The sequence below is a fragment of the Mus caroli genome, unplaced genomic scaffold, assembly GCF_978045245.1.
Source record: "Mus caroli unplaced genomic scaffold, Mus_caroli_1 scaffold_11, whole genome shotgun sequence".
Lineage (NCBI taxonomy): Eukaryota > Metazoa > Chordata > Mammalia > Rodentia > Muridae > Mus > Mus caroli.
In genome coordinates this window covers 113280036-113422883 of record NW_028227266.1, presented here as the reverse complement: position 1 = coordinate 113422883, position 142848 = coordinate 113280036, and the positions used below count along the sequence as shown (strand labels likewise).

General features: G+C 47.8%; 4 protein-coding genes across 6 annotated transcripts in view; 2 read left to right on the top strand and 2 right to left on the bottom strand.

Moving 5' to 3' along the window:
* Positions 1–648, top strand: part of Ccr4 (C-C motif chemokine receptor 4) — a 1083-nt gene extending 435 nt beyond the window's left edge. Inside the window, exon 1 of the mRNA XM_021173357.2 lies at positions 1–648. This exon is cut by the window's left edge and continues 435 nt beyond it. Coding sequence (XP_021029016.1) covers positions 1–648 — 648 coding nt within the window.
* A 23387-nt stretch (positions 649–24035) lies between these two features.
* On the bottom strand, positions 24036–95815 carry Glb1 (galactosidase beta 1). Its single transcript, XM_021172646.2, has 16 exons — positions 95647–95815; positions 81272–81441; positions 78371–78521; positions 77080–77140; positions 74846–74940; positions 69948–70128; positions 66588–66646; positions 63080–63201; positions 62959–62999; positions 57692–57804; positions 50078–50152; positions 46181–46270; positions 43505–43621; positions 40062–40193; positions 35469–35723; positions 24036–24586 (listed from the first exon to the last, which is right to left on the bottom strand). The coding sequence occupies exons 1-16, from the start codon at positions 95722–95724 to the stop codon at positions 24383–24385; spliced, it is 1944 nt and encodes a 647-aa protein (XP_021028305.1). The 5' UTR covers positions 95725–95815; the 3' UTR covers positions 24036–24382.
* Positions 86569–95811, bottom strand: Tmppe (transmembrane protein with metallophosphoesterase domain). Of its 3 annotated transcripts, none has more exons than XM_029481778.2 (2): positions 95647–95811; positions 86569–92193 (listed from the first exon to the last, which is right to left on the bottom strand). In XM_029481778.2, exon 2 carries the CDS (start codon positions 92079–92081, stop codon positions 90738–90740), a length of 1344 nt encoding a protein of 447 aa, XP_029337638.1. In that variant the 5' UTR covers positions 92082–92193; positions 95647–95811; the 3' UTR covers positions 86569–90737. The 3 variants fall into 3 exon arrangements, with proteins under 3 accessions (XP_029337638.1, XP_085684275.1, XP_029337639.1); XM_085828149.1 differs by lacking the exon at positions 95647–95811 and adding an exon at positions 95113–95604; XM_029481779.2 differs by lacking the exon at positions 95647–95811 and adding an exon at positions 95374–95604.
* A 16119-nt stretch (positions 95816–111934) lies between the features above and the next one.
* Positions 111935–128672, top strand: Crtap (cartilage associated protein). Its single transcript, XM_085828148.1, has 7 exons — positions 111935–113291; positions 116804–116953; positions 118252–118423; positions 122239–122367; positions 123872–124017; positions 125634–125717; positions 128206–128672. The coding sequence occupies exons 1-7, from the start codon at positions 112830–112832 to the stop codon at positions 128257–128259; spliced, it is 1197 nt and encodes a 398-aa protein (XP_085684274.1). The 5' UTR covers positions 111935–112829; the 3' UTR covers positions 128260–128672.
* The last annotated feature ends 14176 nt before the right edge of the window (positions 128673–142848 follow it).

The window sequence follows — 142848 nt, the reverse complement described above, 5'->3', positions numbered from 1 at the left end:
TTGAAAGCAAGGACCCTGACCTATGGCGTCATCACCAGCCTGATCACATGGTCAGTGGCTGTGTTTGCCTCCCTCCCAGGCCTCTTATTCAGCACTTGCTACACAGAGCACAACCACACGTACTGCAAAACCCAGTACTCGGTCAACTCGACGACGTGGAAAGTCCTCAGCTCCCTGGAGATCAATGTTCTGGGGCTACTCATCCCCCTGGGTATCATGCTGTTTTGCTATTCCATGATCATTAGGACTCTGCAACACTGTAAGAATGAGAAGAAGAACAGAGCAGTTCGGATGATCTTCGCCGTGGTGGTCCTCTTCCTCGGCTTCTGGACGCCGTACAACGTGGTGCTTTTCCTGGAGACGTTGGTAGAGCTTGAAGTCCTGCAGGACTGCACCTTGGAGAGGTACCTAGACTATGCCATCCAGGCTACAGAAACCCTAGCCTTCATTCACTGCTGCCTTAACCCTGTCATTTACTTCTTTCTCGGGGAGAAATTCCGCAAGTACATCACCCAGCTCTTCAGAACATGCCGGGGTCCCCTCGTGCTCTGCAAACACTGTGACTTCCTCCAGGTCTACTCGGCTGACATGTCCAGCTCCTCTTACACGCAGTCCACCGTGGATCATGACTTCCGTGACGCTTTGTAAGGTGTGAATGGGGGTAACATGGCGTTAACAAGCTCCACACACCCAGAACCTTCTTGCCTTGTTTCAGTCAGGGTGCCCTGAACAGGTCTCTGAGGAAGAAAACAAGTAAAACCAAGACCGTGGCAAGATGGTTTCTCACCCTGCAGGTGGCTCCCAAGAGGTTCAGAGCCCTGCTGGGTGGAGGAAATTACCCTTTCATGACAATGAGCCCTTGAGTGGATCTCTAGTTTTGTTGAACTACCTTGAATTCTTGGACATGCTGTATTCCATAAAGCCAGATGTCTGGAGAAATGAAGATCTGACATCTTGATTCTCTTATTATAGAGGATGCATTGAAGCCTGGTTACAAGTGTAGAGATAAGGGTGTTGAGACAATCCCTTCTCCACTTGACACAAGGCTTGTAGAACACACATCTGTTGAAATGTCTGTGCAGTTTGGCTTTCTGGTATGTTTTAATTGTGATAGGTGTTTGTTCAGCTTGTAGAAGAAGCTCATTGGTGCAGAGAAGGGTGAAATTCCTTTGTAATTCTAGCTACTCCGGGGATAAGGCCAAGAGATCTTAGATTCAAGGATGGCCTGGACAATAAAGTGAAAGCCTGTCCCCAAACCAAACCAAACCCAAACCCAAATCAAAACCAAAATGAAAGGCAAGCAATACCCTAAAAGTTAGCTCTGAAATGCTCTTGTGAGCACCCTAAATTCATCTTTCTTTTCATTTTCTTTTATTTCCTCCTCTTCCTCTTTCCTTCTCCTCCTCCTTCACCTTTCTTTCTTCTTCTTCTTCTTCTTCTTCTTCTTCTTCTTCTTCTTCTTCTTCTTCTTCTTCTTCTTCTTCTTCTCCTTCTCCTTCTCCTTCTCCTTCTCCTTCTCCTTCTCCTTCTCCTTCTCCTTCTCCTTCTCCTTCTCCTTCTCCTTCTCCTTCTCCTTCTCCTTCTCCTTCTCCTTCTTCTCCTCCTCCTCCTTCTTCTAACTGTTATTGGGTATTGGGCATGGTGGCGAGTGTCTTTAATCCCAGCATTCGGGAGGCAGAGGCAGGAGTATCTCTGAGTTCGAGGCCAGCCTGGTCTACAAATCTAGTTCCAGGACAGCCAGGGCTACACAGAGAAACCCTGTCTTGCAAAAAAGCAAACAAACAAAAATGTAAACTGGATGAGCCTGTGGTGGGCACACCTTTAATCCCAGCGCTCGACAGGCCAGGCAGGTGGATTTCCGTAAGTCGAGGCCAGCCTGGTCTACAGAGCTAGTTCCAGACCAGCCAAGGCTATTTAGTAAGACTTTGTCTTGAAAAGAAAGGAGGAAAGAAAGAAAATAGTAAATGTATTAATAAAGTATGACAATATTCCTTTAATCACTTTAAAGGGTCATGTCAACTATTGAGACACAAATAATCAGTTAAAAACCATTATAGGTAGGGTGTTAAAATAACTATCAAATTATGAAGTTGTAAGAAACATCCTTTGTAAAATATTGGCTCCAGTTTCTGAATACTAGTTGTATCAAAAGTTAGAACAGTCAGGGTTTGATGGTACTCACCTTTAATTTCAGCACTCCAGAGGCCGGGGCAGGAGGGTCTCTATGAGTTCAAGTCTCGCCTGGTCTACAGCATGAGTTCCAGGACAGATAACATTAGAACAGTTATTCTTACGTTATCTTAATTGTTTAATGTGTTAGATCATTAAAGTCATTTGCTAAGTTTGTTTTGTTTTGGTTTTTTTGGTTTTGTTTTGGTTTTTGGTTTTTCGAGACAGGGTTTCTCTGTATAGCCCTGGCTGTCCGGGAATTTACTTTGTAGACCAGGCTGGCCTTGAACTCAGAGATACTCCTGCCTCTGCCTCCTGAGTGCTGGGATTAAAGGCGTGCGCCACCACCGCCCAGCTGCTGAGTTTGTTTTTTTTTTATTCAAGCCATTTAAATCTTTTTAAAAAATTATTTCATGTGTGTGGGTGTTTTGCCTGCATGTATATCTGTGCGCCATGTGTATGCCTGGTGTCTGCAGAGGCCAGAAGAGGGCATTGGATCCCCTGGAACTGGAATTACAGATGGTTGTAAGATGTCATGTGGGTGCCGGGAATTGAACCCCTGTCATCTGGAAGAACAGCTGGTTAAGAGCATCTCCCCAGCCCCTTGTTCTGTTTTTGAGATGTCTCACGCTGTGGCACAGATTGCCTTGGGAATCTGTGTAGCTAAACTGGCCTTGACTTTTTTCCAATCCTCTTGCTTCAGCCCCTCGAGTGCTGGGATTGTAGGTGTAAGGCTGCATAGCCGTGACTGCCCAGAAACTCCTACAGAGCTTGTGAGAGCCGATCCCTCCAACCTGGAGAGTACCGAGTTCAAAGCTCCCCTTAAGCCTGTACAGTGTAGCACTGCTGCCTTTATAAAGAATGCATTTCTAGATGTTTACTTTCTTTTTTTTTTTCAATTTTTTTATTAGATATTTCCTTTATCTAATACATTTCAAATGTTATCCCCTTTCCTGGTTGGCATTTACTTTCTGAAGAGTGGCTTTAAGAGGAAAATCTGATATCGCCTTTATAGAAAACAAATAAAGTTGTGATTAGCTGTGTTAAGCCTTTTCCTGATCATGTCTGTGTGTGATCTTCTGGTGTGGGTAGAGGCAGAATTGCTGACACACCCAAGGTTTAGCCATGTGATCCAAGTCCATGGACGAACAGATGAGCTGATAATTGCATTCACATGGGAGCTGGCATTATGGCTCACCTGGCAAAGGTGCTTGCTGACAAGCCTGGGGACCTGAGGTTAATCACTGGAACCCACATGGGGAGAACTGACTCTCAAAAGTTGCCCTCCATATCTTTGCCTTGGCACATAAGAATGTGTGTGTGTGTGTGTGTGTGTCCACACAGATCCAGTTGGGTCAAGAGGAGACCTTGTGTTGCACACTGGGAGATGAGGGATTATAAAGCAAGAGCATCCCCTAACTTTATGTTAGATATGAAACATTGCTTCCTCTCCCAGAAAATGATCAGCCTCTGTATCCACAGATATAAGGTCATTACACGCTGTATTCATATATTAGATTATCACTCCCATAAATGTGTATATACATCCTACACCTGTCCAAAACACAGCAGAAGAAGGTATAGGCTTAGTTCAGGTTTTTTTCTTTTTACTTTTTTTTTTTTTTTTTTTACTTTTTTGGTTTTTTGAGACAAGAGTTTCTCTGTGTAACCCAGGCTGTCCTGGAACTCACTCTGAAGACCAGGTTGGCCTCGAACTCAGGGCCAACCTGCTCTGGCCTCCCAGGTGCTAGGATTAAAGACACACACCACTGCGGCCTGGCTTAGGAGTGGCTCACCCTTGAGGGCAGCTTTCTTAGAAAACTTTACCTCATGAGGTTCCTACAGAGGATGTGGCATGTGCTCAGCCAGAGGCTGGCTCCCTGTCCCTGGTGAAGCTTAGCTCATTTCTGCATGGTGACACTGGAGCTTGGTGGAAGCCAAAGGGTCTGCTATCGGTTTCTCAGCACACATAAGGCTGAGCAACGGCGAGCTGTGGCCCATGGCTCCCATCCTTGTACCCATGGTGGCTCCCAAATCACCTCCACTCACAAAGGAGGCAGCTGTACAGTTACTAGTAAGCCGCCATCCTGCAGTGGCCCCAAAGATAGGACCCCTGCCTGTCCACTCCACCCCTGCTTAGGACAGAAGCACTTACTCTACTATTGATTAGGCTATTGGCAGCCAACAGCTCTGAGCCATTCTTTCTTCATGGGCCAACTTCTGGGGACAGTTTGTAACTTGTGACTGCTCTAAGAGTGGAGACAAGCATTTGTCTCCTCACTCAGCTGTGGGACGACTCCGAAGGGTCCTGGGCGGGGTTGAGTCCTCTGAGATCACGTGAGGCTGCTGTCACGCCCCTCATGGTCAGCCTGTGTTACTGGCCAAGCTTGCGGTTCCTGAGAAGGTTCCTGAGAAGGCGCCAGGAGACGCCCTGCACGCTGCGTTGGGAGTCTCAGGCTGATTCCACGCAGTGTGTGACTGACATCCTGGGGGTGACTTGACTTGCGGGATTCACTTCTCTCCTTCCTCCACACGGGTCCTGTGGAGGAAATTCAGGTTGTTAGGTTTTAGTCCTCTCCCCAGCCCACAACGCGTGACTGCTTCAAAGTTCATCACAGTTCCAAATTCCCCCTTCAGAACACCAGAAATCCACCAAGTACGTTCGCACGTTGCGACTCATTTCAGACTTTCAAGGAGGAGATATGGTCACTGTTATGATTCCAAGAACTGAGGTTCAGAGTCCTGGGGGAAGGAGCTCGGTAGGCAGAGTGTTTGACTAGTAGGAGTGGAGACCCGGGTGTGGCCTCTTCCTCTGCTGCTAAATAAAAAGGGCGTGGCATCACGTGCCCGGGAGTGGAGGCCAGAGAATCACTTTAAAACAACAAAACCAAAGCTCTTTGTTACATTTATTTGTGTAGTGTGTGTGTGTATCTATGTCTGTGCTTGTCTTTATGTGTGTGTGTCTATGTGTGTGTATGTCTGTGAGTATCTGTGTGTGTCTATGTGTCTGTGTGTATATGTGTTTCTCTGTGTGTCTGTGTGTGTGTGTCTATGTTGGTATGTGTATGTGTGTGTGTGTCTGTGTGTCCGTGCCACAGCACACATGTGGTATTCAGAAGACAATGACAGGAGTCAGTTCTCTGCTTCCTTCATATTGCAAGGGTGGGATTCAGGTCCCTAGGCTAGGCAGCACACAGTTACCAGGTGAGCCATCTCTCTAGCCCAGAGGTCAGGAGTTGAAGGTCATAGGCACCTACAGATCGAGTTCAAGGCCAGCCTGGGCTACATAAGATGATAGAAAACAAACAAACAAACAAACAAACAAACAAAGAAATTGAGGTTCAGGGGAACAACATTCTAAACAGGAACTGAACTAACTGCACCAACAGTAGCCCCTGCGTCCAGGCAGAGTGCAATGTATAAACAGTTGGTTTTAATTGTGTGAATGAGTTCCTTCTGTCTGCCTAAGGCCTCTCTGCTCTAGAAAGCCCAGTTTCTATATAAGTGTACAGAGTCTTTGATTCTTATCTCTGAAATTTCCCACTTTTGTTTCTTTTTTTTTTTTTTTTTTTTTTGGTTTTTCGAGACAGGGTTTCTCTTTATAGCTCTGGCTGTCCTGGAGCTCACTTTGTAGACCAGGCTGGCCTCGAACTCAGAAATCTGCCTGCCTCTGCCTCCCGAGTGCTGGGATTAAAGGCGTGCGCCACCACGCCCGGCCCCACTTTTGTTTCTAATAAAACTTTATGTGCCCAGGTTCAAAGACTGACCAGATTGTTCTAGAAGCAGCAGGTGGATTTAGGGTAAAAAAAATAGATTTACCCCATTGAGACTTTTGATAAGAACAGAAGTGTGAGCGCTGAGTCTGTAGTTTCACCTCTTGGAAATTGTAAAATAACATCAAGAAGAATAAGCTTAAAAGCCATAAATTCCTGTTTCTTATTTGTTGAGACAGGATCTCACTAATGGATAAGGCTAGCCTTGAACTCACGAACCTGCTACCCCAGCCTCCCAAATGCTGAGATGACAGGTCGCATCCACTGTGCCTGACTAAGGCCCAAACTTTTATTTTATTTTTTGGAGTAAGGACCTTATACCTGTAGACAAACCCTCCTCCTGAAGCTGCAGCCTCACACAGCTTAAAGACACAAAAGGAGATGGAACTGGGCTTTGTATTAACCAAATATTGTAAGTCCACATGAAATTATAAGAAAGGCAAAACTAATCTATGGAAAAAAATTTGTTAACTGTGCCTGATAGAATTTTGCTGTATTTCACTGCGCATAGGAGGCCTGGGTGTACACATCTCCAACATTCTTACATATCACATGCTCAAAATATGCATGTTTGAGTTAAGATAGAAACACACACCTCTAAACCTATAAGCTGGGATACATCTGTAATCCCATTAGTTGGGAGGTAGAGGCAGAAGGATCAGGAGTTCAAGGCCATCTCACCTATATATAATTTATTTGAGGTCAGCCTCAGGTATATGAAACCCCATATTAAAACAACACAAAAGAACCAAGGCTGGTGGGGGATGGATGGCTCAGTGGGTAAAGGCACCTGCTGCCAAGCCTGATGACCTGAGTTCAAGCCCTGGTGCCACAAAGTGGGGAGAGAGTTGTCCTCTGACTTCCACATGGGCGTGGTGGCACATGGGTTCACACACACACACACACACAGACACACAGACACACACACACACAGAGCATTAAGAAGTAAAAATGTAAAACAAAGACAAATGTGTATGCTTTGGCATAGATACTACATATCAGCAAAAGTAAACAACATTTCAAAAAAAAAAGAAGAAAGAAGAAGAAAGAAATCTAAGCAAACCTGTCATCAGAGCTTCCTGAAGCAGGAAGTAGCGCCACTTCAGAACCTGGGGTTCCACATAATAGGAGGGACCTTGAAGTTAGAGTCTTAGGCAGATCCACGCACATCCACGCACGGCCTTTCCACTTCTGAAGAATACATACATGAGATGCAGGCCTTGTGAGAAGGGGGATGAACACAAACTCACACCAAAAGCCAAGCCAAACCTGCAAAGCAGTCAGGCTGCAGGCTTCAGGCTACAGAGGGACTCAAGGGGTGTTTCTAGAAGCAGACCCTAGACAGGAGTTCCCGTGTGTTTGGGTCTGAATATGAAATGCTTCCCATAGGTCCGTGTGTTTAAACACTTGCTCCCTGGTGGTGCTGTCTGAGAAGCTGTGGGTGGGGGGTGTTTTTCTTTTGCTTGCAAACAGGGTCTCACTATACAGCTCCTGGATGTTGAGATTAAAGGCAGAGCCCACTGTGGAGCCACTGTGCCGGGTGGGCTATGTCATGGAGTCCATAGGAGGTGGAGTCTGGTTTGAGGAAGTGGACCAATGGAGAGGGGTGATTGCCCAGCCTCAGATCTCTCTGCATCTTGTGTCACTAAGAGGTGAGGAGCTGAAGTTCTGGCCAGGGTCAACCAAGCCCGGCCATGTCTCTTCTGCCAAGATGGGCTCTAGCCCTTTAAAGCATGACCCAAAGTGAATTCTTCATACATGGAGTTGCTTTTCCTCGCTGCTGAGTTTCTTTGCAGTTCTGGAGAGCAAACCTAAGGACGTGTGCATGCCAGGCCAGGAAGCTGCCGCCTCTGAGCTCAATTCCAGCCACGGGCTGTGCCTTGTCGGGTGCTTGGTCACCAAGAGAGAAGAAACCAATGCACAGTCTAAGTACTTCTGAGCTGCTCCTTGGGGAACGGGAGGAAGAAGGAGAAGGACCACGGGAGGGGGAAGACACAGAGCCAGGACCTCCACTCTAACAGGTTCTGGACAGCAGATCCCATCTGCATGCAAAGGTCTGACCTTTCAGGGCCCCCTCAGCAGAGCCCCCTTGCAGGGAGTCAACAGGGTTGTTGTGTTTGAACTAATGTCTCTCTATGTAGCCCCAGCTGCTGGAATTTCACTACGTAGACCAGGCTGCTCTGAACTCAGAGATCCTCCTGCCTTTGCCTCCAGAGCGCTGGGATTAAAGGTGGGCTTTACCTTGCTTGACTGTCGGCTGCTTGTTTTTTAATTTAAAAAAAGAATTAACTTTTTTAATGTATTTATTTATGGTTTTGTTTGTTTGTTTTTGTGAGACATATCTGTAGCAGAGCACGTGTAGAAGTTAGAGGACAGCCGGGCGGGCGTGGTGGCGCACGCCTTTAATCCCAGCACTCGTCGGGAGGCAGAGGTAGAGGCAGGCGGATTTCTGAGTTCGAGACCAGCCTGGTCTACAGAGTGAGTTCCAGGACAGCCAGGGCTACACAGAGAAACCCTGTCTCAAAAAACAAAACAAAAAACCCAACAAAAACAAAAACAAAAAAAACAAAAACAAAAACAAACAAAAAAAAAAAGAAAAGAAGTTAGGGAACAACTTAAAGAGGCTGGTTCTCTCCTTTCACCACGTGGGAATTGGGGATTGAACTCAGGTCATCCCTTGGGCTTTGTAGCAAGCCCCTTCACCTGCTGAGCCATCTCATCACCCCCAGGTTGATTTCTGAGACAGGTTCTCACTTAATGCAAACAACCCAGACTGACCTTGCACTTAGTCTGGTGTTAAACTTGAGGCAATCCTCCTGCCTCAGGCATTCAAATAGTAGCTTTGAGGGCAGGGGAGCTGTCTCTTCAGGAGCTGGAGGACCATGCACGCACAGTAAAGGTCTCTGGTAGGACTGCGTTTGCTTCTCAATCCTTGTTGAGTAAGATGCTTGACATACGCAGGAGGGTTTATACTGGCTCACAGTTTGAGGGTAGAGAAGATTCCGCAGCGGGAGTGGGAGGCAGCTAGTCACCCCGTATCTGCAGTCAGGGAAACTGAGGTAGGCTGAACCCTTTATGTTCCTTCAGGGACTGCAGCCCATGGAGTGGTACAGCCCACACTCGGGGTGGGAGGTCTTGCTTCCTCAGGTAAAACTCTCTGAAAACACCCTATAGACATACCCAGAGCTATGTTTCCATGGTGACTCTACAGATTCAGGCAAGTTAGCCATCTTAGACACTAAGAACATACAATCCGGGGGCCGCCTAGAAACTGCTGTGGAGGGGAAGAGAGAGGAGGAGAAGGAAAGAGATCTTAGTAAACAAAGCATAGGAGGTCACATGTGCAAAAGAAATATCCAACCCCAAACTCGCACCCCAAGGGAGAAGTGTAATTATACGGCAGCAGCCAAGAGCGGCCATTAAAACATGGGTTCACTTAAACAGAGCAGTGTGGGAAACGCTTTTATGTAGGTAGGCTGACTTAGGCTAAGAAAGACACCTGTTAAGAGCAAGCAGAACCGGAGCACACCTTTGATCCCAGCACTCAGGAGGCAGATCTCTGAGTTCAAAGCCAGCCTAAGTCTACAGAGTGAGTTCCAGGACAGCCAGGACTACACAGAGAAACCCTGTCTCAGAAAACAAAAGACAGAAAAAACATAACCCAACAAAAAAAGAATGAGCAGAAGACCAGAGAACACCTGTTACAGCAGGAGCGTCGTTCCCACCCAAAGGTGTTAGGAGAGATGTGCCGGTGTTAGCGGTAAACTTCCCACCTAAAGCTGAGCTCAGTTCCTATGTCACCTCCAGTCCTTCCGAAGGCAGCTTAATAGCTTCTCACCCACTGCCCCTGGGCCCTGCAGACACTGCAATTTTGAAAGAGTGGCTTTTGTGTGTGTGTATGTGTGTGTTTGGAGACAGGGTTTCTTTGTATAGCCCTGACTGTCCTGGTACTCACTTTGTAGACCAGGCTGGCCTGGAACTCAGAAATCCACCTGCCTCTGCCTCCCAAGTGCTGGGATTAAAGGCGTGTACCACCACTGCCCGGCCTTGTTATCTCTGTTGATATCGCTGAGTTGTGGAACGGATCTACTCTCAGTGCTGGCTTTCCCTAGGACCAGTTTGGGCATATGCCTCTGTGTGTGTGTGTGTGTGTGTGTGTGTGTGTGTGTGTGTGTATACAGCTGTGAACCTAGGGATCCATACATTTTTGAGACAGGGTCTCTCTCACTGACCTGGAAGTCATCAAGCAGGCTAGGCTGGTTGGCTGGAGAGCCCCAAGGATCTCCCCATGACTTGGGTTAAGGTGCAGGCTGCCAGGCCTGGCTTTCTTGTGTGGTTGCTGGGGTTGAAATGCAGATCTTCTTGCTTGCATGACAAACACTTTCCCTGCTGAGCCATCTCCCCAGGCAACTGGGCCACTTCGTACTCAGATCTTCTGCAGTCTTGGGACATGGGAAATGCTTAGATTTCTCGTGGTCTAATCTGTGGCTTCAGAAGATGTCACCGGGCTGGCTACTCAAGGCCTTTTCGTTGCTGTGCTCTGGGTGGCGTGGGAAGCCTGCCTCCTCTCTCCATTCTGTGTCCAGTCCACTTGAACTTGAAGGTGGCCTGATTCATACACCAAGTCAATGCATATTGACTACCCCTGAGCCTGCAACATGAGGGGAACTCTGGGGTGTCTTTCCTCTTCAGGCTTGGCACTGAGGGTGGTGGCTCAGACCCTAAACCTCTCTTCTGGGTTCTCCTACTTGAAGAGTTTTACCCCGAAGGATGAGATGGCTCAGACCACTAGTGACGGTCATCAACCCCTAACGTGTGTATTTCGCTGTGTGTTCATGTGCACAGGTACATGTGTACATGTGGTGAAGATGTGTGTATGTGCCCATGTGTGTGGAGACTGGAGCCTCCTGTGTTCCTTAGGTCAGCCATCTTCCTTTAACATTTTGATGTTGCTTTTTGTTGTTGGAGACAGGGTTTCTTTGTGTAGCCTTGACTGTCCTCAAATAGAAAATATTTTTCAGCAGGGCTGGAGATAAGCCTCAGGATCCAAGTTTAGTTTCTACAACCAGAAAGCAGAGGGGCTCACAACTGCCTGTGACTCCATTTCTAGGAGATCTGATGTCCTCACATGGCCTCTTTGGGCACTTGCAGTCACCTGAACATACACATGGACACCAACACATACACATAATTTAAAATAAAAAAAATAAAGTTTTTAAAATAAATTGCTTGTGTGTGTGTGTCTGGACTACAACACAGCACACACGTGAGCTCAGAGGACAACTTGCTAGAGTCGATTCTCTTCTTCTACTTTGTGGGTCCCAGAGAACAAACTCAGGTTGTCAGACCTGGTGGCAAAAGTGTCTCTGCCTGAGTCACCTTACTGTGCCTGCTTTGTTCTTTGAGACAGGTGTGTGTCTGTGTGTGTGTGTGTGTGACTAGGCTGGAACTTCCTGAGTAGGCTCTCTGTGGGCTCCACAGATCTGCCTGCCTGTCTCCACACTGCTAGGATTGTAAGTGCAAGCCACCACACCCTGGCTGCTGCACCCTTCTGACTCTAGAAGCCACTTGCCTCCCAAAGCCCCATATCCTAAGGCCCTGGACCTTGAAAGGCCAGCATGTATCTTTCAGGAACACAGATGGGCCATGCTTAGTTTGAAAATGACCAGAGATGTGGAGGTCAGAGTGGACAAAGAAGGCGAAGGGAGGGAGGACTTGTAAAGACTGAGGTATCAGGCTGGGAATGGAGCTTGTTGCTAGAGCGCTTGCCTGGCATGAATGAGATCCTGGGATTCCTAGTGCTGGACATAGGATACAAGATGGCTCACTTAACAATTCTAGGACTTTAGGGGTAGATGCAGAACCAGAAGTTCAAGGGCATTCTTGGCTTCATAGTGAGTTTAAGACCAGCCTGGGCTACATGAAACACTGTCACACACACACACACACACACACACACACACACACACACACACACCATAGAGAGAGAACAAAACTGTTATGTCCCATTCAGTGTATTGCATTTGTACAGGCTCAGGGTGGATGGATGCTATGAACTCAAGATTTCTGTATGCTTATAGGTTAATGAGGTCCAGTGTGGTTGACGGTGTGTGGAGCTCAAGACGCGCCGCTCCACATTTGAGTCATGATACTTTGCAAGACTGTGTAGGATGGCTCTGTCTTTCATGAGCTGAATCTGTTTGGAAGAGTATAGACCGTCTAGCCAGAAGAAACAGCAGGAAAGCAAGCCCTCTGTGGGAAGGTTTTTTAAACAAAATGTTTGTTTTTTAAAAAAAAATGAAATCTTGGATCTTTCAAGAAGATGAAATGAATAAATAAAAACTGTGTGGGTGGCTCAGACACACCTGAGGGACTGGTGGTGTCACAGGGATCCTATGCTCTCAGTGTGTATATAGGCATCCAGGCGTGCAGGCACTTACTTATCCAGCCAGTAGGCATTGGCTGAGGACCTACTCTGGGCTAGATGTGCTCTACCAGGTACCACAAATACAGGAACTAAACATCACTCGAAGGGGTGGGAACCTTCTTGCTTTGGCCTTCCCAGTGCTGGGATCACAGGTATGAGCCACCCACACATAGTTTTATTTATTCATTTCAGAGACAAGAGATCACAATGTAGCCCAGGGTGGCCTTGAACTTTCTATGTAGCCAAGGATGACCCTGAATTTCTGACCCTCCTGCCTTCCCTTCCCAAATGCTGGGATTAGAAGCACGTGCCATCATACGGGCTCCAGAGCTAAGACCCAAGCCCTTCAACTTTTATTTCTTCCAATAGTCGATAAGTCCAGAGTCCACAGGAAAGGGGACAGGACAGACATAACAGAACCTCCAGACACAAAGTCTCTTTGCTTAGTAAAATTCAAAGCAGAAGGGAAGTGCAAGGTTGGACGGCACCTGAGCTCTGAGTGAAAGATCTCACCAACAGATAAGAAGCAGAGCCCAAGCTTCTCACACACATGGCGCACAGGCTGGTGTGGGGCTCACAGGGTACGTTCCTAGCCTGTGCTCAAGGTCTCTAGCCCTCCTACTTCCTTCTGGTGGGTTCACTAGGGGCCAAGACAAGCTGAAATGGCCCATGGAGTCCTTGATATTAAATACAGGCCAGGTGAACCTAGGATGATCAAGCCCTGTACTTTACTGATGGGGTTGGACCAAAAATGAGCAGGACTCAAGAACCATCTTGGGTGGCATCACTTTCCCCACCCCTTTGGCTTCTCTGCTTGGGTGGGGACTTAATTGAAAGTGTCAATGAATATGTGTGTGGTGTTTAGCTTTGTCAACTAGACCCAGAGTAGAACCATTGGAGGGGAGTCTTAGTGAGGAGTTAGCCTTTGGGTGTGTCTATGGTGGATTGTCTTAAGTAGTTGATATGGGGAGACACAGCCCACTGTGGGTGGCACCATTCCCTGGGCAGGGGGCCTCAAACAGCACAGCGAGTCAAGCTTGAGCTAAGAATAAGTCAGCAAGCAATCGAGCTCTCGTACACTTATCACTTACATGCTTGTGACCATGGGATAGCGTTGACTAGCTTCCAGCTCCTGCCACGTTCACCAGTGAAATTGTGAGGGTCTTTTTGTTTGTTTGTTTGTTTTGTTTCGAGACAGGGTTTCTCTGTACAGCCCTGGCTGTCCTGGAACTCATTCTGTAGACCAGGCTGGCCTCGAACTCAGAAATCCACCTGCTTCTGCCTCCCTAGTGCTGGGGTTAAAGGCATGTGCTACCACTGCCTGGTGAAATTGTGAGTTAAAACAAGTCCTTTCTCCCCGAAGCTGTTTTTTTGCCAGGGTGCTCACACAAGAGCAGAAACGAAACTAGAGCACGCTCCGTGGCAAGTGCTAGCCGGGATGCTTCTAGGCTTGACGCAACTGAGAAAGCCCAAGTGGGAGCCACACTTGAGGAAACCAAGGCGTATGAGCGAGTCACTTTCTTGCCACCAATGATGAGAAAGGGAGGGCGAGGAAGAGACTAACCTGAGTTTCCATCACAAAGTCCAAACTGTTAGCAGTACCGTTACCTGTATTCTGACCTGGAACTTGCTATGATTGTGAGCTTCTGTCTGACCTTCCAGCCTCTACTTTAGAGTGCTAGGATTACTCGTGTGCTTGGCCATACCTTGTTTCTTCAGTGAGGGGGGTGGAACCCAGGGCCTCACACTTGCCAGGCAAACACTTCATCAACTGAGCCATGTGGTAGGCAGTGGTGGCGCACGCCTTTAATCCTGGTGCTCAGGAGGCCGAGGCAGGCGGTCTCTGTGAATCTGAGGCCAGCCTGGTCTACAGAGTGAGTGCCAGAACAGCAAGGGCTACACAGAGAAACCCTGTCTCGAAAAAAAAAAAACCAAAATGTAGAAACCTCAGTGCAAGTTTCCAGTCAGCCAGAGGGGCAAGGGAAGCTGAGAGGAAGCTCTGACACTCAGGGGCTGGAACACTGTCACCTAGAGTCAGCGTGTCCCCTCCCACCCTCTGGACAGTCACTTTACGCTCCTGCAGCCCATATGTGGTATTGTACCACAGCTTAGACAGATCCCTCACAGTGACTAAGAAATGATTTCAGAAAATGACCTTTTATTTTTTCATAAGAAGAAAGAAATAAAGTCCATGGGAGATCATTTGCTGTCCCAGTCACTTGACAGGAGACTGAGGGCTAAGCAATTTCATTTCAAGTAAACTAGAATTACCGAGAAACAAATATGGACAGGCTGACAAATAGAAAGCGACATTAGACAACGGAGAAAAGGCCTGGGAATGTAGCTCTGTCAGTCAAATGTCTAACATGCACGAAGCCCTGGGCTCCCTTCCCATCAGAGTCTAAGAATGGCATGGTGGTGCATGTTTGTAAGAAGGATCAGAAATTAAAGGCTATCCTTGGCTACATGATGAGCTCAAGGGCAGCTCTGGAACTCTGTTTCAAAAAAACAAAACAGGGATGGAGAGTTGGCTCAGGGGTTAAGAGCACTAGCTGCTCTTCCAGAGGTCCAGACCCCACATGGTGGCTCACAACCATATTGGGATCTGATGTCCTCTTTCATTATACAGGCAGACATGCAAATACAGTACTCACATACATAAAAACTGAAACAAAAGCCAGATGTGGAGGTGGCTCAGTGGATGACGGCACTTCCCAAGCAAGCATGAGGACTTGAGCTTGGATCTCTGGTAGCCATGTAAAAGCTTAAAACAATAGTGTGCACGAGTGTAATCCCAGTGCTCCCGTGGGGGAGGGAGACAGGGGTGGGGGTGGGGGTGGGGGTCGGGCTGGAAACTTCTAGTGTGTGCACACACTTGTTCCCTCCCTCCAAATTTAAAGTATAGGTTAGGAAATGTGGCCAAGTACCCAAATGTTTACCACTCAGATGCAATCATATTATTAGTTTTTTTGAGACAGGATTACATATAACCCGAGGTATGGACCCCGCTGTGCAGCTGAGGATATCCTGGACTTCAGTGCTCTCCTCTCACTTCTTTTTTCTTTTTCTTTTTTTTTTTTTTTTTTTGGTTTTTCGAGACAGGGTTTCTCTGTGTAGCCCTGGCTGTCCTGGCACTCACTTTGTAGACCAGGCTGGCCTCGAACTCAGAAATCCGCCTGCCTCTGCCTTCCAAGTGCTGGGATTAAAGGCGTGCGCCACCACGCCCGGCTCCTCTCACTTCTTGAATGCTATTACACGTGTGTGTACTGTTAGCATTCTGTCTAAACTCTGCCCCACAGTTACCTAGCAACACCCAGGTAGGCTGCTTTGCCCCCTCCTCTCTCTCTTACTCTCTTGCCTCTTGTTCCCTGTTGCGGCCCGCCCGCGGTCCACAACACGAACGGTTCACTGAGAAAGGCAGTTCAGGCTGAAAGAGAGGAAACTAGACGGGGCGGAAGAAACAATGGAGTCTAGACAACATTCTGATCAAGACTCAATTTTTTTTTTTTTTTTTTTTTGGGTTTTTCGAGACAGGGTTTCTCTGTGTAGCCCTGGCTGTCCTGGCACTCACTTTGTAGACCAGGCTGGCCTCGAACTCAGAAATCCGCCTGCCTCTGCCTCCCGAGTGCTGGGACTAAAGGCGTGCGCCACCACGCCTGGCTCAAGACTCAATTTTATTAATTCCAGACACTCAGTTAATAAAGGAAGGGGGAGGGAACCCAATTTCCCGCCAAGTAACTCGGGGTCCAGTAGCAGGACGAACACGTGTGTGCCTCCAGACGGCAAAGGCAGGTTCCAGCAGTAGGTAGGCGTGGCAGGACGAATGAGCCGGTAGCTCCACCCTTGAGCAGGCAGGTTCCAGGCTGGGGGAAGGGAGGCCACATTTTCCCCCATTAGATAACAAAACAAAAAATAAAAAGGGGGTGGCCTGTGGCAGAAAAATTATCTATGTTCAATAGTTCTGCCTGAGTTCCTAGGGCTAAAGAAAAAACTTGTTTCCGTGGGGTTCCCTAACTTTTCTAATGGTAAACTGTATCTGGCTAAGACTGTCTTTAAGGCACTGACTGAATAGCAGCGCTGGGCTGTAGGCTCTGACTTTATAATGCTAATTAGTGCTGAATAGGTAGCTACCTGTTTGCATTGAGTAGGGCATTGGAACCCTAGCTGAGTTTAACTAAACGATTTAGAATAACACTGAGCTGATAATTATCCACAATTCTGGGTGAAAGGCAGGGGGACAGGGAGAAGGGGTTAAGACTGGCTGGCTCCTAGTACAAGGCCAATTGGCTTTTTTATTTTTTGGGTGGGAGGCAGTGAAGGGCCTGCTCTTACAACAGCAAGGTCTCCAACCTCTCTCCCCCCTATTAATTAAGTTTAAATAGGCAATGCTTAACAGAGGTGATCAAATGATTTTCTCATCCGTAGATGAGTGGGCCTTTAACCTTGACTTGGGTGGACATTGACCTGATTCCTCCCGTGAGCATTGTAACAACTCACATCTGTGGCTCTTGGTATCTTTTGGGGAGGGGAGGCAGAGCCTTAAGTATTTTTGGTTTTTTGCTGGAATCGGATACCAACCTCCTTCAAATCAGGTGTGTCGCACAGGGAACTCAGAAACGGTCAAACTGGACCTTCCCTCCGCAGTAATCTCCTGCGCCAAGCGGTACCCATACCGTATTCATATGATTATGAATCAGTAGCGCAATTCTGAGTTATTGCGAGGTCTCTATATGAGACTTGTCAACCTCAGATTTAGCAAGGCCTAGACAAGAATTATGTCAGTATTAACACCATTAATTTTTGGTTAAAATAGGAGCTGAAAGTCTTTCCTCTTCATCTCTGTTATTCCCAGTAGCCTGAGGAACTAAGGACACCTTGCAGTAACAGCAAGGGTGAAAAGCCAGAGGCCAGCTAAGGGACTAAGCCTATATCTATCAAAATAAGAACTAATCTTTGTAAATATATATGAAATTTCTACTTCCCTAGCTCTCCTGTTAAATCTAAATCTTCTCTTAGACTGAAAAGCCACATGCTGGGATGTCCCTGGAAGGGAGATTAGCAATACCACCTGTTTGCTCATAGGGGTGGAGAACCGGAGAATGTAGATTGACCTGCTTGAGAGAAGGAAGAATTCTAAACAATGAGAGTGTAGCAATGTAAATTTTCTGTTCGGAGAAGTCAAGGTACTTTATTTAGATGCAAATTGTAAAGCTAAAGCTAGTCTCCGGCCTCCTGTAGGGGATTTGGCTCAGAGGAAAACAATTTTTTCTGAGAGCTTCCACTCCCAGCACAAGAGGAATTTTAGTCTTTAGAATGATACTTACGAGGAGAGACAGAATCTGTGTCTACCTGACGAATTAATCTCTCTGGTAGCCACCGTGCTTCATCTTCATCTCGTGAAAAAACACAAACCGAGCCTCTTCCCCAGATTAGAACTGGATCTGGACCCTTCCATTTATTAGTCAGGGCGTCCTTCCATTTTACCAATGCATAAGAATTAGAAGTAACTGGGTGCCAGTGGCATTCCGCTGCAGACTGACCTTTAATGTCAGTTTGCAAAAAGTTTAGGACAAATAAGGTAAAGGCAAGGTGAGCCTTTGGTGACCTTGGGGGATATAGATGCCCCTCTTTTGTTTTAAAAAGCCAATTTTTTAAGGTGCTATGAGCACGTTCAACTATTCCTTGTCTCATGGGGTTGTAAGGAATTCCAGTTTTATGTTTGATACCGAATTCTTTACAGAATGTAATAAAGTTTTTACTAGAATAAGATGGCCCGTTATCTGTCTTAATAAGCTTAGGCAACCCCATGGTATTAAAGGCTTGTAGGCAATGATCAATTACGTTTTTTGAAGCCTCCCCTGTATGCAGGGAAGCAAAGAGAAATCCTGAACAGGTATCAATGCAAACATGTATATATTTTAGTTTTTTAAATTTTGCATAATGGGTTATATCCATTTGCCAAATATGATTAGGCACAAGGCCTCTAGGATTGACTCCTAGATGTGGCACTGGGGATAATGTAATACATTTAGGACATTGTTTTACAATCATTCTTGCTTGCTCCTTGGTGATTTTATGGCGGAGCCTTAGGGTATGGCTAGAGAGGTGAAACCTTTCATGATCACGTTGGGCCAGAGCCACAGGATTTGAAACTAAAGCTTCTCCTATTAGAGCCCTGTCAATGCGATCATTACCCTCGGCCAGAGGCCCAGGAAGACCAGAGTGAGACCGTATGTGGCCAATATAAAACGGATTTTTCTGGGCAAGAATGATGTTTTGCAATTTTGAAAATAAGGATCTTGATGGCGTATTGAAGTTAAACGTGCCACAGGTTTCCAATAAGGGTACTGATTGAGCAACATATAAACTGTCAGTAAAAATATTAAAAACCTCATGTACAGACTGAAAGACCTTTAGCACTGCTGTTAATTCGGCTAGCTGAGCCGAGAGACCAGGAGTCTCTACGATAACCTGTTGATCATTAATAAGATATCCAGCTCGCCCTTTAGAGGAGCCATCAGTAAAAATCAATAGAGCATTATTTAAAGGCTGTAAAGAAGTCATTTTAGGAAATATCATATCATGTACATTTAAAAATTTTATTAACCTATCTTGAGGGTAGTGGTTGTCTATAATTCTACTAAACCCTATCTGTGCAAGCAACCAATCTGTACTATGCTGTTTCAGCCAAGTGTCTTGACTTACACTGTAAGGCTGAACAATGATATCTGGCTCTTTTTCGAAATAAGTCAATGCCTGCCTTCTTCCAGTGATAATCATCTGAGCCACTGCTTCGTGATATGGCAAGATATTACGTTTGGGAGAAATCCTTGAATGTATCCACATTATAGGAAATTTTTGCCATAGCAGTCCCGTAGGCACATGAGTCATATTAAAAATTAACAGGTGCAGCGGCAGGGAGTAATCTATATAGGTAACGAATTGCTCTTCAATAGACTTTTCCACTAGTTGTAAGGCCAGCAATCCTTCTGAGGTTAGGGATCTAGGGGAAGTGGGATCAGAACTCCCTTTAAGAATATCAAATAAAGGTTTTAACTCCCCTGTAGTAAGCTTTAAATAGGGGCGAAGCCAATTAATATCACCCAACAATTTTTGAAAATCATTTAAGGTCTTTAAGTTATCTCTACGAATAACGATCTTTTGGGGAAAAACAGCTTGATCAGTGAGTCTAAAACCCAAATAATTATAAGGATCCTGAGTTTGTACTTTTTCAGAAGCAATTTGCAATCCCTTATCAGCTAGAGCTTTTTGTAAACCTTTATAACACAAAAGCAATTCTTGGGGGTCCTTTCCCGCCAGCAAGACATCATCTGTGAAATGAACAATGTAAATATTTGGCCATTGTTGTCTAACAGGCTGAATTGCTTTCGCCACAAACCTTTGACATAATGTGGGACTATTAGCCATCCCCTGTGGGAGGACTGTCCATTGATATCTTTTCATGGGTTCCTTGAAATTTACAGAAGGAACACTAAAAGCAAATCTCTCACAATCCTTTGGATGCAAAGGGATGGTAAAGAAACAATCTTTCAAATCTATAACAATCTTATAATATCCCTTAGGAATGGCCACTGGGGAGGGGAGCCCTGGTTGTAAGGTTCCCATAAGTACCATGGTCTCATTAACTTTTCTTAAATCTTGTAACAGTCTCCATTTTCCAGATTTCTTTCTGATAATGAAAATGGGTGTATTCCAGGGAGAGTGAGACTCCACCAAATGTCCTGCTTTTAACTGCTCCTGCACTAGCAAAGAAGCGGCCTCTATTTTCTCTTTAGGTAAAGACTACTGATCTACCCACACCGGAATATCATTACGCCATTGAATTTTTTCCGCGTGGGATGCAGGCAAGATAGTGGTCGCTATTGAAAATACTTTAAACCTCTCATGTTAGAGTGGGGTTTAAGATCCTTAAAGGTCTTAATTCCCTGTCCTTTTTTTACTAGTTCACGACCAGGCAGGAGTCCCCGCCTGAATGTCTGTTCAGTCACCATCTCCTTAGAACTGCACAGAATAACACCCATCTGTGACAACAGATCTCTTCCCCACAGGGTCACAGGCAAATTTGACATAACATACGGCTGAATCTTTCCTGATTTCCCTTTCTCATCTCTCCAGGTTAGCAATTTGGAACTACGTTTTGGGTTACTGGCGTACCCAATTCCTTGAAGATGAGTCAAGGAAGCAGTCAAGGGCCAGTTTGAGGGCCAGTCCTGCCCTCTAATAATTGTTACGTCGGCCCCGGTATCTATTAATCCTTCAAAGCCTTTTCCATCAAGAGTCAATTTAAGGTTAGGTCTCTGATTTGTGATAGATTTCACCCAATTTACGCCCGAGGAGTCAAAATTATTTTGTCCTTCCTCACTTTCAAAGAATCTATACAGTGACTGGCGTAAAGGGATCAAAGTAAGTTGAGCAATTTTTTGATTAGCAGGTATAGTTATAACACCACGAGGGCAAGCGGCTATGATTTTAAGTTCTCCCTCATAATCATTATTTATAACACCTGGAAAAATCTGCAGGCCTTCTACAATAGAACTGCTACGTCCCAAGAGAAAGCCACAGGTTTCTGTGGGCAGTGGTCCGAAGACTCCGGTAGGCAGAGTTTGGACTCCCATTTCTGGGGTTAATACTGCGTGGACAGTGGAACAGAGGTCCAGTCTTGCATTTCCTGGGTTTGACCTGACAAGTTCAAGAACTGATCTTGTTGGCTGGGCAGCAGATTTATGGCCCCATAAGCTGTCCTCTTTGAGTAACTCGGGGCCTGGGGCTGACCCCTTTCCTCGTTTCCCGGCACCGGGCGGCTCAAAACCCTTGGTTTATGCTTACAATCTTTTGCCCAGTGGCGGCCCTTCCCACACTTGGGACATATTCCTGGGGTACGGCCTGTTTGTCTACCCTTGGCGCCCTTGTTCTTAGGACAATTACTTCTAAAATGATCCAAACTTCCACAATTAAAGCATGCATTATTTTCTCGTTTCCTCGAGAACATTGCTTGCGCGTGGGTTCCCTGCGAGAACTCGCAGGAAGGCCCGATGTCTGCGCAAAGACGGACATATCCCGCCAAATCTGTCTGTCCCTTATGCGGTTGAATTGCAGCTCGGCAAGTTGCGTTAGCATTCTCATAAGCCAGCTGCATAACAAAGGGACTACCTGTGTCTGGACTTCCAAGGATTCTACTAGCGGAAATCAACAGCCGGTCCACAAAGTCCTGATATGGTTCATCAGAACCCTGCCGAATGCTAGCTAAACTTCCACTAGTATCTCCTTTAACTGGCAACTTTCCCCAAGCACGGCGTGCGGCTGTCGCAACTTGCACGTACACTGCAACGGGAAAATCAATCTGATTTGTCTGTCCCTCATATGGACCCTCTCCTAAAAGCATGTTGCTATCCCAGTCTGGGTTACCAGCCTGAGCATTAGAAGCAGCAGTTTTCTTACTGGCGTCTCGCCATTCAGAATCCCAAAGCAAAAAATCTCCTCCTGACAGGGTAGCCTTGGACAGAGTCTTCCAATCTGAGGGGGTTAAGTTTGACTCCGCCACTGTGTCCAGTAATGCTTGAGTGAATGGGGCTGAAGGACCATATTGCACAACAGCTGCCTTTAACTCTTTTAACAACTTGAAATCCAAGATCTGGTAATGTCTGGTCCTAGCATCTTGCTGATCAACTGCCTCGACCACAGGAAAGGCCAGCGTATTAGACGAATTCTGTCCTTTCCCATGAGTCTGACTCACAACTCTTTCTAGCGGCACCTGGTGAACTACAGAAGAGTTACTCTTCTCCGCTTCTGAGATCTTTTTTAGTTCCCGAAGCTCATTAGTCAGCCTCTGAAGCTTAATCTCAAACTCTAACTCGCTTCAGGGCCTCACCAACTTTCTCCCAGGTTCCACAATCTATCGTTTCTTCTTCTTTGAACCATGGACAACAGCTATCTATCTTATCTAAAAAATTTCTTACTAATTGTACTTCAAGCCTTACTCCTTTTTCCTTAAGCAACTCCTGAAAACTAAAAACAATCGCCTGATCCATGATTTTGAACCCTTCTTTCTTCCACCTAAGCAGTTTTCTAAAAAACTGCGGCACACCGCCTGTCTCCGTATCTAGTTCCGATTAACGAACTGCTGACCCCAAGCAGAAGCAGTGTTGGGTCAGCACTGGTTCAAACTTGATTCGTATCCTACCGCATCCTCAGCAACACTTTACAAAACTGAAATTTTTTAGGCTAGCGCTAGCATGTGTACCTGTCCGTTGCTCCGATGCTCCTCCGATACGAAGATTCTTTCCTTTCTTGTGGAGCTCCACACAGCAGTCGTTTCTCTTAACATCCCTCTGCCATTCTTCAGGTCCCAGTTCAGGCGCCAACTGTTTCGGCCCGCCCGCGGTCCACAACACGAACGGTTCACTGAGAAAGGCAGTTCAGGCTGAAAGAGAGGAAACTAGACGGGGCAGAAGAAACAATGGAGTCTAGACAACATTCTGATCAAGACTCAATTTTATTAATTCCAGACACTCAGTTAATAAAGGAAGGGGGAGGGAACCCAATTTCCCGCCAAGTAACTCGGGGTCCAGTAGCAGGACGAACACGTGTGTGCCTCCAGACGGCAAAGGCAGGTTCCAGCAGTAGGTAGGCGTGGCAGGACGAATGAGCCGGTAGCTCCACCCTTGAGCAGGCAGGTTCCAGGCTGGGGGAAGGGAGGCCACAGTTCCCTTGTTCCCCCTCTCCCCATCCCCTTCCCCCCCTCTCCACGTTGTCATGGCCAGACTCTACTTCTCTACTCTCTCCCTCTCTCTGCCTCTACTACCATCTTAGTTCTCCTCCCCATGCCCTAAATAAACTCTATTCTATACTATATCGTCATGTGTGTGTGGCTGGTCCCTCAGGGGGAAGGGATGCCTTGGCATGGGCCCACCGAGGCACCCACACACACACCTCACCACACCCCCATAGAACATATTCTTAGACCTCTTTATCTTTTTATAACCACAACACGTACTATGATGCCTAGTTTTGTGCACTGCTAGGGAGAGAACCCAGTGCCTCTTGCATGACAAACGTGTTTTATCAACTTAGCTACAGACCAGCCCCACGTTAACACTTTTTTTTTTTTTTTGAGACAGGGTCTCAAACATAAGCAGAATTACATTTTATACATCCTGTATGTGCCTAGACACTAAGACATCCCTGAGAAATGACACCAAGATGGGCCTCTGACCTGCATACCTACATGCATATACATGCAACTCCATACATACATGAACATGCACACACACACACACACACACACAGAGAGAGAGAGAGAGACAGAGAGAGAGACAGAGAGACAGAGAGACAGAGAGACAGAGAGAGAGAGTTCTATTCAATTGTATAGAGAGACCATACTACCTACTTCGAACAACCATTAATCTTTTAGGTGATTTGTAACTGGAGATCTCTCACCAAGCAGATATCACAGAGATTCAGAAACAGTCAAAAGCAGGATCAAAAACAAAGCCCTCTTCTCACCCAAACCAGCTCTCTCTTCTACCCACTTTGTACCTCAAGCTGGTGAAGTAGCTTCAGCCAGCCCACTCAAGTCTAGTTGAGATTTAAGTCAGACCTTGGAATTTAATACCTGCCTGATATATTAATGACAGGACCCCTACAACTTGCGTACCAATTTTATTCAGCAGAAAGATGACGTGATTATTTCAAATCAGGATAAAGGACAGTATTCAAGTTTTGCTCCAACTCTTGCACACCAGCTGTGTCTTCCTGTGGTGCCCACTCCCTTCAGCCTTCCCGGTGGCCACTAGGGTGGGAGGTCAGGCAAGGCAGGGCTGCAAAGTCACCAGCAGGGTACACACATACCAGAAATGTAGCTTCCATTCTAGCACAACAAAGGCGATCCGTGTAACCACAGTAGAGTTGTGCTCCCCGAGGCTCAGTCTCAGAGGTTCAGCCATGAGTCTTGACCAGACTGGCCTGGAAAATGGCCACTGATGGTCAAGTCAGGTCAGGAAATGACCGGAGTGTCAACAAACTCTACTGTACACAGCTCTGGGGTCCCCTCGCTGCAGGGCGCAAACTCCAGCTCCAACACTGTGATGTTGTTTGGGGCTGAAGTGGTCAGGATGTTCCTTGGCACGAACAAGGTCATTTGTGGGCCCATTGTGGGCCAATATCGGCCGAGGTTAAAGCCATTGATCCATACTTGACCCTAGAGAGAGAGAGAGAGAGAGAGAGAGAGAGAGAGATTGTCAGCTGAGGATCACTAGTATCAGAGAGGCAAGAGATGCCTCATAGAGTCCAGCATCCCAGTATCCCCCAGCATCCCAGTATCCCCCAGCATCCCAGTATCCCATGTTAGGTGGTAGAGCTTCTTCCAAATACCAATTCCTGCCGCAGAAGAAATGAATTTGGAGCCTCAGATTCCAGAAGCTACAGACTTCAGTCTTGGGCCACACCTCACCACATTCTGAGATCCACCCTGGCTCCCAAGAACTGCCTGTCTGTACCCCCAACCCTCTCTGCTATGGCTGCCCACACCCTCCAGCAGGAGAGTCTTCCTTGCTCTCTGCCCCACAGAGGCAGGGCTCAGCCATGCTGCCTGATGTGCAATAAGCCCGCACACAGTCTAAGAACTGTTCCCCAAACAACCAGGGAAGAATGTGAGGGCATGTGCGGCAAGTGCTACAACCTCAGCATGTGAGAGGCTACGGTAGGAGGATCGGTCTGAGTTTGAAGGCAGCCTGGGCAATAGAGTGGGCGTAAGCCACAGGAGTGGGACAAGACGGGGATGGCAGCAGAGGCCTATGCAGGAGAGTGTCTACATTATTGTTGGGTGTGCAGTTCTTGTAGCTTTCCTCCGAGGGATGTGGGGAGAATGGCTTGGAAGACAAGATTTTCAGTCTTACAAGCTGTGGGGATGACTCCTGTGAGCAGGGACGCTGCTTCCGGAACAGACACACTCAGGATTCAAGGGGCGGCAGAACAGATGGAATAGTCTACTGGGGGTGGTGTGGGGTCACACATGCCAGAGGTAAACAGAAGATCTGGAAGAGGAGGGAAGGAATAGAGGGCGAGGGCAGAGGGGACAAGAAAGGAGAGAAGGAAGGAAAGAGAGTGGTCCTCGTGGTGATTCCTCCTGCTCATTTTAAAATGAACTATTAATTAATATTTGCACAGTCTTTCTGTACAGCAGAGACTAGCCTGAACTATCTAGTCCAGATAATCTCTGGATTATATATATAATAATAACCTCTGCCTCCGAAGTGCCGAGACTGCAGGGATAATAAAACTTCCCTTGGCTTTATTCCAGTCCACCTGGATTTCTTTCCTGGTTTCCCATCTTATTCTTGCCCGCCGCTAGCTGTCTGACCTCAGGCAGGTCTCCATTTAAGGTCCCCCCAACCGTGACCCCCCCCCCCCGTCCGCCCAGGGTCGATGGCAACACACAGAGTCTATATAGTTTGAGAACGGTCCCCAAAGCAACCCAAGATGGAAGCAAGGGTGAGTGGGGTGGGTGCTGTAATTTCAGCCCTTGGGAGCTATGGTAGGAGATCATTATGAACTATGTGCCTAGGGGGCACAGCACATTTTGGTGGTCAGCCCAGTGCCTGGTGCAAGGAATGGGGTGCAGATGGGCTGTGCTCCTGGTTTAGTGTGGGCACCACTTACCACTGAAACAAAAGCTCTAGGCGTTCAGTGCTCACAGAAGGAGGTCAGCGACTCAAAACTGCCTGTCTGTTGGACTAAGTCATTTAGAAAAGGGTGGCAGTTTCGAGGTTCTCAGAACTGCTTTAACTCTTGTTTTTACGCGGGATCTGTTATCTCTCTCCGTCCTAAAAGGCATAAACCATAATAGTTTCACCTGGGCTTTATCAGCCCCATCTCAGCCAGAATCCTGTTTTCACGATCTTGAGACCAGCTCCTGATTTCAGTTGCCCTGAATTAGTTTTGACTAATTTTTACCTATGTGCCAGTGTACATAAATAGGCTGGGAAGACGGCCCAGTGGGTAAGAGCCATGCCGCGCAAGCATGAGGACACAAGTTCAAGTCCCCAGCAACCACATAAACGAGCTGGGTGCTGTCTTTCCCATGCCTGCAATGCCAGTGTTGTGGGAGACTGAGACAGAGGACCACTGGAGTTTACTGGTCTCCAGCCCAGCTCCAGGTTCAGAAAGAGAGTCTGTCTCAAGGTGGTAAGGTGGAGAGCCAGAGCAGGACACTTCGATTCCTCTGACCTCCTCCCCTGTACACAGGAGCATAGCACACATGTACACGCACATACATGCACAAATAAGTGTATATATGCGTTATTGTTTTAAACATCATATGGCATTCAATGGTACGAATATACCAATTAGTTTGGGGGACAGGTTCTCTCTCTTTTTTTTTTTTTTTAAATATGTAGCCCAGGATGACCTCAAATTCATAATCCCTCTACTTTGGACTCTTGTACGCTGGGACTACAGGCATGTGCCAGCGTGCCTGACTGATATACATTGTTCCCTGCTCCCCGCCTTTTCTTCAGTGTTAGGGATTAAAGCGGGGCCTGTGCGTGCTCCCACGACACTACATTCCCTAGGAAAATATGCGGATGGCTACTCACTCCTTTGCTACTGAAAATGGGTACTCGGGAGTTTCTAGCTTTGCGTTCTTAATAACAGTGCTGTCAACAACATTTTAAAAAACCGTTTTTTTTTTTTGTTTTTGTTTTTTTTTTTTTTGTGGTTTTTCGAGACAGGGTTTCTCTGTGTAGCTCTGGCTGTCCTGGAACTCACTTTGTAGACCAGGCTGGCCTCGAACTCAGAAATCCGCCTGCCTCTGCCTCCCGAGTGCTGGGACTAAAGGCGTGCGCCACCACGCCCGGCTTAAAAAACCGTTTTAATTGTTTCTGTTTGTTTGTTTGTTTGTATTATTTCCACCAAGACAAGGTTTCTGTGTAGCCCTGGCTGTCCTGGAACTTTGCTGTAGACCAGGCTGGCCTCAGAGATCAATCAACCTACCTGCCTCTGCCTCTCAAGTGCTGGGATTAAAGCACCTCATTGGCCTTAGGGTAAGGTTTTAGTTCTTTGGTTTTGCTAGTAGCCCCAGCTGGCTTGGAACTTACTATATAGACTGCTGACCTTGAATTTGCAGTGCCTCTCCAGCCTCTGAGTCTGTAGTGCTAGGGTAATAAGTGTGGACCACCACACTCGGCTTCCAGTTAAAAGCTTTCAAGGCTTTCTTTAGTTTCATTTTTACTAACTTGCTTATCATTTATTTATTGAAACAGGGTTTCTCTACATAGCCCTGGCTATCGTGTTACAAAGAGAAACACTGCCTTGAAAAACTGAACTAAGTAACTAAATAAATTTAAAAATAAGTAAACTTTATGCTGAAAGAGTTGAGAGTATAGCTTAGTAAAGGACTCTTGCTTATTAGCACATTTGGCTAGTCTAGGCTACAGTGTGAAACCCTGCCACCAAAGACCAAAAAGAAAAATATATGCTGAAATTAATCTTGGTACATTATTCTTGGGAAAGCAAAAGGATATACTAATGAGGTGACTGCAGGGGCTTGGGGGTGTCCCATGGCAGTCCCAACTTCTACAGTCCATGTCAGAAGCCGACTATCTCTGACCATCATGACCCCAGCCCACACTTCTACTTTCTGCTATTAACACAGAGGTGACGGCAAAGCGGAAGTTCCTGTAGGGCCTGACCTACTTCTCAGTGAATGTGTGTCTGCCTTAACTTACCCTGACAAAGCCAATCTTCCTGGAATTTACAGTGAAGCTTGCTTTCTTTATTTTTTAAATTTATTTTTACTTCATGCACATTGGTGTTTTGCCTGTCTGTCTCTGTGAGGGCATCAGATCTTCTGGAACTAGTTATAGTGGTGAGCTGCCACGTGGTTGCTGGGAATTGAACCTGGATCCTCTGGAAGAGCAACCACTGAGCCATCTCTCCAGACCCTAGAGTTAAACTTTCAATACTGTCTTTTGCTTTGTTTGAGACAGGGTCTCAACAGACCAGGCTGGCCCGGAAAGCAGAACTCTCCCTGCCTCTGCCTTCCAAGTGCTGGGATTAAAAGCGTGCGCCACCATATCCACCCCTCAATACTGTTTTAAGATATTCAGATGTCTCTTTAAACATGAATATAGGTTGATCATGGTAGCACATCCCTTTAGTCCCAGCATACGGGAGGCAGAGGCAGGTAGATTTTTAAGTTCAAGATCAGCCTGGTCTACTTAGCAAGTTCTGGGACAGCCAGGGCAGCATAGTGAGGCCCTGTTTTAAAAACACAAAAACAGCGAGGTAATAGACTATACTAAAGGAAATATGGGTGCTCGGAGGGCTCAAATCGGAAAACGTGGAGGTCTGTCCTCAAGGTTCAAATGCTGTCACTCATAACTTGTCTACACTGTGCTGTGAGGTTGAAAGCTTGATTCTATAAGGTAAAATGGCAAGGAACATGCTCAAAGGTATGACTATAAGCAGATCCCCTGAAATAAGCAAAGGGGAGTGAACTTTTCTTCCCCTCCCAACCCCATGGCTATCTGCAGATGGTGTGACCCAGGTCTTAGTGTAAGAAACGAAGCAGCTCTGTGGTCTCCTGTATTTTAGGAAGTATTCTAGGATACCTTTCTATTTCCTAACAAATACCCAAGGCATTCAGCTCAGAGAAAGAAGAGGTCTGGAAGCTTTCAAATCCATAGGCAGGTTGCAAAAGTACCTCCCACCCTCTCTTTCTCTCTAACACACACACACACACACACACACACACACACACACACACACACACACAAGCTCGCATCAAACTTTAAAAGATGAAGAAATCCAAATGTGGTGTCTACATCTTTAATCTCAGCACTGGAGAGGCAGAGGCAGGTGGATTTCTGAGTTCGAGGACAGCCTGGTCTACAGAGTGAGTTCCAGGACAGCCAGGGCTACACAGAGAGACCCTATCTCGAAAAAACAAAAAACAAAAAACAAAACAAAAAACAAAACAAAAAAACAAAACAAAAAACAAAAAAAAATGAAGGTTAAAAAAAAAAAAAAAGAATAGCCAGGGCCCTGTCTCTAACCTTCCAATATGAAGAGGACAGGGCTGGAATGCGGCTCACCAGCCCGAGTACCTCTGTTCTTAGAGCGGATCTATGCTTTGTTCCCAGCACCCACACGGTAGCTCACAACTGCCTGTAACTCCAAGGGATCTGACACCCTCTTCTGGCCTCTGTGGGTCCTGCATGCAGGTGGTGTGCACACATATACCTATAAGCAGACAGACACTCATACACGTGAAATCTAAAAAGGCATGAAAGGTTGAGCAAAATGACTCACCTGAGAGCCAAGAAGTGAAAGAGAGCATAAAAGATCAGAAACAGAATCCCAGTGTCCTGTGATGAGGGCACATGCACACAAACATGTGAGTCATCATTGTGTGCCATTCATTCATTCATTCATTCATTCTGTCTCTCACACACATACACAGTAAAATAAGCTCTGTGTACTAAAAATTATAGCGAACCCACTTCACCTGGAGTTATTGCGCTTGCTGGGAGAAGCCCAATCACCTAGTTTCTGGGTTCACAGGGTTTGTGAGTGAAAACTATGAGTTAGACATAAAGAATGACTGTGTAGGGTTAGCACCATTGCAAGCTGACCCCTGCCCCACACTGTGGGAGTGGCTTGTAGGATGATAGACACCCACGGGCTTCTCAGTTTCCAGCTTAAAGCCAGTTAACACCCAGTCACACCCCGGTACGATAAGCAGCAGAGTCATAGTCTGCCAGTACTCGGCATTGGGAGTGACATCAGGGGTTTTCACCCTGTGCTTTGAGACAGGACTGCTCACTGGTACCTAGGGCTTGTTAGTTAGGACAGGCTAACAGGCCAGCACACTGCAGGACTCTGCCTCTCTCTGCTTCTCCAAGGATAAGACACCACCACCACCACCGTTTGTAGCTTTTTACAGCTGTGCTACGCTTAAATTTACACCCAGATGTCACACGTAGGGAACACTTTTACCTTATCATAAATCATTTAAAAATATTTATCTGGCTGGGTGGGGTGGCACATGCCCTGTAACCTAGTCGAGCCAGCCAAGGATCCATAGTGAGACCCTGCCTCACAAAACCAAATAAATAAACCTGAACAAAAATGATGTGTGTGTGTGTGTTCATGCATATCATGTACACTCAGGAGCCAGGCAGGTCAGACACAGCTGTGAGACACCAGGTAGGTGCTGGGAATCAAAGCTAGGCCCTCTGCAAGAGCAGAAAGTGCTCTTAACTGCTGAGCCATCTCTCCAGCCCCATTCTTTTATGATGCTCGCTCAGCACTCTTTTGAGTCAGAATCTCACGGGTTCCAGACAGGCCTTGATACGCATCTGGGGGGGATGACCTTGAACTTCTCCTGCATCTTCCTCTACCTCATGTGTATTTTTGGAGACAGGGTTTCTTTGTGCAGCCCTGGCTGTCTTAGACTCACCGTATAGACCAGGCTGGCTTTGAACTCACAGACATCTGCCTGCCTCTACTTCTTGAGTGCTAGGATTACACCACACACAGCTTGGCGTGATATTTTAATGAAAGAGTCATCCACACTCATTTCTCTTGGATGGAGATAAGCAGAAAACATGCTTTTGTCCCAGCACAGCAGGACGTGGCACACATGACCCACACGTTCTGACTGTCACCAAAGCCTGGCAAACACGCCTCCCTGAGAGTCTACAGTCAGTCGGTGCACAGTGCAGACAGGCACTGACCTGTATGGACAGAGCAGGCACGCCTGACCCCTGAAATCCCCCAAGCACGCTTGCTTCACCAGAAAGCCACATCCGACCAAAGAAAAACCAGAGCAATCAAAAGTGGTGCTTTTATCTCACGGACCGAATGTATCAAGTGATTTCACTCACGAGATCAAGTTAGTTCCTGGGTAACAAATGAAAAGAAAGCTAAGTGGCCCTGGGGGAAGGGGGGAGCTCTGAGGAGGAGGAAGACAAGGGTCAGCGAGTATAACCTAGTCTGAGAACTGCTCAGGCCTCAGTGTCACGTGGTCAAATCCTTTCTCTTCTCCCAAACCATCAGCTGAAGTGTTCCTCAGGACAGGGTGAGGCCCAGGAAGGGGTGACTTATCTGTGTTCATGGAGGGCATGCTGGGAGGCATTTGCTTGTTTGTACGTACGTATATGGAGACCAGAAGTTGGCTTTGAGTACCTCCCTCTGCTGCCTTATCATTATTGAATTTCATGGATATATTTTGCCTGGCTGGATCCAAGTCTGTGCATCATGTTCATGCCTGATGCCCACAGAGGTTTAGAAGAGGGTATCATATTTCCTGGGACTAGAACCCTGGTCCTCCAGAGCAGGGACTCTTCACCTCTGAGCCCGGGCCCCAGCCCTCTCCAGTACTCGTCACCCTCTTTTTGGAGGCAGACTGTCCCCACTGGACCTGAAGCTGTCTCACTGACTGTCCAGGAACCCTCAGGATTCTGTCTCTGTCTGTGCGGCCTCCTAGGTGCTGGGGCGAGCCGCCATGCCTGACTGGCTGGAGGTTCCCCAGGCTCTCCCGCATCGTAATGTCTCACCTTTCATTCTGTGCTCCCTGCAAGGCCGCTGGCCTCCTTATTTTTAAGGGCTAATGTCCTTACCAGCTTTTAAAGGTGTAACACAAGAGCTGCCAAAATCCTGTATCATTGTCCTGGTTAGATTTTTTTTTTGTAAACCTCACACAAGCCAGGGTCACCTGGGAAGGGGGAATCTCAATTGAGAAAATGCCTCCCTTGGACTGGCCCATAGCCAAGTCTGTGAAGTCATTTTCTTGGCTGATAATTGATGTGAATGGGGCTTAATCCATTGTGGGTGGGGCCATCCCTGGACAGGTGGTCCTGGGTTCTATCAGAAAGCAGGCTAAGTAAGCCCCGGGGAGCCCCTCCATGGTCTCTGCCTCAGTTCCTGCCTTCAGGTTCCTGCCTTGACTTCTCTCAGGGACAGACTATTACCTGGGAGTATATTGAAATAACCTCTTTCCTTTCCATGTTACTTTCGGTCATGAATTTTATTACAGCAATAAAAACCTAAGATGCCATTGTAAAGAAATGTAATTGGGACTCTCTGTAGAAGCCTATACTGTCCTATAAGGTGTGTGGACCTGTCTCTCCCCCTACCCCAACCCACCCCTAGCTGTCTACCTTTCTGTATAAGCCTTGGGGCTTACTGGATGCTTGAGGCTGGAGATGTACCTTGGTCTATGATGTTTTGTCCTCTGACTATGAGGTTCTGAGTTCGATCCCTAGAACCCACAAAAAAAGCCTGGTGTGTTGGTCCATGCTTTTAATGCCAGCACTGGGGAAGTGGACCCTAGTAGCTCTAAGGGATCCACTGGCCAGACAGCCTAGCTGAATCTGCAAGCCCCAGGTCCCAGTAAAAAACTTCCTAAGAAAACAAGGTGGGGCAGGCTAGCTGGCTCAGCAAATAAAGGGGCTTGCTGTGAAAGTCTCAAGATCTGAGTTTGATCCCTGGAATCCAAAGTGGAAGAAGGGAACTGATGCTAAAAAGTTGTCTGTGATTCCTGCGTTCACACACACACATACACACACACACACACACACACACACACACACACACACACACGTGTGCGCGCGCATGTTACCTGTCTGTGACTCCTGTGTCCACGTTCACACATGTCAGCTGTCTTGAGATTCTTATGACCACACTCATGCACACATCACCTGAGATTTCCCTGTCACGCTCATACACACACACACACACACACACACACACACACACACACGTCATCCACACAATGACAGTAATAATAAACCAAGTAAAATAAAGTCAAGCAAGCAAAACAGAAACAGGGTGGATGGCTCCTGCAGTGTTCATACAAGCAGGCCAGAGGTCAACCCAAGGTCTCCTGGAGCCCGGGCTGCCCTTGAACTTGCTATGACTTGAATCTAGGATCCCCCTCCCCACCTTCTGCTGCTGCTCAGTACCACTTCACCCAGTTTTATGTGGTACTGAGGACTGAGCCCAAGTATAGCAAACATGCATGGATACATACCTACATAGATATATACATACATGGACACATACATACATACATACATGGATACATACATTCATGGATATATACATGGATTCATACATATATACATGGATACATACATATATATACATGGATATATACATGCATACATACATACATGGACATACTCTATCAAGCCACACTCCGGTCTCTTTTGTCTTTGTAATTGTCACAATGCCTTGGGTGGCCAAGTCTAATCTAAGGCTGGGTAACCAAAGCCTGAGATTTTGTGCTAAACTGGAGTAACAAGAAGACATCCTGTGGCATGAGAACTGGGAGAAAGGCCTGGCTTGGGAGCCCACACAGACAAAGAAGAGCCAGCCGCCTCTGATGGCCACAGCGCCCTTCACCTTCTTGTCAGCAGGGGGAAAACCAAAGGTGACCTAGGAGGCAGAAAGTCCCCTGCTAGCTGCAGGGGGGGGGGGGGAGGAAGGGGGGAGGGGGGGAGAAAAGACCCAGGGGCACATCTGTTCTCAGCCCTGAGAGCCCCTGCTGAGAGAGAAAGGCTGGTGAACCACCAGCAGAGAAAGTGAGAAGAGGGGTTGGTTTTGGGGAAGAAGGCAGGCAGAATGGAGCCTTCCTTCTAGAGACCACTGGGCAGGAAGTGAGGACAGAACCTGACAGGAAGTCCAGGAAACAGGAGATCCAACTGACAGCAGGCAGAGAGGATGAGGTCCCAGGACAGGGGAGAGGAGGACCAGGCTTCCCAGGCAGGCAGAGCTTAGACATGGAGAACATGGTGGTGGGCAATGCACAACAGAGGCCTCACTGTGGTCGGTACATGACGAATCAGCCAAGAGGCCAAAGACGGTCACTTCCAGGGGGCGGGAAGGGACGGACGAGCGTCAAATGGACCAACGGGTCTAGAATTTTTGTTTGGTTTTGTTTTGTTTTGAGACAGTCTTTCCTGCAGCCCAGGGCAGCCTGGAACTACTGTAAGAATTAAATTGCTATGGTCCATTTACAGTATGAGGTTTGCTTAGAGTTACTCAGTCATGAACAAGCAGGGGGCACCCGTGGTGCCCCTCTCTCCCAAGATGGGCAGTTAGCACTGACCTCACAACTCTGAGAACCAGAAGACTACAGTTCCACCCAACAGTAACCTAGCAACAGCTTACATCATCATCATCATCTGCCGCCAGATGTGTGCCAGGCGTATAAGAAGACTGCTCACACCCCAGCTCTCTCTCTCCCCATCTTCTCTCTCTCTCTCTCTCTGTTTCTCTCTCTCTCTCTCTCTCTCTCTCTCTCTGTCCTCTTCTCTCCCCTCTCCTTTTCCTCTGCCCTCATAGCCCGGTTGCCCCATTTCTGGGGTCCCATTCCCTTCCCCCCATAATAAATCTTAACACTAAAAACAAAGAAGAAAGGAAGAAGAAGAAAAAGAAAGAAAGAAAAAGAAAAGAAAGCATTTTAACACCGGGCCTGATGGTGTGTACCTGGAGCAGAGTCAGGAGCACCAGAAGTTCAAGGTCATTCCTGGCTACTTAGCAAATTCAAGGCTAGCCTGGGCTACATGAAATCCTATGCAGACAAAAAATTGTTCCCTTCATAAGCAGCATATAAAAAGGCCCTGGGGATGGGGGATGACTCCATGGCTGAGGGTGCTTGCTAACAAGCTCAATGACCCGAGTTCGATCCCCAGGACCCACACACATGGTGGAGGAAGAAGGCTGATTCTCATGGCTCTGACCTCCACGTTTGCCTTGGCAGGTACATGAAAACACACATTTGAACACACACACACAAGTAAATGTAATAAAAATGAACAAATAGGTCCTAGTTCTTCCTGGAGGAAGCCAAGTGAGCTGCCATTCACTGAAGAAAGTTGTCAAGGAAAACGGGGCAGAGAAGGACACCTTCAAGCTGGACACTGGGTCCCTGAAGATCTGCCACAGTCTTGTTCCTGCACGAGTGACGCAGTAGGAAACCCTCCCCACATCACACAGCATCTTACCAGCAGCCTTCTGATTCCTTCTCAGTACTGAGAACCTTGAACCCAAAGGCTTTTCATGAAGATGCATACCTTGGACCACCCAGGAAACTGGATGAAGGTGTCCTGTGGCAGGTCTGGGATGCCCGAGGGGATGGAGAAGTTGCCCACGTAAAAGGTGGGGAGTATGAGGTCCGAAGAATTGGAGGTCGACCGTCTGTCAAGGTGACCCTCATCACTGGCCTCCCGGCTCCAGAGATGGTTGCGTACCATGGCCTCAGTGTCCAGTGGGAAGACCGTCCAGTTGGTGAGGACAGTGGAGTTGAGAGTCATGTTGGAAATCAAACCCTAGAAAAAGGAAACACAGAGCCATGAGCCAGAGGTGAAGCAGGGACTCATGGGAGTCACTGACCTCTGGGGAGACGCAGCAGGAAATGAGACTCTGCTGTGTGGACAGCAGGTGACACAGGTCCGGCTGGAGGCTCAGTCCAATCTACTGTCTTGGCAGGAATGAAGATATTCCTTCCATCTGTCTGTCTGTCTGTTTTGTTTTTTTTCAAGACAGAATTTCTCTGTGTAGCTCTGGTTGTGCTGGAATTCGTTCTATAGACTACACTGGTCTCAAACCAACAGAAATCCGCCTGCCTCTGCCTCCCAAGTGCTGAGATTTAAGGAGTGTGCTGCTACCACCTGGCTCTTTATTTAAGGTTTTTTTTTTTTTTTTTGGTTTTTCGAGACAGGGTTTCTCCGTGTAGCCCTGGCTGTCCTGGAACTCACTTTGTAGACCAGGCTGGCCTCAAACTCAGAAATCCACCTGCCTCTGCCTCCCGAGTGCTGGGACTAAAGGCGTGCATCACCATGCCTGGCTTTATTTAAGTTTAAAAAAAATTATTTTTATTTGTGGCATAAGATCTTGTGTGGTGTGTGTGTGTGTGTGTGTGTGTGTGTGTGTGTGTGTGTGTGGTGTGAGTGTGTGTGTATGTGTGTTTATGTGTGTGTGTGGTGTGTGTGTACATGCATGTGGGTACCATGCCAAGAGAGCACCTTTTCCCATGAGACACCCTGGAGCTGGAGTTACAGGCAGTTATGAGCTGCTCCATGTGGGTCTTTGCATCTAAGCTTGGATCTTCTACCAGTGTGCTAAACCCCTAGCCACCCTTCCAGCCCAGAATGAAGAAATTCTAAAGAGACACTTATCCCCCCCCCCCCCCGAGTTGGCTGGCAGACTGTTGAGTCAATGGAACCTACGGAAATGGAATTTCCCTAGAAATCTCATGCTAGGAAAAAGAAAGGCCAGACAAAGTCTGGTATCATCCCGAGCCAGCCTGAGAGCTTGTCTCTCAGGAAGAGCTGGCACTGAGTGCTGACATCCTCAGAGCACCGGCTGCAGAGACTGGAGCTGGGACACATCTTTACCAGGATTACTAGAGTGTCTCTCTCTAGCCATCCATTTAAACCTGATCCCCATGTCAGGATCCTGAGGACGGACTGGGGTGGGGTGGAGTAAGATGGGGTGATACAGGATTCACTTACTTCTCCTCCTAGAGTGGCCACATGGGTGGCTCTTCCTGCCTTTCAGTGGCCCGTCTCTGGATCTGCCTGACCCTAACAACTCCCGCAACGGCAACTCTTTGGAACGAGGTACACGGCCCTCTGCGCCAGCTTCACCACAAATCACCACAAAGTCACCCTAGTGTCTGGGCTACAGGAAGTGGGTGCCTCTGAGGGAGCGCTCTAGCTTGAACCCCACTGACTTCAGAATTTGCTAGAATGAAGAAGAAAAGCAAAGAATAACCAGGGAGGGGAGGAGGAGGGAGTAGGGAGATCTAGGGATATTCATCCTATGCAGATGGAGGGGTTTTCGGGGTGGCCTCTGCCCCTCACACCAACCAAGGAGCAAGCCTTGATCCAGAGTGGCCGAGTGTCTGCCCAGCTGAGGACCATGTGTGTGGACATCTGTGGGATTGAGCAAAGGCTCTAAGGGAAGGATGAGATGACAATGGACATCTGTGGGATTGAGCAAAGGCTCTAAGGGAAGGATGAGATGACAATGGACCCCAGGATTGGTTGAAAATTTCTCCTGTTTGACCTGCAGGGGCCAGGGGCTGAGGCAGCCCTGACTACAGTCGTCACACAGAAACTTAGGGTCGTGATGTATCTAACTTCTTTCTGTTGTTATCGAGAGAAGGATCCGTGTGTTCCACACGATTTTGGAACTCACTATGTAGCCGAGGCTAGCCTTGAGCTCTAAAATCTTCCTGGTTCAAGCATTGGACTGTAGGTTGCCTCTGGCAACTCAGCTAAGTTCTCACTACGGCTTTTTTATTTGTTCGTTGAGAGAAGGAACTTGCTGTGTAGCCCAGACCTCACAGGGGCGGGGATTACTGGTGTAGGTATGTGTGTGTGCTTGTGCATGTATGTGTGTGTGCCCAAGCCTCACCGATTCTTTACTTTCTATGTAAGGAGCTTTCCCACTCAGCGAGTCCTGGACTTTAAAAAGACACTCTCTGATACCAGGTCTCAACTGTCTGTTTACTGATCCGGCCAGTATGAAGTGCCTAGACATAGGGACCACACCACAGGATCCTACTCACCCAGGGAGTCAATGTGACCAACCACAGTCAGCCAGGAAGGTCAGTGACTGCAGCTGGAACACAAGGGTGGGGAAATACGTTTATATGGAGGCAAGTGTAAGCAGTGTGTCACACTGGCTTTGCTGCTGCCCATAAGAGGATCAGGAAGGGGCTAGGGAAATGGATCAGTGGGTGAAGGGCTTGCTACGTAAGAGTGAGACCTGGAGCTTGGATCCTCAGCTCCTACATCAATGCTGGATAGGCATGACAGCCCGGCCTGTGATCCCAGTACACAAGAGGAGGAACGGGGAATTCCCCAGGGCAAGTTGGCTATGAGAGCTCCAGGCTCACTTGGGACCCTGCCTTGATAGAAGGTGGAGATCGCTTGAGGGAGAAGTCAGTTGTCAACCCTGGCCCTTTATACTCATGGCAGGCATGTGCATATGTGCTTGAACACACATGCATGCCCGTACATACACAAACAAACATACACATACTTACATATGAATACACAAACATACATGTTACAAAAATAGAAACGGGATCACGATCCGATGCTTGGCAGTGCCTTGGGCTCTCTCTCCAGGGAAGCACCTTGGGAAGGCTACAGAACCAAAACAAATGTTTCTTGAATTGGGTGTGGAGGTTGGCCCTGTAAACTCAGAATCTGCATTGTTGTGAGTTCTAAACCAGCCTTGGCTACAAAGTAAGACCTGTCTCAAAAAACAAAAAGTTTCCAGGCTGGGGAGTCAGCTCAGTAGGACTCGCCTAGTGCCCTCGTTTGTGCCCCAGCACCACATGACCTAGGTGCAGTGGAACATGCCTGTAAGCCCAGCACTTGGAAGGTCGAGGCAGGAAGCTCAGGAGTTCAAGGACATCCCTGCCTGCCTACACAGTGAGTCTCAACCCAGCCTGGGCTATGAGTTTTTTTTTTTTTTCTTTCTTTCTTAAACACGTTAAACTAAACAGAAACCCAGATTAACAATGTAAGCTTTCTTAATGATCTAGAAATACTGGTTAGAATACCACACTGGGACTGGACAGAGACGAAGTAACTGGCGGCGGCAGGATGGCAGCCAAGGGGCTTTCTATAACACAGCTTTGTTGCAGCCACCGGTCCAAGCCTGCTCAGCAGAGCCCACCACATGCCTCAGGTACCGAGGAGGGAGAGCCCCGGACGAGCTGGGTGGGTTTTCAAAGCAGAGGAAGGGCACGGTGGAGTGGCTTCCGTTTCTCCCCACAGGATGACTGAGCTCAAGCACAAGGGAAGTGTTCTGTTTGCAAAGCTCAAGGTTCTCGTGGGCAGGGAGGAAAAGAGCCCCTCAAAGAAAGTCATCTTCTAGGCTGCAAAACAAAGCAGGGGGCTTCGCTCCTCAGGCTCAGCGAAGTGTGCAGGCCTTGAAAGGGAGCGGCTGTGATGTGTGACAGCTGGTCTGTGGTCACTGGTCAGAATGAATACATACACACATACATATACATCCATCCCCAATCTTAACTATTATACTTAAGTATCAATATAGTTATTGATATATAATATATTATATAATATATATATAGCATATATAATTATCGGTACTTAAGGGCTGGAGAATGTGACTCGGCTGGCAGGCTCTGGATTCAATCTCCAGCACTGCATAAACAGGATGGTGGCAGACATTGCGATCCCAGCACCTGGGAGGTGGAGGCTCAAGGATCGAAAATTCAAAGTCATGGTGAGTTCAAGGCTAGCCTAGACTACTTGAGACTGCCTTAAACAACAACAACGAGGATAAACAGATTTAAAAAGTTAAGGTGTAGATTTAATATGGTGGTGCATGCCTTTAATCCCAGCACCTGGAACACAAGAGGCAGGTGGATCTCTGAGTTTGAGGCCAGCCTGCCTGGTCTACATAGGGAATTCCAGGACAGCTAGGGCTACACAGGGAGACCTCGTGTCAAAAAAAAAAAAAAAGGATATATACATACATATACATACACACTACACATAAAATAAACTGCATTCCTTGGTAGAAATAGAAAGTAAAGATTTTTTTCTGTATAAATGGAAGCGGGAAGCAGAGACAGATGTGTGAGTGTTTCAGGCACAGGCCCATCCCTCCTCCGAGTGTCCTACCTTGAAGTCATTGATGAATCTGCCATAGTTGACACGCCCCATGTTCTCCACCATAATGTCCAGCGTGGCTCCAGCCTTCCCCCGTATGTTCAGAGTCGTCATAAGGTTTCGATCAAGGATTCCTTGGGGGACCTGTGGGTTAAAGCCGAGGCTGAATGGAGGGTGAGATCAGAGAAAAGGAGCCGTGTGCACAGCTCATCTGTCCCCTTTCCTGCCCCGAAGTGTCATCAGGTTTACAGGGAGAGTCTGGATGTGCTCAGGACAAGTTCCCACAATCCCTGTCTTCCCCAATGAGGAGGATGGCTGTACACAGCTCAGGGGCCACCTCTGCTGGGAATGTGTTATAATGACTGAGACGCCTTTCTAGGAACAAGGTCCTGTGATACAGCCCAGGATGGCCTTGAACTTGAAACCTTCCTGATTCCACCTTATAAATGCTAAGATTACAAGTGTGGACCAACATGCTTGGCTCAGGCATTTTATTGATTGATATATACGTGTGTGTGTGTGTATGTACATATGTATATATATATAACATTATTAGTATCTATCTATATATCTCTATCTCTATATATCATTGTTTTGTTTTTGTTTTTCGAGACAGGGTTTCTCTGTGTAGCCCTGGCTGTCCTGGAACTCACTTTGTAGACCAGGCTGGCCTCGAACTCAGAAATCCGCCTGCCTCTGCTTCCCAAGTGCTGGAATTAAAGGCCACTGCCTGGCTATATTACATTGTTAAGAGTGTGTGTGTGTGTGTGTGTGTGTGTGTGTGTGTGTGCGCGCGTGCGCGCGCGCGCACGCACGTATGCCATGGTGAGGACAACTTGAGGAAGTCAGTTCTTTCCTTCTACCATGAGGGCCTGCCTGGAACTTCTAATTCTCCTGCCTCACATCCCACGTGCCCAGCTTACAGGTGTGGCCCCCACACTTCTATTTTTAAAGGAGCAGGACAGACAAGACATTCTAGCGTCCCTGTGAGAAGGATCACTGCATCTCCTCACAGCTTCCTGCCTTGGCACAGTTAGGTGCATGGAAACAGCCTTTTTTTTTTTTTAAAAGATTTATTTATTTATTATATGTAAGTACACTGTAGCTGTCTTCAGACACACCAGAAGAGGGCGCCAGATCTCGTTACAGATGGTTGTGAGCCACCATGTGGTTGCTGGGATTTGAACTCTGGACCTTTGGAAGAGCAGTCGGGTGCTCTTACCCACTGAGCCATCTCACCAGCCCCCCGGGAAACAGCCTTTAAACACGTAGAGAGTACAGATAAAATCAGGGAACAGATAAAATCGGCGAGAGGTGGAGTCAGCGCACCTCAATTGCTAGGGTACATCAGTCACAGAGATTATGTAACAAAGTGAGGGAAAACAACAGGGATTTTCTCAGCAAGACATTGCTAACCATTCATTCATTTATTCATTCATTCATTCATTCATTCACACCACCACACCCACACCAAGTTGAGGCCAGAACCAGGGCTCTGTTACAGAGCTCAATCTCCAACCCTATTTTTAATGTTTTTTTTTTTTTAATTTATTTGTGACTTTATATTTTATTACTTTTTTTTTCTGAGATCCATTTTGTTTTTTTAAATTAAAATTTTTTTAAAATTTATTAGGTATTTTCTTCATTTACATTTCCAATACCATCCCAAAAGTCCCCCAGGCCCTCCCCCCACCCCCTATTTTTTTTTGTAATGATTAGGTAATCTTTCAGAATTTTATTCTAAGATTATTCAAGTATTTTTAACGTTTTAAAAGGTTACTTTTAGACTGGCTACACTCACCATAAGTCACCAGGACACAACTAAGGAAGGCTGGGTAATGGTAGGCACAGTGTCACCTCTCAGGGGCTTGTACCTACTGAAATGAAATCTGCTGGTTATAAAAGAAAGCCCTCCCCCCTTATTGTGTGTGTGTGTGTGTTCAGGTGAAAGTATGCATGTGTGCGTGTGTAGAGACCACTGGGACAGGATTGGTTGTCATCCCTCAGAAATGGGCCATCTTCCTTTCTGACATAAGATCTCTGGCCCTCTTGGAGGAGGCTCGGCTGGCTGGCCAGGCTCCCAAAGGATCCTCCTGTCCCTGCCTCCCCAGCACTGAGATTACAGCTGCACACAGTCACACGTGGATTTTTTTCGTCTTATTCTTTTACGTATTTTATGTGTGAGTGTTTCACCTGCATGTGTGACTGTGTACTATGTCTGTGCCTGGTGCTCAGAGGCCAGGAGTGTCAGGATCTTCTAGGACTGGAGTTTCAGACAGCTGTGAGCTGCCACGTAGGTGGTGGAAGTTGCACTCAGGTCCTCTGGAAGAACAGCCAATGCCCTTAACCAGTGAGCCATCTCTCCAGCCCCTTGTTTCTTTGTTCTCTATATAGGCGCTGCTGATGTGATCTGAGGCTCTTATGCTTGCAAGGCAAGCTATCTTCCCAGCCTAGAATGGAAATATTTTTGATTTAAGCTACTCTGAGTGTGGCTGCACACACCTGTAATCCTAGCACTTGGGAGGCAGAGTTAAGTAGACCAGGAGTTCAAGGCTGGCACTGGATCCCAAACGTGTCTGAGGCCAACCTGGGCTGCATGAAATCCAGACCAAACCAAGACCAAAAATCTCCAAGGCTAACACTTTTCTGAAACAATGTGCTTGGTGAGGAAAATCTTCTCACGAGCTTTTCCCACAACTGTCCCAATGAGGAGCAAATGGCCACAGATACCTTTTGAATTATTCAGTTTACTGTGTGCGCACCGAGGCACAGGAGTAGGTATCGGAGGTCAGCTTGCATGAGTCAGCTCTGCTTTGTACCATGTCAGTCCCAGGGATCAAACTCAACCACAGGGCTCATGGCAAGCACTATCTGCTGAGCCATCTCATGGGCTCTGGCTCTCAGGTCTTCCTTTTTTTTGTTGTTTTGATAAAGCCTGGATTTCATCATGCAGGTAGACTGGCCTGAATCTTAACAATTCTCTTGCCTCAACCTTCTGACAGCTGGGATTACAGGCGTGTGTCCTCACACCAGATACTGGACAGGGTGTTTAAAAATACATCTGCATTTTACTATGAAGTGAAGCCCTCGGTATACTTTGGTTACAACTGTCATGAGCAACCCTTGAGACTCTAATGTTTCATTTAGGGGGAGACACTAAGTTCAGCACATTTTGTATAGTAACAGGTACCAAACTGACGTGGATGCTATCCCTAAAGAGCAGAGAAGGCCTGGGTGACATGCTAAGCTCAGTCGGGGTAGCGTTGGCCTTGGACTCATGAGACCCAGGGTTTTCTAGAGTGTGTGTGTCAGAACAGCCCTGACCCTGCAGCATGTGAGCCGTAGCAGCAAGCAAGCCATACTGCCCCGGGACACCGGCTGTCACGTTATTAAGTGTAGAAGACCCTCCACCCCGCTGTCAAGGCTTAGATGTGGAGGTCAAAGAGAATGCTTACCCCGTCCACAGAGACGTAAGCCCGATCACGGACACCATTTAAGGGTGAAGAGAAAATGGGTTTCGGGTTACTGCAATCTTGAGGAAGCGTTGTTCGGTACAGCACATACCCAAAATACTGGTGAGAAAAGAACATGAGAAATCAGCATCACCCTCACTGTTCAGCTGCTGAGAGCCTGGCTGCCCTTGATCCGGCTGAAAGCAACGTTCTGAAAGCGCTAGGGAACGAAACGCTTCCTCCACCCACAGCCAAACTCAGGCTGACTTTTTAGGTCTTGGCGAAACTATTCAAACATGAAGGGACGGACAGACTGCCACACTGAAGGGACGGACGGACACACTGCCACACTGGGGAAACAAGAGTTAAGTTACTGCCCAGAGGGACCCAGGGAAATCATACCTACAGGTCAGGGGTCCCTGGTATCAAACAAAACAAAACAAAAAAAAACAAAATCAAGTGGGTAAAGGTGCTTGCCACAAAGCCTGATGACCTGAGTTCAATCCCCGGGACCCACCACAAGATGGAAGGAGAGAGCCCATTGCCACAGGTTGTCCTCTAACCTTTGTATGTGTGCTATGGCACACACACATATACACATCAACAAAAGAAAGAAAGAAAGAAAGGAAGAAAGAAAGAAAGGAAGAAAGAAAGAAAGAAAGAAAGAAAGAAAGAAAGAAAGAAAACAATAGTTTTTTTTAAATTAGGTATTTTCTTCATTTACATTTCCAATGCTATCCCAAAAGTCCCCCATACCCTCCCCCCCCATTAGTTTTTTTTTTTTTAAAGGGGTGTGGAGAGATGGCTCCGCCATTAAGAGCATTTGCTGCTCTTGCAGAGGCCCTGAGCTCAGAACCCTCTGTAACTCCAGTTCCAGGGCAGCTGAAGCTCTTTAGGCTTCTGTTGGAACCAGGCATGGGCAGTACACATCCACACCAGCAGGCAAAGCACTCATACACATAAAAAAAATTTTTTTTATGCCAGGAAAAGCCCTGAGCACAAGACAAACACTGAGTTCTGCTCAGTAAAACATTTTCCAGGTTCTTGGGCTAAATCTTCTCTAGAGTACAAAACATGACTCAACCTGAAACTCTTTTTAAAGCAAAGAGGAAAGAGAGAGAGCTGGTGGGTGGGTGGGTTCTACCACCAAATCAGAAGTAATATTTATTGATTTTTTTTAAAGACAGGGACTCAGGGGGCTGGAGAGATGGCTCAGTGGTTAAGAGCACCTACTGCTCTTCCGAAGGTCCTGAGTTCAAATCCCAGCAACCACATGGTGGCTCACAACCATCCGTAATGAGATCTGACGCCCTCTTCTGGTGCATCTGAAGGCAGCTACAGTGTACTTAGATATAATAATAAATAAATCTTAAAAAAAAAAAAAAGACAGGGACTCAGGTAGCCCAGGCTGCCCTCAACTCTACTACATAACTAAGGATAATCTTGAATTTTTTATTCCACCTCCCAAGTGACGAGGCTTCATATAGCCATGTCTGGTTTTATGTAATTTTGGGGATTAAGTTCAGGGCTTCATGCCATGCCAGGCATGTGTGTGAGGCACATGTGTGTGTGTGCACATGAATGCAGGTGTCCACAGTGGCCAGAAGTTTTGGATAGCCTGGTACTAGAGTTATAGGCAATTGTGAGCTGCCCTGTGGGTGCAGAGAACTGAACCCAGTCTCTTCAGAAAAGCAGTCAGCACTCTTAACTATTGCGCCATCTCTCCAGCCACTTAAACTCTTTTCAAATCTCATCTCCAGTTTGTGAGCTCACTGGAATTTTTGTGTGGGATTTTCTCACGTTTGTTTTTCTGAGACAAGGCTGCCCTGTTCCACAGGCCAGGTTGGAGCTTACTATGTAGCCCAGGCTGGCCTCCAGTTCTCTAGTCTCTTGCCTGGCCTCCCACACGCCGGAATCATACTTGTGGCCTCCACAGCCGGACTGGCAGCAATAGTTTCTGAAGAGTCCAGACTGTTCCTAGACCAGCCTTCCCACACTAGAGTCAGCAGAATGCCTTTTGTGTGGACACAGCAAAGGAGACATGTCCTCTTGGGTCCCCGTGTGGCATGGGACGGGGTCACCGGAATACCATGGGTCTCTTGGTTCCTTTGTCACACTTGGGATCTCAGCCCTGTTTTCTGGGGACAAGCAGTCTGCAACATACACGCCCAAAGCAGGAAAAGCAGCTGCTAGCTGATGGATGAACTGGGTAAAATCCTGAAAAAGCTTCAAACGAGAAACTTCTAGCGAGACAAGAAAGTGAAGCGCCAGGAAACGAAGCACACACACAAACACAGAGCACAACAATGTCCTTCCCAAAGCAGAACCTCTAAGAAGGAAAACTTAAACTGACAACTGACTTTTTTTTTCTTTTTTCTTTTTTCTTTTTTGGAGACAGGATCTCATGTAGCCCAGGTTGGCCTCGAATACCATGTATCTGAGAATGACCTTGAGTTTCTGAGCCTCCAACCTCCACCTGCTAATTCTCCAGGCTGTCACCGTGCCTGGTTTATGAGGTGCTGGGAACTGAACCCGGGCCTTTGCTCACGACAGACAAGCACCTCACCAACTGAGCCCTACTCCCAGCCACCATTAAATAACGACGCCCAGGAAGCAGTAAGACACACCTGTGTTGCCAGGAACAGAAGGACAGAGCGTTCTCCATAGAGACAGACCTACCTGTTTTACCTGAGTGAATGTCAGGGGGTAGAGGCTTTTCACCGGCCCATTGGGACACAGGATACCCAGAGCTTCAGCCACCGTCTTGAACTGCAAAGAAGCAGGACTAGACTCAGTATCCTGTCCCCAGACTCAGTGTCCTGTCCCCAGACTCAGTGTCCTGTCCCCAGACTCAGTGTCCCTGTCCCCAGACTCAGTGTCCCTGTCCCCAGACTCAGTGTCCTGTCCCCAGAGTGGCAGGTGGGAGGGAGGCTACATTAGTCTGACTTAACAGAGACATTGAGAGAAGTCATCTGCTTCTCAATCCCCCTTGATCTTACCCACTCCCTGTTTTCTCCCACCCCCACCCCGTCTCTCTCTCTTGTCTCTCTCTGTCTCTCTCTCACCCTTTCTCTCTTCCTCCCTCTCATCCCTTTCTTTCTGAGACAGGGCCCCATGTGTCCCAAGCAGGCCTCGAGCTTGCTATGTGACCTTGCTCTTCTGATCTTCCAAGTGCTAGGGTTACCTGAGCGTTCAACCACACACACCCTATGTACTGTTGGGGTTCAAACCCAGGGCTTTCTGCATGCCAGGCAGGCTCTCTGCTAACTCAGCTAAAACCTAGCACCTACCTGCTTTTATTTCTTACTGTTTTCTGCAGGGCTGGGGATAGAACCCAGGGTCGGTTTCTTTCTTTCTTTTCCTTCTTTTCTTCCTTCCTTCTTTTCTTCCTTCCTTCTTTTCTTCCTTCCTTCTTTTCTTCCTTCCTTCCTTTCTTTCTTTCTTTCTTTCTTTCTTTCTTTCTTTCTTTCTTTCTTTCTTTCTTCTTCCTCCTCTTCCTCTTCCTCTTCCTCCTCCTCCTCCTCCTCCTCCTCCTCCTCCTCCTCCTCCTCCTCTTCTTCTTCTTCTTCTTCTTCTTCTTCTTCTTCTTCTTCTTCTTCTTCTTCTTCTTCTTCTTCTTCTTCTTCTTCCTCTCTCTCTCTCTCTCTCTCTCTCTCTCTCTCTCTCTCTCTCTCCTTTTTCAAGACAGGGTTTCTCTATGTGACAGCCCTAGCCATCCTGGAACTCACTCTATACACCCATGAGTCTCAAATTCACAAAGACTGACCTGCTTCAGCCTCTCAAGTGTTGGAATTAGAGGCATGCACCACCATACCCGGCTACGAGCCCGGGGTTCCACACAAACTGGGTAAGTAAGTTCTGTACCACCGAGCGGCTAGCCCCGGGCCTTGCTTGCAACTTTTTATTTTGTTTTATTTTATTTGGAGACAGGGTCTTACTGTGTAGTCCTGGCTGGCCTGGGACTTGCTATGTAGATCAAACTGGCCTTGAACTCACAGAGATCCACCTGCCTTGACCTCCAAGTGCTGGGATTAAAGGCCAACCACATCCTAAACCTGTTCTTTAGTTTACGTGTTTGGGTGTTTGCATGTAAGTCTGTGCACCATGTGCGTACTGTGCCCAAGGAGGGAAGAAGAGGGCGTCAGAACCTGGAACTGGAGTAACGGATGCTTTCGAGCTGCTATGTGGTTGCTAGGAATCTAACCTGCATCCTCTGAAGATCAGTTGAAGCCAGGCCTGGTGGCACACAACTTTAATCTCAGCACTTGGAAGGCAGGCGTACGGTCTGTGACTTTGAGGCTAGCCTGGTCTACATATCAAGATCCAGGATGCACAGTACTGTATAGAGAAACCTGTGTCAAACAAAGTATAACAAAACTTAAAAAAACCAGAGCAGGCAGTGTTCTTAACTGCTGAGCCATCTCTCCAGGCCCTGCTCCTAACTCTTGATAAAAATGTAAATGATAGAAGTCTTAAGGGGAGTTTCAAGTGCACCCGTTCAGAAAGTCAGCTCAGAGCTCTCTATCTAAGAAAGGCCTCAAAACGGACAGCACGGGAGACAGGAGGCCTCTGTGAAGCATCACTTGTTTTCAAGTGAGGAAGAGCTCTGAAGCGAAGACAGTAGGTAGAGGCAAATCACTCTAAGATTAGATCTGCCAGAACCCTGTCACAGGCTTGGGTCACGGTTGCTCCACTGTCTTTCAAGCTTATGTGACACGTGTTCTGAGCCTGTGTCACGGCTCCTGAAAGTTACCCTCTCTGCTCCACAAGTGTGCGAGTGCACACACAAACACATACAATTTTAAATAAAACTTTATTATATACTATGTCTTACATAAATGGAAAAAAGCTGTGTGCCGATTCCCTCCCTCCTAGCTAGCTCTGTGTCGAGTAGACAGTGAGTGTCTCCTGTAGCCCAGGCTAGAACTCTCTACTTGGCCAAGATGACCCTGAACGTCTCATCCTCGAGCCTCCACTCCCAAGTGCTGGGATTACAACCACCTCTGCTTTCCCCCACACCTTTCTTCTGGAGACAGAATCTTTCTCTAAAGCCCAGGCTAGCCTCGGATTCACCACGGAGTAAAGGCTGGCTTTGAATTTGACAGCAATCCTCCTGCTTTAGCCCCCACAGTTAGGATTATAGGCATGAGCTACCATGCCAATTTGCTGATTTCCTTCATAGCGCTAAGCTGTACATCTTCATGTTTTTCAATTTTGGTACTGTTGTTGTTTTAAACATTTGCAGCTATTTATATCACGTGAAAGGACTCTTGACTGTTTCAGAACCAAGCGACCATTTTTCTTAAGTCGCTACAGAGATGAACATGTGCCCCCTTCCAAGTGAGATTCAAGCGTGATTAATCTAAGAAGAGATTCCTATCAGAGACCACGTTCTTTGTAGAATGTGGCACAGGATCTGACACTACAATGGAAACTATTACGGCAGCTGGGCCAGCCAAGCAGAAGCTCAAGGTTACAAATGGAAAACTATGCTATGGTGTTTGGTGTTTGCCTTAAAGATAAAAGCTTATGCTGCTATTTTAGAACTTGAAGATTCTTAAGAAATAAGTGGCTATTCATGTTTTCTTCTCTTTTTTTCTGGTGAATGAATGCACGTAGGAGTAAAGGGTGAAGCTAGGGGAAAACCGGGGACCCAAAGAGTCAAAACAAACCAATTTTGTAAACCATTAAGTAACTCTCTCCTTTCCTACCCAGAATAAAATTACCTGAACTCATATTAAATGATTAATTTCTATTTTTTTACTCTGATGTTCCGGTATCCAAAAAAATCACTATGATATGATTTTTGGATCTAATTTAAGAACAGAGGTATCAAAATTCCTGTGGCTTGGAGGAACTCATTAAAAAAGGGGGGGGGTGGATGGGACTGTCAAGAGGGTTCAGCGGGTGCTTGTCACCATTCCTGATGCCCTGAGTCCCAGTCCCCAGATGCACAGTAGGAAGAAATACTCACTCCTTCATGCTGTTCACTGGCCTCCATCTCAGCCCCACAGAATGCATGTCTCCCAAGCCAAGAAATAAATGTAATAAAGAAAATAATAATAATAATAAAGGGGCAAATGATGGGAGAGAGCCTGACTGGTGAGAATTATGACATAAGATGTCATTCTAGGGCCGTCTGAAGCACTGCCTTTCAAAACCAAGAACCGAACTAAAATGAACGGAGCGGCCCACAAGCACCACACCCTGCATCCTCCCAGCTTGCACAAGGATCCTCTCTTCCATCTCCCCATACCCCAGAAAATGCCAATTCTTCTACCCGGCTCTCAGAAAACAAATTCAGGGAAGAGAGCAAGCCTCCAGCCGACCGATGACACGCCCATTCACTGTGTCTTCCCATCTCAGTGAGGAGCTGACTTGGGTTTTATGTAGCCCAGGCTAGCTTCTAACTCATTATGGAGTTAAGGATGGCCTTGAACTTCGGATCCTCCTGACTGCCGGGATTACAGGTGTGTGCCAGCATGCCTGGTTTATATGGTGCTGAGGATAGACCGCTCATGCCAGGTAAGCACTCTACCCACTGAGCCACACTACCAACCCTGAATCCTGTCTTACCTTTCTCAGAGCAACTTTTCCATATGCAAACTTGGGTGTAGACGGAGGGATAGGGCCTTCTGGGACTTCTTTAAACTATAAAACACAGTGGGGAAGAGGAGAGAAAAAAACGTTAACCCCTTAGACATTCACCTGTAAAAAAATTTTTCTTTTCTTTCCTTCTCTTCTCTTTTCTTTTTTCAGGACAGGGTTTCTTTGTGTAGTCCTAGTTGTCCCAGAATTTACTCTGTAGACAAGGCTGGCCTCAAACTCAGAGATCCACCTGCCTCTCCCTTTCAAATGCTGAGATAAAAAATTGTGTGCCACCATCCCTGATTCTGTTTAATAACTTTTTATTGTTACTAGTTTACTACTTAGCAAAATCATAACATTCTATCCAGGTAATTAATGGTTCAGAAAATAAGCAAATATCCACAAACATTTTACCTCCTACTCTTTATTTCTCCGACATAATCTATGCCTGAGACACAGCTTCTAGTCTGACCATCAAAACTGCCTGTCATTGCATTCAAAGATGCATACCCAGCAGACAGCTGCCCTTTCCCATTCAAAGAGAATGGCCTGAACTCTTATTATCCTGACAGTCCCGCCCACCCCATTTTATGAGTTTCTCCAAGCCACAGGAATTTTGATATCTCTGCTCTTAAATTAGATCCAAAAATCATATCATAGCGACTCTTTGAATACCAGAACACCAGAGGAAAGAGATAGAAATTAATCATTAATAAGAGTTCAGGTCTCGTGTTCATTCATCCATCTAAAGATTCTGCTTAGAAAGCACTTTGTGTGGCGATGCTGTAGCTAGAAACAGTCCTTGCTCACGGAGTGAGAAAAGCCACGGCAGGCTGTATTAATCTTGTATTAAGTCATGTAGTAAGGGTTCCCGCATCACTACACAGCCAGGAGACAGCATGAGGGACTTTGTCCAGAGATGAGTCAAAGGCCTACGGCTGGGCTGGGGAGACGTCAGAGTGGGTAGGGTGCCCACTACGGAGGTGTGAGGGCTTGATTTTATATCCTCAGGACTCCCATGAAACCCCAGCACTAGGGGGATTCAGAAATGGGTGGATCCCCAGGGCTTGCAGCAGCCGGCCTAGCTGATACAGCAAGCTCAGAGTTCAGTGAGGAACCCTATCTCAAAAATAAAGCAGACAGAGGCAGGGAAAGATAGCAGAAGTTGGTCTCTGTCCTTTACACGTGCATGCTCGGACAAGCTCACAGGAGTGCATGTGGACTTGTACACCTTACATGTGTGTACATGTAGGTACACACACATAGGGCAAACAAGTTCCCTGAGTCAGTCAGTCCCCAGGTGTACACTCATGTCCCCCGTGAGTGTGCTCAGGGGTACCAGGAGCTGCTTTCCACTCAGCATAGTTCTCTGGGTGGTCTGGTCCATTTTAGGGCCGGCATTAAACATAAAAGGGGGGAACTGAGAGATAAGGTTGAAGGGCTCTCCTCACAGTCCTGCTGGGTCAATGACTAGCTGGGAACTGAACCTAAGACTTAGTGCTTGTCAGGCAAGCACAGGACCAGCTGAGTGGCACTATTAGTGGGTGTGGCTTTGTTGGAGGAAGTGTGTCACTGTGGGCGTGGGCTTTAGGACCCTCATCCTAACTGCCTGGAAGTCAGTATTTTGCTAGCAGCCTTCAGATGAAGACAGAGAACTCTCAGATCTGCCTGTACCATACCTGCCTGGATCCTGCCATGTGTCTACCTTGATGATAATGGACTGAACCTCTGAACCTGTAAGCCAGCCCCAATTAAATGTCCTTTATAAGACTTGCCTTGGTCATGGTGTCTGTTCACAGCAGTAACACCCTAACACACACATACACTTCCTCACCCACATATATACACACGTATACACACTATTTATTTATTTATTTAGGTTTTTCGAGACAGGGTTTCTCTATGTAGCTCTAGCTGTCTTGGAACTCATTCTGTAGTCCAGGCTGGCCTCGAACTCAGAAATCTAGAAATCCACCTGCCTCTGCCTCCCAAGTGCTGGGTTTAAAGGCGTGTGCCACCACTGCCCGGCTTACACACACATACTCTCTTACACTCATACACTTTCTCTCTCTCTCTCTCTCTCTCTCTCTCTCTCTCTCTCACACACACACACACACACACACACACACGGTGGGGGTTAAGATAGAACTGTTAAAATAGGTCACCAATTTAATCAAGAGCTCATAAAAGTAGAGGCATGCCTGTCTTTTCAGGATGGGGTGGGGAGGGGGTAGGGGGGGATGGGGGATTCTACACTCTGCCCTCGAGTTTTACGGTCAAAGTGTTAACCCTGTCTACTTTAGTATTACCCACACCAAAGAGAAATCTTAGAGAAATGCAAATGTCAAGTCTTGTCAAGCCTTGAAGACTCACACGTGACCTTTACCAGTGAGTAAAGGCTTGTGCAGCCTGCTGGGAAGAGGTTCTCTCGATAGTCCAAGGCAGGGGGAGACAACACCCATCTCCATTTGGGTACCCTGACATTGTCTCACTGGAAGAGACTTTTCACTCCCTAAGTCTCTGGAGAAGGGAAGGGTCAGGAGAGTTTACACGGGTCCCTTATCTTTAGACATTTCCCTTCATGCAAGCAAATATTCCAGTACTTTAAAAATAAGTTATCTACGTATCTGCAAGTTCCAGGAGAAATACCACTATGAGCCAGAGACGTTGCTCAGTGTTGAGTGCTTGCTCAACACACGCAACCCTAGGAGTGATCCCTAGGGGCGAAGCAGACCATACCACGGAGACTTTTAAAACAAGCCATTGCGAGCCAGGCGGGGGTGGTGCATGCCGGAGGAGGAGGAGGAGGAGGAGGAGGAGGCAGGTGGATCTCTGAGTTCAAGGCCAGTCTGGTCTACCGAGAAACCCTGGCTTGAAAAACAAAATAATGCACACACAAATGCATATTACGAGGGTAGGGTAGGTGTGTACATGTGGGAGATCAGAGGACAACTCTGGCAGTCAATTCTCTCCTTCTATCGTGTGAGGACAGGAGACTGAGCTCAGGTCATCAGGCCTGTCGTCGAAGGCCTTCACCTGCTGATCTATCCGGCCAGCTCCATTGTATTCACCGTGATGATAGTCCCTCTTAGCTGGCCTGCTAGGTAGATGGTACACAGGCTCTCTGTCCTTTCTCCCTCATGCTCCACAGGGAATCTTAGCCACCCTCTGCTGATGACAGTCATGGAGATATCTCTGACCTTCTTCACATGAGCACCACAGCACGCACACATATATGCCACCCATCTACACACACACACACACACACACACACACACACACACGATCTGTACCACAGAGGAGTTTTTCAGGCCAAACAGTAAGAGACATTTGATTCTAGTTATTATGGGGTTTATGTTATTGGCATTATTATTATTATTGTTATATACACACACAGACAGCTTGCATATGAAGGTTAGAGGACGACTCGCAGGTGCCACTTTTCTCTCTGCACCATGTGGATCCTGGGGCCTGAACTTGGATCCTCAGCCTTGGTGACAAACACTTGACTTGCTGAGCCTCTCGTCAGCTGGCTGAGGCGTCTGATTCTTGCCCTTTTCCCTCACACTTGCCCCAGAAAGTCACAAGTATCTGCATTCTCTCTTCCCTCCCCTTCCCTCTCCTCTTGCCCGTTCCCTCCATCCCTACATCCCTGAGACAGGATTTCACCCTGTAGCTAGCTAGCTCTGGAGGGCCTAGAACTTACTACGTCATAGTCCAGATTGATCTCAAAATCATGGTAACAGTCCTACCTCAGTTCCCCAAGTGCTGAGATTTTAAGTGTGAGCCAGGGTGTGTGGCTTTCCACTTTCATATTGTGGTCTGAGTCTGACTGGTGATGTGTATATACACACCACAGCCACCACCAGTCACCACCAGTCCCCGACTGGTCTTCCTGCTTCACTGGGGTTCTCTGTCTGGTCAGTTCCTGCAGCCTGCATTATCCTTCAGCTGTTCTGCCCAAACCTCCCATGCATCCTCACTTAAGCGAGTCTCAGTCTGGCCCAGGAGACGGATGCAGCCGTTCTACACTTGGCTTCTCCCCAGACTTCATGGCTGGGCTCCGTCCAATACACTCTAGAAGCAGGGCACCTTCCTCTCCCTGTCTAAGTCCTGACAATGTCCCAGCCCTGGCTACCAACACAATGCTCTGCTCTCTCATCTCTGCCTGAAGTCTTTGTACAGGTTTTACCTTCAGCAGGAGGTTACCAAGCAGCTGAACCCAGCTAGCGTAAAGCAGTACACATACCTGTTCTTTATGGTACCAATTAAGTAATTAATTAAAGCAGGAGTCCAAGTAGCAAATTCTCAAGGTTGCTGAGGATAACCCTGAACTCCTGACCCTCTGGGCTCCACCTTCCACGTGGGATTACTTGTGTTTGTTATCATGGCCAGTTTAGGTTTCCAAGGTACTGAGGACTGAAGTCAAGGAAAGGCCTTCACCTGCAGAGCCATCTCACCAGCCCCTTAGTACATTTTTATTTTTATTTTTTTTATTTTATTTTATTATTTTATTTTTTTTTGGTTTTTTCGAGACAGGGTTTCTCTGTGTAGCCCTGGCTGTCCTGGAACTAACTCTGTAGACCAGGCTGGCCTCGAACTCAGAAATCCGCCTGCCTCTGCCTCCCAAGTGCTGGGATTAAAGGCGTGCGCCACCACGCCCGGCCCCTTAGTACATTTTTAAATGATTTTTTTTTCTTCAAATTTACTATGTAGCCAAGGATGACTCTGAATCTCTTGCTCTTCTTCCTCCTCCTGAGGGTTAGGACTGCATCACCACAGCCTTCACAGCGCTGGGGATCAAATCCAGGGCTCCACGGGTACCCGGCAAGCACTCTCTATCCAGGGGCTCTACGCGATTATAAATTACTACTGAGGGGTGGAGCTTCCTGAGGGCCAGACTTATCAAGGTGTGAACTGCATGAACCCATTTTGTGTTTGTATGAATTCAGTTATTTCAAGTTCAAAATAAGTTCCATGACTATGTGGTAACAGGAGTTGGGGCAATGGTTAGCTCAGGGCAGCAGGGTATCAGGGAGGCTCCTACAGGGCGTTGGCTGCTGTGCACAGCTCACTTCCCATACACAGTAGCCTTGGGAGCCTTGTTTGTTCTTCTGAGGAAAGAGATAACATGCTTGAATAGGTAAGAAAACAGAAACACAGAGAAAAACAAACTTCCTAACCAGAAGACGGGAAACAAGAAAACAAAAGCATCCTCAAACAAGGCGAAGAGACAGTAATACAGAGAAGAAAACTAAGAGAACGGGGAACATAAAGAAGAAATAACAATAGCCGAAATTGATCTCTGCATGGGGCTCAGGTGCTGAAGTGCCAGCCACTCGAGTAAAGGAGCTGAGTTCTAACCCCCAGCCCCACAAAAAGCTAGGCATTGGAGAGTCGGGAGGCGGGGGGCGCTGCTTGCCAGTGAACTCCAGGGGCAGTGAGAGACTCTGCCTCAAAACTAGGGTGGGGAGAGGCTGAGGAAGACATGCTACACTTACAAACACATACATACACACGTGCAAAACAGAAACCAGTCTCTGTGTATCAAGAATTACAATTATAAACTGGGCGTGGTGGCACACGACTTTAATCCCAGCACTCGGGAGGGAGAGGCAGGCGGATTTCTGAGTTCGAGGCCAGCCTGGTCTACAAAGTGAGTTCCAGAAAAGCCAGAGCTAAACAGAGAAACCCTGTCTCGAAAAACAACAACAAAAAAATTTACAATAACGGACTGGAGAGATGGCTCAGTGCTTAAGAGTTTGCTCTTCAAATCCCAGCAACCACATGGTGGCTCACAACCATCCTTAATGAGATCTAATGCCCTCTTCTGATGTGTCTGAAGATAGCTACAGTGTACTTACATAGAATAAAATAAAAATCTTTTTAAAAAAAGTTACAATTACAATCAGAGACATACACAGGTGCAAAACAGAAACCAGACTCAGTGTATCAAGAGTTACAATGTATCGGGCTGGAGGCTCGGTTCAGACACAGGTTAAGGGGGCTTCTTGCTCCTTCAGGAAACGCCACTTCAATTCACAACATTGTATAGCTCACAACTGCCTGCTAACTCCAACTCCAGGGGATTCAATGACCTTTTTGGGACCCTTGGGTATCCACACACATGTACACACACAGAGGCAAATCTTTTTTTTTTTTTTGGTTTTTTGAGACAGGGTTTCTCTGTGTAGCCCTGGCTGTTCTGGAACTCACTTTGTAGACCAGGCTGGCCTCGAACTCAGAAATCCACCTGCCTCTGCCTCCCAAGTGCTGGGATTAAAGGTGTGCGCCACCATGTCTGGCTCGAGGCAAATCTTAAATAATAAATAAAAAATGTATTAATAAAAAAGAGAAAGGAGGGGCTGGTGAGATGGCTCAGTGGGTAAGAGCACCCGACTGCTCTTCCAAAGGTCAGGAGTTCAAATCCCAGCAACCACATGGTGGCTCACAACCATCCGTAACGAGATCTGACTCCCTGTTCTGGAGTGTCTGAAGACAGCTACAGTGTACTTACATATAATAAATAAATAAATCTAAAAAAAAAAAAGGGGGGGGGGGCTGGTGAGATGGCTCAGTGGGTAAGAGCACCCGACTGCTCTTCCAAAGGTCAGGAGTTCAAATAAAAAGAGAAAGGAAATTTAGGTGAAAATATATGTTTCTCTTTCTTCCCCCCTCCTCCCCTCTCTGCTTTCGTCTACGTAGCTGAGGCCTTGAGCCATCATATAATTGAGGATGACTTGACTCCTGGTCCTCTTGCTCCCTCCGGATCTGGGTTGCAGGCATGCACCCCACTAGGTTTATATCATGTTTATTTTTCCATAACATGCCAGGTGGTGGTGTACAGCTCTCGGGAGACAGAGGCAGGCAGATCTCTGTGAGTTCAAAGTGGGAAGGAATCTCATCTACACAGAGAGTCCCTGTCTCAAAACATAAGCCCCCTCCCCCCAAAAGATGAAAGTATATCTGAACACAAATCTTAACACATGCTTACACTGACACTACACGACACCTAACTTTTACCACTTATTGGCAGAAAACTTCAAAACCAGGTGACTGAGCAAAAAAATTGTGGGTTTGCTTTTTTTTTTTTTTCAATTCACCACAGAGACAGGAAACCCCACCTGAGAACTTTAGGTGCTTCAAAGGCTGGCTGCTGGCAGAACAGAGACGCTCCCGAGCCAGCTAGAGGAAACAGCAGTCGACTGCCCCAGGTGGAGCACAGCATCTCCCTCTGCACAGACCACAGATGCTCTGCACACTGGTGGCTATCAATTTTCCTCCCTACACATTCGAGCCACCCCAAGGACGTATCTTCTGCCTTCTACTTGCTGCCCAGTGTCAGAGACCACGCAGGATAGCTCACACATGTCCTTTGCTCTCCCTGTCGTATGGTTAGGAACCCTAATCCCAGCCTCACAGATGAAGGGTGCAGAGCCTAGAGCCTTGCTGATAAACTCATGGGGTCTTCCCCAGGCACACTGTACCCAAAACCTGTGCCTCCCTCCTTCTCCTCCGTAAGCAAGGAATCCATCCACAGAGCCATGAGTTCACAGCAGGCCCCCCCAGAAGCCCAGCTCTCTGAGAGTTCGAAGGACCCACCATCTGAATGACTTCTCGAAGAGCAAAATACTTCTTAGTGAGGTCCCCAGCCTCGCTCAGTGGGGCGTCGTAGTCATAGCTGGTGGGCTGTGGCTCATAGGGCGTGTTAGCACCTGGAAGACAGCAAAGGTCATCAGTCACTTGAGGTCATTGCTCAGGGGCTCATGTTGGGGTGAGGAGAAGTGGAAGGCACATTAAAGCCCCAAATGGTCAGAGGGGGGATAGCATTTCTACAGTTGGTCAAGCACTTGCCCAGCACAGCAGACCCCGGATGTGCTGGCCCATGTCTGTAACTGAGCATCCTGGAGGTGGAGCAGAAAGATTAGAAGTTCAAGGTCATCCTCATTTTGCATGTTATGTGTATATGTGTTTCGCCGGCATATATGTCTGCACGCCATGTGTGATCCACAGAGGCTGGAAGAGTGTGTCAGATCTCCTGGGACTAGGGTTGCAGATGTGGGTACTGGGAATCGAACCTGGGTCCTCTAGAAGAGCAGCCAGTGCTCTGATCTGCTTTTTTTCGGTTTACATCCCTCCAGGGAAAGCCTTTATCTAACAGCCAATCAGTCTGGGGACATAGAACCACTTTTCCCTGCCTCCCCTGCCCCAGATTTCCTTAGGATAGGCCGAAGTTGCCCACAGAGCTACATCACCACCGACTTTCTCACAGAGTTAAATCACGCCGACATCTCTCACACGGTTACATCACATGTTCCCCCCACCCCCACCTCATTCACAGTTACATCACCTTGTCTTCTACACCCTGTCGTTTCTGTGTGACCGGTGCTGCCCCTGAGAACACACCCAAGGAACATTTTCTGTGCTGGCTGATATTATTGACTCGACAGGACTTAGGCGCACCTAGGAGAGGCTCTACCTAGATAGGGAAAAAGCTACCATGCCATGGGCTGGTGTCCCACTGTAAAGACAAAACCAGTCGAGTACCAGCACTGATCTCCGGCCCTTTCCTGACTGCAGAGATGACTCGGCCAACGGCTTCGAGCTCCTGACCACTTCCTCAGGTTTGGTTTTGTTAGGTTTTTCTCACAGCAATGGGAAGCAGAATCAATACAACTTCCCAGAATGCGACCTGTGACAAAACCAATGAGTAGACTCAAGGCTGGGTACATAAAAGCACCCAAAAAAAAAAAAAATTCCCTTGCAATTATTGTTCATGGTGCAGAAACTTCTAAGCTTGTCAAAGTGGATACTTACAGGTTTAGGTTCCCTTTTGGCCAGTCCTTTGGAAAGTTACCCATGCATGAGAGACACATGAGGAGTCTGCACAAAATTTGAGTCTTGCCCTAGAACCTGGTCCCTGTAAGGGATTGGGGGAGGGTTGGGGGCAGAGGGTGTCTTTCTTCCCTTTTCTTCTTTCTTTCAGACAAGGCCCAGGATAGCTTCAAACAAGCTATGCATCCAAGGCCGATAATGGACTTCTGATCTTCTGCCTCTTACCTCTCAGGTGTCAGGATCACAGGTGTGTCTCTCAGGTGCTAGGATCGCAGGTGTGTATCTGGGGTCCCAGGTGTATGTCAGAGAGTCACAGGTGTATCTGGGATCGCAGGTGTGTATCTGGGGTCCCAGGTGTCTCTCTCAGGTGCTAGAATCACAGGTGTGTATCACCTAACCTGGATTGGCAGTACTGGGGCCTCGTGCAGGCTAAGCTGGCACTACCTAGAGGGTGACACCTGCAGCCCTTGAGATAGCAACACTACTGCAGCTAACCGTGAGCCTGCAAGGTTTTCTTCCTCTTCTAACTCAGCAGCCCTCTGCCATGCACACGTGAGAACGAAGCTGTTCTCTGACGGCTCAAATTTATAAGTAAATGAGATTCCAAACATAACAATTCGTCAGTGCTTGGCGGTAAGTTCACAAGTGACGGGCTGAGGACCAGCTGTCAGAGGGCTGACATATCAATGAGTGAGCTTCAGGTCAGCGCTAACGTCCTCATTGCTGCTCCACACAGAATCTCACCTTAGAAGACCCAGACCTTCAGCCAACAGACTGCTGTATTAATATCCTCTACTCCCTAGTCCTCAGAGGCAGCTTTCCCCCAGGTCTGCCTGCCTGGGCGGACGCACAGGTTCAAATACGTTCCTTCCCATGAGACACAGCGAGATTAAAAACCACATCCTCACCTAAGGAGTTCACCTTCTGTGTGGTTCAACTCCAGACTTCTCACTTGACTCATCTGTAAGCGTCACACTCCTTACAGGCAGACCAGCCTGTGCTGACCGACCCTGCGTCCTCAGCCTACGCCTGGCGAGGGGGTGGGGGGTGATCAGTGTGTGGCGTTCAGGAAAAACAAGTGCAACTTTTCTAGTTCTTTATGTGTGTGAGAGTACATGCATGCACATATGAGTAAGCCTGCACACGGAGGCACATGTGTGTGTGTGCATATGCATATAAAAGCCAGAACTTCTGGCTACCATCTTGGTTTGACTGGATGAAAAAACTGAGTTAATTAATTTTGTTCACATATATGCCACGGGACTCATGGGAAGGTCAGTTTCAGGAGCCATTTCCTTTCCTTCCATCATGTAGGTTCTGAGGATCAAAATCAGGTCTTCAGGCTGGGCAGCAAGAACTTTTAGCCATTGGACCATCTCATTGGCTCTCAATTTGGTTTAGGAGACAGGGTATCTCACTAGCTTGGAGCTTCTATATATATATATATATATCTTTTTTTTATTACGTATTTTCCTCAATTACATTTCCAATGCTATCCCAAAAGTCCCCCATACCCTCCCCCCCAATCCCCTACCCACCCATTCCCACTTTTTGGCCCTGGCGTTCCCCTGTACTGGGGCATATAAAGTTTGCGTGTCCAATGGGCCTCTCTTTCCAGTGATGGCCTACTAGGCCATCTTTTGATACATATGCAGCTAGAGTCAAGAGCTCCGGGGTACTGGTTAGTTCATAATGTTGTTGTGCTTGGAGCTTCTAATTCAGCTACAGCTACACCAAATGACTAGCAAGCCCCAGAAGCCTGCCTGTCTCCCCTTTCTAGCACAAGGGTTACAGAAGTTCACCTCACCACGCACGGCTTGGCTTTTCTTTCCTTCTTTCCTTCCTTTGTTTTGTTTGTTCGGCTTGTTTTTGAGACAGGGTTTCTCTGTGGGGCCTTAGCTGTCCCGAGACTTGCTCTGCAGGCCAGGCTGGTCTCAAAGCTCTCTGCCTCCTGAGTGCTGGATTAAAGTGTGCCACCACACCCAGCCTTTTTGTTTTTTGTTTTTGTTTTTTTTTTTGGTGGGTTCCAGGGCTCAAACTCAGGTCGATGTGTTTGCACAGCAAGTTATCAGCACCACGGGGGAAGAGTCCCTACTTAAGGCATGTGACTGCTCTTCTAGAGGTCCTGAGTTCAATTCCCAGCAACCACATGGTGGCTCACAACCATCTGTCACGGGATCTGATGCCCTCATCTGGTGTGTCTGAAGACAGCTACAGTGTACTCACATAAAATAAATAAATAAATCCTTTTTAAAAAAATAAAATTCTATTATTTATTTATTTACTTATTGTTTTGTTTTGAGACAGAATCTCCCTATGTAACCCTGGCTGGCCCAGGACTCACTATGTAGATCAGGCTAGCCTCAAACCTGTAGTAATTCTACCTCTACCTTCCAAATGCTGGGATTATGGGTTACCACCACCACATCTGACTCAGCCTTCGCTTTCTTTATTTTTTGAAAGACTGTCACGAGTGGCCTCCCACCCACTTGTGCCGCCTGAAAACGACCATTCACCTCTTCCTCCCATGTGCTGGCATTAGAAATGCATACCACCCACCATGTGGAGGCTGTGCATGGGGCTCAAACCCAGGGCCTTGTGCCTAGCAACTGAACCATACCCCCAACCCTAGAATATTATTTAGTGACAAAAATAAAGCATTAATACACAAAAGAACATGGATGAGCCTTGAACATATTAGGCTAAATCAAAGACATCAGATTACTTGTAATTAATTAATCACCTCGATATTATATGGCTCTGTTTATAAGCAATATCCAGAGCAGGAGAGCCCCTGGCCGAATGGAAGAGCTTAGTGACCTCCAGGGGCCGTGAGGAGGAGAGGGGAGTCAGTGTGGAATGTGCAGCTTCTTTCTGGAGGGTGGGAGAATGTTCCAGAAGTAGGGGGTAAGGACTGTTCAACTTTAAAAGTGTTTAGAATACTTAACACTGTCAGTTTTATGATTTTTTTTTTTTTAAAAGACAAACAGGGGCTGGAGAGATGGCTCAGCAGTTAAGAGTACTGACCGCTCTTCTGAAGGTCCCGAGTTCAAATCCCAGCAACCACATGGTGGCTCACACCCATCCGTATTGAGATCTGATCTCCTCTTATGGAGTTTCTGAAGACAGCTACAGCGTACTTACTTAATAATAAATAAATCTTTAAAAAAAAAAGACAATTAAAATGGGAGTGGAGCGATGGCTCAGTGGTAAATATCTGTGCCACCAGGCCCAACCATCTGAGCTCAACCCCCAGCACCCACAGGGCGGGGGAAGAGGATCAATTCCTTAGGGTCGTTCTTTGAACCCCACATACACGTAAGTAAATACATGTAAAATGAGAGTCAGACAGGCAGGCAGACAGATCAGGGGAGGCGGAGACAGATGGCTCCCTTGGCTCAGTGGCCAGCTCAGTCTACTTGGTAAGATCCAGGTCTGTGAAAGATCTTGTTTAAAAAAAACAAAACAAGACAAAAAAAACAGAAAAAGGTGGCTGGTGTCCAAGGACCGACGACACTGGAGGCTGTCCCTGGCTTCCACATGCACGCACACCCACAGATACACATGTATACCTGCCCCTGCACAATATACAGAAAGACCAAAGCGGAGTATGTAAACACACACCCCGCCACACTAGACTGCCAGGCAGACTGGCTTAAAAATAAGACCCTTAAATGATCAGACTACGGCCCTTAAGGTTTCACACTCAAATGACTAGATGGGTGATTTTTGTTGTTGTTTGTTTTGTTTTGTTTGATACAGGGTTTCTCTGTGTAGCCCTGACTGTCCTGGAACTCACTCTGTAGACCAGGCTGGCCTTGAACTCAGAAGTCTGCCTGCCTCTGCCTCCCAAGTATTGGGATTAAAGGCGTGCACCACCACGCCTGGCTTTAGATGGGTGATTCTTGTACGTTAGAAAATTTAGAAGACAAATGAAAACAGAAAATAAAAATTGGCCAGTAGATACACCATCTCCCAAATCATACACTGGAAACAGGATAAGCTTTTACCAACGGATGTGAAACAGATCTTACCATTCCAATAGGCAAAATTGGTCCCACCTATAAACATGTACCTACAGAGAAACAAGAGAACACACATACTTCATTGTGAGCCACAGCCACAGGGCTCCCTCTCCCAGTACTGGGTACTCACAAGTTCACGTTGGCCCCACGGGCAAGCAGGTCATAAAGGGAGGTAGCCAGTGTTTTAGTCTTCACTGTGGAATGGGGTTTACCCCAGTGGTCTAGCCAGCCAGTATAGAACTCGGAATTGATCTGAAAGGGGAAAGGGGTGGTGCTTAGGAGACACTTACAACCCTGAGTTGATGCTGAGGTGTCCCTGTAATGCAGGGAGGGTCCCATGAGGACCTCCAATTACAACAGTATCTATACTGGGTCTCTGGAGTGTCCACCAATAGTGACATTTCATCTTACATACTACTACTACTACAGTCAACCCTCCAAATCCATGGGTTCTGCATGGTAGACCCAACCTATTAACAATCAGAAATATCTGGGGTGTGGTTCAACTGGTAGAATGCTCGCCCTGAGTGACTGAAGCCCTGGGCTCCATCCCCAGCCCTGTGATAACTAGGCGTGGCCGGTGCCCACCTGTAATCCCAGGACTCAGGTGGTAGAGGCAGGAGGATTATCAATTCAAGGTACTCTTTAGCTATGTGGTGAGTTGGAGGCCAGCCTGGGCTACATGAGACCATATATTTTAAAAGAAAATATATTTTTTGAGAAAAACTTTGCATCAGTACTGAACATGTATAACTCCTCCACCCCTGTCATTATTACCTGAATGATAAATGACTATGACTCTCAGTATAGCATCTATACTGGGTCAGGAACAAGCAACCTAGAGAAGAATTATGCCAAGGACAGGAACCGAATCATCTTACAGGAGGGACTTGGGTACCTCACACCCGATTCTCCATGGGTATTTTGGGACAACTGATTCCTAAAAGTTTTACCTTTGTCAGTTTTGTCAGCTGGGAATGTCCCACACTCCCTGCCCCTTCCCCCCAATACCAAAACATTTAGTCAGGCAAGGTGGTATCTTCATAATTAGTAGCTCCGGTCAGGCATGGCGGCGCATAACTATTATCTAAGCACTTAGGAAGCTGAGGCAGAAGAATTCGGAGCTCAACATCAGTCTAGACTGCGTAGTTAATCTGAAACTGGAGGCTGCCTAGCAAGACTGTACTGGAAATGAGACACAAAAACCCAAGGGCTGGGGATGTAGCTCAGTGGTAGAGAAATTGCCTACTGTGTGTATTCAATACCTGGGTGACAGGGCAAGACAGTGCAGAGGGTACAGCACTCTATAGACCTGGATCTCGCTCTAGAGACCAGGCTAGCCTGGAACTCACAGAGATCTGCCTACCTATGCCTCCCAAGTACTGGGGTTAAAGGTGTGCACCACTGCTTGGCCCATCTTGTATTCTTTTTTTTTTTTTTTTTAGTTTTTTGAGATAGGGTTTCTCTGTATAGCCCTGGCTGTCCTGGAACTCACTTTGTAGACCAGGCTGGCCTCGAACTCAGAAATCCGCCTGCCTCTGCTTCCCGAGTGCTAGGATTAAAGGTGCGCACCACCACACCCGGCGCCCATCTTGTATTCTTGATGAGGCTGTTTTGGTTTTAACCAGTATTTAATCTTTTTGATGAAGAATCCAGTGGAAAAGTATCCAATTCTATTCTAGGCCCTGAGGTTCAGATGCCCCAGCTAAATTTTCCTGGCTTCTGTTAAACTGCTTGCTTGAGCAATCCTCCCCTGAAGCTGCTGAGAGAACAGATATGTTTTGTTTTTTTCTTTTAAAAGCCCCTTGGTCTAAATTCTCAGGGCTACACTGAGGTCACCAAAACCTGAGTGTAGTCCCAGCTAGCTAGAACAAAGACTTTCAACTGGGTATAAACTGTGTCTAAGTGGTCATCTCCGGTAAGATCTGGTGGGCTCTCTGTAACACCTTATACCATTAACAACAACAGCAACAACAACAAACAACTAGCCCCACATTTATCCATTACGCACAATTCACCCTTTTTGTGTGAATACTGATCTTGAGACCTGCTGGCCCAGAAGCAACTTAACATCAGTTCAAAGTCAGAATAGAGAAAGGGAACCTGGAGAGGTTCCAGGAAATGGCTCCACCTGCCTGAGCAGGCTCTGCAGAGCTCCAGCAGCAGAGCTTTTTTTTTTTTTTTTTTTCAAACAAGGCTTGTTGCAGCAACCTGGAGGGAAGAGCTGCGAATGCAGGCCTGACAGAGGTCCAGGCAGCCCTGGCCTCTTCTCCCAGCAAGCCAGCAGGCTCAGCAGAGCTGCTGATCAAAACTGCAACCTTGCCGCTTCCTGGTTGCTTCGCTCCGGGAACAGTCCCAGGCCCAGCAGAATGAATTCCACATTTCAACCAGAGCATCAAGAGCAGGGCGGGGTGGGGGCAGGGGTGCAGAAGCTTGCAGAGTTAAGAAACAAGTCTCTCAGCTACAGAAGCTGCTTGGAGGTTAAAAGCCATCCGCTGAGCATGTGGTGACCACGCCTTTTATCCCAGCCCTTGAGGTAAAGACAAGAAGATCTCTGTGAGTTCAAGACCAGCCTGGTCTACAGATCGAGCTCTATAACAGCCAGGGATACACACAAAGAAATCCTGTCTTGAACCTCCCCCCAGCAACCCCCCGCCCGCCCCCCAAAAGTACCTGCTGTTCTTCTAGAGAACTGGATTTCAGTTCTTAGCACCCCACATCAGGCAGCTCCATGGGATCCTACATGCCATTTTGGTCTCAGAGAGCACCCACACATGTGCATTGTACACAGACATCATCATCATCACCACCACCATAATAGTAGTAATAAAATAAACCTTAAAGAATACACATGTACGGGCTGGTGAGATGGCTCAGTGGGTAAGAGTACCCGACTGCTCTTCGGAAGGTCCGGAGTTCAAATCCCAGCAACCACATGGTGGCTCACAACCATCTGTAACGAGATCTGACTCTGTCTTCTGGAGTGTCTGAAGACAGCTACAGTGTACTTAAATATAATAAATAATAAATAAAAAATAAAAAATAAAAAAAGAATACACATGTGAACCAGATCCTGGCCCAGCCATGTCTAGGCTCCTCAGGTCAGAGCAACTGGCATTTGCTCCCTGGAGAGGTAGCTCAGTCAGAGCACCAGCCTTCGGGTGCAGAAAGCGTCTGGGTGCGAGTTACCACGTAAAGCTGGGTGTGGCAGTGCACACTTAGTCCCAGAGGCTGAGAATCGGAAGCAGGAGTCTCAGGAGTCTAAGCCTCCATTACACACCGAGTTCTGAGCCTCGGGGCTGCCTGAGATCCAGTGGGGAGAGAGGAGAGAAAAGGAAAACAAAAAAACCCAAAAACCCAAGAGAGCCGAAGACAGTCCTGGCCAGTCCTGGTTCTCTGCATCTCCTTCACTCGAGTGAAGAGCTTTAGTGTCCAAACTGGAGCACCAATCCAGCTGTCACTCAGGAGTCAGGAAGGGCTATGTTCCCTTCCGCCCCAGTCCCATCAGCTGCTGATCCCAGAGCCAAAAATAAAAAATAAACCACCAAAGATGGCCCCATTGTCTTCTGCAGCCTGCCTCCTCCTCTGGGAAGAGCTGAGTACAAGCTCAGTCTCTTCCCCACACCCCCAGTTCTTACCAAAGGTCCTTTGGGTTCAAACTTCCTCTGGACCAGGAAAGCTTGTGTGATATTGTTGCCTAGAAATTTCAAGAAAGAGAAGAAGAGTCCGTCACAGGCATAAGGAGCTAACCAGCCTGCTGAGGTCACTGGTAGGGAATTCAAAAGGTGGACGATAACCCCAAATAGGAGTGTCAGAGAAGTCGAGGGCCGGCAAGAGGGCTCAGAGGGAAAAGGCGCTTGCCACCAAGGCTGATAACCTGAGTTCAATCCCCAGGAATGTCATGGAACAACGAGGAAAATGACTCCCGTAGTTATCCCCTGACCTCTACACACGTTCTTGAGCACCCTCCTCCAGTAAAAAGAAATACACGAAAAAACTTTGTCTTAAAGATATGTTTTCAGGAAGTGACTTAGCCAGGCCCTCCTATTCCCCTGTTATGAATTAATGGCATTTAATGCCTTATACCGGAAGAGGGCCCTCACCCCTTTCTGCCACACAAGGACTCATCAGGAAACTGAGTTGAAGGAGAGATCCAAACTCAGCCCTGCACTTGAGGGGACCCTGATCTTGGGCTTTGGAGCACCCAGAACGGTGAGCAGGGCAGGCGGTTTTTGTTTATGTCTTTTAGTTTTTCCCGAGACAGGGTCTCACCATGCAGCTCTGACTGGCATGGAATTTACCATGCAACCCAGACTGACCTCAAACTCAGTTATCCTCCTGCCTCAGTCTTCAGAGTGCTGAGAGTATAGACATGTAGCTCAGCTGGTAGCATGCACAAGACCCTGGGCCCAGTCCCCTGTACACACAGACTCAGGCCAGCCTACACTACAGCCCTGTAGTCTACAGCCCTGGAGTCAACAACAATAGTAATAATAACAGCTTAAATGGAGCAAGATAGTCCCCTGCCTTCCCCCACTCTCTCTCCTTTTCCCTTCGTAATTTCTAGGCATGTATATCATAAACCTTTTCCTGATCCACTGGAGTTTCAAGGCCCAAAGGCCCAAGCAATAGCTATGAATTGCCCTAGGGTGACCCGTGTGAGCAACGTACGGGGACCACACCACACAGCGGTCTCCCTGAGCAGGCCCCCATGGTTTTGTTTGAATGCAGGCCTGAGGAGCTCATAGCTCTGCCTTCTAAGCTGTCCCCCTGACCCCATGTCTGCCTTCAGCCAGAGGCTGAACTAGCTGTTCCTCTCCAGGACCAGTCTGTTCTAGAGACCTCCCCCGTCACTCCACAGCACTGCCCACACGGGACAGCCACAGATACCTACCAGCTAACTAACAGACACAGGGAGACAAGGCCACTCTAACTGTGTCCTCTGGTGAATGACCAACATTGGAGGATAATCTGTAGACCTCAGCCATTCAAACTGCCGTTCTGAACCTCTGCCTCCCTCTCTCTCTCCCTCCCTCCTCTCCTCCCTCCCTCCCTCCTATTTCTGTGTGCACCCTCTTCATAAAACTTTTAAAATTTATTTTAAAATTTATTTTATGTGTACATGCGTATGCCAGAGGGTGCGTCTGTGTACTACACGCATCCAGTGCCTGCCAAGGCCGGAAGACGGTGTCAGATTCTGTGGGACTGTGTGATGGTTTGTATATGCTCAGCCCAGGGAGTGGCATCATTAGAAGGTGTGGCCCTGTTGGGGTAGGTGTGTCACTGTGGGTGTGGCCTTAAGACCCTCATCCTAGCTGTCTGGAAGTCAGTCTTCCACTAGCAGCCTTCAGATGAAGATGGAGAACTCTCAGCTCTTCCTGCACCATGCCTGCCTGGATGCTGCCATGTTCTTGCCTCGATGATAATGGACTGAACCTCGGAACCCGTAAGCCAGCCCCAATTAAATGTTGTCCTCATAAGGCTTGCCTTGGTCATGGTGTCTGTTCACAGCAGTAAGACCCTCACTAAGACAGACTAGAATTCCAAATGGCTATGAGCCTCCCTGTGGGTGCTGGGGCCTGAACTCAGGTCCTCAGCAAGAGCAGCAGATGCTCTTAACCTCTGAGCCATCTCTCCAGCTCCCTTGTTTGTGAATCTTTCAAAATAGGGTATTAGTATGTAGTCTTCCTAGTCTAGAATGCATTAAGTAGTATATTAGAGTTCCGGCTGGCCTCTAAGTCAAAGCAATCCTCCTGCCTCCGTGTATCTACAGTACTGGGGTTATAATTATGCACCACTATGCCCTGGAAAAAGCATTTTTTAAGTGAGGGTCTCACATAGCCTTAGCCTGGAACTTGCTACTACTGTCAAGACTCACATTGAACATTCACGTAAAAAAAATATTTTAAGCTGGGCAGTGGTGGCACACGCCTTTAATCCCAGCACTTGGGAGGCAGAGGCAGGCGGATTTCTGAGTTAGAGGCCAGCCTGGTCTACAGAGTGAGTTCAGGACAGCCAGGGCTATACAAAGAAACCCTGTCTCGAATGCCCCCCCCCCAAAAAAAAAGATGGTTACTCTGCACAGCCCTGGCTGTTCTGGTACTTTCTCCACTGACCAGGCTGGCCTTGAACTCAGAGGTCCTCCTCCCCTTGTATCCTAAATTCTGGGATTGCAGGTATGCTCTAATCTCTCGGCTGAATCTGTTTTTTCATTACATTTTTATTTGGTAATTTTGTGTGTATGTATACATGCATGTGTACACACGTGTACTTGTGTGCCTGTGCACATGTCACGCAATGCTCTTGGTGGTCAGAGGACAATCTGTAGGTGTCACCTCTCTCCTCCCACTCTGTGGGTCCTAGGAATCACTCTCAGATCATCACACTCGGTGGCAATCACCCTCAGTCACTGAGCCATCTTGCCAACCCGTCACTTGACTCTTGTAAGTGGAAGAATAGTACAAAGAAGCCGAGGGTGGGGGTCGCACACATCTAGAACCCCGGCCCTTGGGAGATGGAAGTAAGGGGACCCAGAGCTTCAGGCCATCCTTGGCTAGACCATGAATAAGCAGCCAGCCTAAACTACAAAAAAAATCCTGTCTCAAACAGAGTTGGGTGGGGTGGACAGAGCTCAGTAGACTTTGGGTCACTGGGCACATGTCCCTGAAAGAGAGGGTGGCAGTCTCATCTCTCCCTCTTTGAGGGTCTCAGGCCATGAGGTAAATGGGTCTCCTTTCATTATATGCTCCCAGAAAGATTCTCTCTATTACAGGACAAACAGATGGTGGATTGAAGCCACAACTGTGGGCTAAAGCAAAGCCTTCCCTCTTTAGGAGTTGACTCCCTCAGGTATTTTGTTACAGTCACGCTAAGCTCACTAGCCCACCTGATAGAGGAAACTCTGAGACACCTCACTCGTTCTGCAATAGCTGTGCTGAGAGTGACTGAGTAAAAAACCAATTATTCAACAGCGTTTTCTAGATGCCACACACACCGACCTGTTCCAAAATCCACTGTGGCGTACAGGTCCTGCAGGGTCCCACACTTCAGCATTTTTTCACTTGCTCCGTCAGTGGTGAAGAGAATGACGTCATCACCCAGATGGTAGCGGAAGCGGTGAGCCAGGAAGCGTAGGTAGTCGTAATCACAGGCAAAGTAGGACCCGTACTCATTCTCAACCTGTGTGTTTAGAAAGGAGAACCAGAGATCAGCAGATGCCAACACAACCTTACCAATTTCTGGAAACATACCCCAGATCCAGTCTGAACTGGTCTGGCGTGCATGCACAATAAAGCCAACTGTGCCCTCTTGAGAGAATCCCTTATCTGAAATCTTATGCCTACACATAATTGGATGTACACATGGTTAACAGCATCGTGGGAAAATACATATACAGTAGAGAAAAGTTTGCATATCTCAAATCTACCAATCAAAACAGGGGGAGATGACTTGGTGGGTAAAGGCGCCGCAAGCTGCACATGACCGACACCCCAAGCTCGACGCCGGAACACACATAAAAAGATGGATGTGGTGGCTAGCGCACATCTATTACCTCCATGCTCCTGTGGAGGGATGGGGGTGGGAATACGGAAGAGACCAGCAGAGACAGGAGACTCTCCCAGGGGCTCCTGTGCAAGCTAGCCTGGAGTACGGAATGAACCCAATCCCAAGCCTTGTCCTCTGACTGCCACGTGTGTGCAATACACACACACACAGGAAAACACCCAGAGGCCCACCAACACCCACAGTATACCCCTTAGTAACTAGCCACCCCACTCTGGCTACCCTTTCCAAAAAGGAGGCTGTGTTGGCTATAGTCATCAGAGAAGAGGCAGCATCAATTGAGAAAATACCTCCCTAAAATCAGATTGCAGGCCAGCTTGCGGGGGATTTTCTTAATTAGTGATTGATGGGGGAGGGCCCAGCCTAGGTGGGTGGAGCCATTCCTGAGCTCGTGGTCCTGGGTTCTATAAGTAAGGGAGATGAGCAAGCCATCAAGCAGCATCCTGTCCATAGCCTCTACACCATCAGCGCCTGCTTCCAGGTCCCTGCCCTGCTTGAGTTCCTGTCCTGCCTCTCTACAATGATGAAGCATAAGCTAAATAGCCCCTTTCCTCCCCCAAGTTCTTTTGGTCCTCGTTTTTATCACAGCAATCGTAACCCTGGCTGAGATAGAGAACCCAGGCACTAAAGAGCTTTACGCTAACTCAGGGGTTCTCAACCTTCCCGATGCTTTGACCCTTTAATAAAGTTCCTCGTGTTGTGGTGACCTCGAGTCATAAAACTATTTCGTCGCTATTTCCTAACTGTGTAGCTTTGCTACTACCATGAATGGCAGTGTAGGTATCTGTGTTCTTCTATGGTCTTAGGCGAGCCCTGAGACAGGGTTGTTCGACCCACAGGCTGGGAGCCACAGCCCTAAGTCAAGAGGCCGCTCTTCTCTGGCAGCACTGGTTAGAGACACACACTCTTTGCTACGGCTCTGCTTCCGCACACCTCCTGTCACGACAGCCTGCGTGTGGTTCTTCCGGTTTCTGAAAAAGACCCAAGGAACCTGGGAACACTCAGTCCAGAGAGCGACCCCTCCCCCCCCCCCCGCCCCAGAAACAAAGGGGGTGCTGTCAACTTTATTTGCTGTTGCTGTTGGTTTGAGACAGTGCTTTCACACTATAGCTCAGCATAGAACTCACTAGCCCAGGCTGGCCCTGAACTCACGGCAGCCCTCCTGTATCAGCCTTCTGGGAGCTGGGTTGACAGGCCTGAAGCAGCATGACTGACTAGTTTTACATCATTTTTAGGTTAAAAACCGAGATTAACACTTCATGTGAGACCCATCCTCTGTGCCCTGGCTTGCCTTATCTCTCCTGAAATTAAACATTTGCGTATTTGGGGCAAGTTTGGTGTCCCTGATCTGGAAGACCAAAGGGAGAAGAGCCTTGTTGTCCTCAGGCTGGGGTGGAGACACAACCCTCTTCACCCTGGTTACAGACACAACCTCTGCTCCTCAATGTCCCTGGGCTCCCCTGAGAAGGGCCAAGGTCAAGCTCTGGGTGAAGACCTCACTGCCTCTTGAGCTGGCTGAAGAGACAGACAAAAGCAACTGGTGGGGTATGGCTGCCACTCCAGCCCTCAACAGGCAGGAGCAGGAGGCCACTGAAAGCCCAAGGCTAGCTTAGCTTAGTCGACAAGCAAACACCTTTGTCAGAGGGCAGCAAAAGGGGCTGGAGCCATGACTGGAATTGGGTCTCAGCCTCTTGGTTAAGATCAAGTGGGTGAAGACCCGAGTTGGCATCCCAGCACCCATGGTGGCACATTGTCGGTAACCATGGCGCTGAGAGGAGGAGACGGGTGGACCAGGGACTCGCTGATCAGCCGCCAGTCTAGTCACTCAGCAAGCCCTAGGTTCAGTGAGACCCTGTCTTTAAAATGTTAGTGGGGTGGGATTTGGGAAGTAGCCCCGTTGGTAGAGTGCTTGCTTAAGTAGCATACAAAAGGCCCAGTATGGATTCCCAACCTTGCATACACCAGGCACAGGAGCGCATCTGCCAGCTCAGAACTTGGGAAGCAAAGGTGGGAGAATCAGGAGTTCAAGGTCAACCTCAGATACACTTTGAATTAGAGGCTGGTGGGACCTGGCATGGTGGGCCACACTCAATAGTTCCAGTACCAGGGAGGCAGGAGGACCACAGACAGGGTCTGAGGCCAGTCTGGGCTACACAGGGTAACTATGCCTTAAAGCAACAAACAAACAGAAAGACAAGGAGAGAAACATCCAAGTATGTACAAAGATCTGTAGATGATATCCAAACTGTACGCATGAGACAAGAACTTTGACAGGGAAGTGAGGTGACAATACCACATAGGAAACAGGTCACATCACCTAAACTGCAAAAGGGAAGAGAAAAAGAGAGACAAAAACGCCTTCCAGAAAACACCTGGAATACGGCACACTTCGCTTCTGGCTTCTGAGGTTTGAGTGACATTAGCTGGAGAGGAGGGAGACCAGGCGGAGAGCAGAGTCACCTGGTAGGAGCAGTGCCCAAGATGGACAGGAGAAGAAACATTCCCCAGGGTATGCAGGTTTGCGGTCTTCTGCAGGGTTAAAATAGAAGGTCTTTTATTTCTTGGTTTAAAAAAAAAATTGATTTAGCCTGGCAGTGTTGGTGCACGCTTTTAATCCCGGAGGGAGGTGGACCCTGGAGGCAGGTGGACCCTCCTGTCCCACTGCCCTACCCCAGTACTGAGGTCACATTTGCATGTAGACATTCCTGGCTTTTCACATGGGGCCTGAGGGTTTGAACTCTAGTCCTCCTGCCTGGGCAGTAGGTTTTCTCACCCACTGAACCATCGACAGGCCCCGTGGGTCTCCTTCCTTTGACCTGGGCTTAGGTGAGACCCACTTGCCTGATGCTTGCTTTCAGTCCTGACCGCATCCCGGGGGGTCACATTTTTGGCTCACGACTTTTCAGTATCTTTGGTTAAAGAAAACTTTATAAAAACTGTGATCAGGGGTTGGGGATTTAGCTCAGTGGTAGAGAGCTTGCCTAGCAAGTGCAAGGCCCTGGGTTCAGTCCTCAGCTCTGGAAAAACAAACAAACAAACAAACAAACAAACCTGTGATCAAATATAGGACATGGAGGTACACTTAAAATTCCAGCACTGGGGAGGCAAAAGAGGGAAGGATTGGGAGTTTGAGGCCAGCCTGGGCTACCTAAGATCCTGTCTCAAAAGCCAAACCAGAGATTTTTATCAGTCAATCATAATAAATGCAGGTTCAGGGATGACCCCATCTCAAGGGAATTGGGTAAACAGTGACTGAACAGATATCCTCCTCTGGCCTCCACAGACAAGCTTCACGGACACACGTGCACGTGCACACACATACGTGCATGTGCACATGGATACACAGAGATGATCCAGCTGTGCAGAGAAAAGACTTGCTCGACTTTCAGACTCCCTGGCTTCACACAGGAAGCTGTGGCCTCTTGTACATGCTCTGCTTGAATGAGAGATAAGGGGCACTCAGGGGTCAGGAGCTACATTCCTCAATGAGCAGTCACCTGGCCCCTCAAAGCGAGAATCCCTGACCCACTCAGCCGGTTCATCACCTCACCTCACCTACACCCAATGGCCACACCCCCACTCCATCAGGTATCTTCCCGATAGCAGCCCATGATCAGGACTCTGAACCACAGTCCTCAGAGAAAAACACACTCCATTTGATATCTCAGGGCCCAGGCAGCTCACACAACTTTGCTCCTTTCCATAAAAATATGCTCTGCCGTTGCTCACTGAACCGGGCTTCACGTTCCACAGAAGCATTTTACAGACACTAAAGTTGATTGTTTTTCTAGTTCTAATACTGTCCTGGAATTTTTTTGGGTTCAGTGGTAGCTAAGGACATAAAATGTACGTGATTCTGGACATGGGTCCTGGGCTGTGGGTGTAGCTCGGCTGGTAGACTGACTGTGTGCTCAAGGTCTTAGGTCTGATCCTCAGCACCACGTAAGACAGGTGTGTGGTGCACCCTGTCATGTGGACACTGTAGAGGTAAGACAGAAGAAGCAAAAGTTCCAAGTTTTCCTCAGGTACAGAATTCACCATCAGCCTGAGATGCATGAGACCCGAACTGAAGGAGAACGAGAGAGAGAGACAGAGACAGAGAAAGACAGAGACAGAAAGAGGAATAGAGGAGACAGAGAGACAGAGACAGAGAGACAGGGGGCCAGGGGAAGAGAAGAGAAAGAAGACAGGTTAACCCTTTCCCCACATTCAGTTACAATAAAAGTGTCATTTTCAGTACTGCAGCCAGGTGCCAGTTGTCATTTACATAACGTTGATGGATGGTTGCGCCCCCGTCTCTCCCTCCTTCCACACACAGCTCAGCTCCAGGTACCTGCACGGTTATAATTGGTCCTCCGTTCTGGTAGAGCAGGGGCTTCATCTTGGGCAGAAGGACTGCCAGCCATTTATCCACAGCTACAAGGTAATCTGCAAAAGAGGATGGTGTGGCAACTGTTACAAGCCTTTGTCAACTAGCTTATCATATGGTTAGTGTGTGTGTCTGTGTGTGCTTGTGTGTGCAAGTGTATATGGGAGTGGTAGTGTACATGAGCACAAGTCCCACAGTGGGTTCCAGGGATCAAATTCAAGTCAACTGAGCTAGGCAGCCTCATCCTTTTAAAGCCAGGAGACTCCGACGCAGCCTGTCCCAGGATACACTGCCCTCAGTTATCTTCTAAAATGAGCAGCCACAGTCTGCTGAACACAGTTCTTTAAGCTAGTTGTCCTGACATCTGAGTATGCCTGGCAACTTACCTGCTATGGGGCTTAGAGTTAGAAGCACAGGCAGCCAGGCACTGTGGGATAGGCACAGAGAGGTGCTGAATACTGAGTCCTTCTCCCAAACACAGCAGGGCCTTTTTTCTTCTAAAATTAAGTTAGCTGGGTAGAGGATGTGGCTCAGTTGTGGCTGTCCTGGAACTCACTCTGTAGACCAAGGCTGGCCTCAAACTCAGAAATCTTCCTCCCAGGTGCTGGGATTAAAGGTGTGCACCACCACCACTGCCCTGCTAAAATTTTTTAAATAAAACAATTAAATAAAAAAAGTAAAGTTAGCTGGGCGGTGGTGGTGCATGCCTTTAATCCCAGCACTTGGGAGGCAGAGGCAGGTGGATTTCTGAGTTCGAGGCCAGCCTGGTCTACAGAGTGAGTTCCAGGACAGCCAGGAATACACAGAGAAACCCTGTCTCCAAAACAAAACAAATAACTTAAAGGTTGAAGGCTAGAGTCACACTTGATCTGTAGCTGAAAAAGACCTTGAAACCCTGATCCTCCTGCCTCCACTTTCCAAGTGTGAAGGTTACAGGTGTGTGTCTCCATACCCACACCAAAGTAACAGCTAATAAACCATTTGTTTACAACCTCAAAGGAGACTGACAAAAACAGGTGCTTCATACAGTTATCAGGAGATATGGCTCAGGGGTTAGGAGCACTGGCTGCTCTTCCAGAGGACCTGGGTTCAATTCCCAGCACCCACATGGCAGCTTACAACTGTCTGCAACTCCAGTTCCAGGGGACCTGTCACACTCACACAGACATGCAAACAAGCAAAACATCCAATGCACATAAAAAAAATAAGTTGTTTTTTTTTTTTTAAAATGGTTAGGAAGATTCAGGAGACAATGCATGTGAAAACAGCAGTAATAAGGTAAGAGTGCAGGCTCACATGCAGGCAGACACATGCACACACTCATGTGCACACACTCAAACACACAGGCACACACCACACACTGACCCATGCACACACAAACACATGGGCACACACTGACACATGCACACACACACACACATGGGCACACACACTGACACATGCACACACAAACACATGGGCACACACTGACACATGCACACACACACACACACATGGGCACACACACTGACACATGCACACACAAACACATGGGCACACACTGACACATGCACACACACACACACACACATGGGCACACACACTGACACATGCACACACAAACACATGGGCACACACTGACACATGCACACACACACACATGGGCACACACACTGACACATGCACACACACACACATGGGCACACACGGGCACACTCACACAAACGCACGCGCGCACACATTTGTGAAAACAGAGATGCAACTGAATGACTGTTTAAGGTCTTACAGCTAAAATAATGTCTCATGTTCTGAAAAGATAAGACAAAAAGCTGTCACTGACAAATCACTTTGAAAATGCAAAAAAACAGAAGGCACACAGCTACCAAGAAAACTAGTGACATCATCCCAGAAACAACCCTGCCATTTTGACTAGCTGGCTGCGTAATATACTAAGTGTGTAGGAAGAAAATACAAGTGCTGAACCCAGTTGGTTAACCGCCAACCAGGTTGCAAACTCAAAAAGCGACCCACTTATCAGTGAGATCTGTTCAAGCCTGCGAAGGAAGCTGTGTCTCCTACATACTCGCTGTCCAGTGAAATGAGACTTCCACCCTACTCAGGGGTATTTATACAGAAGAAGTCCCCCTTCAAATGCCTGGCTCTTTTGATATCAAGTGTCTAGTCTCTCGTGAGTCTTTTAAGGGGCAACGGTAACTCACCTGGGTCAGAAGACCGGAGAACGATAGATGGTTTCTCTAGTAGCCAAGCAGGTAAGCCCCCCTTTGAGAGAGAAAACAACAGCCAATTTGTCTGTCACTTTACGAGAGATTGCTGTCAGCAGGGAGGGAAAAGACAGGGGAAAATGACCCAGGCTTCTGGGAAACTACAATATAGAAAAAATTAGGACCTCTCTATTAAACATGTTCTGAGAATCAAGACACCATCCCCACTTTGTTTTGAGCTAAGTCTAAAACTGGACTCCCCCCAATCCACCCCCACACATCCTCTCCCCCACACATCCTCCAGGGCACCTGCTGGCCTCAGACTTTTGATCCCCCTGCCTGTGCCTCTCAAGCGCTTGGATTACAGACATCACCACACTCAGTAAACCCCCTCCCCCGTTTCTTTCTCTTTAAATATTTATTTATTTACTGTTTTGCCTGTATGTATGTATGTATGTATGTATGTATGTATGTATATGCACTGTGTGCATGCAGTGCCCTCAGCGGCCAGAAGAGGGCGCTCGACTCCCCCCCCCCCCCCCAAAGCTGGAGTTACAGAGGTCATGAGCCACCATCCAGGTGCTGTGACTGGAACCCAGGTCCTTTGGAAGAGGAGCCAGTGCTCTTAACTGCTGAGTCATCTCTCCAGCCCCTTGCTTTCTCTCCCTCCTTTTCTTTCCTTCTCTCCTTATACTTTAGTTTTACTTGCTGTTGTTTGCTTTTGCAGCGTTGGAACTGACATGCTAGCAAGGACTCTACAACGGGGCTACATTCCCCCTCCCCCCAAATTTTTATAAAATTTATTTTATACCTATGAGCACACTGTAGACTTTCACTCTCTTCAGACACACCAGAAGAGGGCATCGGATCCCATTACAGATGGTTGTGAGCCACCATGTAGTTGCTGGGAATTGAACTCAGGACCTCTGGAAGAGCAGTCAGTGCTCTTAACCACTGAGCCATCTCTCCAGGCCCCAGAGCTCTTTTTATGCACACAGCTTCTCTTAATTTTATAACTAATCCACGAAGGAGACAAAGCAGAGCACACTCCATGTCTATGATAGAGGAAGCCATGAGGAAGTCCCCTTGTTCTGCCTCCCGCCTGCTCCTCGCTGCCTGGCACCTCGCTGAAGGAATAAACCCTGGCGGGCCACAGCACCACTTGCTCTATCTTGAGTCTTAGCTCACTTTAATCCACTTTGCCCAGAGCCCCACCCCCACCCCGTCTGCCTCTCCTGCCCTTACTCACACCCACCAGGCAGGCAGGGCCCTGCGACTGGAAGCTCACCATGTCCCACTCTGCACAGATGTAGGGCCCAGGCCTCAGGATCACCAGGAGTCCCAGCTCATGAGCCAACTGAATGAAATGCTCCACATCACGGTCCCCAGAAAACTCATATTGTCCTGGTTGGGGTTCATGGAAGTTCCAGGGCACGTACCTGTGAAGACACACACGGCTGAAACCCTCCCAGGTGGCAGCTGAACGGGAGGGAAGAGAAGGGGGCCCAGGCTCTGTGAGCACTTGACACCTTGGGTCTAAGAGTGGAACATGGGCCAGTGCTAAGGCACTGGTGGGTAAGGGGGCGCGAAGCCTGACCCTAGGAGTTCAATCCCAGAACCAGCATAGTGTAAGCAGAGAGCTATTTCTACACGTTGTCCTGTGCTCTGTCTTCCATACACACACAGCAGCACACTTACACACACACACACAGGGCGGGGGAGAAAGGGGGGGGGTAAAAAACAGGTGTAATAAAGAAACCCCTTACAGAAGGAGTGGGATTACCAAGAACTAATATCCAGTTTTGCAATACTACACTGAAGTGGCAGCTTGCCTCCAATCCTGGAAGCTAAGCACAGCCAGCCAGGTCGGGCGAATACTGGGATGGGAGTCACAGAGCCTGGCATGAATCAGGAGGCCGAGGCATGCCCTCTCTATGACACACTGGAGATGATCCAGCAGGGCCACTCAGGACCTTGTTCATTCTCTCTCTTGCTTCCTGACTGATGGGAAGATCGTGTGAACAGAGATGAACCTGTGGTTTTTTGTTTGTTTGTTTAGTTTTGTTTGTGGTCTGGTAGGATTACAGGTGATGGCCTCCATCCACAGAACTGCTCTGAGGGCATGAATGGTATTTATCAGCTTTATCTGCCAAGGCGGATTTATTTCAGACAGCTTCTTGGTCAGTTCTGTACGCCTCTCTTCATCAAATTCTCCTTTGGCTTCAGTTTATACCTGGCTTGTTTGAAACGCTGAGAATCGAACACAGCCTTGAGCGTGCCCAACACCCCCTCTAACATGGAACCCTAAACCAGGCCTCGATGAAAACAATCTATAGAAACTGTGACAGAAAAAAAAAATATCGTCAAGCACACCGAAAGCTTTAACAAGAAAAATAAATGCACGAATTCTAATTATCGTGTTAAAGTAATATGAGATTCGTATTTAAAAAATAAAGGTTAAGCCCGGCAGTGGTGGCGCACGCCTTTAATCCCAGCACTCGGGAGGCAGAGGCAGGCGGATTTCTGAGTTCGAGGCCAGCCTGGTCTACAGAGTGAGTTCCAGGACAGCCAGGGCTATACAGAGAAACCCTGTCTCAAAAACAAACACTTTAATAAAAGTAAGAATAATTCAGGCATGGTTCTTACCTGTTAATATAATCTTAGCTCTCAAGAGGCTGAGGCAGGATTGTGAGTTCTAGATTAGCTTGAACTACATAGAGAGAGATCCTATCTTCTTTAAAAGGGGCAGTGTGTGTGTGTGTGTGAGAGAGAGGGGGGGGAGAGACAGAGAGAGAGAGACAGAGAGAGAGACAGAGAGGGAGAGAGAGGGAGAGAGAGAGAGGGAGACAGAGAGAGAGAGAGGGAGAGAGAGAGAGGGAGACAGAGAGAGAGAGACAGAGAGAGGGAGAGAGAGAGACAAGAGAGAGAGAGAGGCACTCAGAACTGCCTGAAACTACAGTTCCAGGGGCTATGTCTCCCTCTTCTGGCCTCTGAGGGCATTGCAAGCAAATGATACATAGACATATGTTATATGTTATGTCTATATGTACATCTATAACAAGAAACAAAACAAAACAAAACAAAACTCTCACCCAGTCTAGAGACCTACATAGCCTGTGGTAAAGTCCTTGCCCATCACATGCAAAAGCCTGAATTTGGCTCTCAACACTGAAAACAAAACCACAGAAGAAATCTCTACCCTACAAGACAAAAGACTTTTGTCAGAATACCAGGCCAGGAAATAGAACGACCCAAACGGAACCGGATCCCCCAGCTCTGGTGCGGATGCACAGTGCACTGTCACTCTTGGCACGAAAGCCTTACGGATGGGCCCCACAAGCATCCTCCTCCCTTATCCCGTAGATCCAGGAACTCAGTGTGCTAACAACTGTGAGGGAACTCAGATCCGCCCTGCCAGGGGCCGTAGAAACAGAAGAAGTGGGGGAATCCCCTAGGTATCTACCAAACCCACTAAGGCTTTCTCAACCTTTATCTTTTAAGATGTTATCAGCCATTCACACCGGCTCTGCAAAATCCAGAGTGATCAGCTGCCCCAGCTTCCCCCCCAATTAGTCATCTCACAGAATCAGAGGAGACGGGGACATGCCTGTTGATGTGAACCTATAGCCTGGGTTCAAAAAAAAAATTAACCCACTAAGTCAAGCTGGGTTCCAAATACCTAAGCACAGGCTCACTTCCTCCATACTAAAAGCAGCCACACTCCAGACCCTTCATGTTTGGCTCCTCGCTGGACCTCGGACCAAAGACGTGACCTTGGCAGAAATGTAAGTTTTATGAACTATATATAATCTGCCTTCATCTTTATTGGTGTATTGTGTGTGCACACAAACATGTGCGTGCACACATGTAGATCAGACGACACCCTGTTCTCTTCTACCATGTAGGTCCCCAGGATTGAACTCAGCCTGTCAGGCTTGGCCGCAGACCTCTGTACCTTCTGAGCCACAGTCTGGCCTCCTCCTACCTTTGCTTCTTCAAGCTGATTTCAACTTTATGGTTTCTGAGGACAAAGTTCAAGGGAGAAGTGCTTCGCTCTCTTTAGAAAGGCCAGTCAAACTCCTAATGAGCCAGCCCCATAGGGCTGCACACAGAGCTCTCTCCTACTTGTGTAGGGTGGGTGTTGGGGAGTGGGGAAAGGGGTGGGTCTTGGGCAAGCGCCCTTCCTTACATCTGGATCGCATTCAGCCCCGCCATCTTCATCTTCAGCAGCCGGTCCTCCCAGTAGAAGCGGGGTATCCTGAAGTAGTGAATGCTTCCCGAGATGTATCGGAATGGCTGTCCATCCTTGAGGAAGCGGTCCCGGCTGTAGTCGAGCTTAAATGTCCTCTGGGAGACATTCTGCAGGGCAAGTAAGGGACCCCGTGAGAATGTGAACCTTTAGGTCAGAAGTGGAGCTGGGGGGTGGGGTGCAGGTGCAGGGGGATTAAGTTACACAACGAGTAGACTTAAGTTGCACAGTAACTTATAAACAAGTCACTGTTCAGCCCAGCTAAGGTGACGTGGAGGAAGCTATCTCCTACTTTGGCTCTACTCCCTAAACCGGGAGCCTATGGATGTGCAGGAGCTGGGACTATATCCACCGAGCTGCGTGTGAGGCATGGAGACAGGGGTACACCCATCAGCTCAACAGCAGTGTCCCTTGGATCCCCGGGACTATAAAAGGCAGGGCAGAAACCAATGGATCAGATGTGGGGGATGTAGTGTCAGAGAAGTGGAGGAAAGAGGATCAGAAATCCAGGTTGATCATTGGCTATATACAGATTGAGGCCAGCCTGTGCTAGCTGCTGCTCTGAGTCCCAGGGTGACCTGGGCAAGTGTCCCTCTCCGACTCTACATCTCATTCCGAACCACCAGGGAACCAGAGGAAAGGAACGTTCAAACGCTACTGCTTTTTTTTGGGGGGGGGGGGGGCAGGGGTTCAAGACAGGATTTCTCTGTACAGTCCTGGCTGTCCTGGAACTCACTCTGTAGACCAGGCTGGTCTTGCACTCAGAAATCTGCCTGCCTCTGCCTCCTGAGCGCTGGGATTAAAGGCGTGCGCCACCACTCAAATGCTATTCTTGAAGCTGCAGGGCACAACCCAGTTTGTGAATTGAACTGAAGGGGTCTGGGGCAAGTAAATCAAGCACCTTTTCATGGGGACAGAGGACAACGCAGCGCAGCGCACACAGCACAGTATTACCTCCAAAATGCCTGGTACATAGTGTGGAGTTACTTATATATATATGACCTTCAGCCAGTACAATGGCTGAAATGTCATAAAGTTTCAAGGAACCCAGTTTGGAGTTCCTATCAGAGCTGTTAGGCAGCGTGGAACACTGCCCCCTAGTGGACAAAGACAGGTAGCAACCGGCAACAGGTACCCACCAAACCCGGGATACCAGAAGCCATCTGCCTCTCAGCCCAGCATTGAGGAGCTGCCACATGCACCTTGACGCTTTCAGAAAACAATGCCAGGATTCGTCAGCATCCTAGCCCGCAGCGATGCTGGAACATCTCACAACAAGTGTGAGAGTTCACACGAGGTCTGGTATCCACCCAGGGAGTTGGCACCTCCACGGATCCATCGGAAATCTGTTAAGAAAGCCCCTATCTCAGGTCTAATTCTCTGCTCCCTCTTGGTATCCCTAAGGTCGAATCGATTATGACTTAGGACCATAGCTGTCGTCAGACACCACCCCTGTTGCTTTACCAATGAGGCTGACATTGAGCAGAGCGGGAATGGTTCTGGAAAAACTCCTCCCTTGTGTAGAGGAACTGGTCACAAGCTCTACGGGGCTGAAGACAGAGGCATCCAGACCTAGGACTGCAGAGTGCAGTTAACGAGGACTTAACAGAAGTATTGTCCTAAATAGCAGACAGACTGGCCGATCGCCACAATTTGGGCTAGAAAATGAGGTGTATATATTCACAGGCCTCCCCATGCTCCTCCTTCCTGTGCTCATTTGGATTCTCAAGCCACCGGCCCCCAAACCCTTACTGTAGGGTCTTGTTTCCGGAGGAACCTAAATGAAGGCAAGCGGTACCAGTAATGGCCTAAGATGAAGAGTAACCTTGACTGTCTCCAAGAACAGAGACGAAGTGTGGAGGTTGAGAATGGTACCCATGGCCTCCTATAACTGAATGCTCGGTCCCCAGACGGTAGAGCTGTCTAGCAAGGATTCGGAGGTGTGGCCTTGTTGGAGGAGGTGTGTCACTGGGGGTGCGCTTTGAGGCTTCTAAAGCCCAAGTCATTCCTAATCCCCCCTCTCTGACTTGAGCTTGTGGATCAGTCGTGAACTCTCAGCTACTGCCCTGGCACCAGGTCTTCCTGCCTGTGGCCCTGCTCCCTTCCATGATCATGGACTCTAAACTCTAAGCAAGCCCCACAACTAAATGCTTTTTTATAAGTTGCCTTGGTCATGGCGTCTCTTTACAGCAACAGAACAAACACTGACTAAAACAAAGGTATCTGTGAGGGAGTTCCCAGGGAATTTTAAATGGTGACCCCCTCTGACTGTGGGTGTTACTATGCATGGGTTGGGGGCCGTGGATGAAGAAAGAACCCAGGCCGAGTACCAGCACTTATTTCTGTCTTTCTACTCTGGACCCAAGGTGACCAGCTGTCTGTCCCACATTCCTACCATTGTGCCTTCCCCATCATGATGGACCGCACCCCCCACACCACAATCCAAAAGCGAACCCTTAAGTTTCTTTTTTTTTTTTTTTTTGTTTTTCGAGACAGGGTTTCTCTGTGTAGCCCTGGCTGTCCTGGAACTCACTCTGTAGACCAGGCTGGCCTCGAACTCAGAAATCCGCCTGTCTCTGCCTCCCGAGTGCTGGGGATTAAAGGCGTGCGCCACCACGCCCGGCCTAACGAACCCTTAAGTTTCTTGTCAGGGCAGTGAGAAATGTAACAGACACCTACACATGGGCGTGGGACGGCATCTGGAGGTTAGAGATGCTGATTAGCAACCAGACCTTACAGTTAGTGTGTAATGGGTGAGCAAGGATACCCCAAAATGCATGCCACACCCCTCACCTATGCCAGAGAGAGATGAGGTCCAGGTTAAAAGGGGACGATTTGGCATGCTTCATTTCTAAAACTTTAGTGTGTGTATATGAGTGTGCACACCTATAGGTGTGCATGAGTGTGTACAAGTGTGTGAGTGTGAGTATATATATAAGTGTGTGTGTCCACACACTGGTGTAGCGTGCGTGGTATTGTACATGTGCACATGCAGAGATCAGAGGACACTGTGGAGTCAGTTCTCTTTCCACCTTTCCATGGGTTCGGGGACAGAACTCAGGTCTTCAGGCACTCACAGCAAGTGCACGGCCTGCTGAACACTCTCCTCAGGCAGGACTTGCCATGTGACTTGGCCTTTCGGTTTATTGTGAACTGGACAGACAGACTGCGAGGCTGGCTGGCTTGTTTAGCAGGTTTGGAAGTTCTGAAGAGAGGAGCTGACAGGCTCAGGCTCTCTGGGGCATTCTCTGAGTGGCATGAACTTCTGTGACGGTGTCTACAGAGACCCTCATCTCCTACCAGGAAAGCAAGGTGGAAGGTTTAACCTTGGTGGGACCCTGGGAATGAATCTAGAGGGGGCAAAGGACACGGTGTCCTGGGAGAGGACAGGGGCATGGAGTACCTGCCCTGACTCACCAACTCTTACCTTGATGTCAGCTCTAAGACCTAAGCTCATGGGATGGTTTCTTGGACACACACATGACACTAGTTTGCAGGAAGGGAGAGAAGAAGCCAGGGCTGCCTATGACCGAGGGAGCAATGGAGTGGTCGGTTCAGGGAAGGGACAACCCACTGTCAGCCTATATAGACCATATATGCTTCAGGAGGCCCAGAGGATGTACTTTCAGTCAGAAATGCATAAGGTGGGGCTGCAGAGATGGCTCAGAGGTTAAGAGCACTGACTGCTCTTCCAGAGGTCCTGAGTTCAAGTCCCAGCAACCACATGGTGGCTCACAACCATCCGTAATGAGATCTGACTCCCTTTTCTGGAGAGTCTGAAGACAGCTACAGTGTACATATGATAAATAAATAAATAAATAGAAATACTTTGGTAACCTTAGAAGCCCCACAGCACAGAGTCCTCAGTAGATGAACGAGGACAAGATACTGCCATGACACTGGGCCCTCATCGCTGGGGACAGCGACATCCTGGCATTATCGAGGGGGACCATGGTAAACATCGAAAGCTGAGGGTCACAGTTCCCAGCTGTGACCCTAGGCAGTGACTTGGAAAGCACAGCCTCCTCGTGGGCCTATTTGGAAGGCAGACCGACTCTTGCTGGAGGGATCCTCACTGAGGGCAGGTCTGGAGGTTTTATAGACCACTTCTACTTCCTGTTCCCTCCGGCTTTCTGATTGGTTAGGCAGCGTGACCGTACCTCGGCACGCTCCCCTCCCCCCCCCCCCCCCCCCGCCAGGATGGACTGTACCCCCTTCAACTGTGAGCCAAAAGAGGGCAGGTGGTAGGACGGCACAGAGGGTAAAGACATTGGCCACCAAGCCTGGCAACCTGAGCTTCATCCCCAAGACTTGCATGGTAGAAAAGACTGACTGGGGAAAGTTGTTCTGAGCTCCACATGTGCTCTGTAGCATGCACACACATGCATGCACGTGCACACGCACAGACACACATGCACATACAAACAAATGTAATACTTTTGAGTAAGTCAGGCTAGATAAACCCTTCACTCCTTTAAGTTCCCTTTGTCAGCTGTTTTGTGGTAGCCATAATACATATGACGTCACTGGACATCCTTAGACCTTCCTGCTCACCCAATGCATGAACAACATTGTGCTGTTTGCTCTGGGGTGGGGGGTGGGGGTGGGAAGAATTCTCAGTAAGGACAGCAGCAGAGGTGGGGACTGTAACGGGACAGATGGTCATTTCTCACCTTCACTGCCAAGCTGAACGGGGAGAATCCACCCTCAACACTGAAGGGCCCAAGCAGATCAAACCTAAATGTCCAGCCACTGCACTGTTGATATATACGAGGTTATCAGAAAATGAGAGGCAGGAGGAGGGGAGGTGGGAGGAAGGGAGGAGGGTCAGAGAGATGCTTAGGGGTAAAAAGAACGTTCATCGCTCATCCAGAGGCCCCCCCTCCCCCTGGTCAGTTCCTATCATCCATGTTAGGCAGCTTACAGCCACCTAGAATGCCAGCTCTAGAGGACCTGATGCCCTCTGCTGGCTTCTATGGACACTGCACACACACAGTACACATAAACACACAGGTACACACATATGTGCAAATAATTTCTTTAAGAGAAGAGGAAGCAGAAGGGAAAGAAGGGAAAAGGGAGAGGAGTGGAGAAGATAGAAGGGTATAGGAAGGGAGGGAGGGAGGGAGAATGTGAAAGAAGAAAAGGAAAGACAAGAAGTTAGCTCCTAGTAATTAAAAGAAAAAAATCTCTCAAGTTTGCCCAGTCCCTTTTGATGAATGGACACCAAAATGTGATCATGAAGAGAGAAATCTTTATTTCACACTTACAGGGTGTAGTAGCATCAGTGTTTTTACAAAGTGCATAGCCACAGGAACACAAAACAAAACACAATTGCAAGCACAGCCATAATGGACGTTCAGGTCCCCTGGAGTCCCCACCCCCACTACATACACAATGCATATAATAATACTGAAGGTTTACAAAAAAAAAAAAAAAAAGGCAGTACGCACACGACACCCTTAGACCAAGTACTCATCAGGAGTCTAGTAGCGACCAGTGTGATTTCTTCAGCTATAAGCATCTTTAAAAAAAATAAAACACTAACCACAACACAGTATAAGTGTCTCCGGGTACCCTGAACATCTCCTCGAAGAGTTCTACTCCTCGGTGCTAAAAATAAATAAAATCTGCATCCCCTGTGCACATTCCTGGACTTGAGTCAATGCAGCTTGGTGACGTCACAGGTTAAGGGTCGTTATGAGTTAAATGGTCAAGCAAGGCCTTGTCCCCAGGTCTTCTGGGAGGAAGCTGGAAAGTTCCAATCCAATGGGTATCTACTCACACCCCACGAGCCCTGCCAACTCACCCCAGGGGCCCGTGGAGTTCCTGAAAGGGGCACCTCAGCCCCAGGGTGGAAAAACTCAGCTGTTTCACCAGAGATGCAGGGCTATGGAAAGAGGGGGAGGAAGGGCTCTGCACACTTAAGGCCCCGAGGTCCCCTAAGGTCATACAGAGAAAGCCAAGAGTGACTTCAGATGGCTGAAAGTCCAGAGGCTGCTGTGGTCAGGATGTCCCTCCAACAGGCTGGTGGGGTGAAGCAACTGAAAGTCTCGGTGACAATGGCCCCAGGGCAGATCTGTGGGACCTGCTCGACCACACACCTGCACTTGACTCATCTTGCTTGTTTCATGTGTCTTGTGTCAAAAACTTTTTTTTCTTCACATCTGAAACACCTGGCTAAAGAGAGGACACTGCCACGGGGAGGGAGGGGACAGCAGAATGGCGGACACCAAGAGCTACGGACACTTGTGTCTGGACCCTAACCCTCCTGCGCTTCTCGCCAGTGATTAGGGAATTCTGTCCCTTTGGGGGGAAAAAAGACAGAGGTATCGTTTTAAAAACAAAAATAGGAAGCAGGAGATGGAGCAACAGTGAGTTTGGTGGCTCAGTGTCAGACACTCACAACCACCTGCTATCGCTGCTCCCCGCCTCCGGCTACCTTGGCATCTGCATTCATGGGCACAGGCCCACATGCAGACACACAGACCAACATGTGACTAATAATAATAAAAAAAGCTAAGTAAAGATGCTTGGCAGAATGTGAGTTTGATCCCAGAGACCCACAGGAAGAAGAGGACCTGTCCTCTGACCTCCATATTAGTACTAAACACACACACACACACACACACATACACACACACACACACACACACTTTTAAAACATACATTAAAGATATCCTTAATTACTTTTATGTAACGTGTGTGTGTGTATGCGCGTGCACACGTGTGCCTGTTGAGACACCTCACTGTCCTGCTGTTTTTCCTTTCTGTGATGTCCTGAGATTGAACCCAGGGACTGAGACTTGCAAGGCAAGTTTATCTCTCACCGAGTGGCAACCCAACCCTATTCTGTTCAGAGAGGATGAAGGAGCCAAGTGGGGTGACACATGCTGGCATCCAGCTCTTGGGAGGCAGAGGCAGGAGGATAACCTCAAGTTGAAGGCCATCTGGTATACAAAGCAGGACCCTGCCTCAAAAACAAACAACAAACAAACAAACAAACAACAAAACATCCTGAAAGCCAGAATAGGAGATGTGTGCATACAGATCACAAGGTGACAGTATCAAAATGAGACTCTGATGAAATCCAAAGCTGAGGAGAACAGAAAGGACAGCCGTGATCCCAAAAGGGTTGAAACAGCAGAAATGGAGAACATGGAGAAAGGAAGGATGAGGTTGGAGGGGCGGCAGGAGTGAGCTGTTCTCAGAGCAAGGTACTGAAAGGTGCAGAGTTGTGGCCTCTCCTAGAATCCCAACAACAGGTCATGGTCTTTACAAAATCTCTCCCAGTGCACCGAACTCCTGTCTGGGGTGAGAGGCGAATGAGCCCATCACAGTATCAAGGTAAAGCTCTTTATTTCTCTTCCTCCCCCCCACTCTCCAGACAGGACCATATCACGTAGCCCAGGATGGCCTCAAACTCATTACTAGCTTTGAACTCCTAATTTTCCTGTCTCTATCCACTGAGTGCTGGGAATTACAGGTATGCTTGCTTGCCTGCCTGCTTGCTTGCTTGCTTGCTTGGTCCCTTGCTTTAGGGACCAGATGGTCCCCTGCCAATACCCTACCTACTGGGAGACAAGAATTGGTCAGCAGCCTCCTGAGCTCATCACACCAGAAGTTCAAAAGGGGGAAGAATCCCCATTCACAGTACGTGTAAGAAACTCGGGCACTCACCAGGAAGGTGGCTCTTAGTGTCGTATGGACATCTGGGCTGTGCTGGAGGGCAGCACGCCACCCATTGGCAGCCCGCTGGGTTGATTCTAGGTACTTGTGCTTGCCAATGTTCCTTAGCAGGTCTCAGTTCACTGATTAGCACATTAGCATCATACTGTGTGTTCACAGTAGGTACAGGCTCTCAGCGTTCTCTCAGCAAAGCAGCCTTGAGGTAGATCCAAGAAGTACAGCCATTTCCAGGATGATGGAAGCTAAGAATCTAGGGGGACTTGTCACTGCCAGGCTTCAACCCTCTCTCACAAGCAGCAGGAAGCCCCGCTCCAGACAGAGTACCCTCAGTTACCCAGATGTTCTTAAACACATCTCAGTAGAGCCTTCTCCTAGGGCCAGCTAGCTCTCTGCTATGCAAAGGGCAAAGTCTCTCTTGCCCCTGGCAAAGGCTAGACCAACAAATCTGCTGGCACTGCACAAGATAGCTCCTTTTGCTTTCCTTGTGGATCTGAAGTCCTACAAATGACCCTTCTGTGAGCAGAGGCCAAAGTAGAGCAATTAGAAACCCCCCACGCAGGTAAAACAGTCAGTCCTGTCTTTCCATAGCCAGGGCCCAGGACAACCTGCAGGGGCAGAGCTGGGTCATACCCATGGCAGCTTCAGGTTTCCTATGGGTAGACAAGAAACCTCAGCTTCTCACTAAAATCTCAGACCCAAACCTGGCTGGCGTGATGGGTAGGAGGTGCCAATCAATGAAGTGACTATTAACAGATGACCTCCTGCAATGAGCGACTCTCTTAGAGGCCTCCCCTCATCTAGCTATGAGTGAACTGAAGCCTTCCTCAAACAAGTGAACTATTTTGAAGGGAACATGGGGCTCTAGGGTCTTGTTTATCTGCACATAGAACCCCATGTTCACTGTAACCTCTAAGATGCTAAACCATCAGGCTGTAGAGTGAACTTTTAGGAGGAGGTAGCATAGCCCCCCCGCTTCGCACACTGAGTTGGAACCTGGACCATCTATCTCATCACACCCAGTGCCCTTCCTCACTCCCAAACACAGAAGGAGCCTGTCCTACACAGAACAGGGACTCAGAGCTGCCAAGTCCTTAAGGGATGGCAGTCATCCTCTACCACAGTCCCCATGATTTCATCTCAAGCCATCCTGGCCCAGCACAGTAATCAGCACCCCCTCACGGTGCAGGCAGGAAGGGCCCCATGTTTCAATGGGGTTTGCCGATGTCCACGATAAAGGTGACCTTGATTGACAAGGAGGAAAGTGATACATACTCTCCTCAGGCAAGCAGAGAGGTGATGCCTCTCTCAACATGGCCCATGCCCGAACCAGCTATCTCTAATCAAATCATCCCAAAGCCCACCCAAGCCCTAAGCGGGGCTTACGCCACAGGAGACAAAGCGTTCCTGCCTCTCCCTGAGTTTGGTCAAGAAGTGCCATTTCCAGCCACCCGACACCCTGCAAAAGGACCCCCTCTCTGCAGCAGCTGGAAAACAAATGCATGCTCGCGCTTCCATGGCCAAGCGGACCCACGGGGGTATCGTCAACAAGCAATATAGTATCTGAAGACTTAAGCCTGCCTGGACTTGCCAGGCACCCCCACTGCAAACGCTGTTCCCAGCAGGCTGTGGCCAAAGGCGCGCTGGCAAGGCTGGGACGGAGCAGGAGATGGAGGAAGGTCAGGCCAGGGCAGGGCAAGGCAAAGCCTTCGGGGCAGGTTTATGAAGGCTGCCACAGGATGAGCTCTGTGATTTCTGCCCTGCTCCCCAACCTCATGGGTATCCCATAGTAGGCTGTACCTGGGCTAACGTACACAAACGTCCCCTTGCCCACTTGGTAGAGCCCAGCGAAGAAAGGGTTCAGGAGATAGGCTCCGACATTCCAGGGGAAGATCTGCCCTGCGTGAGTGTGTCCAGAAAGGATCAAGTTTATATCTGGCCGAGCCTGGAGGGCTCTCTTGGCGGCCAGAGGCTGATGAGCCAGTAAGATGGTGGCATCGTCTGGGCTGCAGCCCTCCAGAGCCTTGTCAAGGTCCATGCCATGCCCAGAGTAGTGAAGGATGTCTGCTTCTATGTCATCCACGCCGGCTAAGCAGACCCATTCTCTGTCTCTTCCCGCACTGTCCGGGTGCCCGGGGGCAGAAATCTTCACATTCTCATTATGTAGGGGCCGGACGTGCAAGGATTCCAGCAGTGTGAACCAGTTGCTGACATCCGATGTATAGTACTCGTGATTACCCGTGACGAAGTAGGTGCCAAGACGGGAACGGAGCTGGCCCAAAGGAGCCACTGCTGTCCGCAGGATAGAGGCTTCCGAGTCAGAGAGGTCGCCCACGATCACTGTGATGTCTGGTTCTAGCCTGTTCACCATCCTCACAAACATCTCCATCTTGGTCCTGCCCACTGTGGGCCCCAAGTGAATGTCAGAAAGGAGCACAATCTTGAGGTTGTTCATGGAGGCGGGCAGCTGATGGATGGGCACCTCCACGGTTTTCACCACTGGGGGCTGGGCAGCATTCAGGAGGCCAATGGTACTGAGCACCGCCGTCACGGCCACCGCCAGCGCAGGCCTGAGCACCAGGTGCCTTGTCTTGTCCAGACTGCCCACCACCCTACCACTGCGCCAGGCTAAGAACTGGTAGGCCTGTTCCATGGCATTCAAGATACAAAGGAAGAAGACCATGATGATGTAGGCACCCAGGCAGGAGTAGGCTGTTAAGGAAAACATGTAGGGTTCCTCGGCCACCAAGAAGAGCATGGTGAAGAAGCTGGAATGTGCCAGGGCCAGAAATGCCATGACAGCCAGCTTCCAAATCTGGAAACAGGTAGATTCCACAGCAGGGGAATGGCTGAGGTTGCTCACGGTGCTCCGCCAGATGTACGAGGAGCCAATGAGCATGATCGAGTTGACAAACAGGATCAGCTGCAGGCGGAACAGCCAGCGCCAGGCCTGGAGCTCAAGGGTCTCAGCCAGAAAGGAGCGGGAGAGGATCATGGACAGGAAGACCGTGGCTGCAGCCAGGGCAGCCTTGGAGCCCAGCGACAACTGCCTGAAGAGCGTCATTCTCTCAGCTCCTGAAGAGTCCCCCCAAAGCTCAGTGCCAGTGGACTCTGGGGGGCAAGTGACTTCCTGAGAAAGGACAGTGGCCAATGAGAGACTTCCGGGTCAGCTCCTCCTGCAACCAGGAACTGGTGTCAGCTTTATGGGATATGATCAGCAGAGCATCCTCATTCCCACTCAACCAAAGCCCACAGACCACCACGGACACGGCTCCAACCTGCCTCAAGTCCAAGCCACTCAAACACCCGTGAGCCGCCAGGCTCTGTTGTTAAAGCACAGCGCAGTCACAACGTGATACATGAGGGGCGGTTTTCTTTTTCTTTTCCTTTTGTGTCAGGGTCTCATGGAGTCCAAGCTGCCCTTGAATTCAAGGATAGTGTGTGGTCAAGGATACCCTGAACTTCCAATCCTCCTGCCTCCACCCAACAGGTGCTGGGATTACAGGCACGCTCTACCATGCAGTTGGTTTATGTGAGGATGGGACCCAATGTTTCATGCACACCAGGCAGGCATTCTACCAACCAAACCGAATCTCCAGCCTCAGTTCCCACTGTCGGTTTAACAGTGTTTCATACGGTTAAAGGTTCCCCACAACGGGCATGAACCATATTCTAATATTCACTCATTCATTCTCATCCTCTCCCTCTCCCTTTTTTTTTTTGAGACAGGGTTTCTCTGTGTAGCCCTGGCTGTCCTGGAACTCACTCTGTAGACCAGGCTGGCCTCCAACTCACTGAGAGTCCCCTGCTTCTGCTTCTCGAGTGCCCCCATCCCCAGTCTGGTTTTTTTTTTTTTTAAATAATAGAAAAGTTATTATTCTAAGTGATCAGCTGTTAGCATGTCGTCTGGGGAAAGTCTTTCATGAGTCAAAACTGTTTTCGTAACAACAGTAAAGCACCTTTGCAAATGTCATTCCATGTAAACATGGAACAGTAAAACCTCGCTTTCACACTTCCAGCCGTGGATAATACAGTTTTTCAAAAACAACAAAATCTGAGTTGACTGCAGATTGCAAATGGCAACGTAAGATTCTGATTTCTGGGCCTGGGGATGTAGCTCAATTTGTAGAGGACCTCGCATGGACAAAGCCTGGGTCCCACTCTCAGCGCCACAGAGACAGGGCGTGGCGGTGCACACAGGTCCCCCAGCACCCAGGAGGTAAAGGCAGAATCGTCAAAAGTCCAAGGCTATGTTTGATTACATACCAAGTTTGAGGCCAGCCAGGGTTCATGAGAACTTCTCATTAAAAACAAAAGAAGCCGGGCGTGGTGGCGCACGCCTTTAATCCCAGCACTCGGGAGGCAGAGGCAGGCGGATTTCTGAGTTCAAGGCCAGCCTGGTCTACAAAGTGAGTGCCAGGACAGCCAGGACTACACAGAGAGACCCTGTCTCGAAAAAACCAAAAAAAAAAAAAAAACCAAAAAAAAACCCAAAAGAATAGACTTCTCTTAAAGTAACTACAGCTCTAGCCCAAAACAGAGAGACATATCTTCATACAAGTGTATTGCTTGTTAATGTGCAATCAGTTTGGCAGGAGGGGACTGGAGAGATGGCTTATCAGTTAAAAGCATGGACTGTTCTTCTAGAGGTCCTGAGTTCAATTCCCAGCACCCACATGGTGGCTCACAACCATCTGTAATGGGATCCAATGCCCTCTTCTGGTGTGTCTAAAGACAGCTACAGTATACTCACATAGAAAAATAAATAAATCTAAAAACAACAACAACAGAAGAAGGAGGAGGAGGAGTCAGGAGAATCTCTGACTTCCAGGCCAACCTGCTCTATAGAGTGAGATCCAGGATGACCAGGGCTATAAAGAGAAACCCTGTCTTGAAAAAGGAAAAAACCAAAACCAAAACCCAAAACCAAAAAAAAAAAAAAAAAAAACCAAAAAAACACCAAAACCCCAAAACTAAACAACCCCACACACACATTTTAATTTTTTTGTTTTGTTTTTGTGGGTTTTTTTGTTTGTTTGTTTTTAGAGACAGGGTTTCTCTGTGTAGCCTTGGCTGTCCTGGAACTCACTTTGTAGACCAGGCTGGCCTCGAACTCAGGAATCTGCCTGTCTCTGCCTCCTGAGTGCTGGGATTAAAGGCGTGCACCACCCGGCTTTAATTTTTAATCTAGGTCTGAAGTTTGAGAGTTAACGTTGCAGATGCAAACAAACAAAAATAACTGAAAGCCAGTCGGCTGGAATTTCTAATCTAACTGCTCAAGAGGGATATCTACATACTTAAGAATTCCCGGGGAGCCGGGCATGGTGGCGCGCGCCTTTAATCCCAGCACTCCGGAGGCAGAGGCAGGCGGATTTCTAAGTTCGAGGTCAGCCTGGTCTACAGAGTGAGTTCCAGGACAGGTAGGTAAGTCAACACTGAGAAACCCTGTCTCGAAAAACCAAAAAAAAAAAAAAAAAAAAAAAAAGAATTCCCGCGGAGATCACAAAGCAGCCTCTCAGGGTGCGGCTCTCACAGGGCATCTCTATTTCTTACCTGGTGACTTACATCAGACTGGTGACACATAAATCCTTATCTCTCCCTGCCCATCCTGACACTGCAGATATGTGGGTTCCTTTCCCCTCTACCCTACCTGTTGGAACCAATGCCCACTGGTTCTCAAGACCTCAAGCTCTGACGGAGCAGCCGGCACTAAATTTCGTTCTCCTTAAACGAAAGCATTTTCAGCAACTGTTTTCCAGAAACTTAAACAAGTTTCAACTCTGGTTTTAGATAAACGTGTGCCTTTTCCAAGAGTGTAATTTTTACAAGTCTACTATCAAGTACTTGAACTTACCCCACTCAGTCCATCTGGAGGGCCCCAAGGTGACTCGCTCAAAGTGCAAATGAGCCCCGTTCCACCACGCCCTGTCCCCTTCGCAGGTTCGGTGCAGACCTCCCCAGGTGCGTGTCCCACGCGCCTTAGCCACTGCCCTGCCAACCAGACCTCGCCTGCAGCACTTGGCCTCTTCCCACCCCCCTCCCGCACCGCCAAACCCTAAAAGAAAAAGGCTTACAACAAACAAGGCGATGCACACCTCAAACTAAAAGCAGCCAGCAGGTGGCTAGCGAGAAACGTGAACAGTATGTTTGAAAAGGGAGAAGTCTCTGAAAGCGAATATTCCTGTGACCCCACTGCAGGAGCCACTCCTGACCCCATTTTTCTCCTTCCGGAGCGTTCCGTGAAGCCCGAACTCCGCAAGGATCGCGCCCCACGCCACTTGCCCGCGGAGCCCTCTAGCAGCCCCGCGCAGCCTGGACCCCTCTCGCCAGAAACCGAAGCTGGAAAGCAGGCGCACCTCAGCTATCCCCCGACCGCGCTGCACAAACCGGGAAGCAGGTCGGTGCACACGGGACCGCCGCAGCGGAACCCACGCGCGCCAGCAACCAGGAAGGACGCGCGCCCCGCCCGTCCGGCCCGCCTCCTACTGGAGGCCCGACCACTGCCTGCTTGCTCTGAGCGGGTGATCGAGGGTAACCCGGATCCCGACTTTGCAGAGCCGCGGCTTTCCTCGGCCTCTGCCAGCTTCCCAGCGGCGGAGCGTCCCTGCGCGGTGGCACCGGAGACTTACATAGAAGCCGTGCGCAGCGCCCAGCAGTTGCAGCAGTGCCAGGAGCGGGAGCAGCGTACACAGGGGGACCCGGAGCATGATCGCGCCACGATGGGATCTCTCCGCTAGGCAGTGGGCGCTCTGGCCAGCCGCTGCACCTCCGGGGGTTGCTGAGGACCCTCTCCCAGGACCCGCCCCAGGAGGACCCGCCCCCGGCTCCGCCCCGCCCCGAGGCTCTGTGCTGCGAGTGGAGGTCCAGCCTCTGTAGGCCACGTGACTCAGAAGCAGCTGTGGTCTAAGCATCTTCCACAACTGTGTGTCCTTCCGGAATGGCGGCACCCCTGAACGAGCAATGATAAAGTTCAGGGCTGGCCATTCACAGGGGCCTTCAGCCTGTCCCGGCTGCCAGAAAAGAACTGAGCAGGGAAGAGGAAACCAGCCAGTCAGGCCTGGGCTGTAGAAGCCTAGCCCCTAAAACTCTACCTAGCACGTGGTCTAACACTCGCAAGGTGTGGTCCACAGGCCAAAGAGACTTAAACATGGAAATGCAGACTCTGGGCCCCAGCCCAGAAGCCCTGAAGTCCTAGGACCGGAACCAGCTCCGAGTTTCAGTGAAAGCAAAGTTGAAGAAGCACTGTAGTAGGTGACTCAGCTATGGCCAAGTTATTTTGAAGTGCCCTGAATTTTAATGAGAACAGTAGCCCTTCTCTCTGGCAACTTCTGATCTTCTGCCTACTGCCTCCTGAACGCTGGAAGTATAGCCATGGGTCATCACCTCTGCTTTAAGTTGACGTTGATTTAAATATACATGAGATTTTTCCAGCTTTAATGAGTTGTAATCAATAACAATATTCATTTATTTTAGGCATTATCTCATTTATTTATTTATTTCACTTACTTTTTGCATTGCTATGGGTGAGTCTCAGGTCCTCATTAATTCTAGGCAAGTACTCTACTATTGGGCCACACCCCTAAATCCCCCCCCCCCCCCTCTCTCTCTTTCTGTTTGTTTTTCTGAGGCAGCTTCTCACTGTGTATCTTTAGCTGGCCTGGAACTCTCTAGAAGATAGCCTGAAGACCGGGCTGGTAGATGTTTTTAGTGATAGAGGGTTTAGGGAGGGGATGGGGGTGGGGCGCGACGATTTGAGAGAGAGTAGGACACACACCAGATATCGTTCTCTGACCTCCACATGTACACCATGGCGCACACACACACGTGGGCACTCACATACGGGGTCATATATACTAATATACAAATAAATATCCTAAATAAAGCTGTTTTTTGTTTGTTTGTTTGTTTGTTTGTTTTTCGAGACAGGATTTCTCTGCGTAGCCCTGGCTGTCCTGGAACTCACTCTGTAGACCAGTCTGGCCTTGAACTCAGAAATTCGCCTGCTTCTGCCTCCCAAGTGCTGGGATTAAAGGTGTGCACCACCATGCCCAGCCCAAAATTTGAATTTTTTAAAAAACAGTATCTCAAGGCTGTCCTTGAACTTACTATGGTTCGGTGGTTGTTTCAGTTCTATAAAACAGGGCCTTTATCATGCATCTCTGGCTGTCCTGAGATTCTATGTGAAACAGAGAACTTGCCTGCCTCTGCCTCCTAGATGCTAAGATGAGAGGTGTATACTGCCTTGTCTACTCTCACAGTGTGTTTTGATAGGTAGAACGTGTAGTTAAGTTAGGTTATTGACAGACTAACTCCTTCTGGATTCTAAATGAACTCCTGTCATCTTCTTACCTGGATCTCCAGTTTGTCCATGACATTTTAGCTCTGTCTTTGGTGGTCTAAGCCACTGTGGTGTGGTGGCTTTCACTTGTAATTAATGCTCCAGAGGGGGAGGCAGAAGGATTGGCACAAATAAGAGGCTAGCCTGGGTTACATGCCACTCTAGATAGACATCTCTAGACCTGATGTGTCCTCTAGTACATTTCCACACAGGGGATGTTTCTACACTGTTTCGTTATTTTTGGACATTTTGACTCTCTTGCCTGTACGGGCTACACATAATTTGATATCTTTGCTAAGTTTGCTAGGTTTTCCTGCTTCCATTTCTGTCCCTCCGCCCCCAACAACCAGGACCAGATATCTTTGCCATTTATCCATCAGTTAGTGGTTTTTCTGTTTTGATGGCCGTATAGCTGCTATACCATTGCACATGAATTAGAGAAGACAGACATTTTCCCTTTGCTTTCCTAGTGGCTTGTCTTACAGGCAATAGTGCTGCACTGATTTTGTGGTCCTTCCTCAGTGATGGCCATTCCATCCTCAGGTCTACAGGCTGCCACTTTCCATAAGTTTTGGTTCTATCAGTGGTTGATGAAACATCAGTAAAGAGTGCATTAGCCAAATGTTGTGATCATTCCATTGGTCCCCACAGTTCAATAGGTGCCTCTTTCTGGGGAGGGGTGAGCAGTTTACGGACTGGAATATAAGCATATGAGCTATTTTCTCTGTGCAGGAAGGTGTAGACCCTTTGCTACCACATCCTGGTCATGAAGAATTCACATAGGTACCAGTTCCACTGTAATACATCCCTTTCCATAGCTAAGCCTTCAAAGGACTCTACCTTCAAACAGATCCAATCATCATTGGCAGACCCACCCTTATGACCACAGAGTGGTTGGCACCGACTGAGTATAAGGTTCTCCACGCCACGTAGTAAAATGTCCAGATTTGTTTCTTAAAGACAGAATATTTATTTTCCATATATGGAAAGCGTTTGCATTAGAAGTCAACAGGCCAATGTTGGTGGACTCCTTTTTGCTTTGTGAAGACATGTCCCCAGTTGCTAAGTCACCAATAAAAATGATACTCATAATCAGGGTATCATCTGGTTCAATACTGGTCAGGGTTGCATGACAGAGATGAGCTTAGCAGCAGTCACAGAAGCTGCTCTTTGTCCCTGTCCCCATTGGGTATTAGCTGCATTTCTAGTAACCCTGCAGAGGGTTATAAGCTGTAAATATGATATGTGATTTCTCTAGTGTACAAACATACTCATTAGGGTCCATATTTGAATTTTGTCCCTGGATGGTGGGATTAAAGGCCTGCACCACCACCACCTGGTTCACTGTAACTCTAGGATTTAGAAAACAACTAACTTATAGTGATCCACCTGTCTCTGCTGGGGTTAAAGGCATGGCTACCACTGCTCTGCTCAAATATTTTATCTTAGTTCCAAATCACTCCAACTCTTAGAGATTTAGAAAACAAGTTGGAATTGTAATAACGCTTTGGATTTACTTAAAACATTCTAAGTCTCTTAACGGTGTTTTTGATACTAAACAACAAACATATCCTTTATAGTGAAAACTCAAAAGCTGAAGTCCAAGGTGGTCTGGGTCACGTGGCAATCTACAATCTAACATTCTAACATTGCATCAAGGCACATGGTTTAAGAAAATCCATCTTGGGGCTGGTGAGATGGCTCAGTGGGTAAGAGCACCCGACTGCTCTTCCAAAGGTCCGAGGTTCAAATCCCAGCAACCACATGGTGGCTCACAACCATCCGTAACGAGATCTGGTGCCCTCTTCTGGAGTGTCTGAAGACAGCTGCAGTGCACTTACATATAATAAAAAAAAAATAAAATAAAATAAATCTTTAAAAAAAAAAAAAAAAGAAAATCCATCTTTTATTTCATGCCAGTAAGGCAAGTTTGCCTTTAGTAAATATCATTCAAAAATCTGATTTTTTAAATTTCATTTTTTTCATGCCTGACCAAATGAAAGGCATTCGTTAGTCTTTATAAGTTAGTTGGACTGAATGACCAAGCTGTCTGATGAACTATCTATCACCTCTCCTTATTCAGGAGATCTCTCCTGTTCAAATCTAATCTTTATCAATCATGATGGCAGCCACTGTGATGGGGTCTGGGAATCACCACACAAACCGCTCAGATACTGATCTCAGTCAAATAGGGGTGGCTTATTGAATGCCCCACCCCAAGACTGATTGATCAGGTCCATCTTCCAGGCTCAAGAGCTGAACTGTGACCTTGAGTTGAGATCCTATAGGGCTTTTTAAGCCAGAGATCTCTAAACATCTGTGCCAAGCTATTTCACCAATCAGAATTTAGGGATAGGGGACTTCCTTAGGAACGTATCTTCATGTTCACTTATCCTGTTCCCATTGGTTGGGGTATTCAACTGTGACAGAGGACTTGCCTTGTCTAACAAATTCATGTCTTAACTTGTCAACCAGGATGGGACTTGTCTAACATTCATGTCTTAACTTGTCAACTAAGATGTTGGTTACCCATGTCTATGTCTCTTTCTGCCAAAGCAGGGTGTCAGTTCCCAGGGAGGTCTCAGGAATTTAAACTTCACTTGACTTCTGTTCAAAATGGAAGCCTTATTCCAAATAGTTTCTTATATTCGTTCAGGTATCTCTCTTCTGTTGGGGTCCATCCCAGGGGCAGCTTACAAAAGCAAACACCATAAAAGCTTATACAAAGGGGCAGGAAATGCTGCTGGGGGGTTGGTTTGGGTCCGAGCTTATTGTGGGTAACTGTACAAAGCAGGTCTAATGACTTCTATCATGGCTGGCTTCCAAGGGCACAGAACATAACAGAATATGTAATCAATCTTAGCATTCGAAAATGTCCTTGTAACAGCAGAGACATGTGTGACCTTATAATATTAGTAAAAGCACAAACTGACCAGCTAGCCAGTTAGCAGCTAGGCCTTAACATTATACCTAGGCCTTAATATTTTACCTAGGTCTTAACATACAGCTTTTGGTCTCCTGTGGAAACAAAGTCAAAACCTCCTCCCCATGTAACATATTGTAACAATGTAACACATCCTGGTTTCCATTGAGGTCAATGTATCGGGATGATTTAATTCCCCAGTCTTTTTTCCTACTATCCAGTCTCTTTGCAGTTGTGTGTCTTGCTTATGTACAACCTGGATAGTCTGTGGGTGTTCTTGATAAGACCTTTTAATATTTCTCTCAGAACCATTCTTTATTTCATGATTTGTTTCTGAGATCCGAGGAATGTTAATCTGTGTTTTCCATTGCTGCAATAAATCACGACCCCATAAATTCATGGTTCTATTAGCCACATATGGCTTTAATCCTTCTATTTGTCCTTCTGGTCCTATAGAATCAACCAGCTCGTACCTTGTTTTATCTGACATAAAGTTCTAATCCCTACAAGCTGAATATTTATTTCCTGAATTTGAATTCTCAGAAACCATGCTGTAAAAAGATAAAAATCTGGGTACAGCAGCACTCTTATCATCCCAGGTTTGGGGAACTCACAGAGGGCCCTAAGGCCTTTTGGCCAGTCAATCTTCCCAAATCAGTGAGCTCTAGGTTCAAAAGACCCCGCCACAACAAAAAGGAGGTGGTGAGTGACTGAATAAGACACCAGATGTCAACTTCTAAAATCCACACACCGATACACGTGTGCGCACACACAAGCGCACACATACAAAATGGAAAATTAAAAGTTACTTAAAAGGTATATGCATAAATAAACCAGTCATGATGATTCACACCTTGGAAGGCTGGAGCAGGAAGACTGCAAGTTTAAGACCAGCTCTAGCTGTAGAATGAGAGGCTCAAAACAAACAAGCACAGGGCAGGTGTGGTGGTCTTGATATGCTTGACCCAGGGAGTGGCACTATTAGGAGGTGTGGCCTTGTTGGAGGAGGGGTGTCACTGTGACTGTGGGCTTTTAAGACTCTTGTCTTAGCTGTCTGGAAGTCAGTCTTCTCCTGTTTGCCTTCAGATGAAGATGTAGAACTCTCAGCTCCTTCTACATCATGCCCCCTTGGGCTCTGTCATGCTCCCACCTTGATGATAATGGATTGAACCTCTGAACCTGTAAGCCAGCCCCAATTAAATGTTGTCCTTATAAGAGTTGCCTTGGCCGGGCGTGGTGGCGCACGCCTTTAATCCCAGCACTCGGGAGGCAGAGGCATTTCTGAGTTCGAGGCCAGCCTGGTCTACAAAGTGAGTTCCAGGACAGCCCGGGCTACACAGAGAAACCCTGTCTCGAAAAACAAAAAAAACAAAAAAAACAACAAAAAATAAAGAGTTGCCTTGGTCATGGTGTTTTTTTACAGCAGTAAACCCCTAGGACAGCAGGAAAGATGGCTCAGTGACACAGACACTAAGTTTAATCTCTAGAGCCCACAGAGTGCAAGGAAAGGACCAATTCCCACAAGCTGCCCACCAGTGTCTACATGCAAGTAGCCACATGTGTGTGTCCTCAAATATAAATTAATAATTTCAAATAGACCAAGCCAGGCCCCTCACCCACTTGTCAGCTAAAAATGTGGGAAGTTCTGCTGTGTCAGGGATTGTTTTCTTATCTCTCTCACTTCCTGGCATAGTAAGTCACGAGCTCCATGTCTCGGGGCTAAGTTGTGCAACTGAACAAGGTGTTTAGTTATAAATTGACGAAAAGATAAAGTTCTGAAATAAACAATCAGTAAAAGTTGATAGCCCTGTGTCAGGAACCGGCTTGTGCATATGACAGTGGGGGCTGCTGGGATAGCTTTACCCACATTTGTCCTTTCAGGAGTCTGAACTGTCTGACAGCACCCGAGGCCCCACGGGATGCCTGCCTCAGAACAAAAACAGCTACTCCAATTTTTTTTTTTTCTTGTTTTCTCATGTGTGGAGAGCATGTGCTTCCTTGTATCTTTCAGCTGTTATCTTTAAGGTTTCTTTCCTTTCCACTGCCTCTGCCTCCCGAGGGCTGGGATTAAAGGTGTGTGCCACCACTGCCTGGCTTGCTTCCATGGCTCATCTTAAGAAAAAAACCACAACAAATTTTACAAGGATATGGGAGAAAAGGATATACCACTGATGAAAATGGATACTGATGAATCCACTATAAATATCTGTATAAAAAATCCTCACAAAAACGCCCCCCCCCCCAAAAAAAAAAATCATGGCTAAGGTATACCAACCATTCCTGGGCATATGAAGTCCTACCACAGATCTTTCCTAACCACTGAGCCATCTCCAGCCCCTTGTTTCTTCCTCCTCCTCCTGTTCCTCCCGTTCCTCCTCCTCTTCTCCTTCTGGTTGGTTAGTTTCTGGTACATTTGGTCTCTCCCCATGTTTCTGTTTCTTCTTCAAGGAAGCTCCCTAGGTTTATGCCACTCTCTGAGTTTACGGCCACCCCTGCGGGTGTGACTCTCCTAGTCTCTGAATAATCACAGTGGTATTCCATCTACATCAACTGTTATAACTACATGGGGTTCAAGGAGTTATTGATTTGGCACAAGGCATATTAGCCCACTAGTGTCTCAAGTGTAATTTAATTTCTATAGTTGTCAACATACAACCAGAGGATGACATAATCTGCATTTCCAGGTTTTCTTGAAAGGTCAGAAGGTCTGGCCATACCAGGCCCAAAGTCCCAGGGATAACATATCAGACATAAGGTCTGAGAAGCCGAGTGTTCTTGTCCTCTCAACACAGCCAAACATGGTCTGAGAGAAGCCTCAGCTGAGGAATTGTCTAGATCAGTGAACATGCCTGTGACACAGTGATTATTAATTGCTGTAGGAGGGCCTGGCCTACTGTGATGGAGGGCACCATTCCCTGGGTGGATTGGTCTGAGCTGGGAAAGAGAGCTAGCTAAGCCAGGTATATACATTTCATCTATATCTATATATCTATATAGATATCTATATATAGATATATAAATATCTCCTAAAACTCACAAGATATCTATATATATCTTGTGAGTTTTAGGAGGCCAGCCTGGTCTAAATAGTGAGTATCAAGCTAGCCAGGGCTATGCAGTGATACCCTGACTACAAACCAACAAACGAATAAATATTTAAAAGTAAAAGAAAAGAAAGCCAGTTAAGTATGAACCCGAGTGAGCCAAAAAGCAAAATCCTTCAATGGTACCGGCCTTGAATTCCTGTCCTGATGTCCCTCAACGATAGCTACGACCTGGAGGTATAAAATAGACACTTTCCTCTCTAAATTGCTGTGGCCAGTGTTTAATCACAGCCACAGAACTCTGTGCTAGTTAATTTGTTTATCATCTTAACACAAATTAGAGTCATCTGAAAAGAGGGAACGTCAATTTAGAAAATGCCCCTATCAGGTTGGCCTATTAGCAAGTCTTTGGGGGCATTTTCTTGAATAATGACTGATGTGGGAGGACCCAGATCACGGTGGGTGTTGCCAGCCCTGGGTGGTATAGATAAATAGATAGATAGATAGATAAATAAATAAATAAACCAAGCTGAGCAAGTCATGGGAGCAAGGCAGTAGAAGCATTCATTTATGGCTCTTGCTCAGTGCCTGCCTCCAGATTCCTGCCTTGGCTTCTGATGATGGACTGTGACCTGCAAGCCAAATAAACTATTTTATGTACAAGTTGCTTTTGGTCATGATGTTTTCACACAGCTACATAATGTAGGTCAGACAAATACCCACCCTCCTTAGTTCTGAGAACCAAACCCAGGACCTCGCACATATTAGATAAGCACTCAACCACTCTTTACGATTTTAATTTTTTAAAAGCTTTTTGCGTGCATGGTGTGCCACACATGGGTCTGGTGGCTACAGAGGCCAGAAGAGGGAATCTAATGCCCGGAGATAGAGTCACATGAGGTTGTGAGGCACCATGTGCATGCTGAGAGTCGAACCCAAGATCTCTGGTAGGGAAGACTGTTCTTAGCTACTGAGTCATCTCTGCAGCTTTGTTTTTTTTTTTTTTTTTTTTTTTTGTTTTGTTTGTTTTGAGACAGGGTTTCTATGTGTAGCCCTGGCTGTCCTGGAATTCACTTTGTAGACCAGGCTGGCCTTGAATTCAGAAGTCTGCCTGCCTCTGCTTCCCTAGTGCTGGTGAAAGACTCCAAAACTCCCAAAGGGAGGCACTTACTCAAGCCTCGGGTCAGCCGCGCACCCAAGAAGACACTGAGACCGAACTTAAGATGTATAGAGAGTAAGATTTAATACAGCAACGACAAGAAAGCACATAAAAAAAGCACATATACCAGATATCTGGGGTCGAACCTCATGCAGCCAGTGCAGAGGAGATTCGGCAATTAGCCCAAACTTTTCACAGGCTTTTATAGGAAATAGCCAAGGGAAAAGTACAAGTTTTACGTCACCAAGGGGCTTTGCCAAGGGGCTTTACATAACCAAGGGGTCGTGTCCTATATTCTGGCAATGTACTCGATCTATTGGATCATCCTGGGATAGTACCAGGAGGCCCCTATCTCAAAAATGTTCTTGGCATAGTCTTCAGTTAGGAGGGGTAGGACTAGGTTTTTTCCAGGAGACCCCTTATCTAAAAAATGTTCTTGGAGCAGTTTCCAATTGGGAGGGGGTACCTTGGGGTAAAAAGTTCAGGAGTGCTCCGGGAACAGTCTCTGGATGGGAGGGGTAAGAGAGTTCAGGAAAAGTTCAGGTGTTCAGTAATTTTCCCTCTTTCATTCCCCCCTTCTTTTAGTAAATAATTCTAATCTTAGAATTTCAGAAGTCTATATTTTTATGCGGAGAATACTGCATTTACCCTATTTTAACATGGGAACAAAAACAGAATAAGAAGCATTAGTAAACAGAACTAGGCAGGGGCCCTTTTAGCGAGGCTTGAGGGTCTGGGCATGATGCAGGTGCACGTAGATCAGATCTCTGGCTGGAACTGGTGAGACGTCCTTGGGGTACTCAGCTCACTCACTGTCTCGGCTGTTGGGATCCCTGGCGCGATGTCGTCCGCGTACTCAGTCCAATCTTTTTCAGTTGTGACCAGACCACCTGCAAGCCTTTTAACTTAACATACAGAGCATTATTAACAACATAAGTTTAAACACATTATTTGAGACTATGATGGGCATAGGAGTCTCATAAAGGATCTTAAAAAGAGTAAAACTGAATCAAGAAATAGGGCATAGGGAAGGAACACCAAGTCCATGCCAGTCTCCACGATTAATTTTGTCAAGGTCTGTCTTAGAGTTTTAAACTAATTTTTTATCTATCCTGAGCTCTGAGGTCTATACACACAATGTAATTTTTGACCTCTGAATACTTGGCCACACCCTAACTTACCTGGGCAACATTATCTGACACTATTGCTTTTGGCACTCTTGGAAAAATTTTCTTTAATAATCTTCTTGATGACTATGTGAGCAGTCTCATTTATCCATTTTGAGAACGTCTTTTTCTGCAGATGTCAACAGCTTTCTTTGTTTGTATATTGTTCCATACAGTGGTAAAAGCATACCTGCTGTCAGTGTCATTTATAAAGCTTGTATCAAAACCACAAATTCAGCTTTCTGGGCTGAAGTCTCTTTAGGGAGGCTGCTGGCCTAGATCACCTGCTTTTTTGTCCACCGCTGCACTGCTGTCCCCGCCTTCCGCTTACCTTTAACCATGAGGCTACTGCCATCCGTGTACCAGTTCAAACTTTCAGGCCAAGGCCTGATTTGATCTTTACCTGCCGAGGTAAGTAGCCCCCTCTGTTGGTAGATGGTCCCATGGATATGAGCTGCCTTCCATCTACTACTGCTGCTCCTGTGACAAAGCTGCTGCCATCTGTGTACCAGGCAGGCACACCTGGCCAAGGCTGATCAGTCAGATCTCTCCTTGTTCCAATTTTATCAGCACATTGATGTACAGGAGTGGAGTCATCCGCCAACGGGAGGTGGCAGGATTGAGGATGGCAGGTGGAGCAAAAGTTACTCAATCATTCAGCAACAAATTCTGGTAGTGGGTATAGTCACATGCCGACCCAGAGTAAGCTTGTCAGGGCCCCAGAGTCTGAGTCAAAACTCCGCGGGCTACTCCAGCCCGCTCATAAAAGGCTCAGTCAAATCTGGCAAAGCCAGGGCGGGGGCTGCAAGCAGGGCTGCCTTTATGCTGTCAAAGGCTTTTTGGTGTTCCTCAGTCCAGGTGAATGGGACTTTTTCTTTTCAGAGCCTGCAAAAGCCCACCGTCCCCAGAAACTCACGTACTTGGCGCGGGGTGGTGGGGGTTGGGATCAGCATCACAGTCTTTTTCTTGGCTTCGGTGAGCCACCGCTTTCCGTCGTCGGCACCTCGGTACGACATAGCTGAGCTTTCTTAGCCGATACCCGATACCCCAACTCACCCAGTTCATTCAGGAGCTTCTAGGAGGGCCAGAATTTTTTCTTTGTCTTTGATGTCTCTGCCTTCAGCCAACCGCAGGGCTTGGGTTAGCGCCAGGAGTTCAGCCTTCTGAGCCAAAGTTCCTTCGATGAGTAGGTGAAGACTCAGCAGGTTAGCAGGGGAAGCAAAAGTCACTTGTTCTGTCAACAAAAAGCTCTAATAATGTGTCCATCAGTCAGGGAAACAATTGAATCATGTGTCCCTGACCAGAAGCCATTATGTGCAGACAAGCAGGCCATCTCTCAGTCACCAGGTCTAATTTTTCAAGTGCCACTGGTCTTTTTCAGGGTCCCAATTTCTGAGTAAGAACCTCTTTGGCAATACTTTTGTTCTCAGTCACATTTAGGAGTCCCAAAGTTGGGGACAACATTAGGGCAGTCTCAATAGCATCTAAGGCCATCCAAGGTTGTTCTTTATTTTTTATACGAAGGGCTGTTTATCTTTTTAATTCAGCAAAACCTGGAATCCACAGTTCGCAAAGACCTGTAGCGTCCAGGAACCTTTTAAACTTGCTTTGCACTGGTCAGTGGAGGAATATGAAAACACAGTCTCTTTTTAGCTGCATCAACAGGTAGGCTACCGGTCTCTTTTAAGGACTCAGCTTCTGTGTTAGCACCCCTTCTGCTATTTCCTTACTTTTAGCCACGAACAGGTGAAGGGTTTGGTCATGAGGGGGGCTCTTCTTCTTCTTGTTAGGACAGTAAACACTTTGATCTTTAGCCAAAGGCTTGCTTTTGTTGCCAGGTACTAAGTTTTCTAGTCTCCCTGACTTTTGTGACCAGCATTTCATTTCTCTTATCTTTTTAGAAAATTTTCTGGCTCCTTATTTCTTACAGATCATCTCTAAGTGCTAGTATTATTAGCAAGTGTCACTTTGCTAGGTTCTAGTCTTTGTCAGTTATCTCTCTTTACTCCTGTTTTTTAACCACAATGGAGATTTCATATAATGTCTCTTTTTCTATCTATATATATCTCTTTCTTGTCTTTGCTTACTTTGAATGTTGTCTAATTATTACATCTATATTCTGTCACTTAACTTTTTTCATAGTTTACCTCTTTCTACTGTTAGGTCAGATTGTCGGGGCTTTAGTCCCACAGAGACGAGACCTCATCAGAGCCTGGCAACTAGACCAGTAGGTGCTCCTTACCTTGGACAGAAGAAGCCCCAAGTGAGTGGTCTCCCTCACCGGAGCTTAGAACAGATTTACTGCCAGCAACTCAGAGCGGTGCCTGAGAAGAGAAAACACATGGGGCAGAGAAGGGAGTGCAGTTTTCACATCTAACATTCTTCTTTTAGGGCAGCACAAAGTCCTCCTCTTTTTTTTTTTTTTAAGGAATAATAAGTCTAATTTTCTCTTATTTTGCAGCACTACTTCAGACAGAGAAGTTAAAGATTCCTCTAATTTAGTTATAGACTGTTCTATGGTTCCAAGATCAATATCTATAGCTGTACGTAATTCTTCATAGTATTGGGGGGTCTGAATTAAGGCAGCGGTCCCTGTACCTACTCCCGCTGCTACTCCCAATCCCAAAAGTGCTGCCAGAGTTAAGGTAATGGGCTCTCTTTTCCAGCGGACCCGATGATCAAACTTGTCTAAAAAGGAGCTATCATCATGATACAGGAGTCTAGGAATAAGCTGAACTAAAATACAAAAATCTTTGGAACTATTAAAAACAGATATAGATACACAAGGAGTGAGACCGGTATTACAAGCCCATACTGTGTCTATGGGAGGCACCAGATACTGACCACTTTTGCTAGGCTGGATGTTCTGGGTCTGACTACAAAGGTGCCGTTTATCCTGAGGCACCTGGCCCAAACAGAGCCCACTTCCTGAAACTGCTGCCAGAGTCAGCTTTCTGTTTTCACCCCAAAGGCATTGAGAATGATCTGAAGTAGTATTATAAGTCCTATTCAACACCAAAAAAGCTCCTTGGACTAGACTGACCAGACGGCTCTCTGTGTCTAGGGGCGGTGGGGAAACTAAGGTCGGTAGGGAAGGTCTCACTGTTTTGGGCTGTGGAGTTGGTGGAGCGGGTACAGCCGGGACTTGTGGGGGAGCCGGTGCAACTGGGGGACCCTGTTCACAGTCAGCCTGATTGTAAAAACGAACCCAGGGTCTCTCGGTGGACTGGATACACGCCAACCCCACTTGTTTCCTTTAAGCCAACTTAAACGATTTTGTTTCCCTTTTTCAGTGAATAAGCTCTTATGGCGGCCTCATCTGAATACTGTCCTGAACATCCATACGTGTTCCCTATTCCACCTGGAACACACTGCTGTTCAGGGGGTGGGTTACTAAGATCAGTATGGTCGGGGAGGTCCCAATTGGGAGATCCGATACAGGAGACAGGGAGAAGCAACCAGGGAACCCTGTGGCGTCCTCAGATCAGACGTGGCGACCCGCTGAATTTAGGCATATTAGTCAGCGGAGGGAAAGAAACTAACCAGGATTTTCTCAGTAACTGCGAATGGACAGGGAGGAGCCAAGCGCCGAGTCTCCGCCGTGCGCCCGCCGGAATGCAGCGTAAACTCCTGGGAGTGGCAAACAAACGCTGGCAGGCAGAGGCAGCAATTTAACTATTTAACTACCTGATAGACACCCTGTGCTCTCTGCACTGTCTTTGGGGAGGGAGCACGCAGCCAGGCCGGCACAAGGGAGTGCGGGTAGACTCTCGGGGGGACCAAAGGAGGGACGGCGGCTGTAGTCGGCCCCTCCCCAGCTGTGGCAGGCTTCACGGCCACTCCGGGACCGGCAGGCGGCCGCACTCACCACCAGCATAACTGCGCCGCCAAAGCCGGCTCTGCGTCTAGGTTCTCTTTTGAACAGCCTGGGGCTCCCCAGCCGAGTGCGGACCGTGCGCTGCCTCTGTCGGCCGGTGGCAGCCGGTCTCGCCCCACGATGGCCCCGCAGCAAGGCCGGCCGGCGCTGCCCGCCCGCTGCGAGCCACTGGCACTGCCTCGCCGAGAGCACGGTGGGCAAGACCGGCCTGATGGTTCTTTTTTCTCTTTTTTAAAACCATAGCTGACAAATTCTGTCCTGACGTCAGTCCAAGTCTACAGTCGACAAAGGGTTAACACACACACACACATACACACACACACACACACACAGTCTTGTCACGTGACCAAAACACAACCAGCCAAACGCCACTTTCTGACGGGGTCGGATTCCACATTGACTCTTTTTCCTGATAGGGGTGGGATTCCACATCCACTCCCGCTCTGGCAGAGAGAACACTCTCTCTCTCTTTCACTCTGCCAGGCAACAGCCAGGTCTTTTTGATTGTTCTGTACCCTGGGCACTCCTTCCAGGGTCTCCCTTGGAACATCTTTTTTTTGGGGTGCAGATTGTGAGGCCATAGACAGTCGTCCTCTCACAGCCACTGCCAGAATAAACCCACAATCTCAGAATACACAAATGCAGCAGTTCCACACTTACACACCCAACAGATTGTCCCATTTCTAGAATAATAGCAAACACAACAAGAGCAGACACAAGACTTAGACAAAAGAAACCAAAAACAGCGGCGACTTCCCGTCGCCCACAGGCAACTCACAGATTCAGATGGCCTTTCCAAGGCCGGCCGGCTTAGACCTTCCACCAAAGTGATGGTCTCTCAGCCTTCAGAGGGGTCCGCCAAGCGTCCTTGACCCTCCCCTTGTCTTCCTGGGGCGTCCCCCAGGGCGATCGGACGGTGAGCACCAGACACGTCTGTCTCTACTCACCCCGCGCTCTCTATTGAGACCTGCTTGGTCTCCAGCCCGGAGCACGGTCTCTGGTGCTCGTACTGAGCACAGAGCGTCACGCAAAACCAGAATTGCGATCGCACCAGATACAGATTCAGATGGCCTCTCCAAGGCCCACAGATTGAGACTCTCCTGGTCTCCAGAAACAGAACACAGACACCAGACCAAACAGAACAGTAAATCTTACTTCTGAGTGGGTCCAGGACTTCTGGGTAGTCGCGCTGATTCCCGGCCAATGCACCAAATGAAAGACTCCAAAACTCCCAAAGGGAGGCACTTACTCAAGCCTCGGGTCAGCCGCGCACCCAAGAAGACACTGAGACTGAACTTAAGATGTATAGAGAGTAAGATTTAATACAGCAACGACAAGAAAGCACATAAAAAAAGCACATATACCAGATATCTGGGGTCGAACCTCATGCAGCCAGTGCAGAGGAGATTCGGCAATTAGCCCAAACTTTTCACAGGCTTTTATAGGAAATAGCCAAGGGAAAAGTACAAGTTTTACGTCACCAAGGGGCTTTGCCAAGGGGCTTTACATAACCAAGGGGTCGTGTCCTATATTCTGGCAATGTACTCGATCTATTGGATCATCCTGGGATAGTACCAGGAGGCCCCTATCTCAAAAATGTTCTTGGCATAGTCTTCAGTTAGGAGGGGTAGGACTAGGTTTTTTCCAGGAGACCCCTTATCTAAAAAATGTTCTTGGAGCAGTTTCCAATTGGGAGGGGGTACCTTGGGGTAAAAGTTCAGGAGTGCTCCGGGAACAGTCTCTGGATGGGAGGGGTAAGAGAGTTCAGGAAAAGTTCAGGTGTTCAGTAATTTTCCCTCTTTCACTGGGATTAAAGGCGTGCGCCACCAAGCCTGGCTGTTAATTAGTATTCGAGATAAGGTATGGCCAGAAGAAATACAAGAAGACCAACTATTATTGGTTGCTCTCATTTATAGAGAAGGTGCTTGATTTATTCAGATTTTTAAAAATAAGATTTATTTATTTTATGTATGTGAGTACACTGTAGCTGTCTTCAGACACACCAGAAGAGGGCATCAGATTCCATTACAGATGGTTGTGAGCCATCATGTGGTTGCTGGGACTTGAACTCAGGATCTCTGGAGGAGCAGTCAGTGCTCTTAACCACGGAGACATCTCTCCAGCCCTTATTCAGATTTCTGATATCGCCAATTCTAATCTTACCGTCATATGATCTAATATTAATCCCAACGGCCATCTATTTATTGAATAGCACAGTAAATACGGTATTGAAAAGGAAAGAGGGATTCTTGTTGTAATGAATCCTTTACAGGAACCTCCCCAAGAACCTGGTTTTCCTGGCCTCCGGATCAGGAACTTCACCCAGGCACCACAGCGCGGGTGTGGAGGTCAAACGTTGACCTGGAGGAGCCGATTCTGTTTTCCCAAAGTGTGTCCTGAGATTGAACTCAGGTCACCAGGCTTGGTACCAAGTGCCTTTAGCAGCTAATCTCGGAAGTTCTAAATACCTTTTGTTTTTTGTTTGTTTTAGACAAGGTCTCATTGTGTAGCCTTGGCTGCTCCGGAACTCAGAGATTCACTGCTTCTGCCTTCTAAAAGTGCTGGGATCAAAGGTGAGCCAGTCAGCTTCTAAGTTTTACAAAAGGGTATATATAAATACAGAGAGCTTTGGATTCTATCCCTACACCTTTGCTGTAAACTATTTCAAAAGTGTACAGATTTTTTTTTAAATGCAGTCTTCATCATAGCTCATGCACAAATTCCTCCAGCATCCTAAGACGCAATATATCCTCAACTCGACAAGTCACACGATTTTCAAAGAGCCACCGGTATTCTTACTAATTTTATCCATGCAACATCCTCTAAAACCTTAGGTCAATAGCATTGCTATTCAAAGTGTGAAGTCTGTAAACCCGCAGCCTGTTATTTATGGCAGGCTTGGCGATGCAAATTTGAGATCAATTTGAACTATAGTAGGAGTATAAGGACAGCCTGGGGTACAGCTAGGAGACCGAGTCGAAAAAGAAAACGCACCCCAACCAGGATGTGCTGAACCAGAAACTAGGCATGCGCGGCCCATACATTCTTCAAGTGATTATAAACTTTCTTTCCTTTCAAAGATGGGAGTTCCATGAACCACAGGCTGGCCTGGACTTCACTAAGGTCCTACCCCTCCACCTTTCAGAGGCAAAGGTTGAGAACCTCCTCCAGGCACGCCCATCTCGGTCTCAGGGCGGGGAGGTCTGCCGGACGGGGCGGGCTACGGCCAGCTTCCCCGCCTCCCTTCCTAGGCCTGCCGCGTCGCGCGTCCTCAGCTCGGGGCTCCGGTTAGCCGGCCACGCGCGATGGGTCCCCGCAGCCCTGCGGCCGCGTTGCTGGTGCTGCTGTGTGTCGGGTGCGCGCCGACCCCCGGGCGCGGGCAGTACGAGCGCTACAGCTTCCGCAGCTTCCCGCGGGACGAGCTGATGCCGCTCGAGTCGGCCTACCGCCACGCGCTCGACCAGTACAGCGGCGAGCACTGGGCCGAGAGCGTGGGCTACCTGGAGGTGAGCCTGCGGCTGCACCGTCTGTTGCGCGACAGCGAGGCCTTCTGCCACCGCAACTGCAGCGCGGCCACGCCCGCGCCCACCGGCCCCGCCAGCTACGCCGAACTGCGCCTCTTCGGCAGCGTGCTGCGCCGCGCGCAATGCCTCAAGCGCTGCAAGCAGGGCCTGCCCGCCTTCCGCCAGTCGCAGCCCAGCCGCTCGGTGCTGGCGGACTTTCAGCAGCGCGAGCCCTACAAGTTTCTGCAGTTCGCCTACTTCAAGGTAAGGGCGCTCGCCCCACCCCGAACCCCGCCCCGCGAAACCACGCCCACTCCACCGAGCCGCTCCCCGTCAGGCCAGGTCGCCGCCCCTGAGCCCCGCCCACCGAACCCCTTCTGCCTGAATTAAGATCCCTGGTCCTTAAGTCCAGCCTAGCTGACCCCAGCTCCCAAACCACTTCTGCCCTATCCTAATCCCCGCAGCAAGCCTGCAGTCCAATTGAGCCCCGCCCCCCCCAGGCCCCGCCAATCACATCTCCTGTCCTGTAGCCAGGACCATCCCCCTCTGCACAATGACCCTCCCTCAAAATTTGTCCTATGGAACAGGGTCTAGTCTTGCCCCACCCTCCCTTGTGAGCACCCACCAGCAGCATCCCATATTGGGCCTCCCCTGGGCCACTTCTCTAGGTCTAGCCCCACCAAGCCCAAGGTTCAGCCCTGCCACTCAACCTCGAGCATCATTCCTTTACCCTTTGATTTTTTTTCTCATTTATATTTTTATGTGCATGCATGCTGTGTAATCTGTATGCCTGTGTCTGTGTGTATACCATGCCATACGTGTGTGGATACCTATGGAGGCCAGAAGAGGGCAGCAGATACCTTTGGACCTGAAATTAGAGCTGATTGTGAGCCACCCAGTGTAACCTGAGTACAGGGAACAGAGAGAACTTTGGGTCCTCTGCAAGAGCAGGAAGTGCCCTTATCCACTGAGCTATGGCTCCAGTCCCCTTCACCCAGGTTCTGCCACACAGCTCTGCTAAAGCTCTCCAAATCCTGCCCTTCCTCCTTCATCTTGAGCATGAAAATGATTTCCTCTCACTCTCTCTTTTTTTCCTCATGTAACCTGGGCTGGCTTCAGACCTGCTATATAGTGGAGGCTGATGTGAATTCTTTATCCTCCTGCCTGCATACCTCCTGCATGCTCCACCCCTCCCAGCTCCTGTGAAAATTGTTTGCAGCCTATGCTGAGGTAGCAAATATGCCCCAGGGCCCCAGCAGAGTAGCTGGAACTGGAAGGAGGGCTTTGTAAATCTTTGGGGACAGACTCCTCTGCTCAGGGAAGTGTGTGCAGATCCCAGGCTCATCTCTGCTCCCTCTCTCTGTCTCTGTCTCTTTTTCTCTCTGTCTCTCTCCCTCTGTCATCTAGAATTTAAGACAGATCATTTACTGCCTCCTCTTTATGGCTGCTTAAATTCTGCCTGTGATTGCTTGCTAAAAATAGCCACAAATTACAGCTCTTGTCCTCTAAGTCCTTGCCCTGGGAGGTTTGAATTCCCAGTTGCTGGACAGAAGAGTGTCAGCTTGTTGGGCCTTCACGGGGCTGAGGCAGAGAGAGAACTCTCAGAACCCAATTTCTACTTTTCTGGTTAAGAAAAATTTTTTTCTTTGCTTTTATTAATCAATGTGTGTGCACAAGTGGGCACACAGTGTGCAGGAGTGAAGGTCAGGGGACAGTTTGTGGAGTCTGTTGTCTCCTAGCACGTGGGCTCCAGGTGTCCATCCGGCTTGGTGGCAAGCACCTTTATGCACTGAGCCATCTTGCTGGCCCTCCTCTTCCTCAGTGCTCTTCCTTGGTGCCTAGAACAAGTCTCAGGTCATTGGCTGCCTGCAAAGCCTTCCCTTCTCTCCAACTGCCAGCTCAGGCTTTCCCCACAAGTCCCACCAGTCAGAGGCCACCTCTCCGGGCATCAGCCTTGACACCTGCCCTCTCCAGCCTCCCCGCCTTGCCACATGAGAGCCACCATTGTATCCAGATGACTTGGCTCAAGTTTAGGGACATTCTGGGACAGATTGATGCCTCTTTAATACCTCGTTCTCAAGAATTTGATGTGGATCACATGCTTATCTCTGTCTGTCTGTCTGTCTTTCTGTCTGTCTCTCACTCTGTGTGTATATGTGTCTCTCTCTTTAAACCTAGTCACCATCCCTGTCTTAGAGCGCTCCTTTGGGAAGGCTGAAGGGGGCCTTGGATGCGTGAGTGATTGAGACCCTTCCAACTGCCAGATTGTGCCAGGATTCTGTCAAAATGAGGGGCCTCAGGCTGCCATCCTCTCGGGGAGGCTGCTGCATCACACCTGCCTGCCTGTGTTGGTTACTTCTCTCCTTACTGTGACCCAGTGCCCAGAGCTAACTTAAGGAAGGAAGAAGGCTCACAGTTTGCAGGTACCGTCGGTCATGGAGAGCAGGTCAAGGCAGCCGGAGCATGGGGTGGCTGGTCACAGTGCACCCCAGCCCCACACTCTCAGTCAGGAAGCAGAGAGAGATGGATGCTGGTGCTCAGTTAGATTTCTCTTTGTTAAGCAGTTTGGGAAGCCAGCGGGCAGATAATCCCGACTGAAACTTTAGATAATTCCTCTCACGTATGCTGAGTGACTCCTGTCCTGGGTGGTTCTGCATCTAGACTCCATCAAGTCGGGAATGGGGATTTATTATCACACTGCTTTGTAAGGTCCCCCCACCCCCAGCACGCCTGTCCTATTTGAGATTGTCTGTGTTCCTGCTATTTCTAGTCAGGTGGCCAGCGCTAAACCCAGGGTCATGGCCCCTGAAGCTCCTACAGCAGCAACTTGGGTGAACTGACTGTCACCAGCCTGCTTCCTGGAAACAGTGCCCGCTGATAGAAGATGCTCCACAACTATCTGTGGGGGAGATGAGTCAGAGGGACCAGAGTCCCTGAGAATGAAGGCAGAGGGTTCTGAGAGAGCTCTGCAAGCATTAATGTGTTGGCCAAGGTCCCGCCAGAAAAGATAACATAAGGAAGATTTATTAAGACAGTTGTTTATAGAAGCGTGCAGGGGTACACACGGGATCTTCTAATCCCTAGCACTAGGGCCACTCAGGGGTACCCAGCCCTTGGCCAGAAGGGGCAGAGGAGTAAGTTGGCAGGAGTGACCACATGGAGCAGGCCATCTTGACAGGATCCGAGACCTTCAGTTTAGGAACAGTCAGGGGTCGCCATAGGAAGAGTCAGAAGATGAAACAGACCACAGCCTCCTTTTAGCTCCCCACTGGGCTCCTCATGGCTAACCCCTGAGGCAGCCAGAGGGCCTGGGGTTTGCTGGAAACACCACCCTCCTGGGGCTTAGATGGTGCAGGCAGTGGAGGGTAGGCAGGAAAGGCACTCAGGGCTGACCCAGGTCTTGAGAGGCCTTGAAAAGTCATTGCTCTCGTAACTGGAAATGTCATCTAAGTAAAGAGGGAACCAAAGGGCTCCGTGAAGAGGCTGGTGCCCTAGTTCAGCTGGTAGAGTAATTGCCTGGCATGCAGCAGGCTTTGGGCCCCATCAGTGCATAAGACTGGCTCTATTCACGCATGCCTGTGATCCCAACACTTGGGGAGATGAAGGCAGGAGGGTCAGAGATTCAAGGTCAGCCTTGAGGCTAGCCCAAGCTACGCAACAGTGGGTTAGCAAAAGAAGGAAGGAGAGGGAGGGAAGGAAGGGAGAGAGGGAGAGAAGTTGCTGAAATGAAATTCCAGTTACAAAGCTCAGTGTCTGACTGGAAACTGTGCACTTAGGCCAATGACCTCCCGAAGGCCATCGCTGCGGCTCACACCTATCTCCTGAAGCATCCGGATGATGAGATGATGAAGAGAAACATGGAGTATTATAAGAGCTTGCCTGGAGCCGAGGACCACATTAAAGACTTGGAAACCAAGTCGTACGAGGTACACCACTCTGGCTTTACCCCGCAGTTGGTATTGGACTCTGGGAGCAACTTTTTTTTTTTTTATTATATTCTATTGTGTGTGTGTGTCTGTAGGTGTGACATACCCCTTTTGTGGCAGCCAGAGGACAATTTGTAGTTCTCCTTTGTGACCCTGTGGGTCTGGGGGATTGGATTCACGTTGTCATGCTTGGTGGCAGGTGCTCTCACTCACTGAGCTATCATCCTGGCCAGTGTGCTGACATCTAAAGGATGTTGTGATGTTTTCTGTGATATTTGCTGAATTATGACAATAGGAAATGGGGGAAACAAAATTTCTATGAAGGAAAGTCAGCAAATTGGGCATGGTGACTTTTGCCTGTAATCTCAGCACTTGGGAGGCCCGAGGCATTGATGATCGCCGCGGGTTCAAAGCCAGGCTGGGCCACATGCACCGCCAAGCCCTTTTAGCTAACTGTTGATGAACTATATACAATTCAGCAATCTGTGACAACTTCATGTGTCATGTGATACAAGGAGCGTGGTGAGGAATTATGTTATCACCCAGCCTGAGTGACACCTTTCCTCCTGTCCCTCTGCAGTGAGGCCACTGCCACCCCGGGCCCCTGACTCAGGGAGTCACTTTTTCCTCTGATCTGAATTTGATTTTATTGTCAAATACTTGCTCTATTTGGAGTTGAACTGAAGAGGAAATGTGGTCATTTGGGCTGGGGGGTGTAGCTCAGTGGTAGAGGGTTTGCATACCTGCACAGCACCCTGGGTTCATTCCCCAGTATTGTATAAAACTGGGCATGATGGTGCATACCCGTGAGTCCAGCACACAGCAATTCAGCTGGTAAGAGGGCTTAGAGGGTTGATGGGTTTTGCTGCCTAACCTGAGGAGTGTCTTGAGTTTGTAGGAGGGAACTGTCTCCTCTAAGACACCATCTGAGCTCTACAAGTCTACATGTGCGGCTCATGCCTGTGTGCACACACAAGTGCTCATGTGCGCGCGCGTGCACACACACACACACGAATGTAAAAGCAAAAGTCCAGAAAGGAGGTCAAGCTCATCTTTGGCTACACAGAGAATCTGAGGTCAGCTTGGGCTATCCTGAGACTCTGGTTTAAAAAAAAAAGTGTCTGTTGTGAACATTGTAGGCAAATCCAGATCCACAGGCAGCCGCTTGGTTTGCGGCTAGTCAAGGGTCATCCAGGAGCGAGGAAGCACCGCTTGGGCAGAGTCGTGGTTCTTTTGGGGAGACAAGCGTGTCTCGGGTTTGCCAGGACGGGGCGTCACTGCATCTTCTTGCTCTGCAGAGCCTGTTTGTCCGTGCGGTGCGGGCCTACAACGGGGAGAACTGGAGAACGTCCATTTCCGACATGGAGCTCGCTCTTCCCGACTTCCTCAAGGCCTTCTATGAGTGCCTGGCTGCCTGCGAGGGGTCGAGGGAGATCAAGGACTTCAAGGACTTCTACCTGTCCATAGCAGGTCGGTGATAGGCGGGGCCTATGCGCCCGAGGCATCTAAGGACCTCTCCCACCACCACCCCCCTTTTTTCTTAAGAAAGGAAAGAAACATTTTTCTTGTTGACAGGATCTCACTGAATAGACCAGGCTGGCCTGCCTGTGTAGACCAGGCTGGTCTCAAACTCACAGAAATTCCCCTGCCTGCTGGGTGCTGGGATTAAAGGCATGGGCTACACCCAGTTTAGATTTGGGTTTGATAAGGTGGACTTCTTGTGCCTTGTGGTCTTGCTTACTTTTTTCTTTATTGGTATCTGAATGGAATAGTTCCTCTCTCTTGTTTCCTATCCCTGATGGTTCCACTGTGATTTAAATCTACTGAATCTTTTGTTTCTAGCATTCCTGCCTCTCCAACTCTGTCTATGTCCTTGTCTCTCATCCATCTTGCTGCCTTTCTGCCAACTTTCTTTCTCTCTGTCCTTTTTCTTGAGACAGGGTTTCTCTGTGTAGCCCTGGCTGTCACGGACTCACTCTGTAGACCAGGCTGGCCCTGGACACAGAGATCCGCCTGCCTCTGCCTCCCGAGGCTTGGGACCACCCCTCTGCTTGCTAACTTTCTCATCAACACCTGATTTACTTTCTCCGCCCTTTTTACTTATATTCACTCGCTGGCTCCCCTCTTCAGTTGCCGGCCATTTTTAGTAAGAGATGTCTGAATGCTTTGTTCAGCATTTTAACTGTCCTGTGAGCTCGGAATCAGAAGTTGGGAGTCAGAGTCTCTTGGGGGCTTCTCGCCCAGCCTTGCTTTTCCTTGTTCTTTGTGTCATGCTCTCTGTCACTCCATTTGGGTTTCTTCTCAGAGAGCGCCCTGCACCGGAGGACTCAGTATCCATTACTACATGCAGAGGAGAAAGCAAACTGCCTGCTTTATTGTGTCCAATGCTGGTCTTTTCTCCAAACTTTAAACAAAATTCTACTTTTTTTTTGAAAAAAGATTTTTTTATTTTGTATATGTGAATACACTGTTGCTGTCTTCAGATCCCATTACTGATGGTTGTGAGCCACCATGTGGTTGCTGGGAATTGAACTCAGGACCTCTGGAAGAGCAGTCAGTGCTCTTAACCATTGAGCCATCTCTCCAGCCCTACAGTATTTTTCTAATTATTTATTTTCCATTTACTTATTTGTGTATACATTCGTGTCTCTCTGTGTGTGTGTGTGTATGTATGTGTGTGTGTGTGTATGTATGTGTGTGTGTGTGTATGTATGTATGTATGTGTGTATGTGTGTGTGTGTGTGTGTATGTATGTGTCTGTGTCTGTGTGTGTGTGTGTCTGTGTGTATGTGTGTGTGTGTGTGTATGTATGTGTGTGTGTGTGTATGTATGTGTGTCTCTGTGTGTGTGTATGTATGTGTGTGTGTGTGTGTGTGTGTATGTATGTGTGTGTGTGTCTAGGTCAGAGGACGCCTTGTGGGAATCAGTTTCTTCTTTCCACCACGTAGGCATCAGACTCAGGAGCTCAGGTTTGTCTGCAAGCACCTTTACCCACGTTGAGCTATTTTTTTCATTTATTTATTTGTCTATTTATTTTGTGTGTGCATGCGCTTGTGCACATGTGCCATGGTGTGGTGTCCGTGTAGAGGTCAGAGGACAACTCACAGGGCCGGTTCTCTCTTTGCCACGTGGGTCCCAGGGACCAAACTCAGGCCATCCAGTCTTGGGCAGGTGCTCTTACCCAGCGAACTATCTTGCTGACCTGTAAGCCCAGTGGGCTTTTTTTAAAAATTTTAATAAAGTAAATTATTTTTTAAAGATTTTATTTATTTATTTTATGTATACGAGTACACTGTAGCTGTCTTCAGACACACCAGAAGAGGGCATCTGATCCCATTACTGATGTTTGTGAGCCACTATGTGGTTGCTGGGAATTGAACTCAGGACCTCAGGAAGAGCAGTCAGTGGTCTTAACCGCTGAGCCATCCATCTCTCCAGCTCCCAACCCAGTTCTAAAGAAAGGCCCCTGGCTGCCACTACCATCAGAACAGCACGCCACTGGTGCCACCAACAGTGCTTCTAAGACATTTAAGCCAATTGCTGTACAAATAGTTGTCCTTTGGGCTGAGCATGGTGGAGTTCACCTTTAATCTCAGCAGTAGGATTCTGTGACTTCCAGGACAATTGGAGCTACATAATGACACCTTTTCTCAAACAGCAACAGCAAAAACAAGATTTCCTTCCTTGGTTTCTGACAGTTACATTGGGAGGGTCCGGTTTTGGCTGGAACAACTAGAAGTGGCTTTAGAATGTCCCACGCAGACATGTGTGATAGCTGATATTCTCTTATCAGAGGTGCTACTCATTTTATTTTATGTTTTTATGGCAATGCTGGTGATTGAACGTAGGGCCTCACATAAGCTTCATAAATGTTTCACCACAGTTAAGGCTCTGTCCCTGCCCGGTGCTGATAATTTGTAAGCATTTAGTTAAAGGGTTTTCTGCCTCTGCTGCGTCAGGGTTCATCTATCGCCTCACGAGTTAGATGTTAACAGGGGGACCCTGAGGACATCATGGTCCCTGCGTGCTTTCCTCAGTTCCAGCGTCACCCTAGAGAAGTCTTGCTGATATCATGTCCTTTTTTCTATAAAAGTCACTTGTACATAAGTATCCCCCCGATTTTACATTCTCTTCTGGTTTTCGTTTTCCGCATTTCGTATATCCAAACTCACAATAGGACTTAGGTTACCTGGGCTTGGGGGCGTAGCTCCGTGGATAAAGTGCCTACCTGGTCCTGGGTTCAGTTTCCAGCTCTACACTGCCTGGTCATGTGGTGCACCCCTGTTACCCCAGCCCTTGGCATCACAGGGTAGAGTCAGGAGGATGAGGAGGTCGGGTCATCCTCGGCTACACAGGAGTTCAAAACCAGCCTGAGCTACATGAGAAGACGGCTCAACTTTGTTTTCTACCAACTTGACAATTAAATTTGTTGTTATTTTTGTGGTGCTGAGGATCAAACCCAGGGCCTAATGTATGTCAGGCAAGCCCTCTCCCATTGAGCTAGACCTCTAACCTTCAGTTTAAATTGTTTGAAAAAATGACAGTATTTATGACATCTTAGCAGTGTAAGATGGCTAGTCATATTAATTTATATTAATATATTTTGGTCATAAAACATTTTAAATTATATTTTTATTTATTTTGTGTGTATATGGTGGTGGTAGTGGGGTGGGTAGTGCCATGGCTCACTTGTAGCCGGAGGAAAACTTGTGGATATTGGTTCTCTTTGTCTATGATGTGGGTTCTGAGTGTTGATTCATGCTACAGAAAACCCTTCCTGTACACTGTATGCTTGCTGAAGATGCCAGTGACCAGGCCACATGCCTGGTGCTTATAGAAGGCAAAAGAACGTGATGGATCCCCTGAAACTGGAGTTACAGTTGTGAGCCACTCTGTGGTGCTGGGATCTGAACCTGGGACCTCTAGAAGAACAGCTGGTGTTCACCAGGGAGCCATCCCTGCAGCCATGAGCTCTTTATTTTAAATGTCGCATTTCCCCCTTTACCTCCGTGTGTGTGGAAGGCAGGACTAGAGTGAAGACGAGGCTGAGGCTGAATTGGTGATGCTTAGAGTGCACTAGGCCTTGGTTTTCATTGAGAGAGAGAATGAGAGAGGGTGAGAGAGGGGGGTGACAGAGAGAGAGAAAGAGAGAGAGACAGAGAGACAGAGAGAGAAGGAGGGAGAGAGACAGAGACAGAAAGGGGAAGGTAGGGAGAGAGGGATTGAGGAGGGACACAGAGAGACAGGCAGACCGACTGTTCTAAGAATTTATATCTGTTTTTCAGATCACTATGTGGAAGTTCTGGAGTGTAAGATTCGGTGTGAGGAGACCCTCACCCCAGTCATAGGAGGCTATCCCGTGGAGAAATTTGTGGCGACCATGTACCACTATTTACAGTTTGCGTATTACAAGTGTAAGTAACCCTGTGCAGAATATCCCTGCTTAGCTATGGCGGCTGAGAAGGCCACCAAGGTCACACATGTGCTATGCACGAAGAGGCCGTCTGGCTCCGATTCAAGCAGAGACCCTGAGCTCTGAGCCCGGCTGCTGACCTTGAACTCTGGGTTTTGCCTGCTGTTCTCTGGGAGATTTTTCGCTTTCCAGGGTTGGAGATAAATAGTGTAGGTAAAACTTAGCCCCTTCCCCAGCCATACAGGCTGTGTGCAGGAAGAGCCTTAAACTTGTCATCATAGAAAACAGCCGCTAGGTGGCACCATTGAATCTTCTTGACCCGGTCAGTCCTGCCAGAGTTTTGTTAACTAAGGGTCTCTGCTTTGTAGATTAGAAGTGGCTCTGGAAGGTACCAGGATAAATACCTTGTCTCACTTTTTCTTTGCCTGACTCCCCTGCCCCCCAAGACAAATGCCACCCTGCAGAACGCCCATGCTGTGGTGATGTAGGGGGCCCAGTTCTAAACAGGGAGGCTGGAGCAGGAAACCCGTTCGCAGGGGATGGCAAAACTAGGTCGGTCACCTTTGACTCTTCCAGTCCTGAGGGCCTGTCATGATTTATCTTGTTGGTTTCTGTAGTGTAGAGTCTTTTATTTATGTTGTTTGTTTGTTTATGTATTTAGAAACTCAGTCTCATGTAGCCAAGACTAGCCTCAAACTTACTGTATAGCCAAGGATGACCTTAATTATTGATCCCCCTGCCTCCTCCTCCCAAATGCTGGGACTGTGTCAGCACTTACTATTTTATTATTAACATATATTATTTATATTGTTTATATATTTTAAATTAGTTATTATTAACACACATATTAAATTATGTATGGTTTATGAAGAACTAGGGATTGAACCCAGGACTCCTTGTATGTTAAGCAAGCACTCTACCAACTGAGCCACATCCCCAGCCTTTGTTTCTGTCTTCCAAGTTTGATTCCATTAGAGGAGGGCCTGCCCTCTCTGGGAATTGTGGTCCTAGCCAGATGGGACCCAGGAGCTGCAGCCTCCAGCAGGAAGCCTGTGGCTAAGGAGCCTCTGTCCTCCTCAGGCCCAGTGCGGCCCAGGCCTTGAGTCCCATCACCTCCTGTGACTTGCCCTGACTGTCTGAAGCCAGCAGAATGAACACAGCCTGAGGGTGATCCGTGCTCTCTACTGTGCGTCACGGTCCTGGGACCTAGGCTGTGCCCTGCCCACTTTCTGAGGTCTTTGACTGTTTTCTTTTTTTGGTTTTTCGAGACAGGGTTTCTCTGTATAGCCCTGGCTGTCCTGGAACTCATTTTGTAGACCAGGCTGGCCTCAAACTCAGAAATCCGCCTGCCTCTGCCTCCCGAGTGCTGGGATTAAAGGCGTGAGCCACCATGCCTGGCTGAGGTCTTTGACTGGAGGAAGATCAAGCTTCTAGCTTCCATGGGGGGTGACAGAGGGAGCTGCAGGGCGTGGCTCTCACCTGCCTGGCCTCTTCTCTGGTTGCAGTGAATGATCTGAAGAACGCAGCCCCGTGTGCTGTCAGCTACCTGCTCTTTGACCAGAGTGACAGGGTCATGCAACAGAACCTGGTGTACTATCAGTACCACCGGGACAAGTGGGGCCTCACGGACGAGCACTTCCAGCCCAGACCCGTGAGTGTCCGCTCTGGGTCCTGCTCACTCACTAGTCCCCCTTCCCGCACTGGGTCCTGCTCACTTGTCCCCCTTCCCGCACTGGTCCCTGCTTACTCATCCCTCTTCCTCACCTGCAGGAGGCTGGTTTCACCCTTCAGAGAGAATCAGCTCTGAAATGAAGGAACTCCACTGTTTCTGGTTACTGTTGGTCTCCCTGCCCCTCCTGAGTCAGGCCCTGACTCTGTAGCCCTTACTGACCCAGAAGTCACTGAGTAGACTAGGCTGGCCTTGAACTCAGAGAGACACCCCCCCACCTTGCTTCTGCCTCCTGCATGCTGGGTTCACAGGCATATGCCATCACGCACTGCTTAATTTTTTTCTTATATTTTGACTTATTTGCCATGTGTATGTACGTGGGCCTGCACGTGCAGCAGCCTGCAGTGGGGGCAGAGGACGACGTGTGAGAATCAGCTCTCTCCTACCATGTGGGTCGCAGGTATTGAACTCAAGTGGTCAGGCTCGGTAGCAAGCACCTTTATGCAAGGAGCCATTCTCCAGGCCCGAGGCGTCCATAGGGTTTTTTATTTGTTTCTCATTACGGATGGTTGTGAGCCACCATGTGGTTGCTGGGATTTGAACTCATGACCTTGGGAAGAGCAGTCAGTGTTCTTAACAGCTGAGCCATCTCTCCAGCCCTGGGACTGTGTATTTACTTATGCATTTATTGTTGCAAAAATAGGGTTGGACTTCACATGCTGGTTTTGTAATTTACTTTGTGTCCCCAGCCTCCCTTTTCATGGTGTTAGAAGCCAGGAGCTGCTTACAAGCTATGACAAGCACTCCATCACCTCCAGCTCTTGGTCTTTAGAGATAGGGTTTTGCTATCTAGCTCAGGCTGGTCTCAAAGTTGCAATCCTCCTGCCTCTGCCTCCCAAGTGCTGGGGCTATAGACTTTTATGAATGAAATGTCACTTAATTCCTTCAATAGATAGATATATTTGAGGCTTTATACCTACAGTCGGGCCTAATTTTATGTGACTTTGAAAACCTCTTTGCTGCTGTTGGGTGTTGGCGGTGCGTGACTGTAACTCTAGCAATGTTGATGTAGAGGCGAGAGGAGGATTATTAGGTTTGGGGCTAGCCTGGGCTACAAAGCAATACCCTGTCCTAATAAAGCAGAAACAAATATATTTTTTTTCTATTCAGGATTTTTGTATACTGTCCTAGGATTTCATAAATTAATCTTCCATATCTCAATTCCTTGCTAAAGAATACATGCACACATTTCCTCAGTTGCTGTGTTGGTTTTTTTTTGTTTGTTTGTTTATGCTGTGTTGGGGATGGGTCTGAGGGTTTCCGGCACGCCAAGCAAGCATGGTACCAACTGAGCTTTAGCCCAGAACACCCCCTTCCCGCCCCCCTCAAGGGCCATGTTAGCATTTATATATCATAGAATCTGCCTTCGAATCTGCATACTTCAGTGGCTGTTGGGTATGTTCACACTCACACAGTCTTTCCTAGTGCATGCTTGTTAACCCTTTCACGCCTTGATTGAAATCCAGTACCCTGTGCTGCTTGCTGTTGACTCACATGAGAAGTCTGGTTACCCGACAGTTCTCTCTGTGTCTGAACAGGAAGCAGTTCAGTTCTTTAATGTGACGACGCTCCAGAAGGAACTGTACGACTTCGCTCAGGAACACCTAATGGATGATGATGAGGTAGGCTCTCGCTGTCTGCACAGTGTGCCTGAGAGAAAACATGACTGGAGTCTCTGCTAGAGTCACCTCAAGGCTGGGTCCCCCCTCCAATGGGAAACAGAAGCGGCCCTCGAGGACACAGCTGCTGTTGGGGTTTTAATGGAAGCCAGTGTTCTGGTGTGGAAAAGCACAGAGCTGGAAGCCCAGGCTGGACTGATGCTTCCCCTGTGGGGGAAATGTGTTTGGAGTATGCATCAGATTGAGAGAGATTGAGAGAGATTGAGAGAGAGAGAGAGAGAGAGAGAGAGAGAGAGAGAGAGAGAGAGAGAGAGAGAGAGAGAGAGAGAGAGAGAGAACGGGATGCATTGGGGGCGCTTGTCCCAGGACAGCCCTGTGCAGTCAGTCTCTGCTTCCCCCTTTTTGTGGGTTCCAGGGATTGAATTTAGGCCACCAGACTTACAGGGCAACGACTTTACCCACTGACCCCTCCACCATGTTTTTAAGGTGGAGTTTCTTACAGAATCTAGAGTTTATTTATTCGGCTAGACTGACTGCAGCGAGCTCTCAGGAGCCTCCTTTCTCTGTCCTCTTCCCCAGGGTTGAGGTGACAGGCGTGTGCTACTGTGCTTTGGTGCTGTGCGCACACACACACACATACACACACACACACACACAGGTCCTCAAGCTTGAGTGCCAGACACTTTCCCATGGACCCATCTCCCCATCTCCCTTCCCCCCCTTTTTTTGGAGATAAGATCTTGGCTTGTAGCCCAGGTTAGCCTTACCTGCCCTCTTTCCTGCTCCAAGGCTAAAGCAATAGAATGCTAGGTGTGTCTCACCATGCCCTTTCTTTGGTTTTATTTACATTTATTTGTTTATTTGTTTGTTGTTTTCTTATTTGTGTGGGGAAGGGGCTATAGTACCACCACGGAGGTCAGAAGACAGCTTGCGGGAGTTGGTCTTTTCCTTCTACCTTGTGGGTGGCAGGGCTTGAACTCAGGTCATTTGGCTCTATAGCAAACTCCTTCACCCACTGAGCCCCTCTCAAAGGCCCCCACACTGCCATTTTTGAGAAGTGTAGTGAGTTTTACTCGTTCTGCATGTTGAAGACACTTATAAATCCCATCCCGTTTTCCAACCAGGTTATTATAATTTTATGGGTGTAAACTATATCCTTGCTTCCAGGAGCGCATTCTCCTCTGCAAGCTGGTTTTCTGACTCGATCTCCCTTAGCCAACCTTAGCCCTTTTTGTTTGTCTGTTTGATGTGTTTTGTCATTTAGACACTGTCTCATGTAGCACAGGCTGGCCTCCAGCTTGCACTGTAGCTGAGCTGAAGTTCTGGCCATCCTGCTGGGAACTCTCAAGTGTGGCATTACAAACATGCATCACCACACCCAGTTTATTCTGATAGCGGGAGTCAGTTTAGAACTTGGCTCATGCTTGTCACGTGCCTCTACCTACTGTATGGTAGATTCATCTTCAGGGCCAGCTTCTTTCCTGGCCCATCCTGACAGGAGCAGCATGAAGCCAGGCCACAGGAAAGCCATCAGTAGAAAACCCTTCTTATTTACTTAGAGAGATGAGATTGGAAGGAACTGGGAAATCCTTTGTAAAAAAGCTGGGGGGACTCAATGTGTTTGGAGGCATAAGAAATCTGGGAGCTCTGACCTATTGCATCCTGGGGGAGCCCAGAGGATGAGAAGTTCTGAGAGACACTGGGCCAGAGCGGAGGCACTAAGCCACCCCTCCCCACACCTCCGCTCCACCTCCGACTCTTCTTAAGGCTCTGAGTAAGACATGGTCAGGGAAGTGTTCACCTTGCTGGTCCACATGGCCAATAAGGAAGAAAGTGACAGCCTTTTATGAATTAGGAGCAAATGTAACTGTGAACACCACTGGGTATGAAAGTTCTGTGCAAGTGAGAAAGTGGGGGCCTCGGGATATACTTCAGTGGTATAGCATTTACCTGACATGCACAAAGCCCTGGGTTCAATCTCCAGGGCTTTGAAACTAATGAGTTAATAAGGGATTCATAGGCCTGCACCTTAGGTTGCGGTCTCACTGAAGAGAGTCCCAGGCATGCTGCTGTCAGAGCTGGTCCCCAACATAGCAACATTCCTACATGGCTGTGGTGGCTTGGGAAGTGTGGGGGGCTGCTCAGGATGGAGAGCGATTCTGAGGCAGAACCAAGGGGCCAGGAGGAAGATGGAGAGAGGCCCAGTGCAGAGAACCCTGCGGAGCCCTTCAGGGTGGTATCTAGATCACCTACATGACACCAGTCATCTGTGAGGTGGCAGGCTGCTTGACGCTGTGGTCACATGGGGTAGGAGATAAGGCTCTGTTTTCAAGGAGAGAAACAACAGCTCCTCTGGGTTCCAAGCCAGTGGGGGAACTTGCTTGGGCCTGAGCAGACAGCCATTGGTGGCCTCTGGGAAACTCTCTTCCTGTCTTTGACACCTCTCGTGCCCTGTGGCCTGCCTAACTGAGGTATCTGCCATCTCTTACAGGGAGAGGTTGTGGAGTATGTGGACGACTTGTTGGAGACGGAAGAGTCTGCCTAGTCCACAGGGGCTAAGGAACCTCTCTTCCACATTCCTCTTTCTTCAAGTGCCTGGGTTGTTGATACCTCACAGCCTCTCTTCTTAAAGTAAGAAGGAAGCCACCATCTCTCCCTACCAAGGTCAAGCCTGACTTCCCCTTGTTCACACTCAGTATTCACGCTTGTCTTCATGGTTACACGTCTTCATGCCTGTCTTTCCCTTCACACATGTGTTCCTGTCATCTAGTCTGCCCTCCTCACGGTCATGTTCGTCTCCCCTCTGATCCCATGTGTCTCCCCCATGTTTAGAAATACAGTATTCTGTGGTCTGCTTTCTCATCCCTGAAGAAAAATCAGTATTATTTTTTAAGTAAGAAAAACACTAAAAGATGATAAATATATTTGGAGAATTTCTTTGGTCTCTCCGTCCTTCCAGACGTTCCTCTCCTTTATGCCACTCGTTAAGGACAAAAGGTGGCAGAAGATAAAGGCTGAGGTCGGGGCCTGAGGGTCACCTTCACGTGGTTCACTCGGCCTGACCTGAGCCCCTCCTTGCTCACAACACCCGAAGGTGGCCTCTGCTCAGTTCCTTGGAGTCCTCAGAATACACCAGAGGTTACAATGTCATTTAATGTGAACAGTACCCGGTTATAAGTCTCAGGGTTAGAAATGATACAGGCCAGGGGTGGATTTAGCTTTCTTTATTCTCCTAAGGACTGTGGGGCTCCTGTTCCACATTAGGCATTTGACTGACAGCAGAGGTCCCATGCAGAGTCACCGAAGGAAAAGCTGCTTCTGTTAGTTCCTGGTCTGGGAGCTGCAACAGAATATGTGACACAAGCGACTGAGGAAGGGTTTGTCTGACTCTTGGTAAGAGGGCAGACTCCATCATGAGATGAAGTCAGCGGGAGGTCACAGTGGAGGCATGAGATCATGGAGGTGGGGGGGGTCACAGTGGGGGCAGGAGGTCACAGTTGGGGAGGGAGGTCACGGTGGGGGCAGGAGATCACGGTGGTGGGATGTCACAGTGGGGGGTGGGAGGTCACGGACATGGGAGGTCACCATGGTGAGAAGTCACGATGGTGGTGCAAGGGTGGGTTTGGGAGGGGAAGTCATGGTGGTAGGAATTCACAGCAGCTTAAGTTTATGGTGGAGGGAAGTTGCGGCTGCTGAAGCATCTATCTGTAGGCAGGAAGTAGAATGCTGGTGATAGGCTCACTTCCTCTCTTTTCCCTCTGGATCCAGCCCCTAGACAGGCCTAGCTGCATTTACCATGGGCTTTCCCACCTCAGGTAAGGTAACCTAGCAACTCCGTCTCAGGCCTGGAGTCTTCAGCCTTAGGTGATTCTGGGTGTTGACCTTTGATGTTAGCCACCACCCTGTCCTCACATCTTGGAGTCTGCAGGAAGAGGGATTCTCATGTGTTTGTAGGAACTGCGGTGTCCTAGGTGTAGGATGCTGTGGTGGCTATTCCTGGTTGTCAACTTGACTATATTTGGAATGAACTACAATCCAGAATTGGAAGGCTCACCAGTGACCCTTATCTGGAGGCTGGGAGATAGAAGTTTCTGATCTGAATCTTGGTATGGAGACCTTGAGGCATAGTGGCTATGGATTCCAGAAGATTAAGACAGGGAGATCTCCGAGTTCAATGTCATCTGGGATTAAAGGTGTGGTGGAACACACCTTTAATCTGGGCTACACCTTCTGCTGGAGACCATCTAAGGACATTGGAAGAAGGGAGTCTCCCTCTTGTTCCTTTACCTGCTTGCCCAGTACAAACAACAACCGGCACAGTGTACAAGGCTCTGGGTTTGATCCCAGCACCATGTCAAGCAGACATGCACACCCGTTATCCCAACACTCAAGAGGTGGAGGCCGGAGGATTAGAAACTCAAGGTCATCCTCAGCTACATAAAGAGTTCGAGGCCAGTCTGGGGTATATGGAACTCTGTCTCACCACACACACACATACTATAAATAAAATGTAAACATATTGAATAAATAAAAAATGGGCCAGAGCCATATATTTCTAACCCCATCAATGGGAGCTGGGGACAGGGAGATTCCCCAAGACTTGCTGGCCAGCTAGACTAACAAAAAATAGAGGACTCCAGATTCAGGGAGAGACTCTGCCTCAAAACAAAACAAAACAAAACAAAACAAAAAGGTGGAAGGAGGTAGGGGTGGTTCAGTGGGCAAATGTGCTGGCTCACCTTCAAGCAGGAGGATATGAGTTCAAATCCCCCAAGCCTACATAAAACCCAGGTGGGTATCATAAGCCTGTGATGTTCCAGTGCTTCTACAAAGGGAGAGACAGACAGGAGACTCCCCAGAAGCTCAAAGAACAACAAGTCTCATGTATTGTAGGAAAACAATGAGACTGTCTCAAAGTGAAAGGCAGGGACCATGGCCCAAGGATGTGTCTCGTCATGCCATTCTGGGTCCTGCTGTGGTTCAACTCTTCACCCGGTGAATTTTACTGAGGTCGACCAGTTGTCGTGAAATTTTCAGGTTGGTGTTACTCATTCTGCAGAATATATGGCTGGATTTTATTTCTAAACTGTACTTTAAAACAACACACAAGCTCAGATGGAAAAACTTTTCTATAAATGTTAGGAGAAACAGATCAGTTGTCTTGGATCCAGGTAGAGATATTCAAAGGTGTCGGGTGAAGTCTTGGGCCAGGAATTAAGACATTAGGTTTTCCAGTATTGGCATTTACTGATGTACCACGATGGAAAGATTACTGATGGACATATTCTCTGCTCTTCCTTTTGTCTTTTTTTTTTTTAAGGCAGGGTAGCTCTGGTTGGAACTCTGTAGTCCAGGCTGGCCTTAAACTCTGAGATCTACCTGTTTCTGACTCCCTATGGTCCCTCAGGGTGGTCTTAAACTTAGCAAGTGGCTGAGGCTGACCTTAAACTTCTCTCCAGAGCCTCTTAACCTCCACCCCTTCCTTGTGTGCTGAGGCTACATCACTAGACACCTGGGCCAGCTCTAAATTGTTTATGCATGCGTGTGTATCATGTGTATACTGCTCACAGAAGCCAGAAGAGGGCATCAGATCCTTTGGAACTGGAGTTAGAGGTGGGTGTGAGCGTCCATGTAAGTCCTGGGAATTGAACCTGGGTCCTCTGGAAGAGCAGTCAGTGCTCTTAACCACTGAGTTCCCTGATTATGGATTAAGCAGTAGGGATTGGGTGAGAGGATGGTTTACTATACAGAAAAAGCTACAACACTGGCCATGGGTTGCTCAAAGAAGGAATCCAGACATTGAATCTCTAAGGTAGGATAAGAAGACCTACCACAAGTATTTGAAAAATACTTGATTTTTTTTTTTAAGAGACAGGGTCTTGCTATGTTGCCCAGGCTAGTCTATAATTCATAATCTCCTAAATTGCTGGGGTTACAGATATTCATCCTCATGTCTGGCTCACAGAGGCATCTTGGAAGGAATGAAAGAGTAAATTGTTCTGGCATGGGGAAGGAGGAGAAGTCTGAAGTGGCTCGCACCCAAACTGCTCTCCAAAGCAGCTTCATAACCACTCAGAACATTTGACCTATTTCCCCAAGCACAGCCCCCAAACACAAGGGGGCGCTGGCCCTCTGCCAAGTGATGAGGAAGGAAAGGTGTGTCCCAAGCCCTCTGAAAAGACACCATTGTTGAGTGCACACATACACACAGAGTCACAGACACACTCACACATGGACACACACACACAGAGTCACAGACACACTCACACATGCACACACACACAGAGTCATAGGCGCACACACACATGCACACAGGCATACACACACAGACATACACTCACACACACATACACACACAGACACGTCCCCATTGTGTCAGTTTCATAGAGTGCCCAGGAGACCACAGCTGCTGGCAGATTCTTCGGAAAAAGCAGAGAGGTGATTTTTCACCGAAATCAAATCTTATTGCGAAGAAGATTCACAAGGCCACAGAATACTTTATTCTATGTCTCTTACATTTCAAACCTGGGACAAATGGCTGAGATGCCTGTTTAACATATCAAAGCAGACCTGGCTGCCAGCTTCTCCCTGCACCTGTTACAGGGTCCTCCTGGCTGGCATACCCACCCTCTACCTTGAACTCTCCAGGACAGGGAGCTGGGCTGTTCTTCCCTAGGTAGTCCAACCATTTTAGTTAACTGCCCTCTGCATCTTTGGGCTTCCTGGATGCTGCACCTGGCTCCCCTCTCTCTGCTCTTCCTTCCCCTCACTCCTCTCTTCACATGGCTCTGTTCATATCCACTCTGGACTCTCCCAGATATCCCTGCTTCTGGCTATTCTTTCCCACATAATCTACAATAAACCTCCTCCATCATACCGAGGGGGCAGTCATGTTCTTTTTCTTTGATTTCTTTTTCATTTAGTGTCCAATTTGCTTTTAATTAAATAATAATAATAATGAGGGGAGATGGCTCAGCAGGTCAGATTCTTGCTGTCAAACCTGATGTCTTGAGTTCTACCCCTGGGGTCCACATGGTGGAAGTGGCTGCCACAAGTGGTCCCCTGACTTCCACCCATATGCTGTGGTGCACATACACACGTGGTACACACACAGGTAAAAAGTAGATGTCTCTAAAGGCTGTGAGCAGCATCAGTCTGGATGAATATGAATGTAAATATTGAGAAGGCATCTCAGCACCAGAGCAATCAACTAAACAATACTAAGTTCACTCTCATGGCCCCGAGGGTTTTTCTGTTGATTTTGTGTTTTGAGGCAGGATTTTTCTATGTAGCCCTGGCTGGCCTGGACCTCATTCTGTAGCTCAGGCTGGCCTTAAACTCAGAGATCCACCTGCCTCTGCCTCCATAGCTCTGGGATCAAAGTCATGAGCCATTACACCCAGGCAGAAGCCAGTTTTTTAAAGCTTTATTTGGTCTTAATCTATGAACCAGTGCGTGGAAAAAACCACTGTTCAGCTCCTTCTATGTGACTTATCCTGCTTTCCTTTGTTTTTTTTTTTTTTTTTTTCAGGTTTTTTTCAAACCAGGGTTTCTCTGTGTAGCTCTGGCTTTTCTGGAACTCACCCTGTAGAAGGCTGGCCTTGAATTCATGTATCTGCCTGCCCCTGCCTCCCCAGTGCTGAGATTAAAGGTGTGTACCACTATATCTGGCTTATCCTATAAATATATTTTAAGACTTATTTATTCATTTTATGTATTTGAGTACACCATCACTGCCTTCAGACACACCAGAAGAGGTCACTGGATCTCATAACATGGTGTGCCACCATGTGGTTTCTGGGAACTCATGACCTCTGGAAGAGAAGTCAGTGCTCTTAAGCACTGAGCCATCTCTCCAGCCCTTATCCTATATTCTTAAGTATGTTGTAAAGTGAAGTCGCATCGTCATGAGGGACAGGAGATTAACCATGATTGAACTGACACTCTCCAGAGTAGGAGCCACTGGTCCTCATTCTAGCTGCCTGGAAGCCAGTCTTCTGCTAGCAGCCTTCAGGTGAAGATGGAGAACTCTTGGCTCCTCCTGCACCATGCCTGCCTGGATGCTGCCATGTTCCCACCTTGGTGATAATGGACTGAACCTCTGAACCTGTAAACCAGGCCCAATTAAATGTTGTTCTTACAAGAGTTGCCTTGGTCATGGTGTCTGTTCACAGCAGTAAAACCCTAACTAAGACACTCAAACACATTAAAAAAAAAAGGTAGATGTCGCCCTAAATTGTCCTCTGGTCCCCAGGCACACACGTCTCTATCAATGCACAAATATACATGCATACACAGAGAAGCCCAGAAGCCCAGGTAACTAATGCCCTGGCTTACTTAGCCTGGAGGATATGGTGCTGGCATCTCTCACCCTCCTTCTCTCCCTCATCAGAACCCCCACCCTCAGCTCCAGGAGCCACCTTGTATACACATCTGCAGTACTGCTGGGGAGGTGGTCAGGGGCTGATGTCCAGAAGCATCCAGTGCTCCAGGGTTCTCCTGCTGCCACCACCCTCCATCCTTGTCATGTTTTTGGGAAACCTACGCCTAGGTTCTCTTTGCCCTCCTTACACAGCCTTTAAAAATAGACATTAAAAAAAAAAAAAAAAGACATGCAGACATGCCAGAAATAACCAGTGGCTCAATGAACCTCTGAACAAATATGGTCATATTGACGAGGGAATTCTAAATTCAGCTTTGGGCTCATGTTTGAGTCAAGGAGGAGAATGAAGCCCAAAAGGAAGAGAAAAACAGAGACTGAAGTTGATTTAAGAAACCAAAAGAACGCTGTCCGAAGTAAGAGTGGGGGTGGGGTAGGGTGGGATGGGGAGGTGGCTCAAGGAGAAGACAGTTTAGGAACGAGCTTCTGACCCTGCCTGCTAGAAGTTTTGAGGTTCCTGGCAGAGGTACCCCTATTCAATGATGACACAGAAATGTCACAGGCCTCCTTTAAACCCAAGCTCTGTGAGTTTTCCTCTTGTCTATGTGACACAAGCAAGTCAAGAAAGCTTTGTGGGCCCCAATTTTCCCCTCTGCACACTGGAGCTAGCCATTAGTGTATTCACACTTACAATGAGGTGAAATATGTAAAATGCCCTTTGTGGAAAGGTGCAGGGGCAAGTTGGGGTGATGGCGTTGTTCTGATTTTGAATATTTTTATTTTATGTTTGTGAGTGTTTTGTCTGTGTGGATGGAGTTAGACAGTTGTGAGCTTTCATGTCGGTGCTGGGAATTGAACCAGGGTCCTCCAGGATCCCGTGCTGTTAACCATCGAGCCACAGCTCCAATCTTAGTGTTCTGGTTTGTGATGTGAGTGTGATAGTGTGTTCACACGTATGTCCACCTGGAATAACACAGATAATTTTTTATTTTAAATGGGTGGCTTGTTATAGTAAGTGAAGCTTTAAACATACGTTTAGAAAGAAACCATCACAAACCCCAGTGCAGAGATGGCCTGGAACAGATATTTGCTTGGTAAGAGCTATTCACTCCCTGCCCTGCAGAGGGAGTGTCTTGTGGCTATGGCTGATCAGACCAGAGGAATTAAAAAGAAAGGCAAGAGAGAGCCAGACATGGTGGCAGACATTTGGAACCCCGGAACGTGAGAGGTGCAGGCTGGAGTGTCTGGAGTGCAAGGACTTCCTCAGCTACCTAATGAGTTCGAGGCCAGTTTGTGCAATAGGAGAGATTATCCCCCAAACAAGCAAAAGCTCTTGGGAAACATGACAGAGAAAAGTCAAGCTTGTTCATGGGTAGCAGTTCCTGCTGCCAGGCCTGGGGAGTCCTGCAAGCCACTCCTGCAAGCCATCCTCTGACCTCCACATCTCACTGGTCAGCATTCACTGCAGAAAGAGGTACCATGGCATGCTATGAGTAAGAACTGCCTAACAAACAAGACTACTACTTCACTTAAACATAACGGTCTTCTCTCAGAAGCTGTATCTGTCTTCGGGTCATCATCTTCGGGATGTAGTTCATCACTGTTCAGACCCGGTATGTCTCACAACTGTTTGTACAATCAATTTGTACACAATGCATTCACTACAGCTACTCCAAATTAAAAAGGCCCGAGTAGGAGAAGCTGCAGTGTTTGGCCAGGACTATTTCAGAACACATTTCCGGGAAGCTGATTCTCATTTCACAACGGTAAAGATGTATGCTGGCAAAAATGTAAATCTGCTTTGATGATGTTAAGAATGATGACGCCATGGTCCCTGTGAAAGGGTTCATGTGCATATAATCCGATGTCACTTAGGTATCACCTGTACCTTCCAAACAGCACAAAAGGCCTTGCATATTTTTCTGCAAACCCTGCTGTGTATAAGAAGCCACCCAAACTGGGCCTGAGGAACCAGAATGCACGCAGCCTTCAGCCAAGCTGCCCAGTCCCAATCTCCCTGGGGCCTAGGCTCCAATCTTGAAATCTCTTTTGCTGCTGTGCACTTTTCCCAGGTAGTTTACACTGGGACCCTAAGCTCAAGTCCTGAGGGCTGCTCTGCAGAACCGGAGCATCTAAATTTACTCTGTAACCCCACATTTTCCTTGGTCACCAGGTCGCCTGAAAGAGTAACCTACAGTGAAAAAGAGAACCCTCAGCTTTCCTCGCAGGTCCCTTTATAGTTTATAGTGCAGTGAGAGCGAGGCTGCCCTTCCTTCCTGCTGGCACGGATTGCACCCGAGAGCACGTGGGGGCGTGGCCGTTCCTGAAGCAACGCGTGGAAAAGCTGTGGGTCTTTTCTTCCCGGCCTTTCCCGGGTGGTGCGCGCCGCCGCCTGCTGCGTTCCTGTCCGTTGCTGCGCGCTCCCGCTGGCTCGCCGCCACCGGTCTCTTCCGAGTCTGGCAGGCAGCTTAGCTCTACGTGGAGTGGGAGTGGTGTCAAAATTCAAAGGAACTGCGGCAGTTGGAGGCGTGGTACCGCCTGCTTCGAGATGGTTGGCGGCCTGGAGTGGCCTTGACCTCACCCCCAACTCTAACCCCGGTGGCAGCCGCTCTGCTGAAGGGACCTTGGAGGACAGAACTACACGGGTGAGAAGGAAAAGCCACGCATTTATCCTTCGTGCACTCTGGGGAGGCCGCTGGTCTGCAGAGAGCCAAGCTGTCCTGTGCTCCCTATCCAATGCCTGCTTGGGCGCCCAGCCAGGTCCAACCTCCAACTCAGCCCCACCCCTCCCACTACCAGACTTTAGGGACAATTATTCTGTCAATATCCTCAGAAGTCATTCTGTTTCACAGAGGAGGCAGCAGGTCGAAAGCCACCAATTGGCCTTTATTTATTTTATGGCAAGATTGATTTATTTTGTGCTGGGATTTGAACTCAGGACATTCAGAAGAGCAGTCAGTGCTCTTACCTGCTGAGCGATCTCACCAGCCCCACACCAAAGTCTTTGACCTTCCGTAGCAATCAGTAAGAAAATTCCATCAACTCTGACCAGACAGAATTTCAGAATTAGTGCAAACAGGGCTAGTGAGATGACTCACTGGATAAAGGTGCTTGCCATGAAAATGAGGTGCACTCAGTTCAATCCCTGAAACGCATGTAGAGATGGAAGGGAGAATAAACTCCACAGAGCTGTCCTCTGATCACCATATGTGCACCGTGGCATGCGAGGCAACACACACATCATGCACACATGCAGTAGTAATGATAATAAGTGAATAAAAGCCGTTTGGGTAAGAACATCATATATGGTTTGCCATAGAAAGAAGGTAGGGAATAGAATGACATATGATAAAAGCTTGTCACAGCATCTGGTTAAGGACTGTGCCTCTGGGCTACATTTCAAGCCTGTGGTCTTAATTTGGTTCTCTTTACATCTATGTGCTCAGGTACACACATGCATGCAGAGGCTGAAGGCCTTAGGTGTTATCCTCAAGAGCACCATTTATTCCCTTTGAGATAGGGCCTCTTACTGATCTGGAGCTCATGAATCAGGCTAGACTGGCTGAGCACAAGTCTAGGAGATCTTTCTGTTTCTGCCTTCCAGCTCAGAAACTATAAGCATGGGCCACATTTAACATCATCTTTATCTGGTTCTGGGAATCAAACTCGAGTCCCTGGGCTTGCAAAGCCAATGCTTTGTTGAGCCATCTCCATAGCCACAGTATTAGCTTTTTAAGGTCATTAGATGAATGCTTTCTTCAAAAAAGAAGATTTTTAGTATGTATTTTTCATCTTATGTGTTAGCTTTCATCACAATAACAAGAGAATTTAGATCAGTGGTTCTCGACCTCTGAGTTGAGACCCCATTGACAAACCTATAGCTATAAAAATATTTGCATTATGACGTATAACTACGAAATTATGAATTAGCAGTGAAGATAATTTTATGGTTGGAGGAGCCCTACAACCTGAGGAACTGTATTAAAAGGCTGCAGAACTGGGAAGGGTGAGAACCACTGATTTAGATAATCAACTTTTGTCAGAGAAAAGAATCATTTTGGTTCATGGTTTGAAGGTTCTAGCCCATAACTGGATTCTCCATTGCTTTGGGCCCATGGTAAGGCTGGAGGTTATTTTGGAAGTGCCTAGCAGAGCAAAAGCACTCACCTCATGGCCAGGAAATGAAAACAAAGAGAAAGAAACCAATGCTCCAGAGTCTCCTTCAAGAGTGCACCTCCACTGACCTGATAGCTTGGTCAGCTGCTTCTTAAAGTTTCCACCACAGGGCTGGCAAATGTTCATTGTCAACTTGATAGGATATGGAAGATATAGATAGAGGATATAGATATAGGTGTATGTGTGAGATACAGTGAGGGTGTTTCCAGAGAAGTTGAACAGGGAGAGATCACCCCAAATGTGGATGGCATCATCCCCTGGGGCGTGGGAGTCCCAGGCAGAATAACACTGAAAACAAGGGAAAGCTAGCTGGGCATCAGTGTTCACAGCTGACTGTGGAGGCGATGTGACCAATTGCTTCTTACTTCTGCTGCCACAAAGTGAGCTATGTTTTGCCATCACCCTTTCTCCTAATTGGTAGATTGTACCCTCAAAACAGGAGCCAAAATAAAAGCTTCCTTAAGTTGCTTTTCTGGGGTACTTTGTCATAGGAATTTCTTCTTTCTTTCTTTCTTTCTTTCTTTCTTTCTTTCTTTCTTTCTTTCTTTCTTTCTTTCTTTCTTTCTTGCTATCTTTCTTTCTTTCTTTTTAGAATTCATAAAGATTTTTATTCACTTATTTTTTAAAACTTCAAATTTCCCTGGATTTAGAATAAGTTTTTTTAATCTTTTCTCCTTTTTCCAATTTTTATTAGGTATTTTCTTCATTTACATTTCAAATGCTATCCTGAAAGTCCCCTATACCCTTCCCCCACCCCCATCATAGTAATTTCATGGAGATCTGAGTTAACTAATGTCTCAAAATTACTGTGACTCCAGTTATGAGTAACCATGTCATCAAAGCCTGCTGTTGCTGACGTCAAGATAGGCAGTGATGATGTACAGCAGGAACAGAAAAGAGGCAGAGTGGACCCTGGCAAGGAAGAGAATGGTGGCCCCAGTGACTCACAGAACTCTGAGATCAAGAAAAAGAGGATGGGGTAGTTTTGCTTTGGAACATCCTTCTAAGCTGGAGAATGGACTCAAAGCAGTCCAAGCTATCTCCATATACTCATGTGCAAATTGAGAATGTTCCCTGAGGCTTTTATAATTACGAGTTATTAACAACCTGACAGGTACTCTGTTTTATCCTAGATTTCCCACATGGTATCCGAGTTCCAGAATCAAGACAAACTGTAAGAATGCCTTTGTTCGTCTTCTATAGAAATGCAGGTCTAATTGTATTCCAATTGTGTTGCTTTTTGAAAATTGGTTTTCTCTGTGGAATTCAGAGAATTGTTTGTCTGTTTTACCAGTGGATCTCCAACTCTCTGGTGTGATTGCCATCACCATATTCATTAAAATTGAACCACAGAGGCAGTTCCCTCAAAAATGACTTTTCATGATCTATCAAGGATTGTTTGCCTGCAATATAAATGGGCTGGAAAATTCACTGTTGGAAAGACTCTTTCCATCTTTACCTGTGTCATTTGCAGCAATATACGATATATGTCTATTCTCTAAATCATCCAGAGAAAGCCAGGCCATTGTGACATATATGATATGAGCCAATCTTGACAATATTTTCTTTTTTTATGATTGCAGATGGCTTCCACCCTGACAGGGAGTTGTAAGTATCTGAAATCCCTCCCTTGTTCAGGAAATATCTTAGGGTTTCATTTCTGAGAAACCTCACTTCAGGTCCCTGTTGGGAAGAAGGGCTGAAGGTTAAATGAGAGATATTGGTTCTGCCATAGACACTCCATGGAAAATCCCAAGCAGAACTGGGGTTAATTTCAAGCCAGTGTGACTTCATGTGGCACACTCCGTTCTTATTTTCTTTCAGATATAGCCAAGGTGGGAGACACAGATATGGAAAAAGAACAAAAAGCTTTCGATAGTAAAGAGAATTTTCCTGGTAACAGAATTACCTGTGGAGATCAACAGGAAAGGAGCTCATGAAGCAGTCGGGTTGTACATTCTGCTTGCCAGGCTGAGGCAGAGGGAAAGGTATCAGTGAGATGTAGGTTTGTTTGATTCTCCTTGCAGCTGTAATGGTAATGTATAGAATCAAAGCACAGCAAACCCCACTGGCAATTAAAGATGAGGCAGGGGATTTGGGGGAATAGCTTTTTAAGCAAGAGCAGTGACTGCTCTACCAGAGGACTGAGATTCTAATCTCAGCACCCCACATTGCTTGTTATATCCATCCATAAAGTCAGTTCCAGTGTATCTGATGCCCTCCTCTGGTCTTGATTTGCACTGCATGCATATGGTACACAGGCACTCATATGCAGGCAATACAGATGAAATAAATTTAAAAATAAAAGCATTCTCCCTGCCTCTGATGATGCCAAAGCTCCAAGCCTTTGATTGTAATTAGGAGATCTCCTTGTGCACTGCTTGTTTGACATCTGGCATTAACTTCTGATTGTTGATTTAGGATAGAACTATCAGTGGAGTACAACTCTCTATAGTCACTGATATGAACCTGAATACAAAGGTCATGAAGTGTGGGCCCAATAATGCCGAAGAAGGAAATCCTCTTCCAGCTGGTCCTGCAGGATTTATCACAGCACCTCTATGGTCCTCTCTTGCCTGTTAAGTCTCTCTATAAAGGGCACTCTATGGGTGGATGACAGAGTGAGTGGTCTGGCCTCACTGCAGCACCCTCTCTAACATGAGGAGTCAAGGAGCCAGTGGAAAGTTGAAGCTAATCTATTGTGAACCAATGTGGCTATATCCTCTGCAGGCAGAAGTGAGTGAGCCACTCTGTTTATTTTCTTGCAGAAGCGATGGAAGTACAGGAGTGGGAGCTAAGAAAAACATCGAACAGTGTTGCTTCTTATAGGTAACTGCATTCTCAGTCTATACTGTGATATGGGGAAGGTGTCAGAAGGGGAAAAACATAGAGGGAAGGATATATGTGAGCTCATTTCCAGCTTGTGTTTTCACACTAAACTGACCTGTAGGGTGAATGGGTCACAGAACATGTTGACACCTGCATTGGAAACTCTGGCCTAGTACTTGACTGTGAATCTACAACTCCTGTCCATCTATGACCTCCTCTTCAGATATCCCTAGTTCAGAGTGTGCACATATGTTCCCAGGATTTAAAAGGCAAGGCCACTTGTATTTTCTTTCCAGTGTCCTTTCTGGCTTTATCCTCCTACCTGAGTCTGAACCTCATTTTCCTGCCTTGTCTCATCAGGTCTCCTTGCTTTGTCTTCCTGTGTGTCACAACTTTCCTCTGAGCTCTCTGGGACTTTTGTGTACTTCATGCTTAGTATATTTCTCACCTGTCTTCTCTTGTCAGAGTATGAATCAATGGAGAGTATATTCCCCAAAGTCTTCTGTGAAACCCCTGCAGTGGGGTCAGGTTTTCCTTTATTGAGAAGTATGTATGTATGTATGTATGTATGTATGTATGTATGTATGTATGTTTATATGGATGTTTGGATGTCTGTCTGTCTGTCTGTCTGACTGTCCTGTATTCTGCTTTGGATGCATTGATACTGCCTTGTGTAAACTCAAGGACTCCTCTTTCTGATCAATGTGTCCACAGAGGTGCAGGAGCCCACCTCATAGGCCACAATGTCTGACCCTGATTCTGTCTCTTATCCACAGTCTTGCCCACCCTCTTCCCTATTTCCTGAGTAAAATGGTGACTCTGTCCTTTGTGCCTCATAAGACATAAAACCCTTCTACCTTGTTACTGATTCTGCCAACTGGGTTGTACTGGCCACCTGTTATGACCTAACCATCTAATATGTGGTTCCCTGTATTCCCTCCCATTTTGTGCCTAAGTTTATTAAGTTGTATTCTTCCCTTGAAATTTGGCCTCACTTGAATCCCATAAAAATTTCATAGGACAGCCAAAAACCAAATGGGAAGTATATACAATGGGACATTGCTTAGGGACATGCCCAATAAGACATAGTTGAATCTTACCAGATCATCTGGTTCATGCCTTCCCTGTGGATCTGTGGGGAAGGGTTGTATATGCCCCACTGGGGAAAGCAGGGGAGCTGAACAGAGTGGGGACAGGGTTGCTGGTCACAGCACAGTCAGAAAGCAAATCTTTGTTTCTGATGTAAGAGGAGACCCAAAGGGAACGTCCAAAAGTTGCAACCAACAAAATAAAAACCAATAGAATTTTTTCCCAGACAATCTTGATATAAGAAAGGTAGGGTATGTGTTTGAAGTCATTCACCTCGTAAGGTCAACTTGATCCTTGCAAGAAATACCCAACAGGGTCCCAGAGCTTTGTGCCACAGCTCATTTACTATTTTGAACCTATTTCTACTCTATTTCCAGAAGTCAATGTATTATTTTTAGGGCCACCAACATCTTCGGACGATGAAGAGTCTTATGCACCCATAAAAAGAAAGAAGAAGAGGAAAAAGAGGAGGCGCTATTACTAGTCAAAACCCTCCATTTTTGCTCCAGTAAGTACAGCAAACCCAGTGGCTTCAGGAACTTCAAAAGCTTTGAAAGGGGTTAGGGAGAGTGCACAGAGAAACAGAAACAGCTGCAGACATTCTGAGCCTCCAGTTTACCAGGATAAAGAATTGCTGTATCAAAACCTTGTAGAGTTGTC

Bases quoted from the DNA above. Each gene is read 5' to 3' on its own strand.
- Tmppe (XM_029481778.2), bottom strand. From the start codon at position 92,081: ATGACGCTCTTCAGGCAGTTGTCGCTGGGCTCCAAGGCTGCCCTGGCT.
- Glb1 (XM_021172646.2), bottom strand. From the start codon at position 95,724: ATGCTCCGGGTCCCCCTGTGTACGCTGCTCCCGCTCCTGGCACTGCTG. The intron at 81,442-95,646 runs GTAAGTCTCCGG...CTTGCCCTGCAG, and splicing joins GCGCTGCGCACGGCTTCTAT to AATGTCTCCCAGAGGACATT. The intron at 78,522-81,271 runs GTAAGGAAGGGC...GTGTCTTCACAG, and splicing joins GGGCTGAATGCGATCCAGAT to GTACGTGCCCTGGAACTTCC.
- Crtap (XM_085828148.1), top strand. From the start codon at position 112,830: ATGGGTCCCCGCAGCCCTGCGGCCGCGTTGCTGGTGCTGCTGTGTGTC. The intron at 113,292-116,803 runs GTAAGGGCGCTC...CTGTGCACTTAG, and splicing joins TGCAGTTCGCCTACTTCAAG to GCCAATGACCTCCCGAAGGC. The intron at 122,368-123,871 runs GTAAGTAACCCT...CTCTGGTTGCAG, and splicing joins ACAGTTTGCGTATTACAAGT to TGAATGATCTGAAGAACGCA.